Source organism: Ochotona princeps, chromosome 2 (assembly GCF_030435755.1).
Source record: "Ochotona princeps isolate mOchPri1 chromosome 2, mOchPri1.hap1, whole genome shotgun sequence".
Taxonomy (NCBI): domain Eukaryota; kingdom Metazoa; phylum Chordata; class Mammalia; order Lagomorpha; family Ochotonidae; genus Ochotona; species Ochotona princeps.
The window spans coordinates 110,919,274-111,055,634 of NC_080833.1; the positions used below are offsets into that span (position 1 = coordinate 110,919,274).

The window sequence follows — 136,361 nt, forward strand, 5'->3', positions numbered from 1 at the left end:
CAGCTCCAGCCAGTGTGGCCACCTGGGGAGTGAACCAGCAGATGGAAGAACTTTCTGTTTGTATCTTCTCTCTGTAAATCTGCCTTTCCATTAAAAGTAAATAAATCTTTAAAAAAGAGAAGACAGCTTGAGTTTCAGTCTCAGTCCTGTCGTTCACTAGCCATGTTCTCCCACAGCAGCTGACGTCCTGAGCTCTAACCTCCACCCTGTGGTGTCACAGCTGTTGCTGTGTGCTTGTGACCTGTGAAAGCCTTTATCCAGGTCACGGATCATGAGGACTTCTATTACCTTCTGCTTTTTTTTTTTTTTTACCCTCTGCTCTTAACACGGAAAAACTCAACTTTCCTAGCGATATCACCTAGCTTTCACACAATTTGAATGCATTTCATGCTTTGAAATTGGGTAGTAATCTAATGACAACACATTTTATTCTAAGAGGTAGGGCCCTTGAGTTTCTCACCTGGGCCCTATTTTATGGGATATGGCTTGCGAAGATGTATTTCACTCTCTGCCTTAGTTTCCTCAGCTATAAAATGGCAGGATAAGAATGTCCAGGAAGGGCCTGGCACCATCATCTAGCGGCTGAAGTCCTCGCCTTGAATGCACTGGGATTTGGGCACCGGGTCTAATCCTGGCAGCCCCGCTTCCCGTCCAGCTCCCTGCCTGTGGCCTAGGAAAGCAGTCGAGTTCAGCCCAAAGCCTTGGGACCCTGCACCCGCGTGGGAGACCCGGAAGAGGATCTGGGCTCCTGACTTCGGATCAGTGCAACACTGGCCGTTGGGTCACTTGGGGAGTGAATCATTGGACGGAGGATATTTCTGTCTCTCCTCCTCTCTGTATATCTGACTTTGCAATAAAAATAAATAAATCTTTTTTTAAAAAAGAAAAATTTGACACTGCTGAAATCAAAGGCTGAAGAGGGTATGTAAATCTCTTTGTGACTTTGTTTTCCTATTAGTAAATTAAATATAGTAAGAAATTCAATACAGGGCCCATGTTGTGGCTCAATATGCACCTGTATGGGAGACCCAGATGAGGTTCCTGGCTCCTGGCTTCAGATCAGCTCAGCTCCAGCATTTTCACTATTTTGGGAGTGGACCAGAGGATGGAAGATCTCTCTCTCTCCTTCTTTTGTGTAAATAAAAATAAATCTTTCAAATAAAAATAAATCTTTAAGAAATTCAAACAATAATATTTGCCAATATTATTTTGCCTTAACCACACTTGTCTCAAGTAGCTTAAGAGTTTGTGTCTGGGGCAGGCACCATGACTCAACAGACTAACAATTCACTTTCAAGTGCCAGCATCCCATATGAGTGCCAGTTGGTGTCCTGGTTACCCCACTTCCGATCTAGTTCTCTGCTTATGGCCTGGGAAAGCACTAGAGGATGGCCCAAGTCCCTGGAACACTACCCCACGTGAGGGACCTGGAAGAAGCTCTTGGCCCCTGGCTTTGGAACAGCTCAGCTTTGGCCATTGCAGCCATTTAGGGAGTGAACCACTGGGTAGGAAAATCTTTCTCCATCTCTCCTCTGTAATAAAAATAAATACTTTTTTTTTTTTTATTTTAAGAAAGACTTTGTGTTTGGTTGTTTTTCCCATCAACGTTAAGGTTGTTGTGGGGATAGAGAAATTAATGTCAGTAACAAGTTTGGGGATCCCCAGATTAAAGGTTAAGTAAATCCAAAGCAGAAGTAGCTTGGCCCCATGTTACAGCTCAGCCAGAAGGAGCAGAGAACCTGGCTGCTTTTTTAGTGGTGACTTGGGGACTCAAGGACTCTCCCTGATTCCACATCCATCACAGTCTACAAATACCCCTTCCTCTCATTTCCCTTTTTTAGGTCTTGGTTCCCTCCTCTCAGATCAGCCCAGCAGAGAGGGCAGTGAGAGAACATGAAGGAGCAGAAATGGGAGAACAGGATTAACATGAGGAAATGACTGTTTAAGCTATTATTATATTTTTTTTTTTTGTCTTGGCAGCCCTGGAGAAAGATTCCCCTCACCACTGTTGGATGGCTAGAATCTTGTTTCTGCAGGCTCTGTTCTTCCAGGAAGCCTGCTATGGACTTACTCAGAACAGGGGGCTGGCGGCTCCTGGTCTTAACCTATCTACACTGAGCTTTTAAAGGCTGGCATATGTTCTCCGCTCTTGCAGTACCTGAAAGCTTGACCTGCTTGCCATATAATTGCTTTACTTTTCTTTTGTATTTATTCATTATTCATATCCAGCTCTCACTTTATTCTCGTATTCTCTTTATGACTGTCCATATCGTGTGTCTTTCTCAGAGGGCAGAGGTGGTGACTATCTCCTTTTCATTATATAATAGCCAATAAAAATGATAATCACTGTAACAGAGACGTGGCGATCATAGTCTAACCAATGCCAGTAAGAGTTGCCATGAACAATGAATGAGATCTCAAGTGAATTCAAAGGCTAGCACCTTAGGATGTTTTCATAGAGCTTTGCCTCAGGAATTTCCCATTTACTTATGGACTTGCGAACTCACAGAGCTGGAATGAATGTCAGAGGCCATCCAGAGCCCAGCCTTTGACTTGATACCACTGGCTTCTTCGTGAATCCTCACAATGATGGATAATTTACCACTTTGTAAGATGTGTCACACTTATAGGAATATTAAAACGTGCTTGGATTCCTTGAAGAACAGTCATAAAACATTTAAGTGTCTTCCAGGCAAAGAGGAGAAAAGACCATATCTACAAGTGTTCTTGGGTCCCTCCCTGTCTTCAGCCAGGGTCTGGGTTTAGACCACTCAAATAGTAGACGGTTCTTCTTTTAGGTTTATTTTTATTGAAAAATTTTAGAGAGAGAGAAGGAGATACAAAGAGAAAAGGTCTTCCATCTGCTGATTCACTCCTCAAATGGCAGCAGTGGCCAGAGCTGAGATGACCCGAAGCCAGGAGTCAGAAACTTCTGCCAGATCTCCCTCACATGGGTGTAAGGTCTCAAAGCTTTGGGCAATCCTCTACTGCTTTCTCAGGCCATAAACAGAGAGTTTGATGGACAGGGGAGCTGCTTCATGCTGGGTGCCCAGATGTGATGTTGGCACCACAGGGTAGAGGATTAGCTTGCTGAGCTACTTCATTGGCTCCAATGGTTCTTCATATGGAGCAGAAATGTGTCCTGTGGGTTCTTCCACCCATGATTCCTGCTTCTGGGCTCAGGGACCATGTGTTAATTTTAATATTTCTTCTGGATGTCAACTCTTCAGCTATTGGAAGACAGGTCTCATTGCCAGAGTTGTCAGAAACAACATCCACAGTTCATTTCCTCTTCAAATGTGGCATAGGTGGCCACAGACCTCCACAGATCTGGTTGGACTTGCCAAGTGTAAGATGAAGCTGTGTGCTTCTTCATTTGGACATACTCACTCTTTTTAAAGATGGTTTTGGGTTTGACAGTTTCAGAGTTCGTTGTACACTGCTGTGTTGAGAGTCACAACTCTTATGGCTTTCCTACAGGAGCTATTAGTCTAAGACTCTTCTGCTAAGCAGGTGTCACAACTAAACAGCTGATTCCACAGGAATATATTAGTTCCTGTCAATTTTATTTTGTTGATCTTGGTCTGTTGTTCATCCCAGCCTGTCCACATCATCTTGATTTTCTAAATTATATTATTGTGTACTTTACTGGGGACCAGAATCGACTTAAAATAGTCATGGAAACAACTTCTGTAGAATACTTCACAACACCAGTGTTAAGTTGTTTTAAATACAATCACATTTAGAAAAATGGTTCCAAAGTCACAACAGGATCTTGGGTTGTCTTATTGATTATTATTTTTTTTAATTTTAAAGAATTTATTTTTAATATTGTTTATGTAGTTGAGGGATGCATGCCCATGTGGGCCTCCTGTTGAGGTGGGGAGAGTTAAAGATATGGAGGAAGGTGGTGGGACTGATGCTTCAGTTCTTTTTTTATTCTGCTGGTCTGCTGGGTAAGGGCAGGGAAGTGCTTCTTGCTGTCAAACTACATCAGCACTTGGGGATGGCGGGCAGTCATTTGATGACATCTTAGAGATCCTGACGTGAGGAAGATTGTTCCAAGTGTGTTATTTGAGTGGGTTTAATAGTTCTGAGATGTCATTGGTTTTATTGCACCTGGTTGAGAAAATCTTTCCAAGGTCTACTGGCTGTCCAAGTCCACTCTGGTGTGCATCCACAGGCCCAGGAACATGCTGCAAAGTTTGGCCATCTCCTGTTGAGGCACTCAACATCCTTTGCTGGCCTAGATGAGCTGTCTGTCATGTCCCCTGTGTACATCTGAGCATGTTGTGTATTGCACGGGCATCAGCAACTGAGGGGACCCTGTCCCAACACATGCATTACAAAATTGAAAATCTTGTGATTTTCCATTTGGCTTGGGTTTGAGTCCAGCCATCTAGTTAAGGAGTCCTCCAAGAAACCTTGCCAGGGTGACCTAAGACTTGACTCTTGTGTGTTCAAGCTAGCTAGTGCAGGATCAGGTTTGTGTCTGCCAACTGCACCAGCCAATGTACATAGCATATGAAGATTCCTGGTCAGTTTTGCCCCCAACCCCATCTCTCATGCAAACTGATGGGTGTTGTGGTCTAGCCTGGCACCAGCCTACCATAGGCCTGGTCTTCACACACATCAATGGGTACTGCAGTTTATTTGGGGCAACTCCCAATAACCCCTACCAAGGCCAACGCAGCCTGAGTTTTTGTGTATGCCAGTATGTTCTGCGGGTTTAGCCTCGTTCATCCTGCATCCCATTTGGCTCTTGTGTGTATCCTTGGGTGCTTCAGCTTAGCTCAGCCCAACCTGTGTGCTGCTTGACTGGCCTGTCTGCGTCCAGCCCTGGTTCTCATACTCACCCGTGGGAACTGCAGCCCAGCAGGGAAGTACCCACAGTTCTCTTATAGGAGGCTCCCATCCCCAGATTTTGCACTTACCAGGGGTTATGAGGTCCAGCCTGATATGATTTGTAACTAGGCTTCGCACCTGCCAGCTGATCCTACAGCCAAGTCTGGCTGGCCAACACCAGATGCAGCTCAAATGCCAGCTGATGAGTGTTGCAGCCCTGGCTGCACTGGCCCACTACCTGTCCCAGCTCTCATGTTTACCAGTGGAAGCAGCAACCCAGCAGGGGAGTCCCCAGAGTTCCCTACCAGGCCCATTCCTAGCTTCGGGTCTTGTGTGTGCCAGCAGGTGCTATGGCCCAGTCTGAGATGGTTCGCCTCTAATCTCAACATTTGTTAGTAGGTGCTGAACCCTGGCTCAGCCCAACCTATCTCTAGTTGCCTCCCTCAAGTGAACTGGCAGATGTGTTCCAGTATGGCCTGGTGCATGTGCATTGTCCAGCACAGCTCTTGCGCATGCCAGTGTTGTGCTGTGGACTGGCCCAGCCAGGCTGTCCCCCAGACCAATCCTACATGTCTGCCATGGGTGCTGCTGCCCACCATGGCCTGCCCTTCCCCCAACTCTGGTTCTCATGCTCACCAGGGGGAGCTGTAATCTAGCAGGGGAGTTCCCCAAGTTCCCCTACCTGGCCCTCTTTCAGCAGCAAATCTCATATGTGCTTGTGGGTGCTCTGACCCAGGATGACATGGCTGGCCCCCAGCCCTGGCACTCATTGGCAGGTACTGCAGCCCAGTCCAATGGGCCTACACTTATTCTGATTCTGATCAGTGAGTGCCATGACCTAGCCCAGCCTGGCCCAACCCCAGATCCAGCTCTCATGTGAACCAGTGGGTACTGCAGCCTAGCCTGCCCTGTCTCACACCCATTTTGGCTCTCACAAGCTCCAGAGAGTGCTGAAACCTAGCCTTGTCTGACCTGCCCCCAGACCCAGCCCACACACATGCTGATGGGTGCTATAGTCTTGCCCAGCCTGATCTGCCTATAGTCCCGCCTTTTTTGCTCACCAGTGGGAGCTGCAGCATAGCAGAGGCGTCCTTAAAGTTACTCTACCATGCCTGATCCCAGTCCAGAACTTGCGTATGCTGGTGGGTGCTTGGACTCAACCTGGTATGGCCTGCCCCCAGTCTCAGCTCTTGCAGGTGGGTGCTGCAGCCTAACCCAGTCAGGTGTGGCCCACACCTTGTCCTGACTCTTATACTTACCAGCAGGTTCTGCTGCCTGGCCTAGCCCAGCCTGCCCCTAGCACTGGCTCACACAAATGTCGAGGACTACTACAGTCTTGCCTGGCCTGCTTGCCCCCAGCCCTGGTTTTTGAGCTATCCAGCAGGAGCTGCGGCTTAGTTGGGGAGTTCCCCAAGTTCCTTTACTAGGTCAGCTCCCAGCCTCAGATCTCACATGTACCAGTGGGTCCCACAACCCTGCTTGGCACAGTCTTCACTTGTCCTGGCTTTTTCATGTACTAGCAGATGCTGAAGCCCCAGTTCTCACAAATGTCATGTCAGTTTTGAGGTCTAGCCTGGCTCAGCCTGTTGCCACCCCCAGCTTTCTGTGTAAACCGGCAGGTGCTGCAGTCCCACAGAGGTGAGCCCACAATTTCCCCACAGAATCTGTCTCCAGATCTGGTTCTTTGCTGTTGTGGTTGGTGTTGCTGCCATCTGACATGACCCACCACCCACTCTGGCTGGTACTGCGGCTTAGCCCAGCCAGGCATGTCCCCTAGCCCGGGCTTTCTTGTGTGCCAGTGGGTGGCAGGCAATTCTACTTAGCTTAGTCCAAGTTTAAACTAAGTAAACAAGTACCTTGGGTTGACCCAGACATGCCCTTGGTTTCTCCCTTCTAAACTACTCAGCCTCAGCTCTCTCGCCAACATGAGAGTGCAGTGGCCTGGTCCATGGAACACCCCAGAAGTAATTTCTTCTTTGTCAAATATGCCCTGAGCTGCTCCCACTCCAGTATGTGCTCAGATCCACTTCTCTGGGAAATCTGCAGTGCCCCACTGGCCTGGGTGGCATATCCCACGCCTTCCCCAAATATCTTAAAGAAAAAAAAAGTAGAGGCAAGTATATTGGCATACTGGTATCATTAACCAGATTGGCCTTAACTAGGCCCAAAATACCCACCAGCTGCTGGCTGCTTTTCTCCCAGCAGTACAAGACAACCTAGGCAGTTACCTACAGCTGGAGGATTATTGTAACCTTTGATCTGTGGATGTCAGCTAGTTGTGGCAGATAATGGGGTTCCCAACAAGAGAGTGTTTGGTGCATGAGACTGCACTGTGGAGAGCAGAAACATCAAAGTAAAGCTAGTCCTTGTTTTGGCAGAGGGGAGAGATGAGTAGGGTTCATGCACAGTAGTTGGAAATCATAAGGAACTGGGAATCTGTCTTATTTTGGCATCCATTCAGAAGGCAGAACTCTAGATACATGTGTTGCCAGGATATTTTCCTCTCAACAATAGATTATTATAATGGGCTTGGCTAATACGCTTGCAAAAGTATGCTAGGTCCAGGTTCATTGGCACGATTTAAAAAAAAAATCGTCACTGTTACACCGACAGGTCTTGATTTTGCAGCAAACATCTCGGCTGCCAATGCTTTACTCTAAGGAATAAAGAAAAGCTCAAAACTTGCAAAGGAAAACACCCTAACCCGCACCTTCTTCTCCTGGCACTAGGAAAGCACCTGGGGCACAGAGAACCGGCGCTGCAGAAGCACAAACACACAAGTGCCATCTTGTCCGGTTTCTCCATTGGGCAGGGACTGGGTGCCAACCGAATCTTCTCTTGCCTCTGCATGTCAGTCTTGTCCCAGTATTCCTTTCTCTTCAGTTCTTCATGGAAACTCTTTCACCCCGGGACTGCCCCAGAAGCCCTGCAACACTAACTGAACCTGAAGATTTTAATGGAATCTTATTCCTTGAATGGTGTGAAGGAGGTATGAGCCCCCTGGGTCTGAAATAGGGCAAGAGCAATCTTCACTATCAGTGATCCAGCTTATCTCATGGTACCCCTGGGAGCCCCACCTGTGGCGACCTTCGATTTTGCCTCCCCTGCTCTTCATCCAGCTCCATGGAATTTGCACCTCACCTGCCTGTGTCCTCTTACCTTGATTCACTCTGAGAAGCAGGAACTCAGTGGAAATTGTGAGTCTGTAACACTGGGGAGGCGGCCAGGATTTGAGGAACTGCTACCCAACCCATTCTTGGCTTCCATAACTATTGCTGTTCACTGGGTTAGGTGCTCGGTCTTTCCCCATCCTGAACAACATGGAAGGTGAAGTACGTGGAGTTGGTGGAGCAACAGCAACTCGTACTGGAATTCAGCTGTGCTTTGCGTGGATTTGTGACATGCTTTCTGAGACTCCTAGAACCCGAATCAACCACCATTGTCAGTGGTTCCTTTTTTTAAACAAACAAACAAACAAACAAACGTTTCTTTATTGGAGAGGCAGAGCAACACAGATTGAACTATCTATTTCTGTGGAGGGGGAATTTGAAAGGTAGAACAACACACACACACACACACAGAGGGAGGGTTACATCTGCCATCCACAGGTCCACTCCCAAAATACCAGCAACAACCAGGGCTGTGTCAGGCCAAACCCAGAAGGCAGGAACTCAATCTGGATTTTCCACATGGGTGGTAGGGGCCCCAAATACTTGAGCCGTCATTTACTGCTTCCCAGGGTGTGGGAAGCTGAATCTGAAGTAGAGGCAGAATTCCAAGCCCAGAACTCTGATGTAGGACACAGGAAGCCCAAGTGGTGGCTTAACTACCTATGCCATAGTCTCTTTCCCAGTTGGTAGTATAGCCTTCCTTCTTGGGTGAAATTACTCTGGGTATAATAGTGCATGAGGGGCTTATTTGTCAAGTTGTCAGGGTCATTTTTTTTAGAGTGGTATATCCCCTTTGCAAGTGGAAGATATTTTTGGAAGACATTTTCCTAGAAAACATAATAACGTCTTAGATCTGCATAGCAGCTATTTTTTTTTCAAAGTTGCATTTTAATTATTACTTATTCCTTACAAGTTCAATCATTTCCCCAAAACTCATGCCTAAGCTACTTTGGGCAGTGCACTATGCCAGGCTCTGGGGCTGCAACTCACAAAGCCTGGTTTTCCCTGAGGGTCAGTACAGTTCCATAAGCAAAGCTCCCTACAATTATTTACAGGTGTGAACCGCAGACTGTGCCAGCTGAACATATGAACAGAGTTTAGTGTTGTAATCAAGCCCAACACAAACAGGTTCATCTAGTTTATTTAGTTCTGTTGGTTCATTCCTTCATCAGGAAGTGATTAAACACCTACTGTGAGCCAGACACTGTGTTAGTCACTTGGGGTGTACACTGATCCCTGCTTCCAAGACATGGTGGGTGAGCTAGGGTCCTAAGCAGATACCTGTGACACAATGTGGGAGCCTGGTGTGACAGCTAGTCTGGTAACAGACCCAGTAGTTATTCCCAACATCTTCTCTCTCGTTTCTGGAGCTTTCTTCTCATTACAAAAGTGAAAATCCTTTGCTAGCCTTCCCTGTAACTAGCAAAAGGGCAGTTAGTAAATCCTGATCTGAACTCTACTGGGAGGAGTCTGGGCATGGTTTTTTCCTCTCCCATTCCCATATCTCCTTATTGGGATGAACTTCAAATAATTCCCATGTCCTAACACCTAGCACCTCAGAATGTGACTGTAGTTGGAGCTAGGGTCTTGAAGAGGTAATCAAGTTAAAATGAGGCCGGTACAGTGGACCTTCATCATCAATACAACTGATATTCTTAGGAGATGAAGGCATTTGGATATAGGTGCACACAGGGGAAAGACGGTGTGAAGCCATAGGCAGGAGAAGACCTTCTAGAAGGCAAGGAGAGAGGCTTCAGAAGAAATCAGTCATGCCAACAGCTTGATCTTGGACTTCTAGCCTCAGAACTGTGAGAAGCAAAAACTGTTGTTGAAGCCACTCAGTTTGTGGTGCTTCCTTTTGGCAGCCCTGGCAAGCTGACAGATCATGAATTCTCTCACATTGAGTGTGGAGTTGCAACAGCCACCTGTAGGGAGACCAAGAGAATTCCAGAGATGTTCGTTTAGAACCCTGACATCCCTAATCTGACCCTGCAGCCAGCTGCTTCTAGACTTTTGCGTGAGGCGATGAACCCTCCTTGTTGTTGCTGCCTGAGGTTTGGGACTTCTGTCATCCAGAAACACAAGCATCCTAATTGAAGCATGCCGGGATAGAGGCACTGTGGTGTTGAAGGGGACACTAAGAAGAAGTATCTAGATGACAACTTAGCTTGCTCTGTGAAACTGCAGACATTAGTCAACTTAAGGTCCAGCATTATGGCACAGTGGGTAAAATTGCCACCTGCAGTGCTGGCATCCCATGTGGCACCAGTTCAGATCTGGGCTGCTCCATTTTCCATCCAGCTCTCTGCTAATGGCCTGGGAAAAGCAGCAGCAGATGGTCCAGATGTTTGTGTTCTTATACCCATGTGGAAGACCTGGATGAAGTTTCTGGTTTCTGGCGTCAGGCTGGCTCAGCACTGGCTTTCTTTCTTTCTTTCTTTTTTTTTTAAAGACTTATTTTATTGCAAAGTCAGAGATATACAGAGAGGAAGAAAGACAGAGAGGGAGCTCTTCTGTTTGATGATTCACTCCCCAAGTAACTGCAATGGCCAGTGCTGTGCTGATCTGAAGCTAGGAGCCAGGAGTTTCTTCCTTGTCTCCCATGTGGGTGCAGGGTCCCAGAGCATTGGGCCGTCCTCGACTGCTTTCCCAGGCCACAAGCAGGGAGCTGGATGGGAAGTGGAGCGGCCGGGATTAGAACCGGCGCCCATATGGGATCTTGGCGTGTTTAAGGCAAGGAATTTAGTGGCTAGGCCACCACGCTGGGCCCAAGCACTGGCTTTTGAGGTCACCTGGGGAGGGAACGAGTGATGGCAGATCTCTCTGTAACTCTGATTTTCAAAATAAATAAATCTTAAAAAAAAAACCAAACAAACTAAAAGGCAGGACAAAGGGCACGTTAGGTAGAAGACAATCACAGGAGCAGAGGCCACCAGAGTTTGAGAGCTACTCAGTAGTCAGATCCTGTGGTGCTATAGCAGGCAACTGTGGAGCAGGGAGTGACACAAGACGCTCAGACATGGAGGCTGGCAGCTGCTGGATCATGGAGGGAGTCCACAGCAAATGCTAAGGAACTCTGACTCTGCTCTCATTGATGTGAGTGTCAAAACCGCAGGCAGGGATCTCAATCCAGAATCCCAGGGGAGCTCAGGAGGAGCAGACAAGACACAGGCAGTGGAAGGGAGATGGAGAGGCACTACTGCTACCGGCAAATTCAGGAGGCTCTCTTGGCTGGTGCTGCACATCCACCTTATTGCGCCAGATGGCGATTCTAGATATAAAAGGTAAGCGCCTCTAACAATTTAGCAGAGATGAGAAAGCTGAACATTATCCTGAATGCCAAACTCTCGTCTATTTTTATTAAGAAGTTTAAAATACAAACCACCTACTATCGCGTTTGCTTTATCAGGGTTTATTAGATGTAAACTAACCTTCATGGATGACTCATGGGCATCATTATGATACGGGCAGGTGTCATACGCAGAGAATAGGGCCGAGTCCTGGTGTGGGGAAGGGGCCCTGCAGTAAAGATCCTTAAACCTGGATTTTCTCCCGTCTCCATCACTGCACCTGCTGAGCTGTGTGGCCATGGGAAAGTCACTAGGCCTCTTTGAGTGTGGGTCTCCTCGTCTGTCTCTGGGCTGCTGTGGAGGTGCAGTGAGATATCAATGAGGATGGCCTTGGGGAAGCAGTGGGTGCCGTGCAGTGGGGTGTTGCCTTTCCTGGAGTGAGGTGACCTCCAACACACAGCCTGTAGACTTCAGAGTCCCATTGGGTCTGCTTGGTCAGCTGCTGTCCCTCTGCTCTCTAATTGCGTCCCTCTCTGGACAGCCTTCTCCCCAGCACCCACACCTTGTTCTCCAATGCCCAATGGACTGGGAAGCGGTCATACTTGTTTAATATTTTCTCCAACGTGACTCAGTGTAAGGCTCCCTGTGGAGGCCTAATGACTGGACTCTGGTTCAGTTTTTGTCAGCTATTTTTGGGGCTTTTTTCACTTCCTGATTTGGTGCTGTATTCCACAGAATTGAGGGTGTCAGAGCCCAAGTTCCAGTTAAGTGGGGAGTAACTACGGTGCTTTTATACGGCCAGATGAAGTGTTCAGTTTTGGCTCTTTCTACCTTGTTAGTTCTCTTTTATCTCTCTGTTAACTAGTTCTCTGTGATATCATATACAAATTTAACCTCACCACCCACCCCCGCACACACTATGATATAAATGAAGACAAAAACCTTAATAGTAACTTTTCAACAGAAGAAATTTCTTGCATCCCTTTAAGGAGTTAGGGCCCCTGAGTTTCCTCATTCCCTTCCCTCCTACCCAACGGGATCCTGGGCAGTATACTGAGGGACTTCTGGTCTCTTATACTGACTGTGGGTGCCACAGTCATAAGACCCAAGCATGATAACAGGGGTGGCTTATTTAAATAGTGCTAAATAGCTACCTAAGAAGACGCATAGCATGGTGCTTCTATCCTGGAGTTTTTAGTTGGACCATTTGGTGCCAGATCACTCCAGGTCTCAATATCCTATCTGTTAAAACATTTGATTGCAGGGAGTCAATCTGTGAATTCTTATAGAACACTTAGCAAAGACCCTGGTCAGAGCAGGTGCCAATAAAATGAAAGGTGACCAGTTCTGGGAGATAGAGAGGCTAAGGGAAGAAGGGTCTGGATTGCTTAGGACAAAAGAAGATAAGGGTTGTTAATAGAGGAATAGAGGATATAGAGGGAATAGAGGATCCTAGAAGAGGGTTAGGTATTTGGATTCTAGACCTCAGGCAAGATTTTGAGTCCATTGCTATATAGTGAACCACCCCAGGGGTCAGCACAACAGGTTCAGCCACCACTCGTGATGCCCATGCCCCAATATCAGAGCACCAGTTGGAATCCCAGCTGCTCTGCTTCCCATCCAGCTTCCTGTTAACACACCTGGGAAAGCAATAGAAAATGGCCCAAGTGCTTGGGCCCCTGCCACCCATGTGGGAGATCTGATGGAGTTCTAGGCTTCTGGTCTCAGCCTGGTCCAGAAGAGGGGGCAGATGCCACTACTCAGAGACCTATGACCAGAGTCCACGGTCATCACCAGTGTACCACACAGGCCAACCTGCTGCAGACGCAGCAGGAAAGCTGTGTGAGAGAAGAAAGGGGCCCCTGGAACAAACACGGCTGGCAAGGAGCCTGATGATTATAAGGTGAAGTTTCCCACTTGGCTGTGGAGCTGGAGGAAGGAAGGAAACACCTCAGCTTCCGAGGTTTCTCCCTTCTTTACATCTCAAATCAAGCGTGGCCTGACCAGATCACAGGGTGTGAACAGTGCTCACTGTGACCTCTACCTAAATATCCTCGGAGATGATTCTGGGAATTGGAGTCACGTGACTGTCGCTGATTAGAAGACCAAAGATCACTCGACTTGAACTCTGGGAACAATAATTAACTAAAACTTACCCATCTCTCATAAGAGTAGATTCTACTATTCCAATTATTTCGTGTTTAGATGAATAAATTGGAGGAAATACTTGAGAGGAGACCCTTGCTTCTTCCTTGCCTAAGTCTTAGAATTGGGTGGAAGGGATCTGGACTGAAACAACGAGGAGAGGAGACTGCACAATACTTTCCACAGCTATTCTTGGCGTCACCTCCCTTTTCCTTCCATTGTTGAGTGGACAAATAAAAGTGAATATCTTTGGTGGGACCAGCTATACTTGTTGCCTGAGGTGTGTAGGTACTACCCTGTCCTCAGAACCCAAATCAGGGAGACTGAGTCATGGAGGGGTTCCGTCACCCCTGGAGATGGAAAATTTCAGATGTTGGTTCTTCCTCTTTTTCTGAGGGATTCTCCCAAAGTGCTGTGAGTTGACCTTCGCCCTAGCTGCTGAGGGCAGAAGTACCTTGAAATCATGACTTTCTGAGTCCCAAAAGTGCAGCCTTCTGTTTGGAGTGTGGTTAGTTTCCATCGCCGAGAGAAGCTGGCCAGGGGCGGGTGCGTGCCACTCTCTTTTTGATGGCCATGGAAGCTAAGGATAGAGAAGTGAGTTTGCAAGCAGCTCCAGTTCCTGAAGAGCCCTCCTGCTATGGCCAGGAGCTTTTCAAAGGGCTAGGTATCTGGGCTCAGGTATGTTCATTGTACACTGTAGGGAATATGACCTCTGCTTCCTTGGAGGTGAAGTGTGGGAAGAGGCAGGAAAGCCTCCAGGAAGTCACAGTGCTGATTCTGTGCCAGGATCAGCTGAGATGGCGCGGAGAAGACAGCAAAGCCTGGTCGGATCCTAGCACGAGAGGGCTTGTTCTAGGAGCCCACGTTTTGTACAAAGTGCCAGAAGCTGAGACAAGCAACGTTCATGGTCAAGATATGATAAGAAAATGGTCTGAGATAGAATGCAGGCCCTGGCTGGGGAGGCAGGAGAGGTGTGATTAGGAGCCTGGGGTGGGGGGAGAGGGATGGGCGTCAACTGAAGGAGGGAGGGCCTGCTGCTCCCTGTGGCATCAGTAGGAGTCCTCTGGGCTTGAGCGGAGCCTCCAGCCCTGCCCACTTCCGGCTCTGTTCTCCTGCCCCTGTACCTCCTGCCCTAGTGATGCTGACAACAGCATTCCTGACAGTTGCCAATAGCTGGTGTGAACTCTCTGCCAGGCTCCGCACAAAAGCCTTCTGACTCCCTGGAGCCAACCAGAGGGAGCGCGCCCTTCCTGGGAAGCTGGGAGGCAGACGCGGGAGTAGACTGGCAAGACCCAGGAAGGAGCCCTGGCCAGCACATGCCAGGCTGTGTTATCATCTTTATGAGCAGAGGTCCTGCTGCCGTAGAAGGAACCGTGCCAGACCAACCCATCATGTGTGGGGCTCGGGGTGAAATGATGACCTGGGTCTCCTTGTTCTGATACCATGGAGGGTTTTAAGATGGTGTTAGCAAGCTTAGGTCCCTATCTGATGAGGTTGTCAGCCTACGGAAACAAGCCTTTTGTGTGGGTCACTGTAGACACGAGGGAATCAGACACAAGTGCCAATGTACAGCTGAGAGCCCCTGTCTTCTTCCCTGCCCTGCTGTCTCTGCTCTTTTCCTTTTCTTGGGGGAAGCCAAGGAGTCAGTGCTGCTCGTAGGGAGGCCAGAGGAGAGGTACCCACGGCTGGTCCTGTCCTCATAGGACCTCCAGGTCCTGGAAGCCCAGGAGGAGGCTGAGTTTGGAAAAGCATCCAAGAGGTCTTTAGTAAGTACAGGGACAGGGGCTGGTGCGGTGGCTCAAAAGGCTAATCCTCCACCTGCAAAGACTGACATGCCATATAAGCACTGGTTCTAGTCCTGGCTGCTCTGCTTCCCATCCAGTTCCCTGCTATGGCCAGGGACAACAGCGGAGGATGACCCAAAGCCTTGGGACCCTGTACCTATGTGGGAGACCCAGAAGAGGTTCCTGGCTTCAATCAGCTCAGCTTTGGTCATTGTAGCCCTTTAGTGGAGTGAACCAGCAGATGGAAGATCATTCTCCTTGTCTCCTCTCCGTAAATCTGCCTTTCCAATAAAAATAAGTAAATCTTTTTTAAAAAAAGTACATGGACAGTGCTTATTTATTACAAAGTCATACATGCCTTCCAATTTTTCTGAACTGAAAATACACTTTTCATTCCAATTTTCCAAAAACAAGTCCCCATTGCATTGAATTCATACCCTAAGATATGATTGTAAGAACAGCTTGGAAATTCCTGGGTGGTGTGTACCCTTTTGAATTGAACACCTACTGTGTGTAAGCGTTCTGGCAAGTGAGGGGGAGGGGGTAGCATAAGAAGAGGGCAAATCAAGCTTTTTGCCATCGAGGAATCTGGCACTCCGATAGGGAATATAAGATTCCTGAACATTAATAAGCAGAAGACAAAGCCAAAGAGTACATAGTTACAGTGTTGACTAAGCGCAACCCGGCATCCTGATGCCTGTCACCAGGGTGACTTGCTGTGTGCCAGCCAAAGGAGGCTCGTAGGGACCAGCATCAGGGGCTCTGTGGGAAGGGGGCCTTTTGTTCAAGCCTTGAGCAGTGGGTGGGCCTGACACGGCCTTGGGGGGAGCTCTGACCTCACACAGAGCTGGACACTCTGCACTCGGCCATTACTTAATCTTCTTGAGGCGCGACTTCCTCATAAAATGATATTATCTGAAGCTCAGAGTTGACCTAAGGATTAAATGCTGGCGAGCTTAGCCATCGACGTAGAACCAGGCACTGAAGAATCCCAGGAGAAACAGCTGGCTCTTCTTGCGTGTATTGTGAAGCTGAAATTTCCCTGTGAGTGGTCTCCGGTGGTTACACAGCGTGCATCAAATCCTGGCTCCCATGCTTATCGGTGGGGCTCACGTAGACAGTCCCTGAGACTCCGAGACGGGCGTCATCACAGCACCTGTGCCTCAAGATTAAATGACACAGCACACATATGGCAGAGAGCTGGTCAACGCCGGCTATTATTACCACTAATCCTTCCCAGCCCCGAGAGGGTTTTTATCATCCTCATATTGTTGTGGCGGAAACAAAGGCTCCCAGCTTGAGGATCTTAGCCAAGGCCACCCATTCAGCCAGCGGTTGGACAGCCAAGAAGCTGCTCCCAAGAAGCAGCTCAGCCCAGACTCTGTGTCCCCCACAGAGACGCCCAGCCCTTTCACACCCGAAGTCCCTCCAGTGCTTCTGGGCCATGCTAGGTGTGCTCACACCGGCACCGACTCTCTGCAGGGCATGGCTGCCGGCTTACTCATCATTGTTTACCAGCCCCTGACAGTGGCGGCTCCCGGAAGGTGCTCCCGGAATGCGTCAGCAAAGAGCAAGGAGGTGATGGGGTCAGAGACCCGACACAGGCAGAGCTGGCTTCGAGCCTGGGTGTCCGGTGTCTAAGACGACTCTGAGATTTTATGTCTGGGTAAATTCAAGAATGGCGGAGCTGTTGGCAGAGAATGGACAATCAGGAGAGATGTGGATGGCTTGGAGTTGAGAGCAAAGTGAGGGGAAAGATGAGGTTCAGATGGGTTTGGAAGGAAGCAGGAATTAGTGCTGTGAAAATCCACCTGGCAGCTTGTGACCTGACATCGAGGTCTCTGCCCTGGAGTTGTCCTTACTGGGAGGCACACCCAGGAAACCACAGTGTTAAGAAGACCTACACAGCTGCCTGTCAACACCAGCAATGAGTGACAGCTGTGAGGATGCAGGGCCCTGGGGTGAGCAGGCTGGAGATGGTCAGTCTTGGAGAGGAGAGGACAGGGCAGGACTTGCTCATCCTGCGGACAACGGACAACGAGGCCTCCTGCCTCAGGCTGTGGGGTTCTGGGCCTGGTCCCCCATCCTCCTGCATGAGCGCTGAGCCAGAGCAGACCAGAACTGCTGCAAGCCGGCCTGGAGTGAGATCTCCAGGGAAACCGGGACGAGAATAACCACGTTCCCATCCAGGACCATTCCCTAGCTCCACCGCCTTCCTTTCTGCTTGTGGGGGCTTTGCCTTCTGCCACGCGGACGCCCCCTCACTCCCCACCCCTCCCATTCCTCCATGTCCCCTGTTGCACCCCCGGATCCTGGTATGTTGGGGCTCTTGGGGAGTGGGCCCAGCCACCTGTCTCCTCCTCAGCCTTGTCACGATGCCTCCCACCAGGCTGGCGCTCCCCCCACCCCAGTGCTCCTGCCCACACAGCAGCGGCCCTTCCCACCTCACACCCAGCCCCTCCTCACGCTTCTCCCGGCCCTCACCGGCTCTCCAGCTGGCTCATGGTGCTCAACCTGATGCTCAGACTGCCGCAGTCCTGGGGTGAGAGAGACCACCCCTCTCCCTTGTGGCTTCTGGCACTTCCCCAGCCCCTGCCTCACTCCCAGTGCCTGTTCCTTGCCCCAGCCCTGCCCACCCTTGGCCCCATCCCCCCTGCCTTCAGGAGGGTCTAGCAGTGTGCGCTGCCCTGGGCTGAGTCCCTGGGGTGGGGGTTCAGGGGCAGGGCCAGCTCAGCTGCTGGGATTTCCCCAGGCTAGAGCTTAGCAGGAAGTCTGACTTGGAGAGGGGAAACCTGATTCTTGGCTGTTGTCCCGTCGTGAAGCAAGACCAAAGTTCAGGGGAGGAGTCCATTTCCTTGGTCAGCCGGGGACTCCCGTGGCCTGCTTGCTCCTCAGGATTGGGGGTTTAGCAAAGTCAAGGTCAGGACAATGAGGGGAAGAAGGATAGGAGCTACAGGGCTGTAGGGTTCACAGCCCACACACCGAGCCCTCCGCCTGCAGCACCAATGCCAGCTTCCCTTGTGTCTAACCCCTGTTGTGCTGCGGGTGGAGGTTCCCTGGGTCACCCCTCCTTTCTGGAGCCTGGCATGTGTGCCAGGCGGGTGTGGCCTGGGCGCGCGGTGTCTGCACCTCAGGGCTGATAAGGGGATGGCAGCAACACCACCCTGTTCTCCTGTGAGCCCCGGCTGTCGGCTGTCGTGTGTGGGCACAGCCCACGCGGGGTCCCACTCGGGCACAGCCAGGTGCAGGATGCGAAGGTACCAAGCAGCTGGTCTTTGGCCACAGCGCCTCAGGGTGCCCTGCCTTGGGACGGCTGCTGTTGCAAGAGAATAAACTTCGCGAGTGGGGCCAGGGGCGGGAGGTGGGGCGGCGGCCTTCCCAGGAGCTCCCCTGCCCAGCAGGCAAGGGCCTCCCGCGCTGCCTCTCTTGGCAGCTCTCACTCCGCTGGGGGCTCAGTTCCCTGGCCCCAAATGAGCCCCATGAGACACTCTCGGCAACAAACACAATAAAGAGCAAGAGCCAGCCCGGGGAGGCCGAGGGGGACAGCACTGTGACTGTGCACCCCCAACCCCAGCCCAGAGCCATTGGCCAACCCCTCCCGCTCCCTCCACCTCCTACACCCTCAACCCCCACGTGGGGGTCCCTTTCTCAGGATTCTTGGGGCTGCGAGGCTGCGAGCCCTTACTTCATGCTCAGGACAGAAGAGAGGAAGGAAAGCTGAGCAAAACTGGGAGAGGGAGAGATGGAAGAGACCCTAATCCCCCCCCCCAACCCCGTGGGCTTGAGTCAGCAGCCCAGGGGTGGGAGGGCAGCTCGATGGGGGAGTTCTGGGGCTGGAACGACCAGCTTGCAGGGACTCACCGCCCCCTGGTGGAATGCGCTGACACAGCCGCAGCAGGAGCCGGATCTCCCGGGCTTGCTGCTGCGGTGCCTTGGATTGTCTCTTCTGACACCTGTGGGTGGTGGCGACGCCGGTGGTGCAGGGGATAAAAAGGTGGAGATGGAGGTGATAGAGTGACAGTGGAGGTGATGGAGGTGGCATCCAGAGGGAGGAGGGCACAGTCCTACCTCAGGTCCAGACAAGATCTATTCTATCAAATGTTAGTTTTATTTTTTTTAAAAAAAGATTTATTAATTTTCATTATTGGAAGGTCGGATTTACAAAGAGAAGGAGAGACAGAGAGAAAAATCTTCCATCTGCTGGTTCACTCCCCAAGTGGCCTCAGTGGCTAGAGCTGAGTTGATCTGAAGCCGGGAGTCAGGAGCTTCTTGAGGGTCTCCCACGCAGGTGCAGGGTCCCAAGGCTTTGGGCCGTCCTCGACTGCTTTCCCAGGCCACAAGCAGGGAGCTGGATGGGAAGCAGAGCAGCTAGAACACAAACCGGTGTCCATATGAGATCCTGACACACACAAGGGGAGGATTTAGCTACTGAACCATCATGCTCCAGGGCTTAGATCAGAAGTGAGCTGCTCTGTTTCCTCTCTGATCTGTGATCTCCTTCCTGTGTGCCGGCACTCGTTCTGCTGCAGCCTCGCCAGCCTCCCCTTCCTGGAATGTCCTGGGCATGTCCCACCCGAGGCCAAGACACAGGCTGTCTCCTCTTTCTGGAGAACTGTTCCCACAGACGTCTGCTAGGCTGCTCTCCTGCTCCCAGTCTGCTCTCACTGTCTTCACGATGCTTGCTAGGACCTCCCCCCCCAGCAGAGCAGAGATCCCTCTGCCGAGGCCCTGAGCCTCCCCTTTCTTCTCCCTTTCCGAAGTCCCTGCTGTGACTCACTGCATCATTTCCTTCTTTTTTTTTTAAGATTTATTTATTTTTATTGCAAAGTCAGATATACAGAGAAAAGAGACAGAGAGGAAGATCTTCCACCTGATGATTCACTCCCCAAGTGACCACAATGGCCAGTGCTGCGCAGATCCGAAGCCGGGAACCTGGAGCCTCTTCCGGGTCTCCCACGCAGGTGCAGGGTCCCAAGGCTTTGGGCCGTCCTCGACTGCTTTCCCAGGCCACAGGCAGGGAGCTGGATGGGAAGTGGAGCTGCTGGGATTAGAACTGGCGCTCATATGGGATCCCGGTGAGGACTTCAGCTGCTAGGCCACGCCGCCGGGCTCTGTTTCCTTTCTTGGGATGGTTCCTGTGAGGTCCCTTTCTGCCTCTGATGCACTGATGTGGTCCAGGGATCATGTAGAATCCTAGGACACACGCTAGGCACCTGCCACAGTGAATGGAGCTTCATCAGAGCTTGCTGAGGGTTTGTGAAAGGAAACCCCTGGTGAGGGGCTGTGTGGCGACAGTCAGGTGCCCATATATATTTGTCTTTTCTTTTTAAAATTTTATTTTTGATGATTTTTACATAGTTGATTAGGGTGCAAAGGTCAAGGGCTAGAGGAAAGTGGGTGAGACCTTTGATTTCACATTCTCTTTTTTCCCTTTTTAGGGGAAGGGGATGTGAGGGGGAGAAGTCACACAGCCTCCCAGCCATCCCAGGGTCCCCAGTGTGGGGCACGTTCTGAGGGTCCTGCTCAAGTGGTTTTGATAGTTCAACAGTTCTGAATTCCTGCCCATCTTGCCACTCCAAGCACGATGAAATCTCTTCAGAATCCACTGGCTGACATAGTTCACCTTAGAGTCTCTGTTTGCCTGGGTATTCACTGCCAATGCTTGGCTGGGGTAGTTGGATCCTCTGTCTTCTGTTATGGTAACAGGTGTCCTCTGCAATCTCCAATGTACTACCATGTCCTCCATGTGCACCTGGATATGCAGTCCACTGCTTCATCTGAGCCACTGAGGAGGCCCAGCTCTGACAAATGCACTCCACAGTCAGACCATGGAATCTGCAATTCTTTCCATGGTTGGGGTTCTGAGTCCAGTGGTTCAGTTGGGGGAATCCCCAAAGAAACCTCATCTGAGGTGATCCCAGACCTAATTCTTGTGTGTGCTTGCCAGCACAGGGTCGGGCACAGTGTGTCACCCATATCAACCTACGCACACACTGGTAGCTGCTATTGCTGGGTCATTTCTGCCTCCAGCCTCATCTTCTAACACAAACCAGTGAGTGTTGCAGCACAGCCTGATCCTGCCCACCACACACTTGGTCTTCTCGCAAACCAGTGGGAGCTGCAGCATAGCTGGAGTGAAACATAATAACCTCCATCAGTCCTGCCCCGTGCCCTGGTTCCCACGCGTGCCAGTATGTGTGGCAGACTGGTGCCATCTGTCCTACATCCCATTTAGCTCTCATACGTGTCAATGGGCATTGAAGCCTAATTCAACCCAACCAGCCCCACTATCCAGTGCTGGTGGGTGCCAGTCTCTGTCTAGCCATGCCTGTCCTAGTCCTGGTTCTCATACTCACCAGTCGGAGTGGCAACCCAAGAGGGAGGTGCCCACTCTTTCCCTACCAGATCCATTCCCATTCCCAGGATCTTGCATTCTCCAGGTGGTTCTGCAGTTTAGCTTGACAGAATTTGCTCCCCCCCCATGCCAGCATCTGCCAGCTCAACCAACGCACACCCCCTCTGGTTTATACATGTACCAGTAGGTATAGTCAGCCCAGCCAGGTTTTCTCCTGATCCAGCTCACATACAGGCCAACAGGTGATGTAGGCCTGCCCAACCTGGTTTGCCCCTGAGCCCAGCTCTCCTGCTCACCAGTGGGAGTAGTGGTCCAGTAGGGTAGCCCCATGCAGCCCCCCTACCGGGTTTGTCCCCTCCCCCCGGGTTTCACATGTACTGGTTGGATGCTGTGGCCCAGTCTGATATGCCCCGCCTCACCTCGGCATTTACTAGTGGGGACTGCAGCTAGGGTTGGCCTGGCTCCTACCCAGTTCAAGCTCATGCTAGTGGGGGTCACAGCCTACCCCAGCCCAGCCAGCCCTCAGTCCTGGCCCTAATATGAATTGGCTGGTATTGTGGCCTGACCTGACATGAGCCACACACCATTCTGGTTCTTGGATTTTCCAGTGGGTGATATGAACTGGCCCAGCCTGGCTCGCCTCAGACCTGAGCTAAATGTATGTTGGTGGGTGTCATTACCCAGCCTGGTCTGGGCTACTCCCTGTCTTGGTTCTTGTGCTTACCTCTAGGGTCTGTGTCCCAACAGAGGAGTTTACCAGTTTTCTCCATCAGAACCTCTCTTAATGCCAGATCTTGTACACACTGGTGAGTCCATGGACCAGCCTTACTTAGTCCACCTCCTGTCCTAACAGGAACAAGTTGCCTTTCCTGATCGGCCCTCACCCATTCCAGTTCTTACTATTGGGTGTTACAGCCCAGCCAAGCCTGGTCCACACCCAGACACAGCTCACACATGGCTCAGCAGGTGCAGAGACCTAGCCCAGCCCGTCCTATGCCCATCCTGGTTCTCATGAGCACCAGAGGGTGCTGGAGGCTAGCCTAATCTGGCGCACCCCAGACCCAGTTCATACCTATGCCGAGAGCCACTGCAGCCATTGCTAGATCAGATTGTAGCCCCTACTCTGACCCTCGCATGCACCAGTGGAAACCCACAACCACGCCAGGGTGTCCTCTTAGTTTCCCAACCAGGCGTGGTCCCAGCCACGGGTCTTGTGCATGCCAGTGGTTGCTCTGAACCAGCTTGGCATAACCCCTAACCTGTCTTGGCGTTTGCCTCTGGATACTGCAGTCTGGCCTGACCTGGCTGGCCCCCTAGTCCCAACTTTTACTGGCGGGTGCTGGAACCTGGCCGTGCTCAGTCTGCACCCATCCCTGGCTCATGCAAACCAGTAGATGTAAGAGCCAAGCCCAGCCTGACCTGTACTCCATCCTGTTTTTTTTACACTTGCCAGTGGGCCATGGTTTGCTGTGTCCCACCTGGTCCACCCCTTTCCAAAATCAACCCACTGGGCCTGGTGCAGTGGCCTAGAGGCTAAAGTCCTCACCTTGAATGCACTGGGATCCCATATGGGCACTGGTTCTAATCCTGTCTAGCTGCTTCCCATTAAGCTCCCTGCCTGTGGCCTGGGAAAGCAGTAGAGGACGACCCAAAGCCTTGGGTTCCTGCACCCGCATGGGAGACCCAGAAGAGCTCCTGGCTCCTGGTTTCGGATTTATGCAGCACTGGCCATTGTGGTCACTTGGGGAGTGAATCATCAGATGGAAGATCTTCCTCTCTGTTTTTCCTTCTTTCTGTATATCTGACTTTGCAATAAAAATAAATAAATCTTAAAAAAAATAAATCAGCCCACACACTTGCCAATGGATGGAACTGCCTTGCTCAGCCTGCCCAACACGCAGGCCTGGATCATGTGCTTACCAGTGGGAGCTATGACCCACTAGGGAAGTTTCCCAAGTTCCCCTACTCAGCCCACTTCCAGACTCGGATCTCACGCATGCCAGCGGGTACTTGGCCCTTACCCAGCGTAACCTACCCCCCGTCCCTGTCTTTGTATGAGCTGGTGGATGTTGTGATCCAGTCTGCCCAAGACCCTGTTTTAGGGTGTGCATGTGGGTGCTGCGAATGTTGGTGGGTGGGTTTCATGGTCACACCTAGCTCAGCCCACCACCATCTCAACTCTCAAGCTAATCAGCAGGACTTGAAGTTCATTAGGGTTGGACCCACATATCCCCTACTGAATCTACCTGGACCTGGTTCTCTTGCGTGCTGGTTGGTATCATGGCCCAGTCTAATGTGACCCATCCCCTGTTCCGACATTCAGTCAGGTACTGGGATCTAGCTAGCCCTGTCAGACAGGCCCCCTGCCCCAACTTTCATGTGGGCTGGTTTGTGGTGGTCAGTAATGTTCCATGCTAACAAGCCCAGCTCAGGATTCCCATGTGGGCTGGTGAATCGGTCTGACCCATAACGGTCTTCTGGCCTCTGCCCTTCAAACCACCAGGTCTCATTCTCCTCACCTGCAAGTACAGTGGCCCTGTCATTGAGAGTCCCTCAGGAGTCATTCCTCACCTACACGTATGGTGGCTTTATCCACGGATGTTTCTCAGCAGTAATTCCGTACCTGGGCATGACTCTGCAGGTTATTCCTTACCCCCACCTGCATGACCCCTGACCCCCCTGCAAATTTACACCCCCAAGTCCCCAGAATTCATCACCTGACCCAGGTGGGAGATTTCCCCCCACCTGGTTTGGCAGCTGGAAACTGCCTCAACAGCCCCCTGACCTGGGCAGGGGAAGATTCCTCATACCTGGCATCGCGGCCGGAAACTGTCCAAGCAGCCACCGACCCAGGTGGGGGAAGACTCCGCCTCATATTTAATTTTTTGAAGTTAAAAACTGCTGGGTCCTGCACGGTAGCCTAGTGGCTGAATCCTCACCTTGCATGCACTGGAATTCCATGTGGGTGATGGTTTTTGTCACTTCCCTGCTGGTTCCCTGTGCTTGTGGCCTGGGAGGGCAGTGGAGGATGGCCCAAGGCCTTGGAATCCTGTGTCTGTGTGGAGACCTGGAGGAAGCTCCTGGTTCCTGGCTTTGGATCGGCTTAGATCCAGCTGTTATGGCTGCTTTGGGGAATGAACCAGCAGACAGCAGATTTTTCTCTCTGTCTTTCCTTCTCTCTCTATATTTGCCTTTCCAGTAAAAATAAATAAGTCTTAAAAAAATTAAAAACTATTTAAATTTTATTTGAAAGGGAGGGAAGGAGGGAGAGAGCCTATGTTTATTTGCTGGTTCACTGTCCAAGTGACTCCAAAAGCCAGGGCTGGCCTAGGCCAAAGCCAGGGTCCCCCAGAACTGCATCAAGGTTTCCCGTGTAGGTGGCAGAGATCCAAGTATTTGAGCCATCACCCGCTGCCTCCTGGGTGCACACTGGGTAGCAGGCGGCTGAGTGGGAGGTAGAAGTGCCACGTTTGTGAATTAATCCTAAGTGGGATGGGGTGGGGGAGGGAGAAAAAGGTTGAAATTACTTGTGCTCAGAAGTTATCCACAGTGTGGTTTTGCTAGGATCCTTTCAATTATGAAAATCAGCATGCAGAAAAGCACATGAAGTAAACATCCGGCCTAATTATGTTATTAGAGGTTACCGTGTGTTATTATACAGCAAACACTGGATGTAAACAGCACAGGGTCCCATGACACAGCACGAGCAGCACCCAGGGACTCGCTCTGCGTCTCCTGGAGTCCCAAGGTCTCTTCCCGTCCCTGTGTCCTGAGGTGGCCACTCTGTGTTTGACCCCTTTGGCCTACACTGCACATCACAGGAGCTTTGTGAACATGTCCTGGGGTGCAGGTGCATCTGTCTGGGATCGCCCAGTCCTAAGGATTGCAGGAGGTGATGGACAGAGGCCTCTAACTCAGTAGCCAGCATGCGGCAGGAACAGACACAGGCTCCATTCCTGGAGCAGAATTCTGTCCCTCCCATCCCCACACCCAGCTTTCCTTCCTGCTCCCACTGCTGCTTGCCACCACCAGCCCCAAATGCAGATTCTCAACCTGCTGGGCTGCGTGAGGACAGAGCTCAGGGTTAGGGTTAGGGTCTAGCATGCTGTGCTCTCTCTATGCCACCCGGCTCACCTGCGAGGTCCCCGGGGTTCTGTCCCTGGAGCAAGGGGTGGAGATGCAGGCTGAGCCACTGGGGGCTTCCCACACCTCATCCTGCCCAGAGACCCTCGCTGGAGAGACAACGGCCCTTGTGCGTCTTCTATCTGCATTGAAATGTCAAATCTGTCTTGTGTTATTTCAGAATGACATGAACACACAGGCTTTTCTGGGCATTTTTGTTCTCCAAGTGGAGAGGAGAGAACGAAATCTGGAACGTGGAGCCTGGGTCTAGGTGAGTTCAGGGCTGGGAAGATGGAGCTGTAGGGCAATGGAGCAACCAGTTTGGTCAGGGCCGGGGTGGACAGAGTGGGGGCCTGGAGGAGCAGCCTTGTGACCTCTGACCCCTGGGCTCGGTCTGTCCTTTAAAGGACTTTTCTATGTCGCTGGGGCTCAGCTTTGGTGTCTTGCACCATCTGGCAAGGTGGGTCTTCTGTGATAGTCATGGTCAAGTCCCAGGGCCCAGATAGAATTCCTGAGAGTTCCTATGGATCAGGAGTGCCTTAACTGGGGAAATTTTCCAAGAGCGATTGGTAGGAGCAATGCCTGGGATCCCAGTCCTCCTCTTGTGCCACTGAAAGTGGGGGTGACTTGTTGGCTCCATGTAGGATGAACTGTGTCCAGACGAGGGACGCTAATTGGCTGGGTTGGGTGCCAGCCAACTTGTATATTTGTTTGGGACAGCCAGCTGCCTTGTCCCTGGACCCCAGAGGCACTTGTAATGAACTGATGCCATCATGGATTAGGTGTGGGTGGGAGTGGAGTCCCCTGGGTGGAAAGCACCTGCATACCAGTACACAGGGAATCCAGGTTGAGCTTGAAGTTCCTTTTCCTGACTTCCCAGGAGGGCTGGGAAATACAGGTGGGGCAGGCGCTCTAAGTGCAAGGATAAGGCCGTGGGCTCAGGTCTGAGAGGAACGCGGTGCAAGTATGGGGCCTTGAGCCCACTCCAGTCTCTGCAGAATGGAGCGGTGGCGGAGCAGGTGCTGCTGGGCAGAGGGTGGAGCCTCTTTCCCAAAGCTCAGGCTCAGCAGATCTTGGCACCTCTGCCCAGCTCCTTACTCCTCTTTGACCTTCACCCTGGATTGTCAGCCTCTGGTGACACTCACAGTTGCTGTTACTTTAATTTTCAGACAGCTGCTTTGATCAACTTCCAATACCTCCAGTACTCCAGTATGTGTCCAAGCCACAACAACAAACTGCTCCTGTGTTTATTTGTTTTTAAAGAATTGCTTTATTTATTTGAAAGGCACATTATATATAGATGGAGAGACAGAGATCTTCCACCTGATTGTTCATACCCTGAATGGTCGCTATAGTTAGGGCTGGGCCAGGCTAAAGCCAGGAGCCAGGAACTTCCTCTGGATCTCCTCCATGGATTCAGGGCCCAAGAACTTGGCCCCTATTCCACAGTTTCCCCACGTGCATTAACAGGGAGCTGGATTGGAAGTGGAGCATCAGGGTCTTGAACCAGTGCCCATAAGGGAAGTTGGCTCTGCAGATAGCTGCTTTACAGGCTATACCACAACACCAGCCCCTTCTCCTGTTTTGATTCCCCCCCCTCCACCCCATTGGAAAGGCAGCTATGCAGAGGGGAGAGACAGAGAGAATGATCTTATGTCTAGTGGTTCACTCCCCAAGTGACCGCAATGGCCAGAGTTAAGTCAATCCAAAACCAGGAGCCAGGAGCTTCTTCCAGGTCTCCCACATGATGCAGGATTCCAAGACTTGGTGCCATCCTCGACTGCTTTCCCAGGCCACAAGCAGAAAGCTGGATGGGAAGTGAAGCAGCTGGGATACAAACCAGTGCCCATATGGGATCTGGGTTGAAGTAAGGCGAGGATTTTAGCCACTACGTCATCGCACCTTCTCGTTTTATTTGATGAAAGAGAGAGATCATTCATCCCCTGGTTTACTCCCTGAATGCCTGGATCAGCTGGGAATGGACCAGGCTGAAGCCGGCTGCCAGAACCCAATCTGGGTCCCTCAGGTACACAACAAGGGCCCAGGCACTGAAGCCGTCAAGCACTGCCTCCTGGGGCACACAGGAGCAGGAAGCTGGAATTGGGAGCAGAGCTGGGCCAGGAGCCCAGGCCCTCAGATCTGGGAGGCAGGTGCCCAGCTGCCATGGTAACCCCTTCGCTGAGTGCCAGCCACAAGCACATCCAGGCTTCGTCTGCCTTGGCGCACTCTCCTGGGAGCAGGCTCTTGGGGGCTCAGGGCCCCCACCGCAGCCCTGCTCTTGCCCAAGCCTGCAGGTCCTTTCCTTCCTGGGGGCCCATGAGTGCCACCTGCCTTCTGCTGGTCACCTCGCCAACCCCACTCCTCCAAGTCATCTTCCTGCTTTTCTTTGGCTTTCTCATGGCTGCTGTTGCTCATGTGTTCATCTGAAAGGCATAGAGACAGTGAGAGAGAGAGAGAGAGAGAGAGAGAGAGAGAGAGAGAGAGAGAGAGAGACTGGTTTACTCCCCAAAAGTAGCATTAGTTGGGGCTGGGCTAGGCTGAAGTTAGGAGCCAGGAACTCCAGCCAGGTCTCCATTGTGGTGATGGGGACTCAGGAATGTACCCAAGCCATCATCTGTCACCCTTCCCAGGTGCATTTGCAGGAAGCTGGATTGGAAGATGAGATCTTGGTTGAGCAATCTTCACTATGACACTTGATAAATCAAGCTTTCTTCAGTAGAACATTAGGAAAAGATTTTTAAATGACAAAAAAGATCAATTGATGCATAGAGAATGTCAATCAGACTCCCAGTTCCTCACAGGAACTCTACAGGCTAGAAGAAAACAGAACAACACATTCCAGATCCAAAAAAGAAAAAATTGTCAGCTCAGAATAACGTACCCAGCAAAGCTTTCTTTATCTTTCAAAATGAATTAAAACTCTCCCAGAGTGAAGAAAAGCTCAAAGAATTCACCTCTTCCAGACTTGCCCTACAAATGATACTTAAATGATACTTGACAGAGAAAAGGAATAGCACCCACCAAAACCAAAGGCAAATGCGAAGAATAACCCAGTAAAATGACAACAGAGGACTAAATCGAACAATGAACAACCCATTGTTAAAATGACAGGACCAAATTAGCACCTATTTATATTAACGCTTAATGTAAATGGTTTAAACTCATGACTCAAATGTCATGGATTAGTAGACAGCAAAAAAAACCAAAAACCAAAATCCATTTCTCTGTTGCCTACAGGAGGCTCATCTCACCAACAAGGATCAGCGGAAACTCTATCTACTGGATTTGGTCTTTTTGTTTTTATTTTCATTTTTTCAAAACAATTTTTTTTCTTATATGAAATTCTTCTCTGACTCATAGATCATATAGTAGCCCCTCTTTATTCAACAGGTTCTGGATTTCCTTTTTCATTTCTTCAGCGACACGTTAGTGATTCAATAGCATGTTATTTATCTTCATGGTGTTCTGAATTTCTATTTTTCCTCTTGTTGTTGATTTTGTATTGTGATTTTTCATTTAAGGGGATGTACAGTAACTGTGTAATGGAGACCATCATATCCAGATGTGAGGATACAATGCAGTATGCATCTCTACTTCCAAATCAAGGATAGACACCCAATGAAACTGTTAACTATATCTTGACAATAAGATGTTGGACTCTCTGCCATTGTCCATGTCCACAATGATGAACTTATGACTGTTTATGAAGAACTATACTATTGTAATAATATAGGGAAATCAGTTTGGGAAGAGAGGGTTTGTGGAGGGGGGCAAGAAAATGCCAGGGCCTATGGAACTGTATCATAAGATGATAAAAATAATAATAATAATAATAAAATGAAAAGAAAAGGAACAAAGAAGAAGTATTTCCTGGGGCAAGTATTCCATGGGACATAGTAGGGTAAGCCACCAGTTGTAATGCCCAAGCCACACAGCAGAGTCCCAGCTACTGTTCTTCCAATCCAGCTTCCTGCAAATGCACCTGGGAAGGTGACAGATGATTGATGGCTTGGGTACTTTCCTGAGTCCCCATCACCACTATGGAGACCTGGCTGGAGTTCCTGACTCCTAACTTCAGCCTAGCCCAGCCCCAACTAATGCTACTTTTGGGGAGTAAACCAGTCTCTCTCTTTCTCTCTCTCTCTCACTGTCTCTATGCCTTTCAGATGAACACATGAGCAACAGCAGCCATGAGAAAGCCAAAGAAAAGCAGGAAGATGACTTGGAGGAGTGGGGTTGGCGAGGTGACCAGCAGAAGGCAGGTGGCACTCATGGGCCCCCAGGAAGGAAAGGACCTGCAGGCTTGGGCAAGAGCCTGCTCCCAGGAGAGCGCGCCAAGGCAGACGAAGCCTGGATGTGCTTGTGGCTGGCGCTCAGCGAAGGGGTTACCATGGCAGCTGGGCACCTGCCTCCCAGATCTGAGGGCCTGGGCTCCTGGCCCAGCTCTGCTCCCAATTCCAGCTTCCTGCTCCTGTGTGCCCCAGGAGGCAGTGCTTGACGGCTTCAGTGCCTGGGCCCTTGTTGTGTACCTGAGGGACCCAGATTGGGTTCTGGCAGCCGGCTTCAGCCTGGTCCATTCCCAGCTGATCCAGGCATTCAGGGAGTAAACCAGGGGATGAATGCCTGATGTGATAACCTAGTGGCTAAAATCTTCACCTTCCATCTTCCCAGCTCCCATATGGGCACTGGTTTGTATCCCAGCTGGGATACAAGTGCAGCAGCTGGGACTCCAACTGTCCCTAATATGGGATGCTAGCATTACAAGTGGTGACTTTATTTGCTATGCTACAAGATTGGTCCCATGGCCTCAGTATTATAGCGTGCACAGCACGCCCAGAGAGAATTTCTGCTTCTCTGCCTCACAAGGCTACTGTTCTTTGAGGACAAGAACCTTGCTTCTTGCTCTTGGTTTCCCAGTGTTGCCTGCAACACAGAAGGCCCTGATAATCTGGAGCAAAGGGGTCCTGCTTTCAGCACGTCCTTAGCAGCAGTTTGACCCTCAGCCACCAGGTGGCGATAGTTCCGAGGCCCTGGCAGTGAGGGAGGCTTGGGCCAGGCTGGCCTGTGCTGGAACTTGTTCTTCCTCAGAGTGACCACAGTGCAGGTAGGAAGGGTTACAGCCAGAGAAACCCGCAAGGGGTGACAGGCCGATGGGTGGGGCAGCAGTTCAGCTGTCCACACATGGCTGTGGAGTGACTGAGTGGCAGTCAAGCCTCTGGGCGTTTTGAGACGGGAATGAGGGGGTGGGGAGGTGGAGTCAGGGTCGGGTCGAGTTGGGGTGGTGGGTGACGGTGATGGGGTGGTGGGGTAAGGGTGGGGTGTGTTCGGGGTGATGTTGCTTTGGGCTGACGTTTTTGTGGTGTGAGAGGCAGAGCAGGTGGGTTGCCATTGTGGGGCGGTGTTGCCTATAACATTCTATCTCTCAGATCTGAGCTGTGATCCAGCCGAGCAGCTTCAGTTGTGGAGAACCTCTGCTGCCTTGGGACGCTGACTCTGGGGAGCGCAGACAGAGGCCTGGGGAGGGGAACGGGGCAGGTGTTTTCCTGCGTAAAGTGTGTGTGGTGTGGTGTGTGTGTGGGGGGGCATCCAGGTGCATAATGCCCAAGCCCTGGAGATTGTGGGTCCCTAGAGGCAGATCCTCAGTGGAAGGACTGAGAAAGGACGCTCAGGTCAAAGGTCAGCCTTGCTCTCCTGTGATGTCATCAGTTCCCCCTTGCCTCCCTCCTCCCTCCTCCCTCCTCCCTCTCCTATTCCCGCCCAGCTGGCTTCATTTCTTGTACAGGGGGTGGGGGTAGGTGTCCTTCCTGCTGTGGCTGGTGTGGAGCTGGCCTGAGGTGACTAACAGGGAGCACTGTGGAAAGTGTTTTTCAGGTCCGCCCTTGCCGCTGGGACACCTGCTTGGTGTGTTGGGAAGATTGGTTTCCCTCTCTGTCCTGGGTGACTTGCCCCGGGTTCTCTGTGCCTCCTGAGACCTGAACTGAGTGCCCAGCTCCTGGCTCTGGGCCGGTCCAGGCTGTGACAGGCCTTTGGGGAAAGAGTCAGTGGATGGGAGCTCTGAGTGTCCCTGGGTCTCTGCCTCTCCAAATTTTTTTTTTAATTTTAATTTTTTTTTTTACAAGAATTAGGAACTTTTTTGGAACTGGCATGTGTGTGGGCAGCTGGGCGGCTTAACCCTGGAGGCAGGGAAGCCCGGCACGGGTGGCCCAGGCACCCATGGTGCCAGGTGAAGCCCATCTGGCTTTGTGCTCTGGGGGCTTGGAAGTATCTGGGGAGGGGAGGATGGCACAGCAGGCGTGTGCATGTCCTGAGGGCTCATGGGCAGGTGAGGAGTGGCTTCTGGGGGACTTTCATCCGCAAGGCCACTGTACTTGCAGGTGGGTGAAAAAGCTGAGTAGTTTGAAAGGAGAAATGGGAGGTTCTTTAAGGGTCAGACTGAAGTACCAGCACACATGGGGACCTGGGCTGGGGTAGTTAGCATCAACCACCACTGAATACCACTCACTGGGGCTCAGTAAAGTTGGGGCTGGGGACCAACCTGGCAGGGCTAGATCACAGTACCCACCAGTGAGAGTTGGAACAAGGCATGGGTGATGTTGGGCTGGGCCAGGACACTAACCAGCACCAGACAGAATCAGATCTTGGGGTAGGAGGGCCTGCCCCTGTGGAACTGCAGTTTCTGCTGGTTTTTTAAGAGCTGGGGTTGGTGACTGGCTGGGCGGGGCATGACCATGGAACCTTCCAACACTCTTAGGTACTGGTGTTGGGTATGGGCTGGGCTGGTTCAGGCTGCAGCACCCGAGAATGGAGTATGGGGCAGGCCAGGCTGCAACATCCACTAGCTCATAACTTATGTTGGGATGGAGGGGTCAGGCTATGCCTGGTAAGGGCCTAGCAGCCGCTGAAACATGTGAGATCTGGGTTTGGGAATGGGCCTGGTGGGGGAACTTGGAAAACCCCTGGTGGGCTGTAGCCGCTGCTGGAGAGCATGTTATTCTTGCCTGGGTGTTGGTTAGGCTTGGCAGCATATCTCCACCCAGTGGTTCTGGAGCGGGGACAGACCAGGTAAGGCCAGGGCAACTTTAGCTCTCTGGCAAGTGCAGGAGCCAGGCTGAAGTGTGGGTCATGGAGGGCTAGGCTAGCACACTTACCAGTTTACAGGAGTCAAGGATGGGAGCAGACTGGGCAGGGCTATGCTACAGCACCCGCCACAGCCCCTGCCAAGGAGTTGGGACTGGGGATGGGCTGGGCTGGGCCAGGCCAGGTTCTAGCATCTAATGGCAGGGCCTTAGATGGGGGAAGGTCTGTGCCTAGATGGGTCAGAGCAAACACTGGCATGTACAGAATCAGAAGCCAAGAACAGGTCTGGTTGGAGAGCTAAGGTGAGACCCCAGCTGGGCCATGGGTCCCACTGGGAGCGCAAGGACCAGAATAGGGCAGTGATCTGGGATGGACATGGCTGCAGTCTCTCGGCAGTGGTGTTGGCTGGGTCTGGGATGTGCCAGAGCTGTGTTTGGATGTGGACCAGGTGTGGCTGGGATGCAACACCTAACAGTAAGAACTGGAATGGGTGTGGGCTGGTTGGGCAAGGTCACAAGGTTCCTGTCAGGACAGGAGGTGGACTAAGCTTAGGCCAAGAACTGCCTAGGAGATGTGCGTGAGAACTGCCACTAGGAGGTGACCTGACAGAGGAGCTTGGGAAACTCCTTTGTCAGGATGCAGTCCCTGCAGGTGAGTACAAGAACCAAGACAGGGAGCAGCTCAAACCAGGCCAGGTTATAGTATCTGCCATCATATATGTGAATCATGTCTGGGGGCAGGCCAGGTTGGGCCAGTTCATAACACCCACTGGCAAATCTGAAAGCCAGGATGGGCTGTAGAAGGGGCCAGGTTGGGTGCATCACTGGGCAGTTCACATTAGGGTTGGGACTGGGGGCTGGCTGGTTGGGTGGCAGTACCCACCAGTGCAAGCTGGAACTGGGGGCAGAGTGGGCCAGGCTAGGACACAGCACCCGTGGACATAAGCCAAGGTGAGATGTGCCATGCCAGACTGGGCCATAGCAGACACCAAAATGTGTGACCAGGGGTGGGGTGTGAGCCTGGTAGAGGAGCTATGGGGACTGTCCTGTAGGACCACTGCTCCTGCTGGTGAGCATGAGTTCTAGGACTGGGGCAGACCAGGCCAGGTAGGGCTACAATTCCTATTGGCCTGCACGTAAACAGGGTCAGAGGGAGAGCCAGGCTGGGCTGACTGACTGTATCCGTTGGTGCATGCATGAGTCAGAGTAAGGGCAGGCTGGTTGGGCTTTGCTGTGGCATCAGCTGGCAAATGCTGGGACTGAGGGCAAGACCTGTTGAGCTAAGCTGCAGAGCCACCTGGAGAGTGCAAGATCCAGGGTAGAGAGTAGGTCTAGTAGGAAAACTGTTGGCACTTCTCTGCTGGGCTACAGTTCCCACTGGTGAGTAAGAGAACCAGGACTGGGGTCAGGCATAGCTAGACAGGCAGTGGCTCTCACTGGCATGAGTTGAGTGAGAGCTGGAGGGTGGAGTCATCAGTAGGGTTGAGCTTTGCTTCAATGCCCAATGAGGTGTAGAGAGCTGAATGGGATGTGGAACAGACTGGATCATTCTACTGCATATGCTGGCAAGCACAGAAATCAGGGTTGGGAGCCAGCCCAGTGTGGGTGTTGTTGGGGGTTGCTCTGACAAGGCTGCAGCTCCCAGTGGTGTATGTGGGGGCTGAGTGTGTGGTGGTCTTGCTTGGGCAGGGCTATAACTCCCATTGGTTTGCATAAGAGATGGGGCTGGTGATACATCTGATCTAACAATTGTAACTATCATTGTGTGCATAAGCTGATGTGGGTGACAGAATTAGCTGGACTCCATACTGGCAGAAGCACATGGGAGTCAAGCCTGGGATCACCTAGCTCCCCATGCAATGCTGCTAGGTGGTGGTAGGGGGGCGGGGAATGGGGTCCTGGTCTTGTTGAAGCCTGAGGTCTGAGAATTTTCTCTGTCCACAGTACCATGCTGGGGACAGATCTCGGACAGCTCTGGGCATGCCCAGTGGCTCTGCCCACTGCTGCCAAGTTGGTGGGCAGAGTCCAGGTAAGTCTGAGCAGCAGCACGGCACAGGTGTCTGGATCCCCCAACCATGTGGTTGTGGCTGGGGGTACCATCCCGGCCCAGGCTTCCTGCTGGTGAACCCATGCAATGCTGCTAGGTGGTGGTAGGTGGGTGGAGAGGGGAAGGATCCTGGGCTTGTGGGCCTTGCTGGCCACCCGGTGGCAAGCTCTGGGGTCTTGGGGGTATGGAATTACTGGCTAGGGACATCCACAGATAAGGCCACCATACGTGTAGGCAAGGAATGAATCCTGAGAGACACCCAATGACAGGGCCACTGTACTTGCAAGTAAGCAAGGGGACTGAGAACTGGTGGTTTGGAGGGGAGAGACTGGAAGACTTATGGTTCAGATCGATGCACCAGCACACATGGGAGTCCTGAGCTGGGCTTGTTAGCAAGAAACTTTGCTGACCACCATACACCATCCCACATGAAAGCTAGGGGCAGGGGGCCTATCTGGCAGGGCTAGATCCCAGTACCTGACTGAATGTCGGAACAGGGGATGGGTCACATTAGACTGGGCCATGATACCAACCAGCATGCAAGAGAACCAGGTCCGGGTAGATTCAGTAGGGGATATGTGGGTCCAACCCTAATGAACTTCAAGTCCTGCTGATTAGCTTGAGAGTTGAGATGATGATGGGCTGAGCTAGGCATGACCATGGAATTCACTGATGCTTGCTGGTACTGGGGCTGGGAAAAAGTGGGGCAGGTCCACTCACGCGAGCACCCTAAAACAGGGTGTAGGGTGAGCCAGGATACATCAGCTCATACAAAGGCTGGGACGGAAGAGGCAGGCCATTTTGGGTAAAGACCAATCACCTGCTGGCATGTGTGAGATCTGGTCTGGGAGTGGGCTGAGTAGGGGAACTTGGGAAACTCCCCTAGTGGGTCATAGCTCCTGCTGATGAGCACATGGTCCAGGCCTGGATGTTGGGCAGGCTGAGCAAAGTAGCTCCATCCATTGGCATGTGTGTGAGTTGGTTTTGGAAGCAGGCAGACCAGGTGGGGCAGAGCAAACCATAGCCCACTGGCAAGTGCAGAAAACAGGATGGAGTGCAGGTCATGCTGGGCTTGGCTGCTACAGCTACTGGCTTGCATGAGTTAAAGATGAGAGAAGACTGAGCAGGGCCAGGTTCCAGCACCCACCAGTGAGAGTTGGGACTGGAGTTGGTTGGGCCAGGCCGGGCTGCAGCATCAAAACGCAAAGGCCAAGGAAGGTTAGGGGCTATGCCAAGCTGGGTCTGAGCAACCACTGGCACATGCTAGATAAGTGGCTGGAATCAGGCCTGCCTGGTTGAGGAGCTAAGGGGATGCTCTGGATTTTTTGTGGGTCCCACTGATGAACATCGGGGGTCAGAGTGGGGGATGCATCTGATTGGGATATGGATGTAGTCTCCTTTGCAATGGATGTGGATTGGATCTGGGGCATGCAAGACTGGGCTAGACTCCAGCACCCATTGGAGCTTGTGAGAACCAGGATTGATGTAGGATGGGCTGGGCTAGATCTCTGTCCCTGTGACCCATGTGTGAGCTGTGTCTGGGTTTGGACTGGGGTAGGCTAGGTTGTAGCACCCAACGATAAGAAATGGAATGGGTGAGACTGGTCAGGAAAGGCTACTGTTCTTGCTTGGACAGGTGGTAAATAAGTAGGGCTGGCCCATGGACTCACCAGTGTGCGTGAGATCTGGCATTAGGAAAGGCAATTCCTCTGTCGAGATACAGGCCCTGCAGCTAAGCACAAGAACCAAGACAGGGAGTAGCCCAGACCAGGCCAGGTTAGGTATCCATGGTCTTACCTTTGGCTCAGGTCTGAGGTGAGCAAGACTGGATCAGTTCATATCACCTGCTGGCAAATCTGAGCACCAGAATGGTGTGTGGGTCATGGCGGGTCTGGCTGCAATACCAGCCAGTTCACACTAGGGCTGGGACTGAGGGCTGGCTGGACTGGCTAGGCTGTAGTCCCTTCCAGTGTGAGCTGGAACTGGAGGCAGGCTGGGCTGGGCCAGGCTACAGCACCCACTGGCAAATGCTAAGGTGAGGTGGGCCATACATACCAGACTGGATCTCAGTGCCCAACCAGCACATGTGAGACCTGGGGGAGAGTGGGCAAACCTGGTAGGTGGGCTACAGGGAGATCCTGTGCTGGGCCACTGTTCCCACTGGTGGGTGTCAGAGCTGAGATTAGGGGCAAACCAGGTCGGGCAGGCCTATATCACCTGTTAGCCTGCATGTAAGCTGGATCAGGGACAAGCCAGGCTGGGCGGACTGTACCTACTGGTACATGCATGAGCCACGGGGGGGTGGGTTGGTTGGGCTATGCTGCAGCAACAGCTAGCAGATGCTGGCATGGGGGAGAAAATTCTGTTCAGCTAGACTGCAGAACCACCTGGAGAATGCAAGATCCAGGAATGGGTCCATTAATGAAACAGTGGGCACCTCTCTCTTGGGTTGCCACTTCGACTGGTGAGTAAGAGAACCAGGACTAGGACAGGCATGACTAGACAGAGAGTGGCACCTGCCAGCACATGTGTGGGCTGGATAGTTGGACTGGTTGGGTTGAACTAGGCTTCATTGACACATATGAGAGCTGAATGGGGTGTGGGACAGACAGGAGCAGTCTGTTGTACATACTGGCAAGCACAGGAACCAGGGCAGGAAGTGACCTGGTGGGGTGTATTGCGGGTTACCCTAACTAAGCTGCAGCTCCCGCTGGTTTGCGTGAGGGCTGAGTGTGTGGTGGGCAGGATCGGGTTGGGCTGCAACAGCCATTAGTCTTCGTAGAAGACAGGGCTGGAGGCAGAAATGACCCATCAATTGCAACTACCAATGTGCACATAGACTGATTTGGGCAAAAGACTGTGCTGACACTGTATTGGCATGCACATGCAAGAATCAGGTCTGGGATCACCTCAGATGAAGTTTGCTTGGGAATTGGCACCTCTCTGTCCCCCAAACTGAACCACTGGACTCAAAACTCAAACCACGGAGGAAATTGCAGGTTCCATGGTCTGACCGTGGAATGCATGTGTCAGGGCTGGGCTTCCTCAGTGGCTTAGATGGAGCAGTGAGCAACATATCCAGATGCACATGGAGGATATGTTAGTACACTGGAGCCTGCAGAGGACACCTGGTACCATGACAGAGGACAGAGGACAGAACATTTGATCAACTACCCTAGCCAAGCATTGACAGTGAATAACCGGGCATACAGAGACTGTAAGGTGGACTAATTCAGCTGGTGGATTCTGAAGAGATTTCATTGTGCTTGGAATGGTAAGATTGGCAGCAATGCTGCTGAACTATCAAAATTAGTTGAGCAGGATCCTTGGAGCATGTTCCACGTCTGGGGACCTGGGATGGTGGGGACAGTGGGTGTGGCTTCTCCCCTTATATCTTCCCTTCCCCCAGATACAGAAGGGAAAGAAGAGAATGTGGAAACAAAGGCTCACCCACTTTCCTCTAGCGCTTCACCCTTCACACCCTAATCAAATATGTAAAAAGTATCAAAAATAAGAACATGCTCCACATTGGGGATCCTGGAAAGACATTGGATTCTACTCCCCATCCCTGGGTACTGGGGCAGTTGGGAAGCTGGGTGTGGCTTCTCCTCTTGTCTTTCCCGCCATCCAGACACAAAAGAAGGTAAAGAAGGTATGGAAATAGTGGGCCACCTGCTTTTCCCTGGTGCTCGACCCTTCCCACCCTTATTTAAAAAAAAAAAAAAAAAGGAAAGGGTGACGTAGTGCCACTAGGTGGCGCCCCTGATCTTCCTTTGGAAGCCTGCTGTACTGGGGAAGGGTGTCTGGATGAGGGATCCTGGGTGAAACAGGAGTGTGTGTGGAGCACCTGCCAGGCACTGGACTCATCAAGGGCCTCACAGGCCAAACCCAGAGACCCAGGTGTAATTCCCAAGGTTGAGATAAGTTCACAAGCTCAGTTAAATCCAGAAATTTGGCCCCAGTCATGCAGGCAACAAACGACAAGTGAGATTCAAACCTGATTGTATCTTGCTAAAGCCACGGCTTTCCCTCAGACAGCTGGTGACGGCAACAGAGTGGGAGTTTGTGGTCTGCAGGGCACTGGGCAGCGTACAAGCTGTGCTGGCCAGCCAGCATCTCCAGGATTGGAAATCATGAGCCGCTTGCCCACCAGACAGGTGCTAAGAGTTGGGACCAGGAGGCACCAGGATGTTCCCTCACCTGGGAGATGAGTCCCCCAGCCTGACCATCCCAGGGCCTGTGTCCATCTGGGCCTTGCTGTTGGAAGAGAGTTCTTCAGTGGGCAGACGGTGCCTCAGTTGTTGGTTTGGCATGTGTTTGCAGAAAGATGTGTCCTTTATTGTAAGTGGGAGACTAGCTCCCTGCTTCACACATTCTGGCCTTTGTGTGGTCAACGTGACTGCATCAGGAGTCTCTTCCCCAATATTGTGCCCACTTAGAGGTTTTGGGCCTGAAATACTAAGGACAAGACTGTGGCCTTTGAGAAATCTTCCTCTAAGAGACCCCACCAAGGATCTTGGAGGAAGTTAACACCCTAGAAAAGAGGATTGAGAAGATGTTTTTGGGAGGGGTATGGGAACTCTGGGAGAGAAGGAGGCCGAAGCTGAGCCAGTCCAAAGTTGGGAGCATCCTTTGGATCTCCCACATGGGTGCAGGGTCCCAAGGCTTTGGGCCGTCCTCAGCTGCTTTCGCAGGACACAAGCAGGGAGCTGGATGGGAAGTGAATCTGCTGGGACAGGAACTGTGCATATATGGGATCCTGGCACTTACAAGATGAGGATTAAGACACTGAGCCATCGTGTCGGGCCCAATTTATTTCTTTATCTGAAATCCAGGGTTATGAGAGATTACCCATTCTAACCAGGCCAAAACCAGGAGTCAGGAAGTCCACCCAGGTCTCCCACACAGGTGCAGAGGCCCAAGCACTCGGACAATCTTCCTCTGCTTTTCCAGACACATTAGCAGGGAGCTGCAATAGAAGTGGAGCACCTAGTACTTGAACCCACACTCAGATGGGAGGCCGGCGCAGCACGGAGCCACGAAGCCAGGCACATGAGCGTTTTTGTAACATGGTACCATCTTATAGGAGGAAGAAACTAAGGACTAGAGAAATGGCACAACTTTTCTAGGCTTCAATGGTTATGGGTAAGTCAGGACCTGAACCTGGATTTTCAGATGCCAGTACGCATTGTCTTATCATGGTAATGAACGGCACCCAGAAAATGTGGGGTTTAATCTAGAACCACTGTTCTTTTGGGGGACAGTTCTTTTTAAAAAAAATATTTATTTATTTTTATTGGAAAGGTAGATATACGGAGAGGAGGAGAGACAGAGAAGAAGGTCTTCCATCCAATGATTCACTCCCCAAGTGACCAAATGGCTGGAGCTTAGCCAATCCGAAGCCAGGAGCCAGAAGCTCTTCCGGGTCTCCTACACGGGTGCTGGGTCCCAAGGCTTTGGGTCATCCTCTGCTACTTTACCATAGCACAAGCAGGGAACTGGATGGGATGTGGCGCTGCTGGGATTAGAACCAGCGCCCATATAGGATCCCGGTGCGTTCAAGGCGAGGACTTTAGCTGGTAGGCCACCTAGCCGGGCCCGGCAGTTCTGAATGTAGCCACCAGATGGCGACATTGTCCGACTATGGCTCAGGACAATGGAAGAACAGTTGTAGGTGTTAAGCTTGTTGGGTGTTTCCCTGTGCCCTGCCCTGCACTCTAGTTATTTAGTCTTGCAATCACTGGAGAAGGCGGTGCCATCCCATTTCATAGGCAGTATGAAAAAAATATAAAAAGAGGCCACTGAGGCTCTGCACAGGATCAGACAGCTTCGTGGTAAAGGTACTCTGGGATGAGTTCTGCTTCCAAGCGTGCTGGGATCCTCCTGTCTGCAGGGGTGCACAGCTGACTGGCAGGTGGATGGGGCTTGGTGTGAGCCTGGGCTAGAGCTGCCTGGGGAGGAGGAGGAGCAACAGGGACAGGAAGAGGGAGAGGAGGAGAATAAGGAGGATGGGCAGGAGACTGAGGAGTGACCAGAGCTTCGCTTTACTTTTCAAAAGGGAGAACAGAGCTTTTTGTTGTTGTTGTGGTGGTGGTGGTGGTGGTTACTGTCTTAAAATGTTTTGGAAATAGGCAAATCTACAGTTACATACTAAGTTTGTACTTGGTGAGTTTTTGTTTTTAATTTTTTAAAAAAATTTTGATGATCTTTACCTAGTAGCTTAGGGCTCAGAGGGTCAAGGGCGACAGGATAGTGGGTAAGACCATTGTTTCCACATTCTCTTTTTTTTCTCCTGTATCTGGAGGAAGGGGAGAGACAAAGGGAGAAGCCACACAGTTCTGAATTGCTGCCAATCTCGCCATTCCAAGCATGGTGAAACCTCTTCAGAATCCACTGGCTGACATAGTCCACCTTAGAGTCTCTTTTGCCCAGATTTTCACTGCCAACACTTGGTTGGGGTAGTTGATCAATTTGTTCTGTCCTCTGCCATGGTACCAGGTGTCCTCTGCAGGCTCCAATGTACTGCCATATCCTCCATGCACACCTGGAAATGCTGTCCACTGCTCCTAAGCCACTGAGGAAGCTCAACTTTGACACATGGACTATATGGTAAAACCGTGGAACCTGCACTTCTCTTCATGGTTGGGGTTCTGAGTCTGGCAGTTTGATTGGGAGGATTCCCAAAGAAACTGTGTCTAAAGTGATCCCTGACATGATACTTGGATGTACTTGCCAATGCAGGGTCTGGTATAGTCTGTCACTACTATAGCCTATGCATATGCTGGTGGTTGCAAAGCTGGGTCAGTTCTGCCTCCAGCCTGGTCTTCTACACAAACCAATGAGTGTTGGAGCCCATCCCAATTCTACCCACCACACACTTGGCCACATAAACCAGTGGGAACTGCAGCCTAGTTGGGGCAACTCTCAATAACCCTCACCAGGACACGCCCCCCCCCCCCCCCCCCGATTCCCATGCTAGCCAGTAATTACAGTAGACTGGTTCAGTCTGTCCCACATCCCATTCAGCTTACATACATTTCATGGACATTGAAGCCTAGTTCAATCCAACTAGCCCCACTGTCCAACTCACACACCTGCCAATGGGTGTCACTGTCTAGCCATGCCTGCCCCAGTCCTGGTTCTCATGCTAATCAGATGGAGTGGCAACACAGGAGGGAGGTGCCCACTGTTTCCCTACTGGACCACTTCTGTTCCTGGATCATATACTCTCCAGGTGGTTCTGCAGTGTGGCTTGACAGAGTTAGCCCCCAGTACCAGCATCTGCCAGCTGATGCTGTGGCAGAGCCCAACCAAACTTCACCCCCTCTGGCTTATGCGTGCATAAGTAGAAACAGTCAACCCAGCCTGGCTTTTCCCTGGTCCAGCTCACATGAGGCCAACAGGTTTTGTAGCTCTGGGTCGTCTGGTCTGCCTCCATCCCAACTCATGCTCTCCAGGGTGACTGGTGATCCAGCAGGGGAGCCCCTCATGTTCATACCAGCTTTGCCCCTCCCTCCCTGGTTCTCACGTGTGCTGGTTGGGTGCCGTGGTCCGGTCTGCCATGGCCTGCCTCACTTTAGCTTTTGCTAGTGGGTGCTGTAGCCTGGCTTGGCCTGGCCCACCCCTAATTCCAGCTCAGGTTGGTGGGGGCTACAACCTAGCCCAGCCTAGCTGGTATCCGATCTAAGCCCTCATGTGTACTGGTGTGTGTTGCAACCGAACCGAGCCTGATCCCTACCCCCCCTCCATTCTGTTGCTTGGATTTGCAAGTGGGTGATGTGAACTGGCCCTGCCTGGTCTGCCCCTGACCTGTGCCATATGTATGCTGGTGGGTACCGTTCCCTGGCTTGGTCTGGGCTGCTCCCTATCATGGATCTTGCGCTCACCTGCATGGACTGTGTCCTGACAGAGAAATTTCCCAGTCTCTTCCATCATAACCTCTCCCAATGCCAGATCTTGCGCATACTGGTGGGTTCATGGGCCAGCTCTACTCAGTCCACCTCCTGACTTAGCAGGAACCATGGCCTTTACTGACTGGCCTTCAACCCATTTCAGTTATTATTGTTGGGTGATACAGTCTAGCCTGGTCCACATGCAGACCCAGCTCACACCTGGCTCAGTAGGGGCAAAAACCTAGCCTAGTCTGTACTACCCCTACCCTGGTCCTCATGAGTACCAGTGGGTGCTGGGGTCTAGCTCAGTCTGGCACACGCAGCCCCAGTCCCCACTTGTGCCATGGTATACTGCAGCCATGTCCAGACCAGAGTGTGGCTCCCTTTCCAGCCCTGTGTTTACCAGTGGGAACCACAACCCAGCTAGGGTGTCACCTTAGCTCCCCAACCAGGTCAGTTCGCAGCTATAGATCTTGCATGTGGCAGTGGTTGCTCTAACCTAGCTTGGCATAGCCTCTCACCTGTCTTGGCCTTTGCCTTAGATGCTGCAGCCTGGCCTGACCCAGCCTACCCCAAATCCCACCACTAGCTGGCAGGTGCTAGAACCTGGCCCTGCTCTGTCTGCTCCCATCCCAGCCTCATGTAACCAGGTAGGTGTGACAGCCTAGCTGAGCTTGACCTGTGCTCCAGCCTGGTTTCTGCTCTTGCCGGTAAGGTAGGGTTGGCTTGACTCTGTGCAGTCTGTCCTCCTCCAAAGTCAACCCACATATTAGCCAATAGTTGGAGTTACTCTATTCAGGTTGCCCAACACCAAGGCTTGGAACACGTGTTCACCAATGGGAGCTGTGATCCCAGTAGGGGAGTTTCCCAGGTTCCCACACTTGGCCCACTCCCTGACCCAGATCTCACATGTTCCAGCAGGTGCTAGGCCCTTGCCCAGCATAACCTGCCACTCCATCTTGGCGTTTGTATGAGCAGGAGAATGTTGTGGTCTGACCTGCCTCACACTCTGTTTTAGGATGTACGTGCGGGTGCTGCAGCCTGGATCTGCCCAACTGTTACCAGCCCCAGCACCCATGAGTGTCGGCGGGTTTCATGGTCACTCCTAGCTCAACCAATCAGCACCCAACTCTTAAGCTAACCAGAGGACTTGTACTTCCACAGGATTGGGCTCACTTATCCCCCACAGAATCTACCCCTGGACCTGGTTCTCTTGCGTGCTGGTTAGTGTCATGACCCTGCCTAATGCGATCCAGTCCCTGCTCTGACACTAAGTCAGGTACTGGGATCTAGCTGTGCCAGACAGGCCCCCAGCCATAGCTTTTGCGTGGATTGGCATGTGGCAGTCAGCGATGTTTTGTGCTAACAGTCCATGTCAGGACTCCCATGTGGGGGTGGTGAATCAGTCTGACCCAAACAGATCTTTCGAACTCTCCCCTCCAAACCACCAGGTCTCAGTCCCTTCACTTGCCTGCAAGTTCAGTGACCCCATCACTGAGAGTCACACAGGATTCATTCTTCACCTACACACACATTGGCCTTATCCATGGTTGTCCCTGGGCAGCAATTACATATCCCCAAAATCCTAGAGCTCACTGCCAGGCAGCTAGCATGCTGAGCCTAGTGCGTATTGGTGCACTAGCCACCCAGAACTTGCTCACCACGTGGTGGTGGTATCCATGGCTAGAGTCCCAAGCATTGAGTCTGACCTGGCTCAGTGCTCAGTGAGGGCTCCTTTCACCCAAACCTTGCAGCTGAACACCCCCTAGGCTCCTACTGCTGCAAGGAGGTGAGAGCAAATTTTAAGGTAGAAATTAAATGCAGCCATCCTCAGTTAGCACCTGAAGGTTATGCTGTGTTGGAGATGAATGTGCAGATTTTCCAACAGCTTTGGAACAAACTGCCTATTCTTCCTGGAAAGTCCTTGGCAGGTGCCCAGAAGCCATGCTGTGTGGGGAATGTTCCATCTTTAAACAGGAGGTGCACCTGCACACAGCGGGGTGCTGGAGGCAACAGGCACTGGGTCGAATGAGTTGGCTTTGTGCATCACTTTGCAACTCTGTGACCAGTGTCGTGGGTTGAATGCATGAGAGTGGGACGTTTTACATCCCAAACATGGGCAGGCACTGTGAAGGCAGGTGCTCTTCTGCTGATGAGCCTACACCTGCTCACCTGTACCCACTTGGAGGCAGGAGGGTCATACGTGAGACACAGCCAGGTGATGGACCAAGAACCTGTGGACTGGCCACTCCTATCTCGCACTCACTTAGGTGCCTGACAGAGCTGTTGCAGAACCTTTCTCTCCGCTTATGTTGTGGAGGATGAAGATCTGAGCTAAGTTCAGCCTGCACCTGAGGTGCCTCCACCGGAAAGCTAGACTGAGCACAGCAGGCTTGGTCTTTGGTGTCAGTGCTGAGCTCCAGCTGTGCTGGGCTGCTGAGGAGCAGGGCATCCTGCACAGGGCGGGGGGCTGTGGTGTCGGCTGTGGCCAGAGAGTATCTGTGGCTGTTCAATGTGTGTAGAACTCAGCAGGAGGGGCTCATTATTATTTTCCACAGGACACTGTACTGGTGGTGGTGGGGGAGAGGGCCATCAATGGGGCAGGTGCTGAGCAGGCCCCTTTGGGCTCCGTGACTGCAGCAGATGGGGCCTGTGCAGGCACAGGGCAGCACCTGCCAGTGCTGAGGTTGCGCTGGGCTGGGTGAATGTCATGGAGTGTGCCACAGTGCAGGCTGCCACATGTGCCAGTGCCGGAGCCCAGAGCCTGGATCAGGCTTCCCAAGGGGCCATGGCAGCTGCTCCTGGGAGAGTCAGCAGACACCGCAGGGGACATCAGGGAAGGACTGTACAGGGATGTCCTTTTAGGGCCTTTAAAGGTCAGAGGCAATTGGTGTGGGGAGCAAAGCCTCTAAATCAGAAGGACCTGGTGGACACCCAAGGGCTTGGCCCAACGCCCACCTGTCTGTAAATAGGGTGTTGTTTTCCCAGTACCTACCTCATGCTGGGGCTCCCCTCCCTTCTGTGCCCCTAGGCACGGGGTCTCCAAGACCTCTGTGTTGGTTCTGTGGGCCATGGCTAGAGATCTTCAGAGTCTGCTGTCCCCTGTGTGGGTGGACAGTAGTGACCTGAGGTCTTGCTGTCAGGTGAAGGCTGTGCTGACGTCATAGTTCGTGCTTCCCAGAAGAACAGTGGAGACGCTGAGAGCTGGGAACCAGAAGTGAGATCTTGCCACAAAGGAAGCTCAGTAGAAAGGCGCGTGACTGATATGGTTGGGCTTTGAAGATCAGGAACACACTGACCTTTAGGCACTCTGGCTGGGGTCAGGGCTGTGGGCTGGATAGAGCACAGTCAGGCATGTCTGCATCAGTGAGGTCAGGACCAAGGCTTATGAGCGATGCCAGGGAAGGCAGGGCTCCCGGCCCTTGGAGGAGGGGTCTCCACCCTCCAGCTCACAGAGGGCAAGGGTCCCTGGCCCTGCTGGGCAGCTGCTGTGGCTTCTCAGACGAGGGGACTCGCAGGCCTGGGCTGGAGATCAAACTGCAGGCCTGCTGGTGACTCACTGAGAACCTGTGGCGACAGCTGTGGTTGTATAACCTTATGCTGGTATCCAGAGGTGTGGCTGCAGACCAGGGGTTCTTTTCTTGGGGTGTGGGGGCTGTGTGAGAATGACCAGGCTTCCTCCCCACACCTCTTCTCATGCTTTGGTCTTTCAAAATGCCCCTTTGAGGGAGGAATCAAGAGTCCGGGGGCTGATCAGGTAGAGGCCCTGCATGAGCGGTCAGGATGTGGCCATTTGGGATCTTTGAGGCGTGTAGAGGGCATGTGGGTGGCATTTGCAGGATTCGGGAACGTGGGTTGCCAGAGGGCTCAAGGGCGAGGTGAAGGGTGGCAAGCATGCAGTGATGGGTGGGTGTTGGGCCAAGGCCTTGGCTGTCCACCCTACCTCCTAGATGTGGGTGCTGGCTCTGCTCCCCATGTAGCTACCTGATGAGCACCCTGGGAGGCAGCAGTGATGGTTTGAAGTTGTGGGGTCCCTGCCACCCATGGGGGAGACTTGGATGGAGTGCCCAGCTCCTGGCCTCTCCCTGGCCCAGCCCCAGCTGTTGTGGGCATTTAGGGAGTGAACTAACAGATGGGAACACTCAAGTAAGTAAATAAATGAATAAATAGAAAAAAAAGTACTGGGGACCAACATAATGGCTCAACTGGCTAATCCTCTACCTGCATGTGCCACCATCCCAAATGGTTGCTGAGTTGTATCCCTGCTGCTGTACTTCCCATCCACCTCCCTGCTTGTGGCCTGGGAAAGCAGCGGAGGATGACCCAAGTGCTTGGGATCCTGCACCTGTATGCGAGACTTGGAAGAGGCTCCTGGCTCCTAGCCTCAGATTGGCTCAGCTCCGACTGTGATGACCGTTTGGGAAGTGAACTTGTGGAAGAAACGTCTTTCTCTTCTTGTTCTCTGTGAACCTTTCAAATGAAAATAAATAAATCTTAAAAAAAAAAAGAAAAGAAGTATTTATCTGTTGAGGGAGAAATTATTATCCCCATTTTGTAGGTACAGTAACTGAGGTTCAGAGAAATTATGTAACTTTCCCTCTTTAAAAAAACTGATTGTTGCTTCTTGCAGATGATACTGACTGTTGAGTATTTATGTGGACCATGGTGCTATCCAAAAAAAGTGCTTTTATATTTATAGATTATTTTATTGCACTATATACGAAATGTATTTGTTCCAAAATAAAATCAGCTATTATTTTAACTGCATATATTATTGGTGTTAGATTGTGGAAACACACATATTCAATGAATGATGATTTAAAAAATATATTTTTAATGGAGAATGTTTATTTACAGAGGAGAGACAGAGAGAGAGAAAGAGAGATCTTCCATCTCTGGTTCACTTCTGGAATGACCGTAATGGCTGGAGCTGAGCTGATCCAAAGTCAAGAGCCTGAAGCTTCTTCTTGGTCTCCTACATGGGTGCAGGGGTCCAAGGACCTGAGCCATCCTCTGCTACTTTCCCAGGAAGTGGAGATGTCAGGATTGGAACTGGTGCTCATATAGGATCCCAGTGTTTGCAAGGTGAGGATTTAGCCACTGAGTCATTGCACAGAGCCTCTTAGATCATCTTTTAATGTTTTCTCAGGTTCATTGGCAGGAAGCTGGAGCAGGAACAGAGTAGCTGGGACTTGAACTTGCAAGCAGGAGATTAACCTGATGTAATACAGTGCTGGCCCTGTATTCACTCTTTAAAGAAATTAAAAAATATTTTTATGTTGATTACGTGATTGATCAAGGGATAAGTGGGTGAAATAATTATTTCCAAATTTGCTATTTTTTCTTCTTGTTGTTGGGGGAAGGGGAGAGATAAAGGGAGAAGCCACACTCAGCTTTCCAAATGTCCCAGTACTCAGGGATGGGGAACCGCCACCCGATATCCACCCAGGATCCCAGTGTCTGTATGTGTCAAGGGTTTTGCCCAAGAGGTTTGGCTAGTTCTGAAATGCTGTTGATTTTACTGATCCAAGGATGATGTAGCCCTCCCAATGTCTGTTGGCTGACATAGTCACCTCAAGTCTCCATTCATCCGGATTTTTGCTATCATTGTCTGAATGAGGTAGTTGTGCAATTTGCTCTGTTCTCTTCTTTCTGCTGCGGCACCAAAGGGGCTGCCGTGCTCTCCATCAGAGTCTGCATCCGCTGCTCCACCTTTACTGAGTAGGGCACATTCTTGCAGGTGAGTCTAAGAGACATGGGCCAGGTGAATTTATTTTTATTTTTATTGGAAAGTCAGATATACAGAGAGGAGGAGAGACAGAGAGGAAGATCTTCTATCCAATATTTCACTCCCCAAGTGAGCCGCAACGGGCCGGTGCTGCGCCGATCCGAAGCCGGGAACCAGGAACCTCTTCCGGGTCTCCCACGCGGGTGCAAGGTCCCAATGCACTGGGCCGTCCTCGACTGCTCTCCCAGGCCACAAGCAGGGAGCTGGATGGGAAGTGGAGCTGTCGGGATTAGAACCGGCACCCAATGGGATCCTGGGGCATTCAAGGCGAGGACTTTAACCACTATGCTATTGCCCTGGGCCTTTTCTTCATTATTGATTCTAGTTTTAATTAGGTTACTGTTTACATCCAGTGTTATCTACTTCCTCAGCCATGATGTTAGTTAATGACCTGTCATTGATGACAAGTTGTGCCAGGTCAATTGCTTTTCTTTGTGGGAGAGCTCCAGGCTGGCCCACAGATAGGGCTGTTTAGAGCTGAGTGTAAGTCATGACAGTTCCCTGGGAGTAGGTTTGACAGGGATTTTTGCCAGCAGATTTCCAGATCTCAGGCTGCTACTTCCATCTCTCTTAGGTCAGCACCTTCCTGTCTTCTCCTGGGTCTCATACGTCTGACCCGAGTTTTTCTGAATCTACTTTCCTTCTGGGGGTAGGTCTGTAGCTGGGCTCCTGCTGATGCTTCTTGTGATCCTGATGGCTGTTGGAGATTGTGACTGTGAACAAATTATTAGATGGAAGATGCTCCTGTGAAAACAAGGTACTAGGATGCTTAATAGACAACTTTGAGGATTGAATTTAATGTGGGCTGTGCGTTACTGAAGTAGCATTATGAAGCCTCTGGGACCTAGTAGATACTCAGTGGAACGATTCTTCATCCCAAGTCTCAGTTGGGGCATCCCGGCCTTTTGCTTTTAAGCAAAATGAGCATGGTCACCCGTGATGTCCCACAGAGCTCCAAAGCCTTCCCTGAAAGTGCTGTCAGTTCCTGAGTGCTTCTTCTCATGTGCTTACCTCCCGGTCTCTTGTTCTTCCAGAACCCACCACCTTGTGACCCTGACATGTCTCCTCCTATCTGGCACTTGGAGACGTGCCTTCTCTGCTGTTAGCTTCCTTTACTTCCGCAGTAGGACCAGCACCAGGTAGCGGTGTAGGATACAGTTCTTGCAGTTTTGAGGGGACGTGCGTGTGTTAGTACTTTGTGTTGTGTTTTTGCACAGGTTGGATTGGAAGCTGCAACTTAGGTTACTAGATGGCTGGACTTTTGGAAAGACGAGGGTGGTGAGAGGAGGAGTCCTCAGATGTATCTAAGTCTGGAGGTGGTGATGATTTTAGGGAAGTGAGACTGTGGACAGGATGAGAGTGTAGGTCCCCAGTGCCCTGTGTATACCAGGGGTGTGGTATGGGGCAGGAAGAGTGTGCAGGTGTCCACCCCTCCCCCCAGTGCAGGGCAGGACAGGCTTCTGTAGGGCATGTCATTGCTCTGAGCATGTGGAAAGAAAGACACGTGTTAAAGAGAGCCCTAAAGGCCAGATGGCTGCCGTCAGCAGGCAAAGAAGGTCAATATTTGCTTTGGGATGTGGGGAGTCAGTCCTCTCTATCATATTGTTTTCTCATATTGTTTAAAGAACAGGAGGCTGTTTATTTTGTGTTATTTCTGTTTTTGTCATAGGCAAAGCAGTGTGGAAAGAGGAGACAGATACACACACACACGCACACACACACACATATACAGAGAGAGATCATTTATTCACTGGTTTGCCCCCAAATACCTGCAAAGTCCAGGACTCAGCCAGGTGGAACCAAGAACTCCAGGAAACTCCCTGGGTTTCCTGGGTAGATATTGGGGGTCTAGATGCTTGAGTGATACAGCTGCTCCCTCCCAGGATGCACTGGCTGAGAACTGGCTCTGCAGAGGAGCAGCTGGTTCCGAACAGGCTGGGATGCATGTGTCATTGCATCACCTGCTGCCACCAGGCCCACTCCTCCTGGCTTATTCCTCAGGCAACTGATGGTTGAAAATCTAGAAATCAGAAGAGAAATGTGACTTGTTGAAAGGAGGGGGACTCCGGAGAAGACCTAAGCAGGCTCCTTGTGTCCTATAACAGAGGCTGGTCCTGGTCAGCCCTGGAAGCAGGTAAGAGTGGGTGTTAGGGTGGGGGCTGTGTATGTGAGAATGACATACGTGGCTGCATCTGTAGAGAGGTCCAGTCTGAGAGGTCAGTACGTGGTGGGCTCAGATCTTTGCACATCTGCCTTTGTTTTCTCAAGCCTGGTGATTGCCGGAAGGGTCTGTCACTCCACCCTGCTGAGCTCCGCCCCTGGGTTGAGGAAGAGCAAACTGGCTCTGTGAGCACAGCTTTTCCTCTTCTTGTCTCTTCCCTTTCCGATGCTTCCTCTGCAGCTGTGCAGCCGGAGGAGCTGCTATGGGGTGCTGCATTGGAGCCCCTGTTCTCCGCTGGGCTTCCAGGCTCCTGGTGTGTCTCAGCCTCCTCCTCAGTGAGTGCTGGGCTCCCTGGAAGAGAGGGAGGCTGGGAGGGCTGGGTTGGCTGGGGGTCTTGTGTCCTGCAGGGCTGTCAAGACCTGTACTCTGGGGGCACAAAAAGAGAAAACCATGACATTCCAACTGACAGATGCTCCACAGTCCTCTAGGGCTTGGGTGGGCAGTAATGGGAAAGCAAGAAACAGCATTTGTTGTTGGGGGAGCCTGGGAACACTGAAGGGGACCCTTCCCAGGGTCCTAGGGCCTCCCTGTGCTGCCTTCCCAGGAAGAGGCTGAGCCACCTGGATGGAGGGACAGGCATGAGCTTGGAAAGATGTCTTTGGGGAAGAGGGGATGTGGAGGGTGCCCCTGGTTGGAGCTCAGGTAGCCCCTGAGCTGTTAGAACTCTGGGCCTGAACTCCCAGGCCTGATACAACTGTGTGGAACTAGTTAATCTAGAGGCTAGTGGAATGTTGGAATGTTGATAGATCTGAAAAGCCCCACATTGGAGACATTCCAAACAACTAAGCTAATGCACTGTGCAGTTCCCCACTGAATACTCCCTACCCACCTTCTCAGAGTCCGGGTGGTGCTCTGCAAATCCCCAGCAAGCCGCTTAAGAAGGCACCCTGCCTGCTGCTCAGACAGCATGCACCCTGGCGTCAACTCCCAGCTCTCTGTCCAGGGAACTCAATTACCTCTTTCTCTTTCCCCTCCTCATTCTGTCCCCACTAAAGTCAAGTGTTCTTCACTTTAATTAGCCACTTCTCCTTTGGACCCTGAAACTCCCAAACCTGCCACCCATGGTCTCTGCAGCTATGTGGTGTGTGAACTGGGAGAGGTGTCTCTGGTGCGGAGGAGAGGGGTGGGTAGGCTCGGCTCCCGCAGCTCATCCCAGGGCTGGGGCTGGACGCAGGGGAGGGTGGGCCTGGTGGTCTTAGACTTCCTTTACAGCTGCTCATGCAATTTGTGTCCTTTTTCAGTGTGTGTTTCACTGGGAAATGCTGAAATATCTGTCTCTTTGGTTAAATAGTGCATGGGATGGGGTGCCCTTTCTCTTCCCTGGGCGCTGCTTCTTCCCATGCCCTGAAGTGCAGCTCCAGCCCTGGGATCCTCAGATCAAAGCAGGCTGGGTCGGGTGTGCTGTCAGGGGGAAATACCTAAATCCCTGAGGACAGCAGGGGGGCCCAGGGGTGCAGGGGGGGCTGAACACACTGTGGACTGAACACACTGCCATCGATACTGCAGGAGCGTAAGAAACAAACCCACCCTGAGTTCTGGGCTGGGCAGTTCCAGAGCTAGTCAGGTGCACTGGGCTTGGGAACCACCACTGTGCCTTTGGTTCCAGATTTACAAAGTGAGAAGGAAAGAGGTAACTTAAAAAGAAATGGCTAATGTGTTGTTATTTTTATATATTTGCCAAATACTGTGTTAATCATGGGGTTGTGAAGTAAAATGGAACCAGGCTATTGTAAAAACTAGAAAGGAGAAGATGTAGGAAGGAAGAGTTCAGGTGGGGAATGTGGGCAGGAGGGAGGCTGGGGTATTGTATTGTCATATATGTGGAATTTGTTCACTTTGCATAAATACAAGAATTAAAAAAAAAGCAGCATCAACAGAATGAAACAACTAGTTCAAGACCCACAGTCTTGTTTTCTGATCTGAAGCATTCAGGTTGATGGATGCTGACCTCGGTGTGCAGGTTAGTGTCTGTGCCCCAGGGTTCTGCATCAGCCCGTGGGTAAGCCACACTCACTGAAGGCTGTTCCTTTTAAGGTCAGCAGCTTTAGTGAGCCACAAAGCTCCCTGGTGTTTTTCATTTCCAGAAGGTCTTATCCTAAGTTGAGTAATTCTACTAACTCTGCTGAGATGGTGCAACGATGTCTAATTCCATACAGTTTGCAAGCATGATCTCCTATTTTGGTGTTAGTTTTTCATAGAGATTTGATGGTAGGCAGAGCGACAATAGCAACAATAAAATCACATGCACTGTTTGGGAGAAGTTTCTCATTTCCTTGAAGTGAGGTTTCTGAATGGTTGTCAGCGAGGTTCTGGAAACTACACACCGTGAATCATTACTTTATAATGGATATGCAGCCTCCCCAAGGTCAGGGTTCTGCATCCACATGCTGATCAACATGTTGAAAATATGAAAGGAAACAGGGTGTTGCAAACATCGACCACAGGATCTTGGGAAACGAGGACAGACAAATGGAAGGGGAGAAAGCAGAGAGGATCGAGAGTGAAAAAAACAAAAACGAACAAACACCACCAACAACAAAACGACCCAGGAACTGAGAGACAGTCTGTGTCAGCCAGAAGCACATATCACATTAAAAATGAGATTTAATTTTTGTGTGCATGTGGAAATGAGGCATCAACAGTAATCTCTACTGTAAGAATAAACCATAAACTCCACTGACTTTGAGATGGGAGAATGCTGCCATCACTGTCATTTTTGCTTCAAGCTCCAGAGGTAGCTGAGCTTGCAGATACTTTAGGTGGAATACTGGATCAGAGAGCACTTGTCACCAGGACATACTGATTAAGCAATGAGCCTGGCCAATCAAGGGGTTGGATCCTTACAAGGTGACAGCCTTGGGATAGCAAAATGAAGGTTTTCTGTGTCTAAAGCATTGTTTAATAATAGAGTAAGTCACATTATGCAATGTTATCTCCACATGCATTTGTGTTAGAATAATAAGGAAATTGATAAAGGAAAGAAGAAAACAAGCCTGGTATTTCTTATTTTTACCTCTCTGGAACTGAGAATTGAAGTGGTTATTTCGAGGTGACAAGGAACTGGGAGGAATGAAATTGGTATCTGGTTTGGCCAGACATTTGTGTTTCAGCTGGGAGTTGTTCTTCCAGACTTCAGGAAGTCTGAAGCTCCACAGCTGGATGCATAACTGCTACAGACGAATCTCATCTAGAGTTGAAATACATACACACAGAGACAGTGAGAAAAAAAGAGAGGGGAGACAGAGAGAGAGAGAGAGAGGAGAGAGAGAGAGAATATCTTCCTCACTGGCTAATTCCCTAAATAGCAGTAGATCCTAGGCCAGGAACTAGAAGCTTCTACTGGGTCTTCCACATAGCTGCAAGGGTGCGAACTCTTTGGCCATTCTCTGCTGCTTTCTTAGGCACATTAGCAGGGAGCTGGATTGGGAGTAGCAAGGACTTGAACCATTGTCTATATGGGATTCTGGTGTTGCAGATGATGGCTTTACAAAATATACCACATAGGGCCCGGCGGCATGGCCTAGAGGCTGGGGTCCTCTCCTTGAATGCCCTGGGATCCCATATGGACACTGGTTCTAATCCCGCCAGCTCCACTTCCATCCAGGTCCCTGCTTGTGGCCTGGCAAAGCAGTCAAGGACAGCCCAATGCATTGGGACCCTGCACCTGCGTGGGAGACCCGGAGGAGGTTCCTGGTTCCTGGCTTCGGATCGGCGTGCACCGGCCCGTTGCGGCTCACTTGGGGAGTGAATCATCGGATGGAAGATCTTCCTCTCTGTCTCTCGTCCTCTCTGTATATCTGATTTTATAATAAAATAAATAAATCTTAAAAAAAAATAAAAAAAAAAGAAGCGGTGCCCATATGGGATCCCGGTGCATTGAAAGGGAGACTTTAGCTGCTAGGCCATTGCACCAGGCCCTAAATGAGTTTTTAACTCTGCCTTATGAGAAGAGAATTCCGCTAGAAGAATCCCATAGAGCATTCAGAAGCTACACCTGCTGGATGGGCTGAACTGTGCATTTAACATGGGTGATGTGCACATAGGGTTTCTTGGTCTTGGTGTCAGGGACAAAGCTAGGAACAATCCTTTGTTTTTTATCTGTATGTTCCTTGTCTATTCTCAGGAAGCTCTTATTTTAACTTATTTCCTTTCTGCTGGTAGAGACAGTGTTTATGGCCAATCTTATTCTAAAGAAAGTAATTTCAGCTTGTAACAAGTGGGTTCACACTTCTATACACCCTGCCTTTTTGGGACAAACCAGTGTGAATTCATTGTGATTATAAATGAAAAGTTACCAACCTGGCTAGATTTTTGGCAGTGTTACCAAGACTCATTAGAAGTCACTGGGCCTATGTCACTCCCAGTCTGCCCTGAGTGAACCTTACATTACCCTTTTAACAGATTGGTTACCTCCCCCTTGTGAACTAGAGTATATGACTGGCCAAGGCTGCTAAAATTTTGTACCAGGTAGAGGGTCGAGAAGATGAGGCCATTCTTCCTGGCCACCAGCTCACTGCCCATGTTTGCTTGGACTGCTGCCGCTGAGCCTGTTTGGGGCCAATTTATAGCAGGGGTCCCAGGTTCTTGCTGTGTCCCCTTCCCCTGTCCTCAACAGAAGGTTGATTTTTATTATTATTATTATTTTTAAAAAATCTTCTCTCTGCTGATTCATTCCACAAGTGACTGCAATGTTCAGAGCTGAGCTGATCTGAAGCCAGGAGCCAGGAGCCTCCTCCAGGTCTACCAGGCAGGTGCAGGGTCCAAGACTTTGGGCCATCCTTGACTGCTTTCCCAGGTCACAAGCAGGGAGCTAGATGGGAAGCAGGGCTGCCGGGATTAGAACCGGCACCCATATGGGATCCTGGGGTGCGCGCAAGGCGAGGACTTTAGCCACTAGGCTACCACACTGGGCCCAGTTGGTTGATTCTTCCTCTTCCTGTTCCTCCACCTGCTCTTGTAATTCCTCTGCCACTGTCCTTGAGAGTGGCTACAGAGTCTCTTGTGCTCAGATCTCTTGCTGAAGGACGTCATTGCTCCTCCCACTGTGTGGAAACTTGGTGTGCAAGGCAGTTTGCAGAGAATTCCTCAGTTACTCATGAGAGACTCTTAGGATGGTACCTTCCTCTCACCCCTCCCCCCATGGGGAAGGGTTTGTAAGCTTGTCATTGGCAAGTCCACTTACCTTCTTTCCTTCATGGGAAGAGCAAGCTGCTTTTCTGAGCGCTACATTCAGTAGGCACTTAGGTCCAGTGGCCATGACTGTCCCCACAGTTGTCTCTGTGGACAGCACACAACATAGAAAAAACATTCATCAGTTCATCACCAGCTGTTATCCAGAGGCTGCTGTTAGTCCCTGGCCACATGGGCCTCTTCCTGGGTCAGCTCCCAGCATGGCAGCTGCTCCTCAGAGCCAGAAGGAGACAGAGGGTGCAAGAGAAACTCAAAGTCACAGTCTTGCACCCCTGGAGTCACATTTGCTATATTCTCACCTCCCCTGGTTCAACCACTCTCCAGGGCTGGTATTATATCCATGTGGACTCTATCCAGGAGTGAGGGATCCTGGAGGCTCCTTCAGAAGTGGACTTCTGCAATGATGCTGTCAGTATGTGCTGGGAAATCTGCATCTATTACTTGATGTAATCACACTGTCATGATGTAGGGAAGGATATTGAGGATGGCAAGGGGGTGGCAGCTGTTCAAGGCTACACTCCTTTGAAACCAACACTAGATTACAGAATTGCTTGCATTGCATTGCTTTTAGCCTTTCTAAAATTAAGGGACTGTTTGGATGGTTTTGATTAAAAAGGAAAATTCTGCTTCTCTCATTTGTGCTTGCTGAAAAAATACTCTCATTTCCTCTTTCCAATTCCCTAGGCATCTGCAGCACCTTGGCCAACAGTCCTGAAGCTCAAGGCTCTGGAGTTGTGGATCCTGGTGGTGTCCACTCTACTGTGAATAGGATGCAAGGGGGTTCTGTGTGGTTCCACGTGGTCCCGAAGTCAGGAGAGATGCTGGAAGAGATCACGTGGACCTTTAGGTTTAAGTCTGAGTATTTATTCCTCGTGCGAGTCAAGAGTGGGCCAGATTCTCCCATCTTGTCTGACCTCCAGGACAAGTTCAAAGGGAGGATTCAAGTGCCCAACATGACGTCCCTTATGATTGAGAATTTGATCTTCCAAGACAGTGGGCAGTACCAGGCTCAGGCCAGACACACATCAGGATCATTATATAATCAGGTTTTCCAGCTCTCTGTCTATGGTAAGTGACTGCCCCTGTCTGTGTTGTGGCACAGCTCCTGCTGCTTTTGCCCAGGAACGTGTCCTAGGCTTGCTGTGCAGATCTCACCAGTCAGTACTGTGAGTGTGCGTTTGTCTCTCTGATCACAGAGAGTGCTACTACCAGCAGTCAGCAGAGCAGAGACCCATAACTGGGGAGAATCAACTCAGTGTTTTATGAGAAGAAAAGATAACATTTGAAAACTGGGGCTTTTGAAACAGTAGTAATTTTCTTTATAGCATTATTGTTACTTCATTTCTGTAATTTTTTTATTATTTTAAAATTGTTTACAGTAGTATCTTAAAACAGCAGAGCTGTGTTATACCTGACTGCTGTAGGGCTGTGAAGGAGAATCCCTTTCTTGCCTTTCTCCCTGTCCTGTAGGCTCCTGCCATAACTTGGGGCATGGTCCTTTTCTTTATATAAATCTGCCGGGGTGGATCAGGTCTCACTCTGCATTCTCTGAAATGTGTTCTTTTTATTAACCGTTACCCCATGGTGCCAATATCCTTATTTGCTATCTACACTTCTCTTTGCCATAAACCTTGCTTCTTCACATGTTCTGATGATAATGACTTGGACATCATTCAGGCTACTGTGCTGCTATCACATATAGAGTCCCCATGTACTTAATGATGCCTACCTGTCCCCTCTCCTTCCCTCAGCCCATCTCATACTTCACTCACAACACATTCTAGAAACTCAGCTCTTAAATCCTCAGTTATTGTAGGAGAAACTTCACACTGGAAGATTTCCTAGGAACCCAGTTTTCACCTATTTTTTCCTTCAAATCCTCTCCACATTGTGAAATTCTTGCCTAGAGATAGTAGCTGATATGGCAACTTTGAATCACATGATTTCTAAAAGTTAGAGAATTTGCTCTATTCTTTTCTTGTCTCTTCTACAAGCTCAGTTGCATATTCTTCACTAGTTCGGATCTGTCATCCCTGGTCACCACCACTGCATCACCCACAAATGGGGGGCAACTGGGTCTTTCCCTGGCCTCCAACGCTGCTCTATTGTCTTCCCTCATAAGTGCTGTGCTTTCCCAGACATCATGAAAGCTTTTACCCCAGGCATTTCCACCTTGTTGGAGTGACCCAACTCTCCTAGAAACTATAGGCTCTTGAAGGTGGAATTTCGTCTACACTGTCCTAGGAAAAGCTTTAGGACTTGCTCACTCTGGTGAGATCTGGCTGTGAAATGGCTGCTGTCCCTATTGTGGTTTTCTCAATGTTTAGTATTTGAAAATCGTGTTTTGTCTGTGATGCTCTTCTGCATTCCTCACAGGACAATGTCTGGGCTTCAGTGAGGTCATGGTGAGAATATGTGGCTTGTGATGATTGCACACAGCTGAGATCCCATGCTTCTGTCTCCCTCTGTCCCAGAGCCAGTGCCTGCTCCTCAGCTCCTGACCAAGTCAACATGCTTGATGTCAGGCTGGTGCAACATCACCCTGGAGTGCAGGGTGTCAGGAGACACCAAGGACCTGAATGTGACCTGGGAGAGCACAGGCCTGAATGGGGAGCTGAAGCATGGAGGGACACTGGGACCAGTCCCCAACTCCTGGACCCTGGATGTGAGTCTCTCCATGAGTCAGCCCAATGCCAACCTCAGCTGTGTGGTCAGCAACCCGGTGGACCAGAAAACTGCCACCATAGATAGTGGTGATATCTGTGTCCAAAGTGAGTATAAGTGAGAAGGTAGTGGGGTCTAAGGGTTTAGTGCTTGTTTCTCTACCATGTCAAGCAACACTCTCTACTTTTATACTCGTCTCAGAAGCATGGAAGTCAGATCCAAATGGCTTTAGTTTTTAAAATTCTGCTATCCATGGAGGCCTGTCAGAGTGTCTCTCCCCAACCCTTTTTACATTGTGGACACAAGTTGTCTTGAGAAAAAAATGATTTCTTCCACCGTTTCAATCACCTGTGTTGTCTCTGGGATGTGACTCCCCCCGCTACTCCCTGATGGGTTCCATGACAGATGCTCCTCTGTTTGTGTCGTTGGCCTCACTTGCACACTTCACCATGAATTGCTTGCTGTAGTTCACTGAGAGTATCCTGCTATGGTGAGCTTTTAAGGTAGTATTTTTTATAAGGAGCTGTACCAGGTCAACCCACATGAAGTAGTAATATAATTCATTCAAGAGTTTGATTTTTCTGTGGACCTAAACACCGTAAAGGAAGGAGTCTTGTCTTTTCTGCTTTGAATATCTTTTATATTTTAAAAAAAATTTTAAAAAATATTTATTCTTATTTGATGGACAGATTTACAGAGAGAAGGAGAAACAGAGATCTTCCATCTACTGGCTCACTCCTCACATGGCTGCAATGGTCAGAGCTGAAGTGATCTGAAGCTAGGAGCAGAAGTCTGATTCTTTCATGTGGGTGCAGAGTCGCTAGGACTTGGACCATACCTCTGCTGCTTTCCTAGGTCATAGGAAGGGGAAAGATGAGGAATGGAAAAGCTGAGACATGAATTGTTACTCTATGAGATGCTGACACTGCAGGTGGAGGATTAGCCTAGTTGGCTACCATATTGGCCCTAACATTTCTCTCTCTCTTTTCTGCTTCTAAGATTTATCTACTGGTTTTTTGGAAAAGCAGATCAGAATTATGGAGAAAAGGAGAGAGAGAGAGAAAAAAATCTTCTGTTTGCTGGTTCATTTCCTAAATGGCTGCAATGGCTAGAGCTGAGCTGATCTGAAGCCAAGAGCCAGGAGCATTTTCTTTGTCTCCCACATGGGTGTAGGGTCCCAATGCCTTGGGACATCTTCCATTGTTTTCCCAATCCATTAGCAGGGAGCTGGATGGGAAATGGAGAAGCCAGGATACAAACATATGGTGTCCATATGGGATCCTGGCTTTGGCTCCCAATTTAGGCTTTTCACCCTGGAAGGTAATAGGTGATGGCTCAAGTAACTGGATACCTGCCATCCAAATTGGAGGTCTGGATGGAGTTCCCATAAGTGGGAACTATGGATATCTGGAAACTGCCTGTCTCTCAAAAACAAGCAAACATACAGAAACCTATAAAACTCACCTGTTTTGCAGCCTCACTGTCTGTCAGTGTTTCCTTAGCTTTCCCTCCCTGGTGATGAGCTTCTCCCAGGGTGGACCCCAGTTTGGTGCATCTCAGCTTCTGCCACCAGGCAGAGCTTGGTGATTGGTGAATGGCTCTGTTATGCTCCTTCAACCTCAGTTTCTGAACCAGCAGGTCCCTTCCAACTTCTCCACCTGCTTTCCCTCTTCATCTCCCCGGCAGTAGTTACCTTATTTCTCTCCTGCCTCATCCTTCCTGTACTCTTTCCATGTGAAAGAAACAGAATCACACGAACAAGCTAACATGAGCATCATTGTCGTGACTCTTCCTGTTGTGCTGCTCCTGGTTGCTGGGATATTCCTTTGGAAAAAACATGGGAAGAAGAAAAAGAACACGAAGGAGAAAGAGACTGAAGGAGGCAAGTTTCCCTTCTCCTTGCAGGTCCAGTTACCTCCTGTCCCCCACCGGTTGTACCTACACCTGTATGATGTGGCAGTGAATGGAGCCTGCAGAGGAGCTGGTGGGGTTGACCACACACTTGGGGTACATGGCATGGGGAGGGTTACAGTTTCCCAGGCTCAGAACCGACCTTCAGTCTGTGTATGACTCAGGCGCTGCCTTGCAGGAAGACCACGGGGCTAATGATGACGACATTGACTATGCACAGTTGACGCAGCAGGAGACCCAGGGAGGCAAAAAGGTGAGAGCTGGGGGTGGTGGTCAGAGTGGACACTCATGAATCACTCATGGCTTAACCCTGGACTTTCCCAGACCAGGCACCTGCTGTTTGTCTCTACAGTTTTCTCAGTGGTTAGTAATATCAACAGTTTTAAAAAAGAAAATTTGCAACTTGCCACTAGGTTACCTAGTGCTTGGAAAAAATAATCACAACCAGCACCAGTTCATGGGTACTGTTCCAGGGCAGGTCCCTCGGGGCCTCTCTATTCCTCAGCCCTTCCACTTACCCTCTGACTTGCATTCCTAGGGTGGAGGTGAACAACATCTGGAAGAGAAAGAATCTGTCATGACCATCTACAGTAAGGTCTATAACCCAGGCCAGCCCATGAAGATCATCTGAAAGGAGGAGGCAGAGTCTGGCTCCTCTGGGCACCTGCACGCTGAACCTGATGCCTGTAGGTCTCTGCTTTTTCTAGCTGCACAAGAGTCCAGCAGCTGTGTCCTGGTCTGCCTTATCCTGGCCTGGTGGTCATGACTCTCAGGCTCGTAGGGCTTGCCATGTCCTCTGCTACATCCCCAAGCTGTTCTTGCGGTCAAGTTCTTCATACTTGCAAAGTGAGGGCTCTTCTTCTTTCATTGTTGTAACTCCAGATGCCTTCCCAAGAGGACCTGCCTGACTTTGAACACTGCTGATCCTCACTCTCTGCTGGGTCACCAGAGCGCATATTGGTGGGAACATGAGCACTGGCATGGAGACCTGGCAGAGGTGCTGACTGCTGCAGCGCTGGGTTCTGGATTCTGAATTGGAGGTGATGGAGGGAACTTGGATGGTTGGGAGCCTACCAAGGAGTGGCCTGAAGCTTCCTTTTCAGACCTTGCATAGGGTTCCTGGAGCAGTATGTGTGTGTGTGTGTGTGTGTGTGTGTGTGTGTACGTGTGTGTACTAGATTCCTTTTTCTTCGTAGTCATGGCTGCTAAGGTGACTCTGCCTCAACTCTAGCTTGTTGACACAAACCCACCTCCCATTGCGTGGGAAGTGGAATTGGTATTATTCCTGGACCTTCCCAGATGTCTGTTTCCTCAAAAATGATTCTGTAATCAGAGTTAGGAGTTACCTTAGGAAAAAAGTTTCAGCTCACCCTGTGTGGCTGGCAGTAGAATGCGTTACTGTGTATTCAATGTCCCTTAGTTGGGGCTGCTGTAGGTTTGATGGTTGTTATGGGATGAAAAATGTGTAGACTCCATTGTGTAAACTTATCTTGTGTAAGCAGGCCTGTATCTGGAAGTCCATTGTTTCCAGATGTAAAATTTCTGTAAGAAAAATTAAAACTAAAGTTATTTATGAAAAACTATCCTTTGCGAACCTGCCCTGCTTTTTTTTTTTTTTTTTGCCTTTATAAGTCCTGCAATCACTTCTCAGCCTTTTGGCTAAGATCAAGTGTAGTATAAGTCCTGCAAAGTTACAGCTGGGTACTGCTCTTCACACAGTTCAGCAGAGGACATTCAGCTTGCGAGCTCCAATAGGCATGCAATTGGATCAATCCAGCTGCTGCAGTCATATTTTTGCTCTTGTCTCAGAATGGGGTGATGCTGTGAGAAACAATGTCCCAGCCATCTCTTGGCCCTCAGCATTTACTGCCATTTTGACCCGAACTCTAGCTCAATCTTGTTGCTTACTTGTATACCCTGCTTAGAACAATGTTCCCAGCTCACACCCATCCCTATCTGGTGAAATTCCAGCAGGCTGGCCAAATCTCCTTTCCAAACACCATATTCCATGAAGGACCAATACTCCAATAGTTCAGAAGTAGTCTTCTTGCATCAGACATTTCAGAATACATATGACCACTCTAAGGATGCTGTGGCGATCTGCCCTGTATTGATTGTTGAGTCATGCTGTTTGACTAACCAGCAATATTGACAGCAGTGCATTTTCCTTGTGGAAGGTCAAGACGGAAGAATCAAGAACTTCTTGGTGTGAAGGATCTGGGCTGCTCTTCCATGCATCCCAAGCGGTCTCTTCAAATGGAAACAGCACAGAGGCTGATAGTCTTGCTGAGTTTCAGTCCCATTGCATGGAGGTGTAGACAAGATCATCTCCCATGACACTGTCATCCCGCAATTCTGAACTGGGGACTTCCCAGTCTAGTCTCACATTGCATGATGTTTTGATGCCGTCTGAGTGATGATATATGGATACTCTCTATTCCCTGGGATCCTCAGCGCTTCACAACCTCTGCCTCCTGTCTTGAGCCTTTGATCCCATGTCAGGGTTGAATTGACCCAGGACATAAAGCTACCCAGATTTATCCAATGGCCAAGACTCTTTGGTCTCTTGTCTCCTGTCCCAGCTTAGTGCAGCTGCCTCTTCTTTGACTTTGCATAGTGAAGTTGTGTATAGGGCCTTCCTAAACTCTTGATATTATGAAGCTGTGCTAGGAGCCTGCCAAATGCTGGCTGAGCAGGGAGGAAGAGGATCTATTACAGTCCTCCATTTCTCAGACTCTGTTCCCTCAGACACCAAACATAAAGCTGAGTGAGCAGGAAATGGCATCTGCCTATGGGATTCCTATTTCATAGAAATACATTTCTGCAATAAATAATTTTTATCATGTCTGGTTTCTTTCTTTATTTTTTAAAGATTTATTTTATTTTTTTTATTGTGAAGTCAGATATACGGAGAGGAGGATAGACAGAGAGGAAGATCTTCCGTCTGATGATTCACTCCCCAAGTGACCCCAATGGCTGATGCAGTGCAGATCTGAAGCCAGGAGCCAGGAGCTTCTTCTGGATCTCCCACGCGGGTGCAGGGTCCTAAGGCTTTGGGCCATCCTTGACTGCTTTCCCAGGCCACAAGCAGTGAACTGGATTGGAAGTGGAGCTACTGGGACTAGAACCAGTGCCCATATGGGATCTTGGTGCATTCAAGGCGAGGACTTTAGCCACTCGGCCACCATGCCGGGCCCTTGCCTGGTTTATTTCTTTTAGCATTTTAACTTCAAGCTTTGCACCATGGAAGGAATTGATAATATTTAAAGGAGAATATTGATATATTTTCCTTTAAAAAGCAGATGTATTTGCTTATTTTACTTTGTATTTTAGATGATGTTTACATGGCTGATTGGAGGGGAAGGATCAAGGGTTAAGGAAAGTGGGTGTGATCCTTGTTTTCCAAATTTTCTATTTCTTCTTCCTGTTTCTGGGGGAAGGGAGCAGATAAGATAGAAGCCACATCGAGTCTCCCAACCTTCTCATCCCTAGTACCATGAGATGGGGAACAGCCACCCAATATCAACCCAGGGCCCTGGTGTAGTGCACACTCTGAGGGTTCTGCCCAGGTAGTTTTAATATTTCTGAAATCCAAGGATGAGAAAACTGATACAATGTCCATTGACTGACATAGTCAACCTTAGAGTCTCACTTCATCCAGATTTTTGCTGTCATTGTTTGGCTGGGATATTTGTCCAATTTGTTCTGTTTTCCTTCCTTTTCAATGGTACCAGATGTCCTCTACTTGCCACAGTGGGCTGCCATATCCTCCATGTTCGTCATGGTCTGATGTCCACTGCTCAATCTTTTCCAGTGAGGAGCACCAGTTCACACAAGTGGGCCCAAAGACCTGGGCAGGGCTCTGGGTTCTGCTGGATCCCCAGCCCCTGCAGCTCATGGACCCAACATCCATGGTACAGGTGAGCCCAAGGACCTGGACAGGTGACCCGGGTCCCACAGTAATGCCTTCCCTCGGGGTTCACAGACCTGGCACTGACCACGCAGGTGGTCCCAACAACTTGGGCCAGGTGACCTAAGCCCTGTCAGACTCATTGCTCCTGGGGTTCACAGACCCAGCACCCACTGCCTTGACTGTCATGGTTTGCCTCTCCTTGGCATCCACCAGAGGGTGCTGCAACCTGGCTTGGTCCAGTTGGATCCCAGTTTCAGCTCCTGCTGATGTGTGCTGCAGCCTAACCCAGTCCTGCTAGCCCCCAGTCCTGGCTCTGATGTGAACTGGCTGGTGTTGTGGTCCAACCCAGCCACTCTTGCACCCTGTCCTGGTTATCAGTTCTGCCAGTGGATCTGAGAACTGTGGATCAGTGATACTGGCTCAGCCTAGCCTGTTCCCAGTCCTGACACACATGTAAGCTGGCAGATACTATAACCTGACCTGGTTTGGGCTGATCCTTGCTTGGTTCTTGGGCTCACCTGCAGGGACTATGTTGTTCTGACAAAGGAATTCCCAAGATCCTCTATCAGATCTCCTCCAAGTGGCAGATCTTGCACACACTGGTGGGTCCTTGGCCCAGGTTGACTTTGTCCACCTGTTGTCCTGGCAGGAACAGTGTATTTGCCCAACTGGTCCACACCCATGCCAGTTCTTACTGTTTGGTATTACAGCCCAGTCACACCCTGATGCATGGTTCAGTTGGAGCCAAGACCTTGCCTATCTAATTCTATACCCACTGTGGCTCTCATGAGTACCAGTGGGCACTGGAGTCTAGCCCAGTCTGGAGCTCCCCAGACCCAGTCCATGCCCAAGCTAAAGAAAACTGTAGCCATGTTCAGCCAGACTGCAGCCCCCATTCTGGTCCCAGCACTCACCGATGGGAATCACAACCCAGCCAGGGAATTCCCTTAACTCCCCAACCAGGCCTGTTCCCAGCCTTGAATCTTGCATGTGCCAACAGAGATTGATGTTCCACAGGGTGCGTCCACATACAACCCCCACAGATTCTGCCTCCAGACTGGAAGCTCTCACATGCTGGTTAGTGTCATGGCCCAGTCTAACATTACCCATCTCCTGTTCTGACTCTCACTGGTGGGCACTGTGATCCAGCCTTGCCAGGTAGGCCTGCACCCTTAGTGTGTACCAGTGAGCGATATTCAGTGATGATGGATGCTAACTAGCCCAACTCAAGTCTCCCATGTGTGTTAGTACTTTGATCTAATCCTTAAAAGTCCTCCCATTCCCCCATCCAAACTGCTTGGTCTCAGCCCCCTCGATTACCTGTAAGTGCAGTGGCCTTGTCTGTGGAAGCTCCTCATTAGTCATTCCTCACCTGGACATGAACCCTCAGGTTCCTGCTTGCCCCATCTGTGCAACCCCCTATACCCGCTATAAGACCATACCCCCCAAGATCACAGAGCAGGCTGCTGGGTCACCTGAGGGCTTTGCCAGGTGTCATTGGCTCCTGGGCCACCTTATCTGAGTCCTGACAGGCCCCCACATCCCTGGGGCTAACCAACCTGGCTACCTGCATGCCAGTCAAAAGACTCAAGCTAGGGGATCTGAGTCCCACCAGGACCCCTGCCCCCAGAGCTCTATTTACTTACTGAAAGGCAGAGTTATATATAGACAGGGAGACACAGATTGATCTTTGTTTGCTGGCTCACTCCCAGAATGTTGCAATGACGAAGGTGGGCCAGGCCAAAACCTGGAGCTTCCTTTGTGTCTCCCACATGAGTGAAAGGGACCCAAGCACCTGGGAAATCTCTCATTGCTTTCTCAGGTGCGTAAACAGGGAATCGAACTAGAAGTGGAGTAGCTGGGACATAAGCTGGCACCTGTATGCAATGCTGGTGTCACAGGTGGTTGCTGAGTTTGCTACACAATAGTGCTGGTTTCTGTCATTCTCTTAAATGGCTACATTTTGTTTATTGTTTGCATAGTCATGAGTCACATCATGGTGAATCATCTGATGGTTGTAAACACATGTTGTGAGTGTTCTGAATTTCTAGCCTATATAAAGCTCCTAGATTCAATATTATACATATTCAACTATTTGGCCCCTTTGGATATCTGCCAGGCCTCTCCATCTCCACATGTCTGCAGTCTAAATCCTTAAACATGCTTTTTATTCAGCTTCCCATTACAAACATATGTCACCTCTATCCTGCTATATGTTCTGGCAATAAAACCTTAGTGTAATCCTTACTTCTTTCTTTTTTTCTCTCTTATACTCTATTTAGCAAATAGTGATATCTTTTAAGTCGGTGTATTATCCACCTACAGATTTCCATTGTGTCTGTGTTTATAATATAACTGCAGAAGTCCTCTTATTTGTGATAGATGTATTCTAGGACTAATGTGAATGTGTGGAACTACAGGCAATACTGCACCCTCTATGAGTGTATGCTAGGTTTTTCCTATCCACACTCACTTGCTAAAAGTTTACTTTGTAAAATGTGCACAGAGATTGAAAATAATTATTCATCATAAAAAAGAACAATGATTGTAATACATGGCAATAAAAGTGATGTGATTTTGATTTCTTTTTCTCTGCATGTCTTATTGTGGTCTCTTTATCCTCAGGGATGACTGAGATAATGAGAAACTTAGATGATTACATGGAGTCATGTGTTCACTGTAGATACTGTGATGTGATGTGATATTCGCCTTCTACACAAGGGATCTTTGAGTGCAAGTTCTGCAGTTTTACATTGGTCAGTCTGATAATCACCATGAGTACCAACAGCCATGTAGCATGTACAGCAAGGATATGCTGGACAAAGCGATAAATCACAGCTCAGGTGAGAAACAAAAGGGTGGTGGATTTCATTATGCAATCTGAATAATGTATAAGTTGAAAGTGATGAGTAGTCCATTTTGAAATTTTCCATGTAGTATTTTCAGATCATGGCTTATTAGGGTAACTGAAATGGCAGATAAAGTGTGACCACTGCACTCATCATCACCTTGTTCAGTACAACTACTGTTACTCTCTGACACAATTACAGCAGCCTCATAGACTCCTGTTGCTGTTCTGAGCCTTTTATATTTATTTTTAAATAGTACTCCCCAAGGATCCTTTCAAAATTGAAGTTGCTTCATGCCACTCTTTATTCTGAAGTTTACTATGGCTCCCTTTTCACCTGCCAGGCCCTGCATCATATTTCATGCCTCACTCCTCCCTTGATCCTGTGTAAGGCACTAGGCTTTTGTCATTGCTTAAATTTTCCAGGGTTGCTCCTGCCTCAAAACCTTTTCTTCTGGTTGGAATTTTCTTTCTCCAGGTTCTGCATGTCTTGTTTCTTGTGGGTATTTTGGTTTTGTCCAAATGTCATCCTGTTAGTAGGGTCAATCTTGACTGCTTCCCAACTCCAACTGAAAGTGTGCCAACAGTAGTTATGTGGCCAGTTGAGACACTCTGGCTCACCTTAGAGTGCTTGAGTCTGATTGAGGCTCCTGTGCTTCAGATCCAGCTTCCTGCTAATGCACAACTTGGGGGCAGCAAGTGATGACTTGTACTTGGGTTTGCCATCCCTATGGGAAACCCAGATTGCTTCTTCCAGGCTTAACTCTGTCTATTGAATGTATTTAGGAGAGAGAACCAGTGAATGGTAATTTCTATCTTTCTTTTCCCTCTCCTTTTTTGATTTTATCCTTCCCACCTTTTCCCCTCAATAAAATGGGTGAATAAAACCCTACACTCTCCTCCTAGTGCCCTCTCTCTTGCCTCCTCTGATTCTCTCTAATGCACTATGAGGGATGTGAGGCAGGATGCATTTTTTTTTTAAGATTTTTATTATTATTATTGGAAAGCCGGATATACAGAGAGGAGGAGAGACAGAGAGGAAGATCTTCCGTCCGATGATTCACTCCCCAAGTGAGCCGCAACGGGTCGGTGCGCGCCGATCCGAAGCCGGGAACCAGGAACCTCTTCCGGGTCTCCCACGTGGGTGCAGGGTCCCAAAGCTTTGGGCCGTCCTCGACTGCTTTCCCAGGCCACAAGCAGGGAGCTGGATGGGAAGTGGAGCTGCCGGGATTAGAACCAGCGCCCATATGGGATCCCGGGGCTTTCAAGGCGAGGACTTTAGCCGCTAGGCCACGCCGCCGGGCCCAGGGGCAGGATGCATTTTTAGGAGCTTTGATCTAAAGACAAACTGGTAGAAAAAACAACAAGTGTAAGGTGGAGATCTTCACATGTAAATACCACTATTGTTCCCAGGAAACTGTAGTCTAATTTAATTATGAACTTGCAGATAAATAAATAGCTAATAAACGCCAAATCTGGGATTCAGTTTGGTAATCAGATCCTAAAGCCTGTATTCTCTCTTCTCTCTCTTAAAGATGATTCTGTTTATTTTAAATGCAGATGAAGGAGAGATAGAGAAAGAGAGAAATAAAGAAAGAGAGAGAGAGAGAGAGAAGGAGAGTCTTCCATCTGCTGGTTCTGTTCCCAAATGACCTCTCACAGGAAACTCTACAGGCCAGAAGAGAATGGAGTGACATATTCCAGATTCCCTTTGTGCACAGGCTACTTGGCAGCAATGGGTGGCCATTTACTGCTAAAAAATGAAATAGAAGTCATGTTTGAGGGTAAGTGCTGGAGCTATCCTGAGGTCTATCTGAAAACACAGGCTCTAGGGTGTCAGGATGGCTAGCAGGAGAATCAAGGTAACATCCTGGCTGCTCCGCTTTCAACTCCATCTTGATGAGCCTGGGAGAGCAGCAGAGGGTGATGGTCCAAATGACCGCAGTGGATGGCCTGGGAAGGGACTGAAGCCAGCAGCCTGGAATACTGTCTGGATCTCCATTGTAGATGACAGGGAATCATAAACTTGCCTTGGCTTTTGCAGCCATTTGGAGAGTGAATATGAGGATAGAATATCTCTTTCTCTGTAGCTTTGATTTTCAAAAAAAAATAAATCTTGATAACACTTTTTTTTTATGTTGTGAGGTAAGGGTCCAACTTCAGAATTTTCCACATGTGCATTCATTTGTTTAGCATCATTTGCTGAAAGCCTATTTTTACCCCACATTAAATGGCTAACACCTTTGTTTGCAACAAAACGGTTTCAACTAGAGATCATTACACTCAGTAAAATAAGCCAATCTCAAAAGGACAAAAATTGTATGTTCTCTCTGATATAAGGCAACCATCATGAAATATACATGCTTGTGTATATATTTACGTGTATATACATATATGTATATATGTGTATGTATATACATACATATATGCATATATATGCATAGACACACGCACATAAAGGCAGATGAAGGAGAGACAGAGAGAAAGAGAGAGAGGAGCTCCTAGAGGAGCTGTACAATGGAGACTAGCATACCAAGAAGTGAAGATACATTGTAGCAGGCATCTCTACTCCCAAATAAAAGATGGACTCCCAATGAAATTGTCAAATATATCTTGACAAAACGATGCTGGACTTTCTAACATTGTTCATACCTATAATGTCAGGACATATTTAAGTCACAGAAAGATGGACTTGTGACTGTTGCTGAAGGACTATACTATTACAATAATGTAGGAGAAATTAGTTGTGTTGGGAGAAAGGGGTATTGAGAGGGAGGGAGGGGAATTCCCTGAGCCAATGGAACTGTATCACAGAAAATAATAATATTAAAGAAAGAAAATCAATTGACCCTTATGTCAGGGCTTATTTCTGGAATTTGGTTTTATTCCACTGTCTTCTCCCATGTTAGCACTATAATGACTTGGTCATTTCAGTTTTGTAGCATGTATTGAAACCATGATGCAGATGTCTTCTGTTTTTGTTCCTCTTTCTCATGATTATTTTTGACGGTTTTACAACTTTTGTGTTTTGGTATGAGTTTGGGGCTGGTTTGCTAGTTCCTGCAAAAAATTCATCTGGAGTAGGGTAGAATTTGCATGAAATGATGCAAAAGTTTGGGAAATGTTGTCATATTAGCAATACTATATTTTTAATCCATAATATGTTACATTTCTTTGTTTAGGTTCTATTTCATTTCTTACACTAACATTTTGCATTTTTGGGTGCTCTACTTGTGGACTTGTTAAATTTGCTGGGTAATGTTTTGTGTATTGTAACAGGATTGTTTTTCTTAACTCTTAAGAGTCTTTATTACTAGTGTATGCAAATAAAGTAATTTTTGCATATTTACTTTGTATCTTACAATCATGTTGAAGTTATTTATTAGCTTTAGTCATTTCTTTTTTTATATTTTATTATTATTGCTATCATTTTATGATACAGCTCCATATTCCCTTATCCCCTCCCCAATTCCTTCCCCCCACCTAGTTCCTCTATATCATTACTAACATATAGTTCTTCATACTCAGTCATATGTCCATCATTGTGGGCATGGACAATGGCAGAGAGTCCAGAATCCTATTGTTAAGATATAGTAAACAGTTTCATTGTAAGTCCATCTTTGGAAGCAGAAATGCATACCACACTGCATCGTCACATCTGGATGTTAGTCTCCATTTCACAGCTTCTGTGCATCCCCTTAAATGAAAAGTCATGATACAAAATCAACAATAGAAAGAAAAGAAGAAATTTACAATGCCATGAAGTTAAATGACATGTTACTAGATATGACAGTCTCCATTACACAGCTACTATACATCCCCTTAAATGAAGAGCCACAAAACAAAGTCAACATCCGGGAGAAAAAAGAAAGTAACAACACCAAGAAGTTAAATAACATGCAATTAAATGACTAACATGTAGCTGAAGAAATGAAAATCAAGAACCTTCTTGAAGAAAATGATGCCACTGTATAATGTACGAGTCATTGAATGATTTAATCAGAAGAAGGTGTTTTGAAGAGGTGAAACCAACAGAAAACAGCAAAACCCATGCGATATAGTTTCCACTAATCTTTGTTGAAGTGTGTCTCCTCCAGACAATAAACAGATGGGTTTTGTTTTTTAATCCAGTCTACTAATCGATGACGTTTGATTGAGCTTAAGTCATTTACATTCAGAGTTTAATATACATGGATGTTACTTTGGTCCTGTCATTTTAGGAATGGGTTGTTCATTGATTTAGTCTTCTGTTGTCATTTTACTGGGATGTTCTTCCCGTTTGCCTTTGGTTTTGGTAGGTGCTGTTCCTCTTCTCTGTCAAGAGAGCATCTTGAAGTATCATTTGTAGGGCAGGTTTGAAAGAGGCAAATTCTTTTAGCTTTTCTTTACTGTGGAAGAATTTTATTTCATTTTCAAAGATGAAAGAAAGCTTTGCTGGATATGTTATCCTGGGCTGACAATTTTTTTTCTTTTAGAATCTGGAATATGTCCCTCCATTCTCTTCTTGCCTGTAGAGTTTCCTGTGAGAGATCTCCTGGAGCTTAATTGGCATTCCTTTATATGTCAACTGATATTTTTCACGCGTACATTTAAGGATCTTTTCCTTATGTTCTACTGAAGAGAGCTTGATTTTCATATGTCGTGGTGAAGCTCGCTTTTGATCAAGTCTTTTGGGAGTTCTGTGCCCCTCCTGGATCTTGTTTCCCAATTCTTCTCCAGAGTAGGGAAATTTTCCTTTATTATTTCATTAAATACGTTTGCAAACTCAGCTTCTCTTTCTGCACCTTCTGGGCCTCCCATAACTCTTCTATTTGGCCTCTTAATAGTGTCTTTCAATTCTTGAATACTTTTTTTGGCCTGATCCAGCTCTGCTTCCAGCTTTTTGTTTGTTTCCCCCTGATGACAGGAAATATCTTCCAATCCTGAGATTCTTTCTTCTGCTTGCTTCATTTTATTTTGGAGACTCTCCACTGTACTTTTAATTTGCTCTACTGTGTTCTTCATTTCTGATATACCAGCCTTGATTTGCTTTGTTGCTTCCTTAAATTCTCTGAACTCTTGCATGAGCTTCTCATTTTTGATCAGAAGCTTTAAAATGAGTCTTATGGATTTTGTATCCCCCATTTTCTCGATGTCTTCCTCAGTTAACTCTGAGGTTGGCATAGGGTTTTGCTCCTTTGCAGGGGAATTTTCAGTAATATTCATTGTGCCTTTGTCTTTTCTTTTGCTCTTGATCATTGTACTTCTGGTTAGCAGAGTCTTCTCCTTGGGGCAGGTTTCTAAGCTGTGTCACCCACAGGTCTACAATGCAATTTTACTTATTGCGGTTGGTACACAACTTTTTGCTTGCAGTCACTTGTGCCACAACCTCCAGTGAGTTCCAGTTCTGGGTTCTTATGTCAGATTTCCACCGTGGTCTCCACAGCCCCAGCTCTTGGCTCACCACTCTCCACCTCCTGTGATACCGTGCTGAGGCTGCATCGTTGTCTCTGTAACCTTTCTCCCATTTCCGGTTGGAGCAGGTCCCAGGATTAGAGAGACACCAGGTGTCCTATGTAATTAGGTTGTTGGTGGTGCTGATCTTTTCAGAACCTGTTGGACGTTAGGTCTGGGTGCCACATGGACCTATTTTGGCTGGTATGATGCCACAGTCGGTATTATTTTCCTGCAGGACCAGTGCAATCCAGTGACGTCAGCGAGTTCTCCCGAGCTCAACACATGCACAGTTCTCTGTTGTCTCCTGCAGTCCCAAAGCTATTGCCACAGTGCCCAAAATGGTGCCTGACGTACCACCACTACAGTTCTTGATCTGCTGTCCATCAGATCTGAGGGCTTCCCAGACCTGCTCCAGGTGGAACTCGTAGAATGCCATGTTGTTGCAGTTCACTGAGTCAGAAATGAGCTCACTTCCAGCTCAGTGCATGCTCTGTCCTTTCCCTTGGCCTTTCCCCCTTATGCAAAATGGCGCCCAATTCGCCCAATTCAGCTGTAGGGGGCTGACCGGGCTGTGAAATCTGCCCTGTTCTCGCACTGCCCGTCTGTGATCTGCTGCTCTGTCTCTGCTCCTGGTCAAATCAAACGGACCAGCAAGACAGACAGATCTTTGGGTTCACTCCTGAACTCCCAGTGAAAGTCCCTTCCCACCTTGTTGCAGGTGGAGTTCCGGCTGCTGGTGGAGTTCCAATCGCTGTGCTGGAGTATCAGTCATTCCTTATTATTGGAATTCAATTGTCCATAGACTAGTGTACCTTCATGAAGGAGTGTTGTCTTTTTCTCCTTTGAATTTCTACTCTAAGCACAGCCTTTTGTTGAAATTTGCTCACAACAGATGTTTCATTGAATAGTCAATGATCTGGTACCTTGAGTGAACCTCATGTTCTCTAACATTATTTATTTTATTTTATTTAAAAAATTTATTGGAAAGTCATGACTACAGAGAGAAGAAAGGCAGGGAGAAATATCTTCCATTTGCTGCTTCACTCACCAAGCTCCTGTAATGGCCGGAGCTGAGCTGATCTGAAGCCAGCAGTCAGGATCTTCTTCTGGGTTTCCTGTGTGGGTGCAATACCCCAAGGTTTGGGCCATCCTCTACTGCTTTTCCAGGCTACAAGCAGGGAGCTGGTTGGGAAAGGAGCAACCAGGACATGAACTGGTGCCCATATGGGATCCTGGTGCTTGCAAGGTGAGGAATTAGCCACTAGGCTATTGTGCCAGGCCTGCTCTCTAACTTTAGTGTAGGAACTGCTGGAGAGATTTCATAGAACAAGGTCCCTCTTCTGTCCTCTTCCCATGCCTATCCTGGAGTCTCAACTGGTGTTAACCACTTTGTATGGCCAGGACTCTGGACTGAGAGCCTAATGGCTTCCTTCATACCTGGCTGTTCCCCTAGCTGTCCCTCTTCTGTTGAGAAATCCCAGCATTGGCACTTTGATACAGCTGTTTCCCAAATGTGGTGATCTTTATAATCAGACGTTCGCAGCTTGAGTGGTTGGGAAAACTTCTCTGCTGTTTCATGATTTACTTTTCTGAGTGCCTCCTCTAAGAAGCTGTTCTTGAAAACCTTGACCAAGGTACAAAAGTTATACCAGAGGTAAGCATTTGGCCTAGTGGTTACAAATCTGGTTATTGTTCTTACGCACACCTGAATTCTTGGATTCAATTTCTGACTCTGGGCTCCTGATTCCATTTTCTGCCAATTTAGACCCTGGAAGGCATAGGTGATCAATAGAATCATTTCCTTGTTACCCACGTGGGAGACCCGGATTGAGGTCTCAGCTCCTGGCTTTGCCCAGGATTGTTGGTCTCTGGGGAGTAAACAAATGCATAGGAACTGTCTCTTGAAACAAATAAAAACAAATATATATTGATTGCATCCCCAATATCTGTCTGGAAGATCTTTTTATTTTTCCCAGTATTCCATCCCCAGTGATGAACTTTTCCATGGGTGAAACCAGGCATTGTGTATCTCAGCTTCCCTGGCTTCAGCAGGAACTTGATGATCAGTGAATGACTCTTCCATGTTCCTCCCATGCCAGCTGCTGAACTAAGTCCCTTCCAACTTCTACACCTGCTTCCTCTCTTAGTCTCGTCCGGGCAATGGCCACTGCAGCTTCTGTCCTGCCTCATTCTTTCCTTATTCATTCAAGAAGCAGGTCAATGTGAGAGCTGGACATTTATCTGTCCTGAAGGCCTACTTCTGGGTTTCTCAAGTATTTCCACCTATTTTCACAGTCAGCAATACTAGCAGTTTCAACTAAGACAATTCATAATTGCTACCTAATGCTTTGGGTAAATTCACAGTCATATCAGTTGCTGTTTTGTCTGTGAGGTTACTTTGGGACTTCTCTATCCCTTCACTGCTGTAATTACCCTCTGTCTGGCACTCCCAGTGTGGAGGTCAACAACAAGGAGCCTAACCTTACAGTCCATAGCAAGGCCCATAACCCAGGCTGGGCCATGAAGATCATTCAAATGTCAGAAATAGATTTCAGTACTGCTGGTCATCTGCACTCTGAGCCTGATGCCTATAGGTCCCTTGCTTTTCTCACTCTTGTCCAAGCCCAGCTGTCCTGGTCTGCCTTAACTGGAGCTGATGGCCACAGCTCTTCAAGCTGCCCAGACCTATCTCTCCCTTCTGCCATTCCCAAGTGGCACTCTCAGGACCCTCATGCCTGCATGTTGAGGGCTCTTCCTCTGGTGTTGCTTAGACCCCAGATGCCTTCCCACTGAAGACCTGCCTGTGCATGGACATTGTTAATCCTCACTGCCTCTGCTGGGTTATTGATGTGGGTCTTGGTGATCACATGAGCTCTGACAAGTGTACATTGTAGAGGTGCTGACTGTGCTTGAGGAGCTGGGTTCTGCATCCTGAGTAAGGAGGTAATGGAGGCAGGATGGGTATTTGGAACTTACAGAAGAGTGGCCTCAGGCAGCAGCCTGGAATGGCCCTCATTGACATCCAGCAATGTGACATCCAACAATGCAACAATTAGAAACATCCAAATTCTAGCAGCAGCATGAAGTGGGCTCCTTTGTAATATCTCCAAAAGGGTCAAAGTAACTTTAAGCCACCTTCATTTTATTCCAATTATATTTATAAAGAACTGTAACTTCTAGAACTATAGGATAATAATAACTAGTAGTGTTAAAGTCGCTTAGGTTGTGTTGCTGTGTAATGGCATCTATAAGCATATACAGATGTGTGTCATCTCATGGTCACAAACTCCTGTGATGGGTCCTCTGAAGTTTCTGGCTTGGATCCATTTTCTGGACTGCACATTTTGAACAGACAATCATTTACTTAGGATATGTACTAGGCATGTCCAAGTTGTCACGTTTAAAATGCATCTAGTTAAAGTGCTTCCTACAGAACTTCCCATTCCTCTATCTTTCTGTTTGTTCTGGTAATAAAACCTCAGTGTAATCCATACTTAATTCATTTTCTTCTTCCTCATACTCTTTTTAGCTTATATTGATCAATTTAATTCAGATTTTAAATACATACAGATTTTCATTGTGTATGTGCTCATAATATTACTACCCCCCTACCTGTGTTATCCACTCCTTGTTGATGTATGGAATTATAGATACAGTCAAATCCCGTATAAGTGTATGCTCTGTTTTCCTTATGTATATGAATATATGAGAAAGTTTAATTTCTAAATTAGGTCCAGGAAGGGATTGAAAATAATTATATAAAAAAACAAGTATCACAATGCAGTATAATACAATTTTTGTGAATGTTTTGTCTTTAAATATTGTATTGTACTATGCTTGTCCTCTTGTGATACAGTGGGATGATGCAATACCTACTTCAGGATGTGAAAAGAGGTGAATGAGGCAGGTAATGTGATGTGACATAGGCTTCTACACATTAGTTCTTTGAACAGAGGACTATAACATTTCAATTGATCTGATAAGCAGAATGATTGTCACATGCCCACATGTGGGTAGATGCAGGTAATGGATATGCTGGACAAAGGGAGGACTTAGATTCTTTGAAGTAAAGTAGGATGTCAGCTCAGGCAGGATGTAAGGGTAGAGGGTAGATGGGATTTGTGTGTGTGAGAATAACGCTGGCTGTGTGCGCAGGGAGGGAGTTGAATGAGAGGTCAGCATGTGGTGGACCCAAGTCAGCGCATACTGACCTTTGGTTTGCCTCCATCCTGCTGGGTCCTGCAAGGTCTGTCAGCCTACCTTCCTGGGCTCCACCCCCCAGTTGCGGAAGAGCAAATGGGTTTTGTGAGCACAGCTTTTCCTGTTTCTTTGCTGTGTCCTTTTTCTGATTCTTCCTCTTTACCTGCAGAGGGCCGGAACTTCCATGGGAGCCCCCGTTCTCCACTGGACCTCGGGGCTCCTGGTATGCCTCAGCCCCCTCCTCAGTGAGTGCTGGGCTGCATGGAAGGGTGGGCTATGAGAGGGCTGGGTTGGCTTGGGCTCTTGAGTACTGCAGGGCCTTCGGGACCTGTAGTGTGGGAAACAAGAAGAGAACTTGGTGTAGAAAGTGACAAATATATCACATTCATCTGGGCCAGGATGGACATAAATGGGAAAGAGGAAGATGGCATTTGGTGGGGGCCTGGAATTCGAGGTGCGACCATGGAGCCTGTGCCCTGGGTTTCAGAGGGGACCTTCTCCCAAATCATGAGACCTCCTGCTTCTACACAGTGAAACACAGGTGGAGTCATATGCTGAGAGGGCCAAGGACTGACTATGAATGCTGCTCCTGGGGAAAAGGCTTGTGGAGGGCTCCCCAGGCTGAACTCAGGGTTTCAGATAGTCTCTGTAGTTGTCTTGGTGTGGGAATTGGAGGAGGTGCCTCTGGCATGGATGGTTTGGGCTCTGCCCCCAGCAGTTCACCCTGGTGGAGGTAGGAGGGTACCTGAAGCTCTCAGGCTCTCCTTACAGCTGCTCACCCAGTTTGTATCCTGTTTCAGTGTATGTTTTACTTGGAAATGCTGAAAAATATTTCTTTGGTTGCAAGTTATAGGATGATGGTGCCCTTCAGTTCCCTGGGAGCTACCTCTTTCCCCACTATATAATGCAATTATGATCCAGGGTTCACATTCAAAGTGGACTGTATCATGTGTGCCATCATATAAAACTCTGGGACACAGGAGGCCCATCCAGAGGCATGACTGAACTTGTGCAGTGGTTTAGTTCCACAGGTACTGTGGGGTAGAAGAAACAAAGTTACCAGTCATCTTGGGAGGGCTCCAATTTCTTAACTGTAAGACTAGTGAGTTTTGTCAACAAGATGCATGAAAGTATACACTGTGAGTTGTTCAGCTTTATAAAAGGAGAAGCAACCTTCAAGATGTAAAATTTTTACACCCGTGTGTTGATAAATGTGTTGAAAATGGAGAAGGAAACATCAAATGGTGAACATGGACTCAGGGACAATGTGGAAATGGGGTGGACACAATGGACATGTGAAAGCAGAGATGACTGGGAGTGAAACCCAAAGGGAACAGAGAGAAGGTCCATCCCAGTTATGGTTGCAAATGACATTGATAACATGTATATGATGTGAGCTTTGTGAGTATCAGGAAATTACATAAAAACTAAAGAGAAAAGAGCCATTTTAAGTATAAACTTTGAGGACGCTTTTATAGCTCTGAGCTTTGATTAATATTTCCTATAAAAACATTACCTTTACTGATTCAAAAGGCAGAGTTATGTGGGAGGAAGAGACACGGAGATAAGGAAGGGTTCCAGCCACTGATTCACTCCCCAAATAGCTGAATCAGCCAGGGTTATGGCAGGGTGGACACCGGCAGCCTCTGACCCATCCTGGTCTCCCACGATGCACATGGTCCCAGACACTTGGATCAATGTTTCACTGCTTTCCCAAGTGGATCAGCAGGGCATCACATGGGAAGTGGAGCAGGCAGTGATGGAAGTGGCACTCTATTATGGGGAGCTGGCATCCCATAATAGAGTGCTGTGCTTATACTGCTGTGCCACAAGCCAGCTACAGGGATTTTGGTTTTAAAATTTAACTACTGGGCCTGGCGGCGTGGCCTAGCAGCTAAAGTCCTCGCCTTGAACGCCCCGGGATCCCATATGGGCGCCGGTTCTAATCCCGGCAACTCCACTTCCCGTCCAGCTCCCTGCTTGTGGCCTGGGAAAGCAGTCGAGGACGGCCCAAAGCTTTGGGACCCTGCACCCGTGTGGGAGACCCGGAAGAGGTTCCTGGTCCCGGTCTTTGGATCGGCATGCACCAGCCCGTTGCGGCTCACATGGGGAGTGAATCATCGGACGGAAGATCTTCCTCTCTATCTCTCCTCCTCTCTGTATATCTGACTTTGTAATAAAATAAATAAATCTTTTTAAAAAATTAACTACTATCTGAGTTTGGAGTTATGGATTAGAGATGCTTAATAGGGATGACTTTGTGATGAAGCAAACCGCCTGATCTTAGCAAGGGATGGACCCTTACCAGGCAAATGTAGACCCCTCCCATTTTTACACTGTTGTTGGACACAAGAACACATTACATTATATGGAGTTTCACCATGTATACTGTGCTGGAATGCTAGAAAGGAGGGAAAGAAAAAGAGAACAGAGAAGTGAGGAATCAGGAAAAAAAGAAGGAAGAGAGGAAGAAAGATAAAAATCTAGAATTTATTATTTCTTATCTGGAGCAGAGATAGGAAGTGATATTTTCAAAGTCACAAGAAACTTCTAGGAATGAAACTGGTGTCCCCTATTGGCCTGACTCCTGTGTTACTGACCTGGACCTGAGCTGGAAATTGCTCTTCCTCCTTACAGAAAGTCTGCAGTTTTAGGCCTGGATACATAAACACTGCTATACCCAAACATCATCCAGAATTTAAGTGAGTTTCAACTCTATATTGTGGAAACAAGCTGCCACTGAAAAGACTGCAAAACATTCAAGAGAAGCTTCTGCTAGGCTGGGCTGAGGTATGCATGATGTCCACCAGGGCGTTTATCGTGGGTGTACACACAAGCGATCTGTTAGTCTTAACTATTTGGAACAGCCTGGAGTGACCCATCATTCTTTTTGTTTTTAATTTATTTTCTTTATTTGATCTCACAAATGTCTTCTGCTTTTAAGATTACTTATTGGAAAGGCAGATTTATAGAAGGAGAGAGACTGACAGAGAATAGAGAGCGCGAGAGAATGAAAGCGAGATGAGACACAGAGAGATCTTCCTCACTGGTTAACTCCTAAAATGACTTCAATGGCTGGAGCTGGATTGATCTGATGCCAGGAACCAGCAGCTTCTTCTGGGTCTTCCACATGGGTGCTCTGCTGCTTTCTCAGTCACATTAGCAGGGAACTGGGTTGGAACTAGAGCAGTAATGGCTCAAACTAGTGCCCATGTGGGATTTGGTGTTGCAGGCAGTGACTCAACTTGCTTGTGATAACATCAGCCCATTAGCAACCTCATAGGGAATTTAAGTGAGTTCTTAACTCTGCCTTGTGAGAAGAGAATGCCTGTAAAAAGCCAGTGGAGCATTTACGAGAAACACCTGCTGGCCGGCTGAACTGTACCTTATATTAACCAGATGTGTTTGACGTGAGCGATGTGCACATAGGGTTCCTTGGTATTGCTTACAGGAATCAATTGGGAGCAACCCTTTGCTCTTTATTTCCAGGAGTGTTCTTAAATTCATCAATAGCTTCCTTTCCACAGACGTTGTTAGTGGCCGGTTCTGTTCTAAAGAAGGTAATTTCTATCTGGTAGTGAGTTTGCACTTCTCTAGAACCTGCCTTTTTGGTACAAGTCAATGTGAATTTGTTATGATTATTGTGGACTGCAAGAGATCACATCGTACACAACATATGATGTTTACAGGATTCTTTATTGTCCAAGCTTAGCAAGAGCAAGTCCTGTGACAACCCATGAACAACTGTGCAGTGCGGCTGAAATCAGGAGTTTTTGTACTATCATCCTCCAATATGATTGAGAACCATGCAGGACAAAGTTTCCATGTATTTGATTTACTACGTTTCTGGAGGCATGAAGAGAGTTGTCTGATTCCAAAGTTTCCATGTAGGGATTTTTTTTTTCTAAAATAGCACAGTGGGAAGTAGTAGGAAGCCAGGTGCTCAGAGCCTCTAGAGCCATTTCCATGCTGTCAATTAACTTGAATGGCACAGGAGGCAGGAGGCAGGACGGGCGGGGCACACAAGGGGTTCTGGAGCCAGTTTCATGCATTGAAATCAGTTGAATGTCGGGAGAGGAGGTACGAAGGGCAGCTGCTGAAACTCTGTACTATCAATAAACTCGAAAAGTAGGTGCTAGCCACCAATCTTCTGCACCCCATCACAGTGATTATAAATGAAAAATTACCACTGTGGATTATATAAATTCAGACTAGATTTGACCTGTTCTATAGTGTTACCAGATCATGAGAGTCAGTATGTCTATGTCTCTCTTAGTCTGTCCTGAGTGTACCTTACATTATCCTTCTAACAGATTGTTTACCTGCTTCATGTGTACTACAGTGTGAGACTGGTCAAGACCACTAAAATCTTGTGTTAGGTTGAGGGATAAGCCTTGTGAGGCCATTCTCCCTGGTCACCAGCTCACTGTCTATGTTGGAGTGGACTGTTGTTGAGTCTGTTTGGGGCTCGTTTAAGAGCGGGGGTCCCAAGCTGTCGCTGTGGGCCCTTCCACTGTCCTCCACAGCAGGATAATTCTTCATCCTCAAGCTCCTCCGCCTTCTTTGTTTTCCTCCGCCTGTGTACCTGAGAGTGGCCTCAGGGACAGAAGGCTCCCCCTACTATGTGGGAACTTGGTCTGCAAGGCAGTTTGTGAACCAGGGTATGACTTATGCTAGCTGGGCAGAGGAAGCTACCAAAGACTCAGCCAACCCACTGAGTTCCTGCCTGGTTAGAAGCAACATCAGCTTCTTCCTCGATGACCCTTCTCATGATGTAGACAGGTTGAAAGACAAACACTGTTCTGACCCGAATTACCTATCAAAGTCCCTCAGGATGGTGTTCTTTTGGGAGAGGTCTCCAATTTTGTCTCTTAGCAAGTCCAGTTGCCCTCCCTCTCACATGGGAAGAGCAAGCTGCTTCTCTGAGTTCTACATTCAATAAGCACTTAACTACCAGGGGTCATGATTGTCACCACACTTGTACCTGTGGACGGCATGTGTAACACAGAGTATCCATATGTTCCCCACCAGCTGCTGGCCCAAGGCTGCCAATTAAGGGACTGTTTGGATGGTTTTGATTAAAAAGAAAATATTTGCTTCTCTTATTTGTACTTATTGAGAAAGTGTTCTCATTTCTTCTTTCCAATTCTCTAGGCTTCTGCCGCACCTTGGCCAACAGTCCTCAAGCTCAACGCTCTGGGGTTACGGATCCTGGTGATGTGCACTTTGCTGTGAAGGGGGTACGAGGAGATGCTGTGTGGTTCCACGTGGTTCTGAAGTCAGGAGAGATGCTGGAGGAGATCATGTGGGGCTTTGGACCTGAGTCAGCATACACATACTTCCTGCGAGTCAACAGTGGGCCAGACTCTCCCAAATGGCTTGGCCTTCAGGACAAGTTCAAAGGGAGAGTCCATGTGCCCAACATGACATTTCTTATGATTGAGAATTTGATCCCTGAAGACAGTGGGCAGTACCGGGCTGTGGCCATATTCACAGGAGGATTATCACTTAATCAAGTTTTCTATCTCTCTGTCTATGGTAAGTGACAGTCCTGTGTGTGCCCTGGCACAGTTCCTGGTGTTGGCCCAGGTCTACTGTCCTAGGCCTGCTGGGCAGGTCTCATTAGATGGTGCTGTGAGTGTGTGTCTGCCTTTCTGAGCACAGTGCATGTACTCACCGACAGACAGCAGAGAGCCTCTTGTGGTAAGAATCAGTTTAGTGATTTACACAAGGCAAACATGAAACAGGGGACTTTGAAACAATAGTAGGTTTTTTTTTTTTATAGCACTGTGGTTCCACCATTTCTGCATTTTTTTCTGTTTTTAAAAATTGTTTACTGTAGTGGCTTAACAGAGCAAAGATGTATTATACTCATGTGATGTAAGGATGTGAAGGAGCATCCTTTTCTTGCCTTTTCTTTCTGTCTAGGCTGTTGCCATAACTTGGGGCATGGTCCTTTATTTATGTAAACCTGCCAGGGTTGGTCAGATCTCACTTTGCATTCTTTGACCTCTGGTTTTTTAATGACCTACCATGCTGTGATGCTGGCCCCTTATTTGCTATCTTCATTTCCCTTTGTCATAAATTTTGTGTTTTCACATGTTCTGAGACTGATGACTTGGACGTTGCTTAGCCCACTGTAGAGTCCACGTGTATGTAAGATCTACCTGTCCCCTCTCTTTTCCTCACCACCAGATCACCCCGATTCACCCTACACTCCAGAAACTCAGCCCTCAAGACCCTGCCTGGTATAAGAGAAAGTTCACATTGGAATATGTCCCAAAAACCTAGTATTCACCTATTTTTCCTGTAAATCCTCTCCTCTTTGTGAAATATCCTGCAACAGAGCAAGTAGCTGAAATAACAACTTTGGTCTCATGTGATTTCACAGATGGGCTTGATGAATTGATTTTTCTCTTCCTGACTGTGCCACAAGCTCAGTGGCATGTTCTACCCACACTCAGAACTGTTCTCCTAGGTCACCACCACTACATCACCCACAAGCATGGGGAGCCTGGGCCTCTCCCTAGCCATCCAGAAATGGCTTCTTGTCCTGCCTCCCAAGGGCTGTGCAGTCCAAGGCATCACGGCAGCTTCGGCCCCAGGTGTCGCTTCTGTCTTAGAGTGACCCCACTCTCCTAGAAACCATGGGCTCTGGAAGATGGAATCCAGTGTTTGCTATACCCTGGGAAAAGTTTTAGGGACTTGTTCATTATAGAGAAATGGGGTGTAAAATCTGGGCTATTATTCCTACTGTCACTTGTTCAACATTTGACTTTGGGGAAACTGTTTTGTCTGTGATGTGCTCCTGCCTTCCTCACAAGGTATTGTCTGGGCTTCAGTGAGGTCGTGGTGAGAATATGTGGCCTATGATAACTGTACACAGCTGAGACCCCATGCTTCTGTCTCTCTCTGCCCCAGAGCCAGTGCCTGCTCCTCACCTCATGGCCAAGTCACAGTCTTTGATGTCAGGCTGGTGCAACGTCACCCTGGAGTGCAATGTCACAGACGCCACTGAGGACCTGAACGTGACCTGGGAGCACACTGGACTAAACAGGGAGCTGAAGCAGGGAGGGACACAGCGACCAGCCTCCACCTCCTGGACCCTGGATGTGAATCTCCCTATGAGTCAGCTGAGAACCAGCCTCAGCTGTGTGGCCAGCAACCCGGTGGACCAGAAGACTGCCACCTTAGATCTTGGCGTTATCTGTGTCCAAGGTGAGTATAACAGTGCACTGGCATCTAAGGGTTTCATGCTTTTCTCTACCATGTCAATCAACACTATCTACTTTTATATCATTACAGAATTCTGAGAATAACTTGCCACTTCTTGCTGATTTTAAGCATTTCTGCCATTTAGGGAGGTCAATTGCAAGCTGTATCCCCCATCCTCTTTTCACTGTGGGTCTAAAGTCATCTTCTGAGAGAGCAACCAGATTGTGTCCTGTGTCCGTGTGGTCTCTGTGTGAGCTTCAGTGAATCCCTGCAGGGCTCTGTGTTCAGATGCTTCTCTGTCTGGTTTTTTTTTTTTTTTTTGGCCACACTTTCACATATCACCATGAACTGCTTGAGGAGTTTTCTTGAAAGTGTCCTGCTATATTAGATTTTTAAGGTATCACTTTTTGTAAGAAAATGATAATGGGCATCGTAACTGAAGCAGTAAAAACCCATTTATGCATATGATTTTTCCATAGACTGGAGCATCTTAAGAGAAGGGGTTCATCCCTTACTTTCTTTGAATTCCTGCTCCAAGCACAGCTTGTGTCCTAGTTTTCTCACAAAGGTGTTTCATTGACTCATCCAATGACCTGGTACTCTGAAACCAGGATTAGAACTTCAGCTCCTGGCTTGCCTTAGGCAGTAGACTCTAGGAGTCATGTGAGCTGTGTCTCTAAACCTAAAAGAGGAAGAAAACAATAAAGAAAAAAAATCATACCTACCTTTCTGCCATCCACAATCAGCCTGAAAGCTAGTGTTATCCTCTAAGCTTTGCCTCTCTATTGATGAACTTCTCCAGAGCCAGAGCCATGTTTTGTGGCTCTCAGCTTCCCTGGAACAAGCAGGAACTTGGTCACCAGAACCAAATCTTCCATGTTCCTCCCACTTCAGCTCTGAACTAGGTCTTGCCCAACTTCACCTGCTTTCTCTCCTCTTGCCTCTGGCAATAGTTACCTCTACCTCCTCCTGCCTCATCCGTATTATTATTACTTATTAATTTTTGTGTGACAGAATCAAAGTCTCATGGACAGAGCCTTTTTATCTTTGTTCAAGTAATTCGGGGAGCTCTTCTGGTTGTACTGCTGATCCTGGTTGTTGTACTGTACTTTTGGAAGACTCACTGGGGGAAGAAGAAGGAGACTGGAACAGGCAAGGTACCCTTTCCTTTTACTGCCCAGTTACCACCCCCTTTAATCTAGGTTCCTTCACCTGTGTTAGCTGCTAGGCAGTGGACACTGCAGAGTTGGTGGTGGTCATGAACTTGGGATTCATGACATGGCAAGGATTGGAGTCTCCCAGGCATAGAAGCAACCTGCAGTCTGGTTATGACAGGTTGTACCTTACAGATGGACCACAGGGTTGATGATAGTGACATCCACTCTGCACAACTGATGAAACAGCAGATTTGGGAAGGCAAGGGTAACATGAGAGTAGGAAGTGGTGGCCAGCCTTACCTTGGTACTTGCATATACATTACTCTTAAGTTTCTCAAATTGTACTCTCTGCTATTTGTCTCCACTCGTATTTTTTATAGAATCAATCATTTTTTAAAGAAAATTTACAATTGCCCATTTATGGTACTAGATGATTGGGTGAAATTCACATGCAGTGCTTTTCATGTGTTCTGTCTGGGCCTGTCTTTCCCTTAACTTCTCTGCTTACTCTTGGTCTTGTGTCCCCAGGGTGGAGAGCAACAACATCTGGAAGAAATCTACCATGATCATCTACAATTGGATTCCTAACCTAATTCAGGACTGAAGATCATCTGAGTCAAGAAAGCAGAACTGGTACTTCGGGGGCACCTGCACTCCAAGGCTGATGCATGCAGACCCTTCATTTGTAGCTGTTGTCCAGCTTCAGTTGTGCTGCTCTGACTAACCATGACCTGGTGTCTACAACTCCACAAGCACATGTTGCCTGTTCATACTGCTCTTTCACTGAGGATCCACACAACTGCCTTGTGAGGGCTCTTCCTCTGGCATCGCCATGATTCCTGACATCTTTTGCTCAGACACCTTCCCATGGAGTGGCTGCCTGCACATATGTATGGCTAATCTCTACTGTCTCTGCTTGGTCATTCTGAGTCATTGTGAGTTCTTAAGCTCTGGGAGAGGAATATTGTGGAGGTGTTGATTGTGCTGGAGGAGCTGGGATCTGGCTTCTGGTTTGGAGGGTGATGGAGGCCCTTTGAGTGCTTGAGGTTCTAACAGGACTGGTCTGATATTTTCTTTGCAAATCTTGCATAGGGCTCACTTGGGGGTGTTGGGAGTGTGTATGTGTGTGTGTGTGTGTGTGTGTGTGTGTGTGTGTGTGTGTGCTTGGGGGGTGTCTATTGTATTTGTGTACCTGGGATAGAGCGTTTGCATCACCTAATGTACTCATGTGACTCTAAGCCTCTGTTCATCAATTGAAACCCACCTACCTGGCCTTTCTCTGATGTCTTTCGCTCAGAGAATGTCTCTGGAAAGCAAAGCAAGAATTTGCTGTAGGAAAAGGAGCCCAGTGCCTTCTGAGCCATGATGCGAGTATTTGGTTGTGAAAATGGGTGTGTGGTGTCATCCCTGGCCCCTTTGTATTTGCTGTGAACTCAGTGGGTGATCCTGTGGGGAGGTGTGACTCTGCCCTGTCAGTGTCTTGTACTGATCCTCAGCCCCCACAGTCAGTAGACCAAAACTCTAGGGTAATCTTATTGATCGCTTGCATCCCTATGTCTGGAATGATGTTCCCAGCTCACACCCACTGTTGTTGCAAAATCGTAGCATCCTGACCAAAACTTCTCTCCAAGCTTGGTGTTTCAAGGTGCATATGAAGATCTCAGAGATTTGGAAGCTGTGCTTCCCATGTGATCCCTGCTGAACATTTGCCCACATTAAGACCCCTGTAACAGTGTGCCCTGAATGGATTGTGTATCATCTTTCTGGACTCTGCTGCAACTTCAACAGGAGTGTTTTCTTTGTCAGAGATCAAGATGAAAAGTGAAGTATCCATCATTGTGGAGATTCTGGGCTGCTCTTCCATGCATCCCAAGGTGTCTTCAGATGGAAAGTCCAAGAGTGGAGGTTGATACTCTCTCATCTGCTGGCTCCCCTAGCATGAGAATGTGGACAAGATCAACTCTCATGATCTTCCTGGCCATGAGTCTAAGTGCAAGTTCATACTTCAGCCTCACATTGCTTGAGGACTTGGTATCATTTGGGTGTCAATGTGTGGATGTTCCTCCATTCCCTGGAGTCCTTTTATCCTTACACCCTGGTCTCCGCCATGGACTTTGGAGCCCATGTCAGGGATATAGGAACTCTGGACTAGAGCTGCTCAGATTTATCTTGTGGCCAAGGCTCTTAGTTTTTTTCCTCCTGTCCCAGCTCAGAGCAGCTGTCAAACTTTTTTCTTGCCTTTGATATTAAAGTTCAAATCAAGCTTTTTGTTTTGGAATTTGGTAGTACAAATTTTTTTTATTTTTTAAATTTTTTATTGGAATTTTAGATATACAGAGAGGAGGAGAGATAGAGAAGAACTATTATCCACTGGTTCACTCCCTATGTGGCCGCAATGGCTGGAGCTGAACCAATTCAAAAGCAGGAGCCAGGAGTTTCTTCCAGGTCTCCCATATGGGCGCAGGGTCCTAAGGCTTTAGGCTATATTCCACTGCTTTCTCAGGACACAAGCAGGGGCATCTGCACTCACAGGGATCCTGGCACATGCCAAAGTGATGACTTTAGTCACTAGGCTACTGTGCCGGGCCTGAGTGGTATAAAATGATGCTGGAGTTTCCTCACACTCTATGGAAGAGGAAAGGGTTTCATTAGTAATCCTCAGCTCTAACAATGCCCTGTGTCTGAGCTAAAAGCTTATATAGCAGTTGATGTTATTTCTCCATAGGATTCACTTTTCCAATAATTCAATTTCTACACAAAATGCCTTTTTAATGTCTAGATTTGCTCAGCATTATATATATTTTTTAATTTTTGAAACTAATCATATGATTCTGTATAGTCTGGGATTCCCCTTCCTCCATTTCCACCTACTGATTGATTTTTTTCCCATAATGTCACAACTCTTCATAAGGAAGTACAATTCCATTAGTCTGCTATTTAAGTGTGCCCAACATTGCTGATATAGACAATGTTAGACAGTCCATCATCCCGTTGTCTAGATACATCCAACACTTTCGCTGGGAGTCTATCTTTTGTTTGGAAGCAGAGATGCGTGTTGCATTCTATCTTCACATCTGGATATGGTAGTCTCCATTACTCCCCGCTATATATTCCAATTTGCATGATGGATTCCTTATATTAGAGAGAACATACAGTATTTTTTCTTTTGTGATTGACTTATTTCACTGAGCATAGTGGTCTCTAGCTGGGACCATCTAGTTGCAGATTGTATAATTTTATTCTTTTTAATGGCTGAATAATATTCCATGTAGTAGATGTATTTCAATTTCTTTAGCCATTCCTCTTTGGATGGACATCTGGGTTCTTTCCATGTCTTTGCTATTACAGATTGTGCTGCTGTAAATATAGGAATACAGATCCCCTTCTCATATGTAGTTTTAATTTCTTTTGGGTATATTCTTAGGAGTGGGATAGCTGGTCGGGCACCATCCTCTTAGCCTCCATTTTGATAGGTGTGCACATTTGTACTGATTTCATAGATCCATTTCATTGTGCAAATCTCATTGTTCCTTCTATGTGTGGCAGAGTTTCCCAACAAATTTTACTTTTTTTCTGTCACATTATCATTTTTGAATACTAAAATAATTTATATGTATTTCACCATTATAGATTATTTTTTTTTCAGGAAGAGGGAATATAGGTTTTTGCATAGTCTTCAATCTGCCTCTTAAGATATCTGTGACTCCAATCAAAATACCTGGAATCAAGTCGCCTTTGTTCTCAATCTCAGCTTCCTTCTGATGCACATACCCAGATGTTGCAGGTGATAATTTAAGTAGTTGTGCCTTTGCCACCTGTGTTGCCACCCAGACTGAGTTCCAATCCTCCTGGCTCCTCCAGAACCAGCCATGTTGGGCATTTGGGGAGTGTTAAGGTGCATGAGAGCTCTGTCTGTCTGTCTTTCAAACCAATTAAACATATGAACATACCAATAAGGCAGAGTTATACAGAGTAAGAGTGTGACAGATGGACAGGTAGATTTTGCATCTGCTAGTTTTATTCCTACAAGACCACAATAGCCAGAATTGATACAAGCAGAGCTAGGGCCCTGGAACTCTATCCAGTTTGCTCACATAGATTATAGGGGTCCATACGTTTAAACTGTCTTTTAAAGCCCTCCCAGGTGCATTATCAAGGAGCTGGATTGGAAGACAAACCACCACTGCTGAAACCTATGCTTGTATGGAATGCTGGTGTCTCTCTTGTGGTTTCATCATTGCCTTGGCCATGGAGGCTACTGTTGTGTCTTTAAACTGTGTCACTCTTCCAACTTTTCTTGTTGCCTAGTTTGTGATTAGGCAATTATTACCATTGAAGACAAATAAATCATGACTGTCCTACCTTGCTTGGGTCTTCTAGAGTGGAGGACTTCTAGAACAGAGGACTTCTTGAAAATAGCAACCAGGAATAATCCTTTTATTGGTGATGGGTGTTCCTTGGACTTCAAAGCAGACTTTCCCTTCACTTATACCTACAGAGTAGCCAGGACCCGTGCTATGCATCTGGGACTGTCACAATGGCACTGGCCTCACTCTTTCCTACATCACTGTGGGCTGCTCACTGTCTGTATTTGCCTGTTTAGGAGCCCAGACTCCCTTGCTGATTTCCACCCACCACTCCTGGAGTGGTCATCAGAAAGCTTGCCTATACAGTCCTCACTCCACATCCTGTTTTGTGTGTACTTGCGGGCACTGGAATATCGACAGTGACTTTGACAATTTTGGGTTCCATGTTAATGTTAACGTGGGCTTGAAAATCTGTGTCTTCTCCTCCTCCCTGCTCCACAAGCTCAGTTGCATGTTACTGCCCATGCTTAGAGCAGCCATGCTGGTTACCACCACGGCATCACCCGCCAAAGTGGGTGAGGGGAAGCCTGGTGCTTTCCCTGTCCTCGCACAGCTGCCCTACTGTTCTCCATAGAAGGATTGTGCTTTTCCAGGCATGATGGCAGCTTCTCCTTCAGGCTTTTTCCCCTTCTTGGAGTGACCCCACTCTGCTAGAAACAATGGGACTTTGTAGATGGAATCCAGTTCTCGCTGTGTCCAGGGAACTTTTGCCTTTACTCACTCTAGTGAAAGCTGGGTGTGAATTCAGTGGGTACTGTCCCTATTGTCATTTGCTCATTATTTAGTTTTTGGAAATTGGTTTTATCTTTGATGTACTCCTGTCTTCCTCACAGGGTAATACTGCTTTTCAGTGAAGGCATGGTGAGAATACATGCCTGTGAAGAATGCACACAGTGGAGACCCCATGCTTCTCTCTATCTCTGCCTCAAAGCCAGTGCCTCTTATAGGCTCCTGGCCAAGTCTATGTTAATCACGTCAAACTGTTGCAATGTCACCTTGGATGCAGGGCCATGGGTGCCTCTGATGGGTTAAATGTGATCTAGAGACTACAATGGTCCACTGGTGAGCTGAAGCAGAGAGGGACATCAGGACAGCAGGACCCAGGCTGTGAGTCTCCCCATGAGTCAGCCCAATGCCAGCATCACCTGTGTGGTCAGCAATGAGGTGGATCAGAAAACTGCCACCTTAGTTCTTGTTGCTATCTGTCCTAAGTGAGTGTAAGTGAGAGGGCTCTGGGGTCTGAAGGTTCATGCTTTTCTGATACGTCAGAAAAGGTTCATGCTTTCTCTGATACGTCAAGCGAACCCTCTCTACCTGGACACCCTTTGCAGAATTCTAGGGGTCACATTCACTGACTTCAGTTTTTCAAATTCTCTCATGCAGGGAGTCCTGCCAGAATGTCTCTCCCCCACCTCATCTTGTGAGTAAAATTATATCCTTTATCTGTGTGGTCTCTGGAATGTGATCCTCAGGAACTCCCTGAAGTGTTCCCTGTTCAGGTGTTCCTCTGTCCATGTTATTGGCCTCACTGGCCCACTTCACCATGAACACTCTGAGAGTGTCTTGCTCTGATGAGTTATTCAGGCATTACTTCCTTTAATGAGCTGTCCGTGGCTTTTCCACACAGCGTATTCATAGCCTATTTAGTGTAATTCAGTAGTCCATAGAGTAGCATACATTTGTGAAAAAGAGTGTTGTCTTTTCTGCTTTTAATTTCTGCTCCAAGCACTGTTGCTAGTCAAATTTGCTCACAACTGGTGTTTTAGTGAATAAATCAGTGACCTGGTACCTTGAGTGAACCTCATGTTCTCTAACCTTTTTTTTAAAAATTTTATGTTATTTGTGATGTTGTTTACATAATTGACAATGATTCACACCATGGAGACCACCAATCAGGGTAGGATGGTCGAGACATGGGGAATACAGGTGGTACAAATACTTCTAATTTTTTTCCCTCAATTTCTGTATCACAGAGGGGAGAAGATGGGAAGGGGCATCTCCCAGCTGCCAGTACCCATGGATGGGGGAATCCTACGTGATGTCATTTACAAAGCCCTGATGTGGTGAGGAATGTTCTGTGATTGTTGCTTGAATGGTTTTTGATAGTTCTGAGAGACTGTTGGTTTCATTGCTTCAAGGTTGAGAAGATCCTTCCACAGTCCATTGGCTGACAGAGTCCACTCTAGCTTATCCACTGATCCAGACACTTGATGGCAAAGCTCAGCCAGGAGAGTTCTCTAGCCCATTCTGTTCTCCATCTTCTCACATGGTACTCGATGTCCTCTGCAAGCCTAAATGAGCTGGCCCTCTTGTCTCCCATATGCACCTAGGTATGCTGTCCATTGCACAGGTATCAGTAATCCAGGAGGCCCAGTTCCAAAGTATACATTCCAAGGTCAACCATAAATCCTACTATCCTATAATCCCCTGTGTGGCTGGAGTTTTGAGTCCATTGGCCTAGTTGGGGAGTCCCCAAGAAACCTCACCTGGGGTGACCACAGATCTGACTCTTGCCTGTGGCAGTCACTACAGGATCTGATTCAGTTTGTCACCAGGATCAGCTAATACACATTTGTGATTGTAGTTATCTGATCAGTTCCATCTCAAATCCCATGTCCTATGGGAAATGTGGCCTAGATCAACCCAGCCTGCCACAGACCTAGCCCTTATGCACACCAAGCAGAACTGCATGCTTTCTAACCTTTAATCTCAAAGCTGCTGGAGGGATTTGATAGATCAGGGTCCCTTTTATGTCCTCTTCCCATGTCCATCCTGGTGTCTTAGCTGATGTTAAGCACTTATCAGGACCACAAGAGTCTCTGTATTTAAAATTTCTTCTTTCTTCGGCACCTTCACACCTTCCTGCTCCTTTGTCCATTTTCTGTTGAGAAATCCCAGCTCTGGCTTTCTGATACACACAGCTGTTCTCTGAATGTGGCGATCCTCATAACCAGACTGCCACATTTTGAATACTTGGGAACCCTCCTCTCTTCTTTCATGATTCAGTTTTCCCAGTGTCTCTTATGAGTGCACTGGGTTATAGCAGTGCAAAGGTTACAACGGAGGTGGGCATTTGGCCTGGTGGATATGAGGCTGATTATAATACCTGCTTCCCATATCCCAGTTCCTGAATTAATTCCTGGCTCTGGGCTCCTGATTCCATCTTTTGCCATTGAAGACTACAGAAGACAACTCAAGAATCATGTTCCTGTTATCCACAAGGGAGAGCTGGATTGAGTTCTTAGATCCTGGCTTTTCCCAGGCCTCTGGGTCTATGGGGAGTAAACAAATGCATGGGAATTTTCTGTCTCCCAAAACAAAGAAATAAACAAATCTACCTTGGCTGTGGCCCCAGTCTCTGTTTGGAAGTTGATTCATTGTCCCCTGATATCAAGCAGGAACTTGGTAATTGGTGAATGACCCTTCAATGCTCCTCTCATTCCAGCTACTGGACTAGGCCCCTTCTGCTGGGAGCTGTGCAGACAGGGTGAATGACACAAAGGTGTAAAGAAAACAATTCCCCTGTTGGCAAAGCTGTGAGCTTTGAGCTGTATGGCTAGGCCTGGCAGATGTCTCTTCAACCACTTCAACATAGTTTCACCCCCTTTTCATGGACACTCACCTACCCCTTAAAAAATTCTGAAATCCTTTGAGGCATTGTTGTTTGCCATTGTGAGATGGTTTCTGCAACTGATGTGGGCTTAGGAATTAATGTTATTGATAATGTCTTGGTGAGTGGATCTTTAACAACTTATGAGATTTAATGCACACAGGAGTACAACTGAGCCCATGCCATTTCTGAACAGCTTATGGTGTACCTAATTATTGCCTCAGAACCTGGCCCAGGTAAGTAGCATGCCTTTTTGGAGATGAATTGATAAGTTCCCTAAAAATTGATGAAAATAATGGGAATATAAGCCAAAACTGTCATGGTAATAAATATAGTTACTATAACCCTAAGGGCTAGCTGTCTTTGCAATTTCTTTTGAGCATAGAAAATGTATCTGTTTCAACCCCTTTCAAGACCCTTTGGCTAGAGGAATTAAAGGATGCTTATATTAATATTATAGAAACATAATTATTGTTTGATTGTTTATGCAGTTGTAAAGCCTGTAGTTGTAGTGGGATTTAATGGTTAAAATTTTTTCCTTTATGGCATATTTCTCTCATTAAATGATAGATAAGTTGTAGAAATAGAAATGTAGTAGGAGTGTATTACTGAGTAAGATGTAACTGCATGTGTTGCTGGCTGAAGATTTCCTGGCTACAGCCCAGAATAAATAATGGCTTGCTTTGAAGTGAAATGATCATTGTATTTTTCAGAATTATTTTTGAAAACACCTTCTTGTCTGTTCAATAAATGCTGTTGGGACAACTGGTTAATAGCCTGCAGAAACAAAAAAATAGATCCACATCTCTCACCATACACTAAGATCAGATCTAAATGGATAACAGATCTAAACCTACATCCAGAAACCTTCAAACTTTTGGAAGAAAATGTTGGAAACACACTGGAACACTTAGGGGTAGGCCCTCACTTCCTAAAAAAGACTCCAAATGCAGTAGAAATCGAGACCAAAATAAACAAATGGGACCTCATCAAACTAAGAAGCTTCTGCACAGCAAAGGAAACAATCAACAAAGTAAAAAAGCAGCCACGGTATGGGAGAAGATCTTCGCACACGACATAGGTGATAGAGGGCTGATCTCCAGAATATACAAAGAGCTACAAAACAACCAAAATGTCAAAACAAACAAGCCACTCAAGAAATGGGCACGGGAAATGGGCAAACACTTCACAAAGGAACAAACCCAAATGGCAAATAAACATATGAAAAAATGCTCAAGTTCCCTGGCAATAAGGGAAATCCAAATTAAAACATCAATGAGGTACCACCTAACGCCAGTAAGACTGGCCCACATGAATAAAAGCATCAACAACACTTGTTGGCGAGGTTGCGGGGAAAAGGGATCCCTACTCCACTGCTGGTGGAGCTGCAGGCTGGTACAGCCTCTATGGAAATCAGTATGGAGAATATTCAAACAACTCAAATTCAACATACCGTATGATCCAGCAATAGCACTCCTAGGAATATATCCAGAACACTTGTTTTATGAGAAACCAACATGCACTCCTATGCTCATAGCAGCACAATCAGTAATTGCAAAAACATGGAAGCAACCAAAATGCCCATCAACAGAGGATTGGATAAGAAAGCTATGGTTCATCTACTCCATGGAATACTACTCAGTTATTAAACAAAACAAAATGCAGTTCTTTGTGGCCAAATGGGCCAAACTGGAAACCATAATGCTAAGGGAAATGAGCCAATCCCAAAAGGTTAAATACCACATGTTTGCCTTAATTTAAGATGACACGATGTTATGTATAACATGTTATGTTTTGAATGTTATATGTTGTGTATAAACTAAATTGAAATATAGGTGAGGTGGTCACAGAAGGTGGCTGGGAACTCGTATTTACTTTCAACATGTTGGTTACTCATTACTATGTCAATTAATTCCATAATGATGTAAATTTTTGCTGATGGTATGATGGAGCTTTCAATTGACTGGGATAATACTCTGCTAGCTCTGTCTTCAGACCAGAGAGGGTATACCTAAGAAGCCGTTGAACTTGACTGGACAATAAGATGCTGGACTCTATGTTTGGTGTATGCTTGCAATGGGGGAATCTCAACTGAACTTGAGCTGTGGTTATGCAACAAGGTGGAGGAATCCACCATGGTGGGAGGGTTTGGGGAGGGGTGGGAGAACCCAAGTATCTATGTAACTGTGTCACATAATACAATGTAATTAATGAAGTTAAATAATAAAAAAAAAACCAAAAAAAGAAAAAAAAAAAAAAAGAAAACACCTTCTTAACCATGAAGTAAAAATTAGAACAATCAAATGTCTGTGCAGAAGCTTGCAATGATTTCTGTGTAAATAAGGAAGACAGCCTCCCTACTCATCCATTATGAGGACCAAGTGACTGTGATCCAAGTCGTATTTCTTGCTAACTCCACATATTTGTCTTTGAGCTTTGATTTCAGTGCTCAGCTACCCTAACATCAAGCAGGAACTTGATGACTAATGAATGGTTCTTCCATGCTCCTCCCATGTCAGCCACTGAACTAGGCTCCTTCCAACGTTTCTGCCTGCTTGCTCTTTAGTATGCTCTGTGCAATGGTTACCTCAGCTTCTCTCCTGCTTCAACCTTTCCTTATTCATTCTGTGCGACTCAAACAGACTTGCACTGCCAGATCATTGCTAGTTTCATAGAATGCTTCTGGAGGGTATTCTGGTTGTGCTGCTGATCCTGATAACTGGACTACTCCTTTGGCAGACATGTCAAAATCAAGAGAAGAAGAAGGCATTGCACGAGGAAGGTTGCCCTACTTTTCTTGTGTTATGATAGTTCCCTGCACTCTCTGAGGTTCCCACAACTGAATTGTGTTAACAAGCAGCAGGCCCAGCAGAGGATATGGTATGGGTGAACATAATCTTGGGGTTCACAGTCTCCCAGGAATAGAGCCAACTATTAATCTTTGTGTAACATGCAGACTTGCACAAGGAGTTGATGATGGTGGCATCCACTGTGCACAGCCGATGAAGCAGGAGATTCAGGAAGGCAAGAATGAGGTGAGAACAATTTGTCTCTGAAGGATTAGTTCTGGGCTTCCTAGTCATCTGGTTTTGATATAACCACCTTTTTTCATAGTTATGCATTACCAGCAGTTTTAACTAAGAGACTTCACAATTGCTGCCCAGTTCTTTGGGGGGAAACTTACAGTCATATCGATTGCTATTTTTTTTTTCTGTGCAGGTCACTTGAGGCCTCTCTGTCCCTCCACTGCTGCACTTATTTTCTGTCTTGCATTCCCATGATGGAGATCAACACAAGGAGCCCAAGCTTACTGTACATAGCAACGTCCATAACCCAGGATGTACTGTGAGGAACATCCAATAATCAGAAGCAGATTTCAGCACTGCTGAGGTTTGCACTTTGAGCCTGAAGCCTGTAGACCCTGCCTTTTTCTGGGTCTTGTCCAAGCCCAGCTGTCCTGGTCTGTCTTAACTGGAGCTGGCGGCCACAGTTCCTCAAGCTGCCCAGGCCTATCTCTCCCTCCTGCCATTCCTTATCTACCTTCTCAAGACCCTCATGCCTGCATGTTGAAGGCTCTTGCTCTGGTGTTGCTGTGACTCCAGATGCCTCCCCACAGAGGACCTGCTTGTCTGTGAACAACGTTAATCATCTGGGTCATTGATGTGGGTCTTGGTGAGCACTTGAGCTCTGACATGGTACATTGCAGAGGTGCTGACTCTTCCAAAGGAGTTGGGTTCTGGATCCTGAGTAGGGGAACAATGGAGGCAGGATAGGTATTTGGAACTTCTAAAAGAGTGGCCTCAGGCAGCCTGGAAAGGCCATTGTTGATGTCCAAGAAGAGAACAGCTCCAATGTTATAAATTCTAGCAACAGCATTACCTGGGCCTTTCTATATTGTCTCCATTAGGGCCACAGTAGCTTTAAGGCCCCTTCATTTTATCCCAACTATATTTGAAGCAAAAGTATAAAAGTATAAATTTCAAAAGTATAGAATAAAAATTTTTATAGTATTATAGTCAAGCACTTAACTTGTGTTGCTGTATTATGGCATCAATAAGCATATACAGATGTGTGTCATTCCATGGTTGCAAACTCCTGTACTGCTTTTTTTCTGAAGTTTTTGGCTTGGATCCATTCTCTAGACTCCATATTGTGAATAGCCAATGATTTACTTAAACTACCCAATAGGATGTGTAACAGACATCTGCAAGTTGTCATGTTTAAGATGCAACTTCTTTTTTTAAATTTTTAAACAGTTATTTATTTTTATTGGGAAGTTAGATTTACAGAAAGAAGGAGAAACAGAGAGAAAGATCTATCAATTGGTTCATTCCCTATGTGACCACAATGTCTGGAGCTGAGTTGATCTGAATCCAGGAGCCAGGATCCAGGAGCTTCCTACAGATCTCCCATGGAGGTACAGGGTTTCTTTCTTTCTTTTTTTATTAATTACATTGCATTATGTGACAAATTTTTATAGGCACTGGGATTCCCCCTCCTTCCCCAAACCCTCCCCCCACGGTGGATTGCTCCACCTTGTTGCATTACCATAGTTCAAATTCAGTTGAGATTTAAGATGCAACTTCTTAAACTGCATCCTACACAGCTTCCCATTCCAACAAATGTCATCTCTATTATTTGTTCTGGTAATAAAACTTCAGTGTAATCCTTACTTAATTATTTCTCTCCTCCCTTATACTAAGTTTAGCGTGTATTGATATGTTTAATTCAGTGTTTAAATACATGAAGACATTTTCATAGTGCGTGAGCTCAAAATATTATGAGCTCTTATCTGTAGTGGATGCATCTCAGGCTCTGTTGTGGATGTGTGGGATTACAGATACTGTCAAAGCCCATGTAGGTATATGCTCCATTTTCCCTGTGTATATATATGAGAAAGTAAAACATCTAAATTAGGCACAGGAAGGGATTGGAAATAATTACACAAAGTAAAGCAAGTATTGCAATGCATTATCATAAAAATTCTGTGGCTGGCATATCTTTCTCTAAGTATTATATTGTACTATGCTTGTCCTATTGTGACGTAGTGGGATGATGCAATACCTACTTGACGATGTGAAATGAGATGAATGAGGCAGGTAATGAGTTGTGACACTAGGCTTCTACACATGGATTCTTTGAACAGAGAACTACAATATTTCCATAGTTGATCTGGTAAGCAAAATGTTTATCACGTTACTACATGTGGATATCATGCAGAGTATTGATATGCTGGACAAGGGAGGATTCAGATCCCTTTAAGATAGAGAGTAAGGTGGGATGTCAGCCCAGGAAGGAGGTAAGCGCAAGTGATAGGATGGTGTTGTGTGTGTGTACAACGCTGGCTGTGTCCACAGGAAGGGACTTGTCTGAGAGGTCAGCATGTGGTGTGGCCTCAGGTCAGCGCACACTCACCTTTGTTCTGCCTCCATCTCGGGGGTATGGCTGTAAGGTCTGTCACTCTGCCTTGCTGAGCTCCACCCCTGGGTTGCGGAAGAGCAAATGGGCTCTGTGAGCATAGCTTTTCCTGTTTCCTTGCCTCTTCGCTTTCTGATGCTTCCTCTGCAGATGCACAGCTGGCAGGAGCAGCCATGGGGCCTTGCTTAGAAGCTCCTGTTCTCTGCTGGGCCTTGGGGCTCTTTGCATGTCTCAGCCCCCTTCTCAGTGAGTGCTGGGTTTGCTGGAAAGGAGAGAGGGAGGTGGGGAGGGCAGAGTTTGTTGGGCCTCTTGAGTCCTGTACTGCTCTTGGTACCGGTAGTGTGGGGAACAAAAAGAAAAAACTGCCGTGTATTAACTGACAGGTGTATCTACCTGAAGTGGACGGAAATGGGGAGGATGAAGATGGTGTTTGTGGGTGGTAGGGTGTGGTACTGGCACTGGGCTTTACAGGGGACTTTTTCTCAGACTATGGGGCCTCCTGTGCTACCTGGCCAGGCAGAGGTGGAATCAATTGTAGAGAACAAGGACTGACTAGGAAGCCTATTCTTGGGGAAAAGGCATGTGCAGGGTTCCCAAGGATGAACTCAGCGATTCTTGATAGCTGTACTGATTCTTGAAGCTGTACTGATTTGGGAGTTGAGGAAGTGCCTTTGGCACGGAGGTAGTGGAAGATTTGGGGGTCTGCTTCCATCAGCATGAGCTGATGGGAGTATGGGAGTAGCCTGGAGTTCTCAGGTTTCTCTTATAACTGCTTACCCAGTTTTTATTCTGCTTCAGTGTGTGTTTCACTTGAAAATGCTGCAAAATTTCTGCTTGATTACAATGCATAGGACGGGGGTGCCCTTAATTTCCCTTGGTAATAACTCTGTCTCCACCATGTAATGCAACTGTGACACAGGTCCTCAGTTCAAAGCAGGCTATGTCTTGTGCGGGCCAGGTAAAACCCTGAGAACATAGGGGCCTGTGCAGAGGGAAGACTGAGCACTCTGTAGTGGGTCTGTGCCCACTGCAGCACAGTGGTGCATAACAAACAGTTACCAGTTTTTGGGAGAAGATTCCAATTTCCTCCTTGTGAAACTAGGGGATCTTGTGAAAAAGATTCACGACACTACACACCATGAGCTGTTTAACTTTATAATGGGAGAAGTAGCCTCCAAGAGGTAAGGGCTCTACACTGACATGTTGATGAATGTGTTGAAAATGGGGAAGGAAATAGGAGATGGTGAAAATGGACTCTGGGATCATATGGAAATGGAGTGGACAAAATGGACAGGTGAAAAGTGGAGAGGACCAGGAGTGCAGCCCAAATAGAACAGAGTGGAAGTCTGTCCCAGCCAGGGGTCCATATGACATTGATGACATATACGAGATATGAGCTGCCCCTTCAAAGGCTGCAAAACATTTAAGAGAAGCTCCTGCTGGGCTGGGACGAGGTGTGCATGACACCCATCAAATCAATTCACCTTGGTACACACATAGGATCTGTTAGTCTCAGCTATTTGGAGCAGCCTGGAGTGATTCATTGCTCTTTTTGTTTATGTTCTTTATATCAGAAATTTCTTTTCTTTTTAAAGATAATTTACTTATTGCCAGGGCAGATTTAACAAAGGGAGAAAGGTTGAAAGAAAACAGAGAGAGAGAGAGTCTTTTTAAATCCTTAAATGGCTGCTTTGGCTGTAGCTGGGCCAATCCAAGACCAGGCACCAGTAGCTTCTTCTGGGCCTTCCACATGGGTGCCAAGGCCATACACTTAGGCCATCCTCTACTCCTTTTCCAGGCACACTAACAGGGAGCTTTTTGGGAAATAGAGGAGCAAGGACTGAAACTATTGCTCATGTGGTATTTTGTGTATCAGGTGGTGACTCTACCTACTTGTGATTACATCAGCCCCTTAAAACCTCATGCAGAATTTAAATGAGTTCTTAACTCTGCCTTGTGAGGAAAGAATGCCTATAAAGCCCATGAGGCATTCAGGAGAAACACTGCTGGCTGGGCTGAGCTGTGCCTGAAAATCACCAGATGTGTTTGACATGGGTGATGTGCACTTAGGGTCCCTTGGTCTTTGTTACAGGGATTAATTGGGAGCAACCATTTTTCCTTTATCTATGTTTTCCTGATCTATTTCCAGGAGTGTCCTCCTTAAACTTGCCAATAGTTTTTTTTTCCACATACAGAGTTTGTGGACAGTCATGTTCTAAAGAAAGTAATGGTCAAGTGAGTGTGTAAGAGGTGAGTGTGCACAAATATAAAGCCTGCTTTTGGGACTAGCCAGTGTGAATTCATTGTGATTATAAATGAAAAGTTACTGCCATGGTGTATGTATATTCAGACTAGGTTTTGATCTGTTTGGCAGTGTTACCAAGAATCATTAGAAGTTACTGAGCCAACGTCCCTTCTAATGTGCAGAGTGTACTTTACTTTAGTCTTCCAGAAGATTGTTTAATTCCTCTTGCAAACGAGAGTCTGATACTGGCTAAGGCTGCTAAAATCTCATACTAGGTAGAGAGGTAAACCTGGTAAGGCCATTCTTCACGGTCACCAGCTCAGTGCCCCATGTTTGCATGGACTGCTGCTGAGCCTGTGTGGGGCCCCTTGAGAACTGAGGCCCCTGGTTCTTTTTTTTTTTTTTTCTAAAGATTTTATTATTATTGGAAAGCTGGATATACAGAGAGGAGGAGAGACAGAGAGGAAGATCTTCCATCCGATGTTTCACTCCCCAAGTGAGCCACAACGGGCCGGTGCGCGCCGATCTGAAGCCAGGAACCAGGAACCTCTTCCAGGTCTCCCACGTGGGTGCAGGGTCCCAAAGCTTTGGGCCGTCCTCGACTGCTTTCCCAGGCCACAAGCAGGGAGCTGGATGGGAAGTGGAGCTGGATGGGATCAGAACCGGCGCCCATATGGGATCCTGGGGCGTTCAAGGTGAGGACTTTAGCCTCTAGGCCACGCCGCCGGGCCCCCCCTTTTTTTTTTTAAGATTTATTTTTATTACAAAGTCAGATATACAGAGAGGAGGAGAGACAGAGAGGAAGATCTTCCATCGGATGTTTCACTCCCCAAGTGAGCCGCAGCGGGCCGGTGCGCGCGGATCCGAAGACGGGAACCAGGAACCTCTTCCAGGTCTCCCATGAGGGTGCAGGGTCCCAATGCATTGGGCCGTCCTTGACTGCTCTCCCAGGCCACAAGCAGGGAGCTGGATGGGAAGTGGAGCTGGATGGGATCAGAACCGGCGCCCATATGGGATCCTGGGGCGTTCAAGCTGAGGACTTTAGCCGCTAGGCCATGGCGCCGGGCCCGAGGTCCCTGGTTCTTACTTTGGTCCCTTTCTCTCCTCCACAGCAGAATGATTCTTCCTTTTCCTGTCCCTCCACCTGCTCCTCTCCTTCTCTGCCTCTGTCTGAGAGTGGCTTCAGGTTCTCTTGTCCTCAGCCCCACTGCTGAAGGATGTCATTGCTCCCCTCACTGTGTGAAAATTTGCTTTGCAACAGAGTTTGTTGACCAAGGCTTACCACAGGCTTGTCTAGCCAAGGCAGCTAGTAAAAGACTCAGTCAGACACACATAGTTCCTACCTGGTTAGAGGAAACACTAGCCTTTTCTTAATGTTCCTTTTCATAACTGCAGGTAGGGAGAAATACAGACTCTATTCTGATCCAAAGTACTAATTAAAATCCATCAGGATAGTGCCCTCTAGGAGGGGTTTGCAATCTTGTTGCTCAGCAAGTCTAGCTGCCCTCCTTCCTCATTGAAAGAGAAGGTACTTCTCTGATCCCTACATTCAGTAAGCACTTAGATCCAGTGGCCGTGTTTACCCTCACAGCTGTGTCTATGGACAGTACACAACACAGAATATCTGTCAGTTCATCACCAGCTGTTGGCCCGAGGCTGCATTCAGTTCCTCCTACATGGAACCCATTCTGGGTCATCCCATGGCAGCTGCTCCTCAAAGCCAGAAGGAAAAAGAAGGTAAAGGGAGACACAAAGTCTCAGTCTTGCATCTCTGGAGCTATATTTGCTGTATTCTCACCTCCCTTGGTGCAGCCGTTCTCCAGGAAGGAGATTTTATCTAAGTGTGTCTGTGAGGAGTGAAGTATCCTGGAGGTTGTTTCACAAATGGACTTCTGCAATAATGCACTCAGTGTGCTGGGAAATATGCACCCATGACGAGATGCAGTTCACACTGTCATGAGGCAGGAAAGGATACTGAGGGTGACATGGGGATGGCAGCTGTTCAAGGGTAAACTCCTTTGGAACCAGCAATAGATTGCAGAATTGCCTACATTTCATTAGTTAAGCTTCCCTTCCTACAATGAAGGAAGTGCTTAGAGGTTTTGATTGAAAAGAAAAATTCTGCTTCTCTCATTTGTGCTTGCTGAAAAAATACTCTCATTTCCTCTTTCCAATTCCCTAGGCATCTGCAGCACCTTGGCCAACAGTCCTGAAGCTCAAGGCTCTGGAGTTGTGGATCCTGGTGGTGTCCACTCTCCTGTGAATAGGATGCAAGGGGGTTCTGTGTGGTTCCATGTGATCCCGAAGTCAGAAGAGATGCTGGTGGAGATCGCTTGGCTCTTTAGTTCTGGGTCAGAGTGCATATTGCTCGTGCGAGTCAAGAGTGGGCCAGATTCTCCCATCTTGTCTGACCTCCAGGACAAGTTCAAAGGGAGGATTCAAGTGCCCAACATGACGTCCCTTATGATCGAGAATTTGACCTCTCAGGACAGTGGGCAGTACCAGGCTCAGGTCAGACACACATCAGGATCATTATATAATCAGGTTTTCCAGCTCTCTGTCTACGGTAAGTGACTGTCCCTGTCTGTGTTGTGGCACAGCTCCTGCTGCTTTTGCCAGGAACGTGTCCTAGGCCTGCTGTGCAGAGCTCACCAGTCAGTGCTGTGAGTGTGCGCTTGTCTCTGATCGCAGAGTGTGCTGCTACCAGCAGTCAGCAGAGCAGAGACCCATAACTGGGGAGAATCACCTCAGTGTTTTATGAGAAGAAAAGATAACATTTGAAAACTGGGGTTTTGAAACAGTAGTGATTTTCTTTATAGCACTATTGTTACTTCATTTCTGTAATTTTTTATTATTTTAAAAATTGTTTACAGTAGTGTCTTAAAACAGCAGAGCTGTGTTATACCTGACTGCTGTAGGGCTGTGAAGGAGAATCCCTTTCTTGCCTTTCTCGCTGTCCTGTAGGCTGCTGCCATAACTTGGGGCTTGGTCCTTTTCTTTATATAAAGCTATCAGGGTGGGTCAGATCTCACTCTGCATTCTCTGAAATGTTCTTTTTACTAACCTTTACAACATGGTTCCAATATCCTCATTTGCTATCTCCACTTCCCTTTGCCATAAACCTTGCTTCTTCACATGTTCTGATGATAATGACTTGGATGTCACTCAGCCCACTGTGCTGCTATCGTATGTAGAGTTTCCATGTGCCTAAGGCCTACCTGTCCCCTCTTCTTCCCTCAGCCCATCTCATACTTCACTCACAACACATTCTAGAAACTCAGCTCTTAAATCCTCAGTTATTGTAGGAGAAACTTCACACTGGAAGATTTCCTAGGAACCCAGTTTTCACCTATTTTTTCCTTCAAATCCTCTCCACATTGTGAAATTCTTGCCATAGAGATAGTAGCTGATATGGCAACTTTGAATCACATATGATTTCTAAAAGTTAGAGAATTTGCTCTATTCTCTTCTTGTCTCTTCTACAAGCTCAGTTGCATATTCTTCACTAGTTTGGATCTGTCATCCCTGGTCACCACCATGGCATCACCCACAAATGGGGGGCAACTGGGTCTTTCCCTGGCCTCCAACGCTGCTCTATTGTCTTCCCTCATAAGCGCTGTGCTTTCCCAGACATCATGAAAGCTTTTACCCCAGGCATTTCCACCTTGTTGGAGTGACCCAACTCTCCTAGAAACTATAGGCTCTTGATGATGGAATTTAGTCTACACTGTCCTAGGAAAAGCTTTAGGACTTGCTCACTCTGGTGAGATCTGGCTGTGAAATGGCTGCTGTCCCTATTGTGGTTTTTCTCAATGTTTAGTATTTGAAAATTGTGTTTTGTCTGTGATGCTCTTCTGCATTTCTCACAGGACAGTGTCTGGGCTTCAGTGAGGTCATGGTGAGAATATGTGGCTTGTGATGATTGCACACAGCTGAGATCCCATGCTTCTGTCTCCCTCTGTCCCAGAGCCAGTGCCTGCTCCTCAGATCTTGGTCAAATCACCATCCTTGATGTCAGGCTGGTGCAACATCACCCTGGAGTGCAGGGTGTCAGGAGACACCAAGGACCTGAATGTGACCTGGGAGAGCACAGGCCTGAATGGGGAGCTGAAGCATGGAGGGACAGTGGGACCAGTCCCCAACTCCTGGATCCTGGATGTGAGTCTCCCCATGAGTCAGCCCAATGCCAACCTCAGCTGTGTGGTCAGCAACCCGGTGGACCAGAAAAGTGCCACCTTACATCTTGATGATATCTGTGTCTTAGGTGAGTGTAACTAAGTGGGTCCTGGGTTCTGAGGGTTTCATGCTTTTTTCTCTGCGATATCAAGAATCACCCTCTTGGGCATGGTGCAGAGGCCTTATGACTAATTTTTCACCTTGCAGACTGCCCAAACTGCCCGTGTCCAATATGTATGCCAGATTAGGACCCAAATGCCCAACTTCCCATCCCCCTCCTTGCTTGTGACCCGGGATAAGCCTGGAAGATGGCCCAAAGCATTGGCATCCTGAAAATATGTGGGAGAAGAAGCTCCTGGCTGCTGGCTATAGAGCAGCTCAGCTTTGGCCGTTGTGGCCACTTTGGAAGTGAAACAGAAGATGGAAGATCTTTCTCTCTGCATAAAATCCTTTCCAATAAAAAATAATAATAATCTTAAAAAAGGATCGCCATTTCTACTTTTGCAGCATTATAGAACTCTGGGAATCACATGCTAATTACTCCTGATTTTAGACATTTCTGCCACATAGGGAGACCAATCACAAGCTGTCATCTTTTTTGTATTTTATTTTATTTTTTTAAAAGATGTATTTATTTTTTTATTACAAAGTCAGATGTACAGAAAGGAGGAGAGACAGAGAGGAAGATCTTCCATCCGATGATTCACTCCCCAAGTGAGTGCAATGGTTGGTGCTGTGCCGATCTGAAGATGGGAACCAGGAACTTCTTTCTAGGTCTCCCACGTGGGTGCAGGGTCCTGAGGCTTTGGGCCATCCTCGACTGCTTTCCCAGGCCACAAGCAGGGAGCTGGATGGGAAGCAGGGAGCTGCCGGGATTAGAGATGGCGCCCATATGGGATCCCGGCGCGTTCAAGGCCAGGACTTTTAGCCGCTAGGCCACGCTGCTGGGCCCACAAGCTGTCATCTTTTGAGAAATAATCCACACTGTGTGCTTCATCAGTGTGGTCTCTGTTGTGAGCTCCAGTGAGGGCCTGAAGGGTTCTGTGTTCAGATGTTCTTCTGTCCATGTTGTTGGCTTCACTTAACTCATCATGAATTGCTTGATGAGGTACCCTGAGAGTGTCCTGTTGTGTTAAGTTTTTAAGGTGTCTTTTTTTTTTTTTTTTTTTACAATTTAAGACTTATTTAATTATTTGGAAGACAGAGTTATTGAGGCAGGAGGAGAGACATAGATCTTCCATTCACTGGTTTACTTGCACATGGGTTCAGAGGCCAGGGCTGGGTCAAGCCAGGAAACCAGATCTCCACCTGTGTCTTCAGTGTGGGCAGCAGGGTCCAAGCGCTTGAGCCCTCTTCTGCTGTTTTCCCGGGCCCATTAGCAGGGAGCTGGATCAGAAGGAGAGCAGCTTGGACTCACACAGCCTCTCATATGGAACACAACACACAAGGCCTCATTCCTGGCCCCATGGTTACACTTCTGTGTGATTTATTAAAACAAACTAGAGAACAATTTACCAAAATATTAATGACTGCAAAGTGGAATATGAGCAATTTCTATTTTTCATTTGTATTATTCTGCATATTTGAATTTTTTTCCTAATGTGAGCACATAGCATTGATTTTTAAAGTCATAGAAATTGGGGCCAATAATGAGGCCCCACAGTGGGTTGAGCCACCACTTACTATCCCATATTGCATCTGCAATTGGAGTCCTGGCTGCATTACTTCTTTTTTTTTTTAATTATTTATTATTTAACTTCATTAATTACATTGTATTATGTGACACAGTTACATAGATACTTGGGTTCTCCCCACCCCTCCCCAAACCCTCCCACCATGGTGGATTCCTCCACCTTGTTGCATAACCACAGCTCAAGTTCAGTTGAGATTCCCCCATTGCAAGCGTATACCAAACATAGAGTCCAGCATCTTATTGTCCAGTCAAGTTCAACGGCTTCTTAGGTATACCCTCTCTGGTCTGAAGACAGAGCCAGCAGAGTATCATCCCAGTCAATTGAAAGCTCCAACATACCATCAGCAAAAATTTACATCATTATGGAATTAATTGACATAGTAATGAGTGACCAATATGTTAAAAGTAAATGCGAGTTCCCAGCCATAAGGTGTCATTTTTTTAAGGTATCATTTTTAAGGAGCTGATCATGATCAACTCACCAGAGATAATAAAAAGCCATTTATGTATCTGATTCTTGCATAGACTGGAGCACCTTAAGGGAAGGGGGGGGTCATGTGCTTTCGTGATTTGAATTCCTGCTCCAAGCACAGCTTGTGTTCATGATTGCTCGCAAACACATTTCATTGAATAAACCAGTGACCTGTACCCTGAGACCAGGATTGGAGATTTAGCTCCTGTATGTGCTTTAGGTAAGAGACCCTAGGAGTTAAACTAACATATGTGAACTGTCCCTCTAAACCTAAAAGAGGAACAAAAAATAAACAAATGTACCTACTTTTTGGCAACCACAATTTCTGCCTGAAAGCTAGTACAAGATTCTCAGGCTTGCCTTCCTGGTGATGATCTTCTCCAGGGCCAGAACCAGGCTTTATGGATCTCAGCTTTCTCAAAAAGGAGCTTGGTCATTGGGAAAGAATCTTCCATGCTCCTCCCAGTTTAGCTCTGAACCAGGATGCTCCCGACTTGTCCACCTGCTTTCTCTCCTAGTCTTTCTCGGGCAATAGTTACATCTACTTCCTTATCAATTTTAAATTCTAATATTTATTATTTATAATCTCTGCATTATAGAACTAAAGTCTCATGGAAAGAACCTTTTTATCCTTGTGCAAGTAATTCGGGGAGCTCTTCTGGTTGCACTGCTGATCCTGGTTGCTGGACTCTACTTTTGGAAGGCTCGCTGGTGGAAGGACAAGGAGGCTGGAACAGGCAGGTTGTCCTTCCCCTTTCCTGGCCAGTTCCTTCTCCTCCTTCACTTGTGTTGGTTGCCAGGTAGTGGGTCCTACAGAGAAGATAGTGGTGGTGGCCATGAACTTGGGTCCATGTCATTCAAGAATTAGACTCTCCCAGGCTTAGAACCAACATTTAGATTGTATATGATAGGTATTGGATTGCAGGAAGACTGCAAGGTTTATGATGGTGAAATCATATGCACAGTCAATGAAGCAGAGATTCAGGAAGGCAAGGGCAACATAAAATTGTAAGTGGTGGCCAGCCTGGTGTGGACATTTGCATGTCTCTATAAGTGACATGTAAATTACTCTTTGATTTCCCAAGTCCTGGTCTCTGTGCCTTGTCTTGAGTGTTCTTTACTATTTTTACAGAATATATATATAAATTCTACAATCGTACAATTGCCCACTTATGGTGCCAGATGATTGGGTACAATCTGTGAACAAGTCACACTGGGCCTGTCTGATCCCTCAGCTTCTCTGCTTACTCTTGATCTTGTGTCACCAGGGTGGAGAGGAACAACATCTGGAAGGAAAGAAATCTACCGTGATCATCTACAGTTGGATTCCTTAACCTAGTTTGGGGCATGAAGAGCATCTGAGTGAAGGAAGCAGAAGTGACCCTTCTGGGGCACCTGCACCCCAGGCTGAAACATGCAGATCCTTCATTCATAACTGTTGTCCAGCTTCAGCTGTGCTGCTCTGACTAACCCTGACTTGCTGGCTACAACTCGTCAGGCACATTTGGCCTGTTACATCCTCTGCTTATATACTTGAACTGCCCTGTCAATGAGGATCCACACAGCTGCCTTGTTAAGACTTTCCCTCTTGTGCTGGCTCCCCTGGCAAGAACGTGTGGACAAGATCAACCCTTGTGATCTTCCTGGCCAGGAGTCTAACTGCAAACTTCCCCACATCAGCCTCACACTGACCGAGGACTTAGTACCACCTGAGTAATGATGTATGGATGCTCCTCTTCCATTCCTTGGGATCCTTTTGTCCTTGTAGCCTCTTTCTGCACTATGGAGGGAGCTGGGTGGGAATTGGAGCTGCCGGGATTATAACCGGTGCCCATATGGGATCCCGGGTGTGTTCAAGGTGAAGACTTTAGCCGCTAGGCCACACCACCAGGCCCTGCCCTTGTTATTATGGAGGCATGTATTCCTGGTTCTTATAAAAGGTGTTCACTGCAAATCAGTATGAGGCATGTCCTTCAAGAAATATTTCAGAAGAAGAGATTGTAATATCAGAAGATGACAGCTACCTGCAGGTTCTTGGCCTTGAAAACCTTCAGTTGATCAAGGGAAAGACAGGGATTAGATGACCCTGGCTTGGTGAATGGCCAAACCAAAGTGAGTTATTGTGTTATAGTTCATAAAATATGTTAAATTTTTTGAAAGTTTATTTATTTTTAATGGAAGGCTATATTTACAAAGAGAAGGAGAGGCAGAGAGAAAGATCTTCCATCTGCTGATTTACTCCCCAAGTGGTTGTGATGACAGGACCTAAGAAGACCTGAAGTAGGAGCATCTTGCAGGTCTCCCATATGAAAGCAGGATCCCAAGGCTTTGGACCATCTTCTATTGCTTCCCCAGACCACAAGCAACAGGTTGGACATGAAGTGGAACAGTCTGGAAATGAACTGGCACCCACATGGGATCCAAATGAATGCAAGGTGAAGACATTAGCAGCTAGGCTACTGTGCTGAGCCCCCAAAAATGTTGAAGATTTTAAAGTGTGTAGAAAGTCACAGTTACTTACCACACACACACTGTGTACTCAGAGCAACTTTCAGTCCCAGATATCCCAATAAGCATAAGAGCCATGAACAGGTGTGACATTTTGTCTTCATAGTGCATTTTAACTGTGTTCTATGTTTAGACAAAAAATGCTAACATCGAACACACTGTTTGATGTTTGCCTGAAGATGAAACTGCTTATCAGTGCATTTCCCAGGACATACTCATCCTCTTCAAGCCTTCATAATGTAATGAGCACTTGAGCTGTTTCTAGTTTTGGGTGTTACGAATAACACTGCTGAACATATTTATTTATGTGGTGAAATTTTCTGCTTGTTGAGTATATATTGGGTCATATTGTGATTCTGTGTTTACTTTTTTTTTTGAGCAAGTATGTTTTTATTTATTTATTTTATTTATTTATTTTTAATGGTTTATTTTTCTTTTTTCTTTAAAAAATTTTTTTATTAAATTTATTCATTAATTACATTGTGTTGTAATTACATAGAATCTGGGATTCTCCCCCCCACACTCCCCCCATGGTGGGTTCCTCCACCCCGCTGCATAACAATAGTTCAAGTTCAGTTGAAATTCCCTCCCTGCAAGTATCTGCCAAGCATAGAGTCCAATATCCCATAGTCCAGACAAGGAACTACTTATTGGGTAGACCCTCTCTGATCTGAGGGCAGAGTCAGCAGAGTAGCTTCCCAGTCAAATAAAAGCACTAATATACCATCTGCAACAATTAACATCATTATGGAATTAATTGACATGGTATTGAGCAGTCAACATGTTAAAAATAAATGCGATTTCTTAACCACTTTCTGTGACCCCCCCATTCACAGTTCAATTTTAGTTAATATATTACAAATGACATAATATCCATAACATAACATGATATGCTTAACATCATATCATATTAAATTAAGGCAAACATGTGGTATCTAACCTTTTGGGATTGGTTCATTTCCCTTAGCATTATGGTTTCCAGTTTGGCCCATTTGGCCACAAAGAACTGCATTTTGTTTTGTTTAATAGCTGAGTAGTATTCCATGGAGTAGATGAACCATAGCTTTCTTATCCAATCCTCTGCTGATGGGCATTTTGGTTGTTTCCATGTTTTTGCAATTACTGATTGTGCTGCTATGAACATAGGAGTGCATGTTGGTTTCTCATAAAACAAGTGTTCTGGATATATTCCTAGGAGTGCTATAGCTGGGTCATACGGTATGTCGATTTTGAGTTGTTTGAATATTCTCCATACTGATTTCCATAGAGGCTGTACCAATCTGCAGCCCCACCAGCAGTGGAGTAGGGTTCCCTTTTCCCCGCAACCTCGCCAACAAGTGTTGTTGGTGCTTTTATGCATGTGGGCCACCCTTACTGGCGTTAGGTGGTATCTCATTGATGTTTTAATTTGGATTTCCCTTATTGCCAGGGAACTTGAGCATTTTTTCATATGTTTATTTGCCATTTGGGATTGTTCCTTTGTGAAATGTCTGCCCATTTCCTGTGCCCATTTCTTGAGTGGCTTGTTTATTTTGGTGTTTTGGCTGTTTTGTAATTCTTTGTATACTCTGGAGATTAGTCCTCTATCACCTATGTCGTGTGCGAAGATCTTCTCCCATACCGTGGCTGCTTTTTTACTTTGTTGATTGTTTCCTTTGCTGTGCAGAAGCTTCTTAGTTTGATGAGGTCCCATTTGTTTATTTTGGTCTCAATTTCTACTGCTTTTGGTGTCCTTCTTAGGAAGTAGGGACCTACCCCTAGATCTTGCAGAGTATTTCCAACATTTTCTTCCAAAAGTTTGAAGGTTTCTGGATGCAGGTTTAGATCTTTTATCCATTTAGATTTGATCTTAGTATATGGTGAGAGATGTGGGTCTATCTTTTTGTTTCTACAGGCTATCAACCAGTTGTCCCAACAGCATTTATTGAAGAGACCTTCCCATTTGCCTGGATTATCGTTTATCCTTTTATCAAAGATTATTTGACTGTATCTGTGTGGGTTCCTGTCTGGTGTTTCTATTTTGCTCCATTGATCTTCCTCTCTATCTTTGTGCCAGTACCACGCTGTTTTGATAACCACTGCCCTGTAGTATGTCCAGAGGTCTGGGACTGTGATTCCCCCTGCTAACTTCCTGTTCTTCAGGATGGTTCTAGCTATTCGTGGTTTTTTGTGTTTCCAGATGAACCTTTGGATCATTGTTTCCAGTTCCATGAAGAATGTTTTTGGCAATTTGATTGGAATTGCGTTGAATGTATATATTGCTTTTGGCAATATAGACATTTTAATGATATTGATTTACCTATCCAGGAGCATGGGATGTTACTCCATCTTTCTAGGTCTTGTTCAATTTCTTTTTTAAGTAGTTTGTAGTTTTCCTCAAATAGGTCTCCTACATTTTTGGTTAAGTTAATTCCCAGATACTTCATGCTTTTCTCTGTTATTTTGAATGGTATCTTGCTGGTTAGATCTTTTTCCAACTTGGGGCTATTAGCATACACTATGGTTGTTGATTTTTGTTCATTAATTTTGTACCCTGCCACTCTACCAAACTCTCGTATAAGTTCTTAGTAGTCTCTGTGTTGAGCCTCTTGGCTCTTCCACATACAGTATCATGTCATCTGCATATAGTGAAAGCTTGACTTCTTCCTTTCCATTTGGATTCCTTTGATTTCTTTTTCTTGTCTTATGGCCTCAGCGAGTACCTCTAGAACTATGTTGAATAGCAGTGGAGAAAGCAGACATCCCTGTCTTGTTCCAGATTTCAGTGGGAAGGGTTCTAGTTTTTCTCCATTCAGTATGATGCTGGCTTTGGGTTTTTCATATATTGCTTTGATTATGTTGTGGATTTTTCCATCTATGCCTACCTTGGTTAGGGTCTTTAGCAGGAAGTTGTGCTGGATTTTGTTGAAAGCTTTTTCTGCGTCTATTGATACTATCATGTGATTCTTGTTTTTCAGTTTTTGGATGTGGTGTATCACATTGATGGATTTCCTTATTTTGAACCACCCCTGCATCCCAGGGATGAATCCTACTTGATCCGGATGAATGATCTGTAGGATGATTTTTTGAATTCTATTGGCTAGGATTTTGTTGAGTATCTTAGCATCAATGTTCATCAGAGAGATAGGTCTGTAGTTTTCTTTCTCTGTAGGATCTCTGTCTGGTTTTGGGATTAAGGCAATGTTGGCTTCATAGAATGAGTTAGGAAGGGTTGCTTCCTTTTCTATTGTTTTGAAGAGTTTGTAGAGGATTGGGGTTAGTTCTGTTCGGAATGTTTTGTAGAATTCTGGAGTGAAGCCGTCTGGGCCTAGGCTTTTCCTTGTTGGGAGGTCTTTAATCACTGATTCAATCTCTGCTTCAGTTACGGGTTTGTTCAGGTTGTTTGTTGCCTCTGGGCTAAGTTTTGGCAGATTGTGTGAGTCTAAGAACTTTTGCATTTCTTGGTGATCTTCTGATTTGTTGGAGTACAGTGCTCTGTAGTAATTTCTAATTATGTTCTTAATGGTTGTAATGTCTGTTGTTATGTTGCCTTTTTCATCTTTGATGCTGTTAATTCTTGCTTTCTCTTGTTTTTTCTTTGTCAGTCGGGCCAGTGGGGTGTCTATTTTGTGTATCTTTTCAAAAAACCAGCTTTTTGATTCATTGATTTTGTGTATGGTTTTTTTTTATTTCTATCTGGTTGATTTCCTCCCTTGTTTTGATGATTTCTTGTTTCCTGTTGTGTGTAGGGCTCATCTGCTGCTGCTTTTCCAATTCCTGGAGGTGTGTGTTTAGTTCCTGTATTTGGCGCGTCTCTTGGGCCTTGACATGAGCTCCAATTGCGATGAATTTACCCCGTAGCATTGCTTTGGCAGTGTCCCACAAGTTTTGGAATGTTGTGTCAGGGTGTTCATTGGTTTCCATAAATTTTTTGATCTCATCTTTAATTTCTTCCCTGACCCATTGTTCATTCAATAGCATATTGTTCAACCTCCAAGAGTTTCTGTATCTGTGTTTACTTTTCCGGGAACTACCAGGTGCCTGTCCTTGGGCATATGTATCATGTTTACATTCCCACAATATATATACCAGGACTTTTCCACATCTTATTCAACACTTGCCATCCTTTTATTTTCATATGTATGATTGGATTGTGTGCCTTGTAGAGACAAATCACATCATGTCTTGAATGCTCTTCTCATACATAATGCTAACCTCCACAATCAAGTTACTCTTTGTCAGGTCCGGAAAATCCACACATAACATGGGATTAATTCTCAACTCTCAATTTCCTTGACTCTTAACACAATGGACATATCTGTCCTTGATGTTCTGTATTCACCTACACCGTTCATTCCCTCTGACTGGGGACCTATCTTTTTTCTTTCTGATTTTTCCCTTCTCTGCAAAAACCCTAAATTCCGAATGTCCCAAGGTTAACACCCTAAATTCCAGCGCCAATTACCTTTGCTATGTACTCCTAGTATAATCTGAGGTTGTGTGCATTACTGCTCTTGCACCTGTTACATTATATGTAAGAGAGACTTTATGGATGTGATCAAGTCCAGAGACTGTGAAGCGTAGTGTTCCTGGATTGCTATATTGGATTCAACCTGAGCACAGACAACTTTAAGCAGGATGAGGAGGAATCAGAACTGAGAGCCTGACTTATCATTGCTGGCTCTGGTTAGGCATTGGGGGACCACAACAGGGAGATACAGTGGCCTCTTGTACCCTGGAAATGCCCTCATTTGACATTCAGGAAGGGAATAGCTGCAAAGACCTAAGTTTTAGCAACAGCATTAAGTGAGTGTTCCTGTAGTGTCTCCAAAAGGACCATAGTAGCCTTAAGCTCTATTCATTTCATTCTAAGTACATTTATAGCAGAACTGTAAGTTTCAGAACTGCAGGATAATGATTTTGAGTAGTTTTACAATCACTTAATTTGTGTTGCTCTATTATGGCAGCAAAAATAGTAACAACAAAATGCAGATGTGTATGGTTTTAATGTCCATGGTGGATACTCTGAAGCTTCAGGCCTGGGTCATTTTCTGCACTTCACATTGTAAATATCCAATCATGTACTTATAAACTGTCCACTTAGATATCTTACAGGAATCTCTAGGTAGGCATGTTTTAAGTGAAACTTCTTGGGCCCTGTGTGGCTGCTCTGCTGGCTAAGTCTGTACCCACAGTGCTGGCATCCCATATCTACACAGGTTCTTGTCCTGGCTGCTTTGCTTCCACTATAGATCCCTACTTATGGCCTGGAAAAACATTGGTGGGATGGCCCAAGGCCTTGAGGCTCTACACTTGCGTGGGATACCTGAAAGAAGTCCATGGCTCCTGCTTTTGGGTAGACCTGGCTCTGATGTTGTAGCCATTTGGGAATGAACCAGTGGATGGAAGATATTTCTGATTATCTCTGTTTCACTCTTTAAATCTGCCTTTCCAATAAGAAATAAATTAGAAAAAACATTAAATACAACTTCTTACAGTGCTTTCTATACAGTTTCCCATTCCAATGAATTTCATCTCCATTCTACTGCTTGTTCTGGTCATAAAACTTTGATGTAATAACCTTATCTTAATTCTTTTTCCTTTTCCTCATACCCTAGCAATTATTTATATATTTAATTCAGTGAATTAATGCATACACAGATTTTCATTGTGTGTGTTCCTAATGGTACTGCAGTACCTCTCTTATCAGTAGTGGATACATTCCAACACCCATTGTGGATGTGTGGAAGTACAAATACTGTCAAATCTCATGTAAGTGTATGCTTTGTTTTCCCTTTGTATAAATGTTTATACAAAACCTAAATTATTAGATTAGGTACAGGAAGAGACAGAAAATAATTACTTATACTAAAACAGAACAAGTATCGCAATACACTGTAATAAAAATGATATGAATGTCACGTCATTCTCCAAATGTGTTATTTTATTATGGTTATCCTCTTGCGATTTAGTAAATAATGCCATTCTCACTTATAAGTGATATGATTATCATGTGCCTAACAGGTGAGTAGCACGTAGGGAATAAATATGCTGGACAAAGGGAAGATTGAGATCCCAGGCAAGATTTGGAAAGGTCAAAAGTCTTTCTCACTGAGTTAAATGCATAACACGGGGTGCCTTACTTTTCCCTGGGGTCTATCATGCCCATACCCCGAGATAGAGCTCCAGCTCTGGGGTCCTCAGATCAAATCAGGCTGAGACTGGGTTGCGTGTGTTGTCAGACAAATCCCTGGGACAGAGAGGGTCCATTGGCTACAAGGTGACTGAACACACTGTGGAAGGTCTGTGCCATGGATACCAGGATAAAGGTTAAAAAGACAAACCTATTTGAGCTCTGGGCAGGGCAGTGCCAGAGGTAGTTATATACACTGGGCCTGTGGACAGCCACTATCGCTTTGGTTTTTGGGTTTAATTCTCACACTGATGAGAAGAAACAGAACAAACAGTACTGCATTAAGCATGGATGATTTGAACATGGAGCATCAACTAACACCTTGTCAAACCTCTCAGGCTGAGCTCCTCTTATTTCTCTCCTATCCAATGCAGACACTTTAATCACATTTATCACAGGCTGTGGGATGAAAGATTCTAATATCTGCTTTAGCCATCTCAGTCTGAAATTATCATATTCATTACAATGAAGATAACTAGGATTAAGCAGCTTGAACAAGATGTTAGTTATACATACTGATTTCTTCATTGTTCTCCATAGGCTCATGGTTCTCAGGCTTCCTACATTTGCAAAGACAATTTCTTTACGAATACTTTGTAAGGTGATTTATAACATATGGACGTTGAAAGGTTGAAACACACACTACCTGGATAAGCACAGTTTAGCAGCACAGATCCAAAACCCTCTCTCCATCCTGTACTTCCAGAGCCAGTGCTGGGAGAAGAGAAGCAGCATTTAAAGAGTATTGTTTCAGGTTTCCAATTTGGGGCCTTTCTGAAGGGTTTGGAGTTCTGCCAAGGTAACACTTCATCAATTCAGGATAGTAGGAAAAGAACCTTCAAAGAGCTTGTGGTAGCTTTTCAAATGAGTAATTGAATCTGTTGAGCAGGACAGCATATTGCCTTTCAAATGAGTAATTGAATCTGTTGAGCAGGACAGCATATTGCCAGCATATTGCCAGCATATTGCCAGGACAGCATATGTTAGGATATCCTGCAAAGGGAGAAACTTCATTTTTTTTTTAAGATTTATTTATTTTTGTTACAAAGTCAGATATACAGAAAGGAGGAGAGACAGAGAGGAAGATCCTCCATCCAATGATTCACTCCCCAAGTGAGCGCAACAGCCAGTTCTGTGCTGATCCGAAGCCAGGAGCCAGGAACCTCCTCCGGGTCCCCCACACGGGTTCAGGGTCCCAAAGCATCGGGCCATCCTCGACTGCCTTCCCAGGGCACAGGCAGGGAGCTGGATCGGAAGTGGAGCTGCCGGGATTAGAACCAGCGCCCATATGGGATCCTGGCGCATTCAAGGCGAGGACTTTAGCCACTAGGCCACGCCGCAGGGCCCTAAAGGGAGAAACTTCTTGGGCCCAGGCAAGCCCAGGACTCGCTCACCCTGTGGTAGCGCTGGCTGTGGCCCCAGGCTTGAGTCAGACTTGGCTTAGGTGGAATCTCCCACCACCCAGGCCCGAAGATCCTTCCCTGAATATTTTCAATAGCCAGAGACTGGAAGATCTGTAGCCAAAAGAATTCGTTTGTGTTTTAACAGGTTCAACCTACTCCATTTTTGTTTCTCTGAACTTTTCCTTTGAGAGAGACACTTTTATGTGCATCTAGTGTACAGAAAGGCATAATGAAGTACCCATATCCAATACATCCTAAGTATGAATTTCAATTTATGATTATAGTCTCCCCAATATACCCTTTTAGTTGTCACTTAGGAGTTCACTTAATGATCTTATTTGTGTAAAAATGAAATTATCAAACTGTGGTGTTATGTCAATCAATTGAGCTGTGAAATTGATTTATGAAAGGTAAACTTTAGTTTAAAAATGAAAAGGAAAAATCTAAACTAAACTCTGCGTCATAAAGAGAAGTACATTTTAGAACTGTGATTTCAAGCAATGACTATTTGCTGTGTTATCTTACATTCCAAAGAATTTGAGCAAGTGTGCATCAAGCACAATTGCTATAGCCTATTCCATTCAACCCCATGTTCCCCCCTTTGTTTTCCTGTGTTATGCAAATATTACTGGTGAGAGGGGAATATAAATTACCTTAATGTCTGGTTATGTTGATGCTTTGCATTAGAGTGGCCCCAATTTGAGGCATTTCAATGTTGCTGACTGATATATTGTGGATTAGAATCACCTGAGACATGTGACAGAATTCTGTTATCCACAACACAACCCAATTCCTTTTGTTGAAAACCTCAAACTGAGTTCAAGGCGTTCATGTCATGTACTTCTGATCAGGTGCTCATTACCTAGCATAATGGCTAAGAAAGAATGAATGAACAAAATTTAGTATTGTGCCACTTTATTTCTTCCCTCTATCTGTCCTGATGGGTTTTTCTCTCACTGGCCCTGTGGAAGTGGGTCTTTCTTCTCACTATCTGAGGACAAGCACTTCCTTGTTATCTGCAGGGACCTGAGGAAACGTTTGAGCTGGGGACCATTTATCAGATGACCTCCTAAGGTTTTGTAACCGTGTGAACTTCCTGCTGTATGCAATTTCTTATCAACTGTCCAAAAATGCACTTCCCTTTGGGATACAGTGTGTGCTGGAAGGAGTAAGTAATGAGGTGTTTTGCTAGAGACTTACTGGGCAGTGTTAAGGTGCAACTGCAGAGTCCGTGTATTCACATACCCCAGTGGACTCTGGGCAGTGCTCTTGATTGAGGTTATTTATATTGACACATGGAAATGAGGGCATTTCTTCAAAATGTAGGCTCAGTTGAGAGTCCAATGAAGAGCCTCTTCCAGTCAGGCCAGGCTCAGAGGTGAGGTCTCGGCATGGCTGACTGTATGCTGCAGGGGGCTCCCCTCACTAATGTCTGCAGGCATCCTCTTCCTCAACTTGATTGTTCATGTTTTCCTTAACAAACTTAATAGCTTAAATAACAGGAAAATTCTTAAATCAAACCACTGGTGGTTAAGGGTTTGTCACATCCTTGCCTACCACATCACACACCCATCTGAGATCCTAAGCCTAGAACAGGATCCTATACTCTGATAAATATTCAGGCTTTCATGTAAAGAACGTCCACTTTGGGATTATCAGGCAGAACATGGTGCCTCTTATCCAGCTCTGCACAGCGAAGGCATCATCATTTAGACCTATTATAATATATACCTGCTTTTGGTGCTGTGGCTACCAAGACAGATATTCCAAATCTGTGTGACAGACTGTAGATGAATAATCAGTGACTGAGAAAGGATAAATGTGACGTTGTCCAGCATCAAGGACAGGATCTGGAGAACTGTCACGGTTTTTCCAGGATTTCCTTCACTCTAATCCTCACCTCCTTTCTTCAACTTTGGCCTCCACGGCAGAGTGTCTCCTCTCTTTCCATCCAGTCATGAACTTGCCATGATTTCAAAGGTGATGAGAAGAACAAATGAGGTCAAATGTCCCTAGTGGACGTGTGGATTATTCTGAGAGACAGGGACCTTGGAGCAGCGGTGTCATCAGACCCTGTGTTCAGCTTACCTGGACTAAGCTTACTGGAAAGATGTGATTTGTGCTTCTGCCACTTGTCCTGTTGTTCCCGAAGGACAGAATCATCCTGCATGAAGATATTTGTGCTCTGCTTTCCTGTAACTCTTGGTGTGTGTGGACCACATATTGTACCAGGTCACACCATATTTTCTAGGACAGATAGAAGATGAATCATTAGAGTGGAAATTTGGAAAGTAAGTGAGAAGAATGTGAGAGGGATTTCCTTGACTGTTTCCTCAAGGAGTCTCCTTCAAATGGAATTCTGGCATATGTAAGTTGACCTCTGTATACATGTCATTTTTCTGTTGCTAAGAAAGACAATGAAATCCTGAACCATTGTACACCTATATGTGATGACTTCCTGGATATTCTTTTTTCTAGGTTCTTTTCCTTGATAATGAAGCAAGGTAAAGTAAGTTGCCTCACTCCCTGAGAGAGAAGGCAGAGTGTATTAGCATCAAGATAAATGGGCCATTAAACTTCACCCCACTTATTGCTCATCATTTGAGGAATCTCCAAAAGTTTTAACCAAAAAAGGAGATATCAACAACAAAGAATGCCTTTCAAGTGTTCATCTGTGGGAGGCTGGAAGATGATGAACTCAGCAGATCTGTTACCTTCCAGAGGACAGAGGAGATCTGTAAGTTCGGGCTCAGTTGACATTAATGGTCCTGGAAGATCAGACTTACCTGTGGTGCAGTGGCTGTTGCCCTTCTTCATCCTTGCCAATTTTTAAATTTTTTTTTTGTAAATAAAATCAAATAGAGCCAGTCACAGTACAGAGAACTTGCATGAAATATCATAAATACCAGGATACATATATTCGCTGGTAATCCAAGACACTGTTCTGGCATCATTGTGTTAGAGTGTGTCCTGTTGTGAGTGAGTGACCTTGCTTTCCTGAGCCAGCCTGTGGACAGTCGCTGCTGTGAGGCAGCAACATGTGCCCCATGTATAGAGTGGAATGAACTCAGGTTGAAAAATTTCCTTTTAATACAAAATTACCCTACAGTTCTCTGGAAGTGTCATTTCAAGTTGACACAGTAGATAGAATGCTTGCTGTTAGTTCAATGTACACTAACACTGAGATTAAATTAATGGGTGCCATGTATAAAAACTTTCATAAAGACAGAATATTTAGGGTATCAGGTGCATGTGATTAGATACATTTCTCTAGTCGAATGCAACCTTGCTTCAACGTAAATTCTGCACATGGGCAATAGGAGTGTTGTGATGTGATGCTCAGATGACTGCTTACCAAGGCCAAGCCAGCTCTGAGGACAGTGCCTGGAGCTATCAGCATGAATGTTAGGAACCATGTGTTCGATGTCAAGAACAAGAGTGACACTTGAACTCGACAGCCACAGATGCTCAAAGAACAATGTACAAAAATCTCACTAAGCAAGACAATTGGAGGGGAGATTAGAAGAGTCATTATAACAAGCTCTGTTGTGTAGACTGCACATGTGCACTAATCATGGCTGAGTTTGCCAGGATACTTTTAATCCCCTCACCATATCCTACACTGGCTCCAATACTAGTGATTGCAGGTACCAGTGAAAATTCACTTGATGTCTGTAACTCTACTGCTCGCTGTGCTGAGAACTCCATCTTAGAGCTTCCAAATTAGGGTGAGTCTACAGGATCTTTCTTCACTCAGACACTTCCATGTGGACAAAGGAATGAGTATAAAGAACACAGAGGCTGCCAGGGAGTTTACCAGGAGTTGTGTTCTCTTCAGAATGCAATACTCACTGTTCACAGTGATGTAAAAATCTAGAGAGTTACAGACTTAGGAGGACTCACGATGTTTTTGAAGTTTTAATGCAGAAATAAAATTATCCTCCCACTCATAATGATGAAGTGCTCGTTCATGTGTAATTTGAAAGTTTGTAGTTGGCCTGGAGCCTGGGAAATTGTTGCTTAATGTAGGGAAGCTTCTTCTCCGACAACAACTTCACACCCTCTAGTTTATTCACACTGGATGGATGCTGCCTCCTCCTCCAGAGGCCCTTTTCTCTTAGGGAGTAAGGAGGGGTGGCACACTCAGACTTTAATCTGCTCATTCCTCATCTCCTCTTCCAATCTCATATGACCCTAATTTACTGGAAACTGGAACTGGTGAAAGGTCACATTTGGCAAGGGGTACCTTATGATCTTGGGACCTGTGAAAATCTCTGTATACTCAGGATTGTTTGGCCATGTTACCAGGGCTCAATTGGTGGGCAAGACACTTTGTCATCCTGCACATCTGAGCCAGCCATCTGAGGTGAGAAGGTGGGTAAGATGCTGATGGAGGTGGTGGGCTATTTGTCTCCCAATTGTATCTTCTGCCTCAATTGACTCATCTCTAGGTCCTGAGCTACCCTAGGATTTTGTATTCCCTAATGTGAGAGAGATAGAGAGAATATGTAAGAGTAGTAGGAGCTGAATGATAGATCTTGTGAGCTTTGATGGAGATTACTGTGACATGACTGCCTAGGGCCCCCACCCAAATGTTTGTCTAATGTGGCAAACAGAAATGGTGACAGAAAGCTCCCAACCTGAGGTCAGAATCTGTTTCTGTAATAGTACTGGAGGTTTTCCTTATCACTCTATTCTGTCATCAGAGCCAAGAGTTTCCCAATAGATGCTTAAATAGATGCTCCTCTGGTTCCTCAATTTGCCATGGGTACTTCTGTGTGAAAATACCCTGAAAATACCCATAGTGTATTGTGCAGTGACTGGGCAAAAAGCCACAGCAAAAATGTAGCTGGACACAGCTGGTTTTCATGGCAAAAGAGAAAGAACTAATGACTGGGAAAGAAAGGGAAATAGGATGACAAGTCTTAGTCAGCCAGGAGGTCACTGACATTGACAGTGAAGATGGGAATGACTACTCAGTATTGTTAGTGTACTAAATGATACTGAGTTGTTACTTTTCATCAGTACTTCATGTTACAAGTAATGGTTCAACATGTACTTTAGAGAGAAGGGATTCAGTGACTTTCCAGTTGGACATTAAATACTGAATAGACACATGAAGACCACAATGTTGTTACATGTCTACATGATCTCCTGCAGTACATAGAGAAGCCCAACGCAGATCTGTTCAGGAGATAAAGAAGCTACTCTGTGCCTGTAGCAGGAAAACAAACAGAGATAATAATCCAAGTACCAACCTACATTTCAGCTTATTTCTCAGAAGAACAACATCATCTCCAGAATTTACTGTGTTTTTGTAGCTGGTTGGCAGAGCATAGGCACTAGCCTCAGATGTTAATAACTTTTCTCTGAGATCCTCAACCTGGTGTTAACTATTGGCCATCTGGGAGCACAAGTCCTGGTTTTCTAGGAGGTTCATTTCTACCTTAGGACCCGATGGAACACTGGAAGAACCATGCTGATGGTTCTGGCAGTCAGTAGATCCAGGGTCTGGGTGACAGAAAAACAAACTTTATGGAGTAAATCAGACCAAGTCAAAGAGCTTAGAGAAGGACTGATAACCGGTGGTGATGGCTGTCATTGTTGACTTACTGTAAAGAATTACTTGATCAATATCCAACAACACTTGAGAGTTCTTAATCACACAAATCAGGATTATGTTGCTGTACCCTGAGCTAATGGCACTGCTGGTAGCAATGTGGCCAACAGAGGGAGGAAAGGAGGCTCCAGTGTGCTACATAACAGTGTAGAGTTGATGTAGTAGTATTAGAATATAGAGGGTGTCCTGGAATCTCAAAGCCCCCTGCTTTTCAGTAGGCCAAGCCAGACATAAGAAATACATAAGATTTTGCAGCTGCTTCTGTACTTCAGCACAGATAGGAACCATCCTCTTATCCTCCATTCTCACTGGTTGTAAACACTTGTACTGATTTCATAGATCCATTTCTTTTACAAATCCCATTGTTCCTTCTCTCTGTGTTAGAGTTTCTCAACAAATCTTACTTTTTCTGTCATGTTACCAGGTTGAAATGCTAGGGCATATCTTCTGTATTTTTACACATGCAAATGTTTTATCAGATAAAGGGCTAGCAGGGTGTTTGCATAGTTGTTAATCTGTATCTTAGGACACCTGTATCTACAATTACAATGCTTGGAATCAAGTCTTGGCTTTGTTGTCAATTCCAGCTTCATGCTGATGCATACCTTGGTAAGTGGCAGTGGATGGCTCAAGTAGTTGTTCCTTTGCTACCTATGTGGGACATCCAGATTTAGTTCCTGTCTCCTGTTATGGTTTTGTCCAGTACCTGACATGTTGGGCTTTTGGAGAGTGCTAAGGTGGATGATAATTCAGTTTGGCTGTATTTCAAAGCAATAAAACATATAAAGCAATTTGAGATTCTTTACCAAAAAGGTTGAGTTACAGAAAGAGGGTGACAGTGTTAGATTTTCCATCTGCTAGTTTTATTCCCACAAGACCACAACAGCCAGGACTAGTAAAATCTGAAGCTAGATTCCAGAACTTTATCCAGGTCACTCACATAGATAATAGGTTCAAACACTTAATCCATCTTTTGCAGCCCTCCAATGTGCATTAGCAATGACCTGGACTGGAAGACAAACAGCAGGGATTGAAACCTATGCTTATAAGGAATGCTAGTGTTTGTCTTGTTTCAGCATTGCCTGTGTCAGTGATGCTACTGTTGTGACTTTAAACTATGTCCCTCTTCCAACTTTTCTTGTTGTGGTCTAGCTGGTGATTGGTAATTATTACTCTTGAAGACAAATGGTTTGTAACTGCATACCTTGGGTCTTCTACAGATGAATAGAGGACTTCTGGAAAATTGCCACAGGGATAGTCCCCTTTTTGGAGATGGGCGTTCCTTGGACTTCAGAAATGGCTTCACTTGATTTATTCCTACACAGTGGCAGGGATCCTTTTTGTGCATCTGGGACTTCTACTATGACACTGGGCATGAGGGGGGGCTATTGGGCCCCTGGTGCTGCGGATGTTGAGGCAGGCACCAGAGCTGATGTGGAGCCACAGAGTTGCACACGTGATTTCAGTGGCCTTAACTCTTTCCTACCACAATTGGCCTGGTCACCATCTGCGTTTGTCTGTTTAAAGCCCTCACTCTGTTTCTGATTCCCTTCCACTACTCCTGGTGTTGTCATCACAAAACTTCCCATACAGTTTTTATTTTTCCTTACTGTTTTGTGTGTGCTTACAGCACTGGAAGGTGGACAGTGACTTTTGTAGCTTTGGATCACATGTAAATCAATATGATCTGAGAATCTGCTCATTCTCTTCCTGTCTGCACCACAGCTCAGTTTCACATTACCGCCCACACTTGGAGCTGTCATTCTGGTCACCACCACTGCATCACCTTCAAAGGGCAGGGGAGTCTGTGCCTTTCCTTGGCCTCTTGATGCTTCCATATTGTCCTCTGTCAGAAGGGCTGTGTTTTCCCAGGTATCATGTCAGCTTCTGCCACAGGCATCTTCCCCTTTTGTAGTACCCACAATCTCCTAGAAATGATGTACTCCTGAAAATGGAATCCAGTTCTCATTGTATCTGGGTATCTTCGGACTTTTTTTACTAGTGAAAATTGGATGTGAATTCAGTGATTGCCATTCCTATTGTCATTTGCTCATTATTTAGCTTTTGGGAATTGATGTTGTCAGATGTTCTTCTGGTTGTGTTTTTGGTCCCCCTTGCACTTTTTTTTTAAAGATTCATTTTATTTTTATTGCAAAGTCAGATATATAAAGAGAGGAGGAGAGAGAGAGGAAGATCTTTTGTCCAATGATTCACTCCCCAGGTGACTGCAATGGCTGGGGCTGCACCGATCTGAAGCCAGCAGCCAGGAGTTCTTCCAGGTCTCCCACACGGGTGCAGGGTCCCAAGGCTTTGGGCCATCCTCAACTGCTTTCCCAGGCCACAAGCAGGGAGCTGGATGGGAAGCGGGGCTGCTGGAGCTAGAACCGGCATTCATATGAGATCCTGGCACATTCAAGGCGAGAACTTTAACTGCTAGGCCACCGCATCGGCTCCCCTCCCCCCCGCACTCTTTACCAGAAACTGCTTGCTGTATTCCCCAGAGAGTGTCTGGCTAGATGAACTTTTCAGGCATCATTTCCTTTAATGAGCTGTCCATGGCCTTCCCCCACTCAGTATTCATATATTCATAATCTATTTACTGTAATTCAATGTTTTTAGATTAATGCAACTTCATAAAGTAGGTTTTTTTTGTGTGCGTGTCTTTTGAATTCCTTTTGCAAACATTGCTTCTGGTAGACATTTGCTTATAGCACGTGTTTCATTGAATGAATTAATGACCTGGTACCTGAGTGAACCTCATGCTCTTCAACCTTTATTTTTATTATTATTATTTTTTAAATTTTATTTTATTTCTTTTTTTAAAAGATTTATTCATTTTATTACAGCCAGATATACACAGAGGAGGAGAGACAGAGAGGAAGATCTTCCGTCCAATGATTCACTCCCGAAGTGAGCCGTAACGGGCCGGTGCACGCCGATCCGATGTCGGGAACCTGGAACCTCCTCCAGGTCTCCCACACGGGTGCAGTGTCCCAATGCCTTGGGCCGTCCTCAACTGCTTTCCCAGGCCACAAGCAGGGAGCTGGATGGGAAGTGGAGCTGCCGGGATTAGAACCAGCACCCATATGGAATCCCAGCACGTTCAAGGCAAGGACTTTAGCCGCTAGGCCACGCCACCAGGCCCTATTTCTTATGTTGTTTACTTAGTTAACAAAGATTCATGGTATGAGGACCACAACCATTGTGAGGAGGGTTGTGGCATGGGGAAACTAGGTGGGACAAATGCTTCTAATTTTTCTGTGCCTTCTCCTGTAGCAGGGAGGGGGAGGAACATAGGCAAAGGGAGGGCCCTCTCCTCACAGCTACCAAACTACATCATTACCCTTGAGGTCATCTTAGACACCCCGATATGGAGAAGAATGCTCCATGGGTATTGCTTAAGTGGTTTGGACAGTTCTGAGGCATTGTGCTTTCATTGCTCTAAGGTTGGAAAAAAAAAAAAAACCTTCCAGGGTTTGTCGGCTGATGAAATCTACCCCAATGCATCTATGCAGACACACACTGCCAATGGTCAGCCAGGAGAGTTCTAGAGACATGCTGTTTGCCATACTCTGACATGGTACTCAATATTTTCTGCAAGTCTATGTGAGCTTGTTGTTCTGTCCCCCATATGCATCTAGGTAGGCATTCTGTCCACTGCACAGGCATCAGCATTCCAGGAAGCCCAGTCCCAACATATGCATTCCAAGGGCAGACCCCAAGTCCTATGATCCCCCAAATCTTCCCTGTGGCTGGTGTTTTTTTTTTCTAAAGATTTTATTATTATTGGAAAGCCGGATATACAGAGAGGAGGAGAGACAGAGAGGAAGATCTTCCATCCGATGTTTCACTCCCCATGTGAGCCGCAACGGGCCAGTACGCGGCAATCTGATGCCAGGAACCTGGAACCTCTTCCGGGTTTCCCATGCGGGTGCAGGGTCCCAAAGCATTGGGCCGTCCTCGACTGCTTTCCCAGGCCACAAGCAGGGAGCTGGATGGGAAGTGGAGCTGCCGGGATTAGAACCGGAGTTCATATGGGATCCCGGGGGTTTCAAGGCGAGGACTTTAGCCGCTAGGCCACGCCGCCGGGCCCGTGGCTGGTGTTTTGAATTCAGTGGTCTAGTTGGGGTATCCCCCAAGAAACCTCACCTGGGGTGAGTCAAGACCTAACTCTTAGATGTAGCAGTCAGTACAAGGTCTGGTTCAGTTCATCACCTGCATCAACCTATGCATACACTGGTGATTGTATTTATCTGGTCAGTTCCATTCCAAATCCCATGTGCTATACAAACCAACGGGTGCTGTGCACCAGCCCAACCCAGCCTGTCACAGACCTGGCCCCATTGAACATGAGGATGAACCACATCCTCTCTAACCTTTGATCTCAGAGCTGCTAGAGGGATTTGACTGTTCAGAGTCCTTCTTATGTCCTCTTTCCTTGACTATCCTGGAGACTTAGCTGCTGGTAAGCATTTGTCATCAAGAACATAAGAGTCTCTGAACTTAAAATTTGTTCTTCTTTTGGCTCCTTCACATTTTTTTGCTCCCTTGACTTCCCCTCTTCTATTGAGAAATCCCAGTACTTCCTTTTTGACACACACGGCTGTTCCCTAAATGTGGTGATCCTCAGAATCAGACTGCCAGAGCTTGAGTATTTGGGAACCTTTCTCTCATCTCTCTTGATTCAGTTTTCTCAGTGTCTCCTCTGAGAGGACTTCCCCGAAGAACTGACCTTGTGCGAAGTGCAAAGGTTATAGCAGGGGCGAGCATTTAGCCTGGTGGTCAGGAGGCTGATTAAAATCTCTTTTTCTTAGAACTTTTGGAGATTTTTCTGGGGAGTAAGCCAAACCACAGGAATTGCTGTCTCTCAAAAGAAATTTCCCTCAGTTGCAGAAGCAATCTCTGTGTGGAAGCTGTTTTTATTTCCTCAGCATTCCCTCACTGGTGATGAATTTCCAGGGATGAAACTAGACCGTGTGCATCTCAGCTAGCCCGACAACAAGAACTTGGTGTTTGGTGAATGAATCTTCCATGCTCCTCCCATGTCAGCTGCTGAACTAGGCCCCTTCCAACTGTTCCACTTGCTTTCTCTTTTAGTCTCCTCCTGACAATGGTTACCACAGTATCTCTCTTGCTTCATCCTTCCCTTATTCATTCTGTGTGACTTGGACAGACTGCTAGCTTTGTGGGATGCTTCTGGGGGGTTCTGCTGATTGTGCTCCTGATCCTGGTTATTGAACTATTCCTTTAGATGATATGTGAGAAGCATGAAAATAATAAGGCAATTGGAAGAGACAGGGTGGCCCTTCCCAATAGTTCCCTGACACTCTGCAAGTCACTACAGCTACATTGTGCTTCCAGGGAGTGGTCCCTGCAGAGGAGATGGTGAGGGTAAACATATTCTTGGGTTCACAGTCTCTTTGGCATAGAACCAGCTTCCAGTCTTTGTATGACCGAAGCATCCTTGCAGGAAGATCACAGGGTTGATGATGGTGGCCTCCGCTATGCACAGCTGATGAAGCAGGAGATTCAGGAAGGCAAGGACAATGTGAGAGCTGGACACTGATTTGTTTCTGAAGGTCTAGTTCTGGGCTTCCCAGGAATCTGTTGTTTACATCTCTTTTTTTCACTGTTATGCAATAGCAGAATTTTCAACTAAGGGAATTTACAATTGCTATGTAATACTTTGGTAATTCAAGGTCATTTCAGTTGCTGTTTTTTCTGTGCAGGTCACTTTGAGGCCTCTCTATCTCTCCACCGCTCTACTTACCCTCTGTCTTGCATTCCCAGGGTGGAGGTCAACAACTGTTCATAACTGAGGCTGGGCCATGAAGATCATTCAATTGTTGGAAGCAAATTTCAGCACTGCTGCTCATCTGCACTCTGAGCCAGATGCCAGTTGGCCCTTCCTTTTCTGGGTCTTGTCCAAGCCCAGCTGTACTTGTCTGCCTTAACTGGAGCTGTTAGTCACAGCTCCTCAAGCTGCCCAGGCCTATTACTCCCTCCTGCCTTTCCCAAGCTGCGCTCTCAGGACCCTCATGCCTGCATGTTGAGGGCTCTTCTTTGGTGTTGCTGTGACTCCAGATGCCTTCCCATAGACATTGCTAATCCTCACTGCCTATGCTGGGTCACTGATATAGGTCTTGGTGAGCACATGAGCTCTGGCATGAGACGTTGTAGGAGTTTTGACTTTGTGGGAGGAACTTGCTTCTCGAACCTGAGCTGGAAATTGGTGGAGGCAATATGGGTATTTGGAACTTGCTAAGGAGTTGCCTGAAAAATTCGTTTGTAGACATTGTATGGGGCTCCCTTGGTAGCATTAGCTGGTACATGTCTCAGTGTATGTGTGTGTGTATGTGTTGTTGTTGTTGGGGATGTGTCTACTACTGGCTATACATCATTGTCAGAGCCCGTTTTCTTTACCATGTGTGTTAGTGTGACTCTGCTGCAGCTTTAGCTAGTGGATTATAAACCTTCTTGGTAGGCAAAGAAATTATATTCTCAGTCCTTCTCAGATTTCTCTTTCCCAGTGAGGGCCCTGGGAAGCACCATCAGGAACTGCCTTAACAGCCTTAAGTCACCCTAACCTCTGAGAGGGGAAATCAGTAGTGAGAATGAGTGTTCAGTGTCACTTTGTGTACCTTGACTTGGGCTCTGATGGGTGATGCTGTGGGAAGGTGTGACCCAGTCATCTCTGCCTCTTCTACTGACTCTCAGTCCATGAGCTTACTGGCTCAAAGCCCTAATTCAGTCTTGCCATTGCTCACTTGCCTAACTCTGTCTAGTGTGGTTAGTGACTTCCCTTGACCTTACCTGACAAAGAGGTTTGAGCTGGGGCTTTCGCCTTATTGTCTCTTACTGGCTGAGGACCTGTTGTGGTTTGTGCAGACCATGCTGTGTGGATGCTTCTCTTGTGCATGTGGTCTTGACTGTGTTGTGTCTTCTGTCTCCTGTCTTTGACTCTGGTGCTTGCATCGTCATTAAACTGATTCTGGTGAGTTAGTAGCCTAAGTCTCTAGGGTCTTCTGGTTCAGCTGAGCTTCCTCCACAAAGCAAAAGTCTGAGCAGTGATCCTGCTAAGAGTCTGAACATTGTAATCTAGAACTAGACGCCTGCTGATGGTGCACAAGTTAGTGTGGGGCAGAACAAGGCTCTGGATCTGACTTCTTTATCTCAGACTGTAAACTTGAAGATGTGAAAAATGCCACAGACTCATTTACTTTCCAGGTGACCCCTCATGGCTGGATATCAATGCCCACTAGTCCAGTAAAAGAAGTATCCATTGATACTTCCCCAAAAACCTTATGCAAAAACCCACCCGTCAGACAGACACAACCCCCCAAAATGAAGAAAATAAAATTGAAAAAGAGAAAATTAAAATACAAAGAAAAAACGATGGACTTTTCAAGCTTATGTTAAGCCAGGTTTTGTCTCAGGTACCTTGTAAGTATAATTTCTTTTAATTTTTATAAGACTCTTACAGGGATAGATGTCGTAATGCCCATTTGAAAAGACAGGTCATCAATGTCCCAAGATAATTATCAGCAAAACAAAGTCTTAAAGTCACCATTGATTAAGTCCCAAGTACACATCTTATTGCTTCTTTACATGATCACTGAAGATGTTGAATACTGGAGCATCTGATGAGAGTATCCTGCATTTATTTCTCTTCCAAAAAGCCTGGCCTGTGAGTCTCGTGTGCCAACTCAGATTGAACTCACGGGTAAGGGAGAAGCTTGTGGCTGAAAGAAGAACTTCTGCTTAGGCAGACAAGGGGCCCTGTGGAGTCAAAAGTCCCTGAAAAAAGGGACCTTGCACTTTGGGCCTCATGAAGTGGTCAGACAGAAGATATTTCTGAATCTTGGGTCTTTGTGTAGGTTCTTTCTTCTCACTATAATCTGTGTCAACATTGCCACATTCTCCCTTGCAATATTACTCACAACATTGTTCAATGAGCTTTGCTTAACTTCCTCATCTAAACCTTTGTCCTTTTGGTGAAGCAGAAATTCCTGTTTTACAGATGGGGAAGTAGAACCAGAGATACTGAGTTATCCTTGTGTGTTGAGGTCTTCCCAGCATAAGTGGTCGAAATATGATTTGTGTCTTTAGTAAATTATAAGTCTCCTCATTATGACTCCTCCTTCTCCCTCATCTAGAGGTCACATCAATCAATCTGCTCCACTGGATTATCTGTCGTTGAAATTTTTGTATATCTTCCTCCTGTTGTTCCCTTAATCCTATAATGGTTGTTTTTTCTGTATCAAGGTGGAAGCCCAAAGAATACCCAGATGTTATCTGAGTATGTCTGTGAAGGTTTTGACAGAATAGTTAAATATTTGAATTATGAATGGGTGGCATTCAACCCGTGGAGGGGACAGAACTGAGCAAAAAAGCAGAAAGTGAGCTATCTGACTTCCTCTGGTTGAATTGAGATAGTTTTATCCTGCTGGACACTGGCTTCCTGTTCTCAGGCTTGCAGATTCAGACAGGGATTTATACCACTGGTTTCTTGGACTTAGATGAGGTTGGACAGGAATTACTCCACTAGCTCCCCTGGGTCTCTCTACCTTTTACCCAGCTAGCCTGCTCAGCTCCATAGTTGAATGAGTCTGTTAGATCTTTTTCTGTATGTCTATATACACCGTTGGTTCTTTTTCTCTGGGGAGAAATGATTCCACTACAGCAGAACAACGTCTACATTTCCACCTGCAGTGTATAAAGATTTCTTCCTATCAACTTCAGTTCCTGCTAATTCCCAATTTATTGATTATAGCCACTCTAGCAGGCATAAAGCAACATTTAATTGTGGTTTGATTTACATCTCCCTAATATCAAATGAGATGACATTAATAATATTCATTTTGATCATGTTTGCATCTTCTAGGGAGCAATCTCTTTCTCTAATTATTTTTATTTAATTATTTAGACACACTAGACAGTTTTTATTTATTTAAAAGACAGAATTAGAGAGAGAGAGAGAGAGAGAGAGAGAGAGAGATCTTATCTGCTGGCTCACTGCCCAAATGACTGCAAGAGCCCAAAGCTTGGGCCATCTTCTGCTGCTTTCCCAGGTGCATTAGTAGGTTGCTGAATTGGAAATGGAGCAGCCAGAACTAGAACTGATACCCATATGGGATGCTAGCACTACATGGATGCTTTAGCTGCTATGTCAGAGCACAGACACTGAATTATTGTTTTTAAACATTTATTTAATTTTTTTGAAAGGCAGAATTATAGAGTGAGAGAGAGGGAGAAACACACAGAGTTCTTCCGTTTGCTGGTTCACTCCGAAATGACTATAATTGCCAGGACTGGGCCAGCCAGGGACAAGGCCAAAGCCAGGAACTAGGAGCTTCTTCTAGGTTTCCCACATAGGTGGCAGGGGCTGAAGGACTGGGCCATCTTTCACTGCTTTTCCAGGTACATTAGCAGGGAGTTAGATTGGAAGTGGAAGTAGAACAACTGAGACTTGAACCACCCACATGGGATTCCAGCATTACAGACTGTGGCTTAACATGAAATGTGACAACACCAGCCCCCTTCTGTTCAAATTCTCCGTGATTGTTATGGTGGTGGTAGTCAGTTATTTGTCTCATGACAACTTTGAATGTTTGTTGTGTAGCAGTCATGGTTTCTGGCCAGTTAACATTTGCCAAAGTAACCACTTAGGGGAGGAGACAGTTGAGAAATATTGCTGGTCTGGCCAATGAAGGCAGGTTATGCCTATCTGATCAGGTACTAAGCACCAAGACATGTGCTTTGTGGTGTGTTCTGGTGGGATGCCACAGCCTAGTTTCTCATAGGGTTACCTATGGTTGTGGGACCCACTGTGTTCCCTATCAAGCTTCATTTTCTTGGGATATTGTCTGTTGTCTAATCAGCAGAGTACAAGTGCTTTCATTCCCTTTCTTAACTGCCTGTTAACCCTTCTAACTCTTCACATCATGCTTTGTTCCTGCACTCCACTGATATTTCCTTGTTCAGATAACCCGAGAACACCCTGTCATCACATCCAGTTGTCAATGCTCCATCTTCATTTGCCTTGACACCTCAGTAACAACTAACACAGGCTCTTGGAAACACTATGTTTGTCTTGCATTCATCACCCACACTTCTTTAACTTGTGCTCAGCAGTTGATCTTCGGTTTTCTTTACTGATCTCTTTCACATTTATCCCACCTCTACCTATGGATATCCCAAGCTCAGACCCAGACTTCATAGTCTGAACACAGAATATAGAATCCAGCTGTATTCTGGAATTGCATTCATTTTCTTTCTTTCTTTTTGCAATCAGAGTCATTATTGCCATGAAAGATGAAAAAATATTTTACAATTTTGTAACCAAAAGCAATAACTCAGCACCTGGATAGCTTTTTCTTGCCAATAGGGTAGACCCATGTGCTGTGGTTGAAGCTGTATCCCAGTCCCTGAGTCCCATGACCAAGGGTGCAGAGGGACTGAGAGGTTGTGGTTATATCGTTTAGAAGAAGGCATTTCCATTTCCAAAAGTGGAAGTGCTCCTGATTCTCACTCATTTTCTTTCTGAGGTTGTTTCCACACATGAATCCCCAGAACTTGTGACTATATTTGTGTCACCTTAATGGCAAATACATCACTAATATGACCAAGGTTAAAGACCTTGAGATGAAAAAATTATCTTGGACTGTGGGGTGGGGAAAATTCGATCCCAGTCATAAATTAGTATCAATTGGAGGTGAAAGAGGAAGAGGCAGAATGGGAAGTTAGGAAGATAAGATGTGAATGTGCTTGGATCATTCCTGTCAATTTTCCTGTGTCTTAGCTGGACTGTTGTAGAAGCCTTTCAATGTTCCAGCTTCCATCTTCAACCCTTTACAGCTAATTCTCAAAAAAGTATCCAGAGTGACCCTTTCAATATGTAAGTTGCATCACATCATTCCTTATTCAGAATGCCCTCATCTTTCCCAGTTTAAGATCCTGCACCTTATGACCTCATTCCAAATATTCCCCTTAATTTACTTAGAATGCTGGGAATTTTGCTATTCTTTAACATACCAGACACATTACTGTGCCAGGACCTTTGTTCCTACCAGCAGTTCTCTTCCTCTAGGAATCCTCCTGTCATTTCTCTCATTTCTTTTAGGCCTTTGTATAAATGTTATCTTCCCAGCAAGATCTTCCCTGACCATCCCCTGCCAAAACCCATTTACAAATGTAATCTCTTTATGGTTTCTTCCTTGTTCCTCCATGTCTTTTTTCGTTTTTTCCTCCATGATGGTAATTACAGGATAAAGACATCAAAGTCAGGTACATTTAAGTTGTCCTTTAAAGACTAACTATATTTTTACTTGATAGATGGAGTTACAAAGAGCAGGATACATACACAGACACACATGGAGAGAGAGAGAGAGAGAGAGAGAGAGAAAGAGAGAGAGAGCACTCTTTGGGTTCACGCCTCAAATGGCCTCATTGGCTGGCCAGAGCTAAGCTGACCTGAAACCAGGAGCCAGGTGCTTTTTCCAGGTCTCCCATGTATGTGCAGGGGCCCAAGGAATTGAGCCATGCTCTGATGCTTTCCCAGGCCATAAGCAGGGAGCAGCATCAAAACTGGAGTTTTCAGCACCATAAGCAAAAGCTTAGCTTGCTATTCCATGGCGCGGACTTCCTTAAATTGTCCTTAAATAAGTATCATGGATTTAATGACAATAATACATAAGAAAAAATAAATATTTTTAAACAGGAAAAAAATCCTAAAAATTAAGATGAATGTTCAATTAGGCCTCTAGGTGTTAAGTAGGAGCTCTGGTGTGTAAATAAACTCATCCTTCAGAGAAAACTACATAAAAGGGAAATTAATGAACTCGCCAATGTCTCATAGTTAATAAGGAAGTGAACTGGAGCTCAAACCTTGAAATCAGACACTATACCCCTGTTTCAAACCTAAGTTGTATGGGTTAAATCAATTACAGCTTGTTCATATGATGGAATATTGTTAATGTGATAACAAGAATAAGATATATCTTTGTATATTTAAATGGAAATTACCTATGATTTATTGGTTTTATGGTGTGTAGTTGATATGACCTTAGGTAGCTAGTTTAGGGTCACGAGTTTGAAAGCCACATGTCCCACACCTATGTAATGCCTTCTGTACACCCATACATCAAATGATGCTCACCTATCATTACTTGGAAACTGAGGAGGGGTGGTATTGCTTGGTGGCCTATTCACTGCCTGCAACGCCTCTTAACATCCAAATTGGGGAGGGAGTTCACTCTCATTCTCTTGCCTAATTGCGTGCTTCATTGCTCAGGCCCTTGGCCTCTTACACATCCACTTGCTCTCTTGTTTTCCATGGATGGACTCTGAGAACAGAGGTAGCCCCCGAATACGGCCCACTTATGTCTGTATTCTTCACTCTCTATTTACTTTTACTGCTTGGTGAAAGTTAGCGAAGATGCAAATGCACAGCTGTTTTGTATTTCTGATTTGTGTATGTTCAAGAGTTCCAGGAGAGTGAGGCCTATATAGGCTACTAGCTTCAATTAAATGTGGGCAGAGAAGCCAGGAAAAGGTAAATTAGTTTGTGGATGTTTCAAGTTTTGTAAGTGTATCCAGGTTATTTGTTCTGTGTCTCTTAGGATGATTTACATTGCTGGGAAAGCTGAATCATAGGCCTTCAGTTCATGATTTCACATGATCTCATTTGGTTTTGGAGCTCCCTCTGGGAAGGCAGGGCATTTTCAGTGATGGTAAGAGACTCTGGAGAGGCAAAATAGCTTTCCTAGTCACATACTGAGATATAATTCTTGTTATGGAGAAAGGAAGGCAACTGGAGTTTCTTGGCTTTCCCTACCACGTACAACTTTCCCACCATCTAATACAGAATTCACCTCCTTTTGCGACTTACATTCTTCTCAACACTACAGCATCTGGGCGTGGAATTAACCTCTTGGGATTGCCTTCCATCTGTGGAAATCAGGCACTGAGAACTAGGTTTGGATTCTTCCTTCTGCTGAGGTTACCACTAACAAAAGGCCTTGTGTCTGTATAAGCCACAGTTAAAATATCCTGGGCTTTTGTCATCCTGGTTTATCAGTGTGAAATTCAGAACCATTTTAGTCAGTTTTTTCAGTTATACATTCCAAAAGATGCCGAGCCCAATAGCTTCCCTATGCTTGGAGTCGTTCAATGACAATGATGCTATCAGTCAGTGGGGCGCTTGGGCTTTCTGTGCTGGTGGACGTTCAAAAGTTTCCTGCCTGTTGTAACACCACGAATCAGCCAAGGTGTTAAGCAGGACTGAGCTGTTCCTCATCTCGTTTCCATTTCCCACCTACCCCCCATAACAGAAACCCCGCTTAGAGTCCCTTATTATGAGGTATAAGTGGGAGTCAAATCAGCAGATTTCATAAGCAATACCCTAAGC

General features: G+C 46.8%; 1 protein-coding gene across 4 annotated transcripts; it reads left to right on the plus strand.

Annotated features, from left to right (window-relative positions):
- Window positions 1–50,751: 50,751 nt before the first annotated feature.
- On the plus strand, window positions 50,752–108,392 carry LOC131479514 (SLAM family member 5-like). Of its 4 annotated transcripts, XM_058660471.1 has the most exons (6): window positions 50,752–51,010; window positions 56,610–56,993; window positions 58,400–58,696; window positions 83,819–84,115; window positions 85,127–85,269; window positions 85,798–86,700. In XM_058660471.1, exons 1-6 carry the CDS (start codon window positions 50,938–50,940, stop codon window positions 85,855–85,857), a joined length of 1,254 nt encoding a protein of 417 aa, XP_058516454.1. In that variant the 5' UTR covers window positions 50,752–50,937; the 3' UTR covers window positions 85,858–86,700. The 4 variants fall into 4 exon arrangements, with proteins under 4 accessions (XP_058516454.1, XP_058516457.1, XP_058516455.1 ...); XM_058660474.1 differs by lacking the exons at window positions 83,819–84,115; window positions 85,127–85,269; window positions 85,798–86,700 and adding exons at window positions 60,665–60,753; window positions 61,039–61,219 and having other exon boundaries at window positions 50,766–51,010; XM_058660472.1 differs by lacking the exons at window positions 56,610–56,993; window positions 58,400–58,696; window positions 85,127–85,269; window positions 85,798–86,700 and adding exons at window positions 82,052–82,435; window positions 107,850–108,142 and having other exon boundaries at window positions 50,770–51,010.
- The last annotated feature ends 27,969 nt before the right edge of the window (window positions 108,393–136,361 follow it).

Bases quoted from the DNA above. Each gene is read 5' to 3' on its own strand.
- LOC131479514 (XM_058660471.1), top strand. From the start codon at position 50,938: ATGGGGTGCTGCATTGGAGCCCCTGTTCTCCGCTGGGCTTCCAGGCTC. The intron at 56,994-58,399 runs GTAAGTGACTGC...CCTCTGTCCCAG, and splicing joins TTTCCAGCTCTCTGTCTATG to AGCCAGTGCCTGCTCCTCAG. The intron at 58,697-83,818 runs GTGAGTATAAGT...TCTCTGCCCCAG, and splicing joins TGGTGATATCTGTGTCCAAA to AGCCAGTGCCTGCTCCTCAC.